The sequence below is a fragment of the Ornithorhynchus anatinus genome, chromosome 4, assembly GCF_004115215.2.
Source record: "Ornithorhynchus anatinus isolate Pmale09 chromosome 4, mOrnAna1.pri.v4, whole genome shotgun sequence".
NCBI lineage: Eukaryota > Metazoa > Chordata > Mammalia > Monotremata > Ornithorhynchidae > Ornithorhynchus > Ornithorhynchus anatinus.
In genome coordinates, this window is record NC_041731.1 from 91773887 (window position 1) to 91918065 (window position 144179).

General features: G+C 51.7%; 1 protein-coding gene across 4 annotated transcripts; it reads right to left on the bottom strand.

Annotated features, from left to right (window-relative positions):
• Positions 1-734: 734 nt before the first annotated feature.
• PTBP2 (polypyrimidine tract binding protein 2) lies at positions 735-97076 on the bottom strand. Of its 4 annotated transcripts, none has more exons than XM_029063640.2 (14): positions 96768-97076; positions 92514-92544; positions 66519-66594; positions 55604-55776; positions 53018-53161; positions 39030-39194; positions 38816-38926; positions 25277-25472; positions 9230-9369; positions 7555-7588; positions 7045-7137; positions 2740-2956; positions 2571-2648; positions 735-2281 (listed from the first exon to the last, which is right to left on the bottom strand). In XM_029063640.2, the coding sequence occupies exons 1-14, from the start codon at positions 96773-96775 to the stop codon at positions 2152-2154; spliced, it is 1596 nt and encodes a 531-aa protein (XP_028919473.1). In that variant the 5' UTR covers positions 96776-97076; the 3' UTR covers positions 735-2151. The 4 variants fall into 4 exon arrangements, with proteins under 4 accessions (XP_028919473.1, XP_028919471.1, XP_028919470.1 ...); XM_029063638.2 differs by having other exon boundaries at positions 735-2284; XM_029063637.2 differs by having other exon boundaries at positions 9230-9384.
• Between the last annotated feature and the right edge of the window lie 47103 nt (positions 97077-144179).

Here is a 144179-nt window from a genome sequence, read left to right on the forward strand (position 1 = left end):
GCAAGCGCTTAACCAATACCAACGTCATTATTATTATAAACACACCCGTCGCCGGTAGATTCTTTCCGGGTCAGTATTTCAGCACAGACGAACCCACCTCCCCTTGCCGTCACCGAGCAGCGTAGCCCGCTACGCTATCGCGTTCTTTTCGTGTCTGGGTTATTTCTGGGGGAAGAACCTCAAAGTACTTGACGATTAGTAGAAAAATCTTTAGCAGACACAAGAGATGAGAGATGAAACTGCAGCGAGAGAGCATGGCAGACCTGCAAGATCTATTAGTGCATAAATCTGCTTAAAAACAAAACAAAAGGAAAAAAACCAACCAAAAGAGATAGAGAGAACTAACAAGCTTCAGTAAAAGTTATGTCTTTAAAGCGGTAGATTACAGCAGGGTGGGAAATATTTAATACGTGTCCTCCCGTACAACTCTCGCCGTCTTTCCCGTCCGAAACAGCCGGTGGAATTTCAGAGCATCTGGATCGCCGATGGTTTGGAGTGATAAGAGAAAAACGTAATATTACTATTCCTTTCCCACCCTGGCAGAGAATAAACATGAATTCAGAAGCACAGTGGAGTGAAAACGAAGAAGGAGGAGAGAGAGAGAGAGAGAGAGAGAAAAGGCAGCAGAGAAAGACAGAAAAGGTGAATACAGAGCTACAGAAGTGTTTATTGAGCATGCTACAGAGGTAAGCAGAATACACACAAAATGAAATTAAACGACCGTCAAACCTCCCAACTTTGTTAGAAAATTAATTTTTAATTGTGCCGCTTCCAAACTAGACTGAATTTTACATTTCTAAAGATGTAAAAACTCAACTAATAGAAAATATACATGACCGTTTTGTCTACACAGGTAACAGAATCTATGAATCTTGAAACTAAGTACATCAATTTCCAAAAGTATTGGTCATCTGAACAGAATCAACAATTCGGATCGACGAGAACTGTTCTCAAATTAATTTTGACCTGTAGATTCTGAGCCATGTTTATAGTAAAGTCAGATCTATTCCTAAATACAAAATATTTTGAAGATTTATTAAAACTGAATATTACAATGCAAGGTAAATTAAGACTAAAGGCACATAAACTTTGGTCCCACCTGGTTGTCAGTTTTAGAAAACTGCCACAAAATTAACCTTCCTGCAAATGTTTGCAGTACACTTTCTTTATCTTGGAAAAATACATGCACCAGTTCCTGAACTAGCTAGACCAGTCTGCACATGCTCAGAAATCCACAACCATATTCCAAATCTTAATTACAAACTAAAGATGGCAATATATATTTAAATGCACATAAGTCATGTCAACTTCAAAAACATCTACGAAAAATATTCAGCCACAAACAAGACGTTACTTAGTGCTGACATTTATATGATACGTCCCACAAGAGTGTGTACAAAAAGGTTAAGATTCCACAACGCTTTCCACACAGGGCTCAAACTTACGGAAAGTACTCCGTCGTCTTGAGAAATTAATACGCCGCACCTTGTTAATTTTATCTAATGCCTACATTCATCGAAGCTGAATCTAGACCAGAATTATGAGTTACAGAAGGCCAATGCGCTTTCGAAAGAAAAAGCCAAAGGAAATAGAAATCAAAAGGGCCGCGTTTTCTTTTTAACGCTACCTATCTCATCCGATTAAATACAGAGGAACGTGACGGGCCGATAATGGACAAAAGTAAGTTCCAAGCAGGAGAAACGAAAGACTTAACCTTTTTACACACCCCTGCCTAATCATAGTTTAATTCCCATGTAACGATGTGCCCCAGACGACCAATTAATAGTTCTAGTAAATGCGACTTTAGCAACACTAGTTTTCCTTTTTTTTAAGGCACGTATGTCAACTAAGTTGAAAAGAAAATCGACGACGACGACGACGACGTGGGATTAGATGGAAGCTTCTCTTAAACGAACGAAAATGGCTTCTCTACAGAACAAGTGAAAAAAACAGCAGTTTATACCTCTGCTCACTTTATGTACGCATTTCATTTTATTATAACCGAGGAATGATGACGGCATGAAAAAAAAAACCCCCAAAAAAAAAAAAAAAAAACAACCCCCAAATCAAACTCTGGTCCCCACTCTTCCGAACAGTCAATTGGTGATGACACACTGAACGACACGATGCCCCCTCGATCGCTTCCCGTTTTTAGATAGTCGATTTGGAGAACGAAACTCTCAGATGATGATTTTCTCCCAGGTTATAATTGTGGAGGTCAATCAAGGCCTGGATGGCTTCTTCCACTGTCGCCATCTGAAGAAGTGCCATCTTGTGATCTCTTCTGAAACAAAGTTATGACATTTAGAGGAGTCCGGGAAAGGGCGTCGAGCCGGTCCGACTACATCGTTCAAACCCTGACCGGGGATGCTTTAAACTCTAAATTACCGAATCTGGCGCTGGAAATTCCCAGAGCTCTGTCGGAAACACTTCCGGCTGCCTCGGCGCTTAACGCCAGTGCTCGGCACAGAGGAACCGCTCAGTAAAAATCCCCCCAACGGACGCTAAAAACCTCGATCTCGACGGCGTCGCTCGGAAACCCAAGAATTCAAAGAAGGAAGTTGGCTTACTGAAAAAATTTAAACGCTTTCACAGTGCCTCCAGTATTAGCAAACAGTGTGCGTAAATCTTCTTCGGCTACCGACGGCCTAGAAAAAGAAGGCGGCCAACATTAACGACAAATCCGCTTCTGGGTAATTTATCCGTTCGCCCCTCAGGGAGGCCCGTCCTTATACTCACGGAATATTAGACAGGTGAAGAGTCGCAGACGGGGGGAATATGTTCTGAAAATTCTTAGAACCGGGCTTCTTGAAACGATGGAGAGGCGAGTTACCAAAATCTTTAGTTAGCCCTTGGTCATCCAGTCCCTCCCGAGGTAGCTGCACCGTCTGATGCTTGGAGAGGGTGACGCGGATAATCTTTCCGTACATTTTTTGGCCATTAAGGTGGTTCATTGCTGAGGGAAAAACAGGTACGCTCATTAAAGCCCAAACCGGGTTCGTTTCGACACGCGCCCGGTTCGCGGTTACCCGAAGATATCGTTTCAAAAGAGACTCGTGATCTCGGGCATTCGTTAGTAAAACAGACCAATCGTATCAGTTGATGAAATCGAGCAAGCGTACCTTGTTCCTAATCCAAAAGGCAAAACGTCAACCGCGAAAAAAGGCCTTTGCGGCTGCGTTCATTAAAAAAAAAGCATCCAGCAGTGGAAACGCCGATTAGGATGAAGAACGAGGTATGCCATTGATTCGAAATTATAATCTGCCTACGTGTGTTTAAGTTTCAAGACCCCCACGAACTTCTTCTCGGCCCGAAATCCCATTCCTCTCGTCTCAGCGTCCTACGGGACTCTCTTTCCGTATTACGTATCTACCCACGCCTCTGTTCTCCCACGCCTCTATGCTAACGCTCTGCTTCGTCTCTCCTTTCCGTGCTATCACCGGGCCCTTCTCCCCCATTTTTAGGTTTATACTGGGAGCTGCCCGAAGGATAGGCAGAGGCTAACTCCCCCCTCTGTCAGCACATACCGTGGTGTACGGCACACCGTAAGGGCTTAATAAATACTATCATCAATATTAGTACTACTATCCTTCTTCTATTTGTGGAAAGTTTAAAATCTGCCGTTGAAACCAAAGAAGACACATTCTGTTCGGTGCGATTCGGGGGCCTTGCCATCGTGGTCATGACCGACATCTATTCCGCTACGCTACTGGCCTTACTGGAAATAGCAACTCTAGCAGTACTCTGACAGTGATGGTGATAATCAAACTCCCAATCCTCCGCGGCCTGCTATCGGGCTTTGTGCAGCGGGGCCCAGTGAAAAGAGCCCGGGAGTCCGAGGACCTGGGTTCTAAACCCACTCTTCCACCTGTCTGCCGGGTGACCTTGGGCAAGTCATTTAAGTTCTCCGTACCTCATCTTCCGCATCTGGAAAATGGGGATTTGAATCCTCCCCCCACCCCCGCACTTAGACCGTGAGCCCCATGGGACCGGGTCCCACCTGAGTATCTTGTACACAGTACAAGTGTTTGACACGCGGTGACGCTCGATACCACGGTTATTATTATAATCGTCACTATTCTTAATTATTATGATAAGAAGAGAAAATCATCCGAATAAATGTAGGCACGTGTATCTTGGGCTTATCTGTGGGTGTGTTCTTACCGTAAGTGTATACTGGATTCTCAACTCAGCTCTGTCACTTGTCTGCTGTGTGACCTTGGCCAAATCCCTTAATGTCTCTGTGCCTCAGATACCTCAAATGGAGATTAAAACTGGGGTCCCCACATGGGTCCCGAACTGTGTCCAACCTCATTAGCCTGTATATAACCCACGATTTAGTACGGTGCCCGCTACGTAGTAAGCGCTTAGCAAATTCAAAAAAAAAGTATCATCGAACCGTGGTTCTCTACTCCTGTGATCATCTCTCCCCCTCTCTAGAACTTCCCGATGAAGTCCTACCCACCGAAGCTTTGTGTGTACCATCAATAAACATCGTTTCTCTAGGCCAAGTTCATTGGAACTTATCAGATCGCTACTAAATTATGAGCATCTGGTGAAAATCAGCAGCCCACTTGCAAAAGTAAAGCCACGTAGACAGTCCGCTCCCGGGAATGAGTCTGACGTTTCTGACCGGTCGCTTTTCTTAAACGTGGACCCCGCCGCCGTTCTGCACATCAGTCCAAACCCCTGATCGGAGTAGGGCGACGGCCTCTGAACGAGAGTACGGTCGGCTCTCAGAGACGCCTTCTGACGGCCAACGGGGACTGCGGGGATTCAAAAGCCCTGATTACACCCCAAATCTATACCTTTCCCTAGCAGGGGGCAAGTAGCAAGAATTCCCGGTTGGAGTTTCAACTTCGGTACGTTTTCCGCTTACCCTCCGGTGGAGGGGCTCTCGAGCGGGAGCGTCCCTGCCGGAGGGGAGAGGGAGGAAAGGGACTAAAGAGCAGATCTGCGCTCCGTACCGTCGCCATCTCCCTAGATTAGGAGTACGTATGCCACCATCTGCAGGAAGCAGATTTCCATAAATATCAAAAACGAAATTAAAAAAGCACATTAAAAACCGTTGGCCTGCTTACTGATTCTCATTAGGCCTCCCTTTATTTTTAGCCTCGAAAGTGGATCGATGCTTGTCTCTACGGATATGTTAAAAACGTGAATTTCTGTTATTTGTACCAGGAGAGCGACGGTCCATCGATCTGCGTGCGGAGCGCCTCACCGAGCACCCGGGAGAGTATAAAAAAACCGAGTCGGTAGACTCGTTCCCGGCCCGCAAGGGGCTTACCGTCCCCTGTACTAACGAAACCGGGTGGAATGTATCCACCCCACCCCCCACAGAAGCAGCATCTTGAAGGAATGACGATCATAACGACTGTGGTATCTGTTAAGCGCTTACTACGTGTCAGGCAGCGTACTAAGCACTGGGGCGATACAAGCCAATCGGGTCGGACAGTCCCCGTCCCCCACCGGACTCACGGTCTCGATCCCGACCCGGCAGACAAGTGGTGGGGCCGGGCCCGGAACCCAGGGCCTTCCGCCTCCCAGGCCCGTGCTCTATCCACCGGGCCGGGCCGCCTCGCTAAATCTAGGGGGAAGGGCCACCAGATTCCGGGGTGCAGGGCACTGGGATCCGCCTACTGGTGCAGAGACGCTTCAGATCAGAAAGCTTCCAACGTGTCCTCCTAGGCCGCAGACCCGGACGGACCAACGGGCCTCTCCGTGGAAGGACCTACAAAGGAAGCGAGCGCCCGTGCCCTCGCCCCCCCCCCCCATGGGTTGGGCGGTCCGTCTGGCCGAGCCCTGGCGGCGCCTTCCCCCACCTCCTTCTCAGACTGACGGCGGAGCCCGGGGCCCCAGCCTGCCGGGCTCCATTTTGGGGGCGGGTTAAAACGCGGGACCGCTGCAGTGGGAGGAGCCCGGGCTCGGGAGTCAGAGGTCACGGGCTCGGATCCCGGCTCCGCCGCTGGTCCGCTGTGTGACCGTGGGCGAGTCGCTTCACTTCTCTGGGCCACGGTCCACTCATCTATAAGATGGGGCTGAAGACCGTGAGCCTCACGTGGGGCAACCCGATCACCCTGCATCGACCCCAGCGCTCAGAGCGGTGCTCTGCACATAGTGAGCGCTTAACAGATACCACCATTATCATCATCATCATCATCTCGGGTGCCAGCCCTCCCTTCTAGGATCCGCCCCGTGGTCAGAGGTGGGCTCGGCGGTTGATGGCTCGTCTTCTTAGACCGGACACAGCACATACGTATACGTCTGTAATTTACCCGTTTATTTATATTAATGCCTCTCTCTCCCCCTCTAGCCTGCAAGCTCGTTGTAGGCAGGAACGTGTCTGTCTGCTGTTGTGTCGTACTCTCCCAAGTGCTCTGCGCACCGTGTGGCTCGGTGGAAGGAGCCCGGGCTTGGGAGTCAGAGGTCACGGGGTCTAATCCCGGCTCCGCCGCTCGTCGTCAGCCGGGTGACTCTGGGCAGGTCGCTTCGCTTCTCTGGGCCTGGGTTACCTCATCCGCAAAATGGGGACCGAGACCGCGAGCCCCACGTGGGGCGGCCGGATCGCCTAGTACCAACCCCCCCAGAGCGCTTAGAACAGTGCTTTGCACATAGTAAGCGCTTAACAAGTACCATTATTATTATTATTATTATCATTAATAATAAATACCACCGAATGAACTAGTTAAAGTGCAGCGCTACCCAGATGAGTCCTACTTGGGTGCGCTCACTCGGAGAGGCACGCTCGCCTGGCGGACTCAAGGGCCAATCCCAAATTTCATCTGAATGACGGGCGTTCGAGCCCGCGCTGAATCTTTTCCCCCGAATTCTGTACCAGACAACCGGCCCACGTCTATCCTGCCGGGCGTCGGGGGACTTAGACGGATCCTTATCTTTCCCCGTCTCTCTGAACTCTCCGGGAAGGACTAGGAGAGTCACGGGTGGACCCCCGCCCCCCGCCCCCAAAAAAAGACCCGCGTGGTTCGACGCGGCTCTTAACCCCGACAAACGAGTAGAGGGCGGAAGCAGAGGATCTGATCTTACCAAGCTGAGACTGGTTCCCATCAGCCATCTGTATAAGAGCACTGTCTTTCTTATTGTACAAAATCTTCACACGCTGCACATCCCCATAAACACCTTTTCGGAGTCACAGAGAGGTAATCCAAAAATGAGATTAATTTTCAGCCCGGGTCGTCGGAGAAACACATCTCTGACATATCAATGAAACATTCAGACATCAACAAGATCACTCAATCTCAACAATCACACAAATGAATAAAGGAGATCGAGATTCTGAACGGTGAATTTTGAAAAGAATAAATTTTCTGATAAACCCTCAGAGCTATGTGAATGATATTAAATTAAAGATCATGCAAAATAAATCGGCATGCATTAAAACAAATCTCGTGTCTATGGAGAGTTTTTAAACGGCAACAGAAAAATAGCAAAAGATTTACTATTCAATTTTAAGCCAAAGTGCTAGCTACAAATAAGAATTAAGGTGAAACCAAAAATCAAATCAATAATAAAAGTATAGTGCTAACAATAACATACCGAAGAGGGTAAACAGACTTTGGGGCGTAACCATCTTTAGAAGGAGAGAAGAGCAAGCAGCGTAAGACAAGAAGAGAGAAGAGTCGAGGAAGAGCGGAGATGAACAGATCATCCATAACGAAGGGTGGTTCCCGCAGAATGGTGAGGTGGTCATGGATCATGGTTCAAGGCGGTTAATTGGGGCAAGTTGGTCCGAGGAACATTTGTTCAAGCACAGAAGCATGAACGTAGGGAATGAAGACAGGGAATGAAGACAAGGAAAATCAAGGATAAGACAGGGGAGGGCACGGGAATCGGGGAAGAGACAAGGAGAGGGAAGGTGAACACACAGGGAGGAGGATGAAATGGGGAAGGGAAACAGCAATGCAGAAGGAAAAAAATAAGGAGTCGGGGAACAAAAAAAATAAAATATAGGTCAGTACATAGGAAATGCAGGAATTTGGTCAGAAAATGGTTGGCTTATGTACTGTACAAGAAAAACTGAGCAAAATGTAGTCACCCAAGACAAATATGGGTAAAGTACATCCATATCAAAGAGTAATAAATTACGGCATTTCATCTCAACACGGGGTGGGGGTGGGGAGGGGGAAAGCATGCAATAGGAAATTTTCCACTTTGAACTTTAACCGCATAAGCATGGCTGGTTATGAAATGCAGGCAAAAGTCTTTAAAAAGGGCACTCTGATCCAAACGTTTCAGCATGCAAAACTAGGGATGACCAAAAAAAAAGGATCAAATGATAAAATAAGCTTAATGCTCATATTAACAGAGGCCGATTACAGACTGAAACAAATATTCAAACTAGACATTATAAACTGATACGCCAAGCTTCCCACATTTCATACCAGCTTTCACAGCAATCGAAATAAAATACAAGACGTAAAATGTAAAACTTAAAAAAAACAACAACAACAACAACAAAAAACCCCCAAAACAAAACCAATCCAAAAAAAAAAAAAAACCCCAAAAACCCCAACAACAATCTCTAGATTTCAGAGTTAACAAGAAAGGTAAAGTATTAGGGTGAAGAATGTTTTTTTTAGAAGACAATGACTAATTACTGCAAAGAAAAAAATTACTAAGAAAGACTGGAAGAGTGCCTCGTCAAGATCTGTGGGAGAACCTTCAAAGAAAAATGTATTAGAGTAGTTCACACAAAATAAGATTTAAAAAAAAAATGCAATGACACATAAGCATGAGATGAATAAGCAAATAATTAGAAAAGACAGAGCAAACTTTCTTCATAGAATTTAATCGGCAAATCAGATTCTCTATGGCCTCTGAGAACACAAAAATGTAAACCGAAACTAAAAAGCCAAACTACGGCATGTCTCTTAAGTTTTTCTTAGGAAAAATAAGCAGCTGAGTATCAAATCGATGCATCTATATATACGTACACACGCGCACGCTCTCCTCTGGGCGTGCGTGTGTGTGACCTTCTGTTCGAATGAAACCTTTTCCTCACAGAAACAAGCATTTGAACTTCGTTTTAGAAATAGATGGAAATGAAAATACTTGGACTTCCACACAAACATCGAAGGGGGCCGGTGTCGTTTTATTTACGTGGGGGGAGCGGGGCGGGGGGGGGGGGGGGGGGGAGGAAAAGCGAAAACGAAAAGACCTTCCCAGATGAAACGTGGTCGAAGCGTCGGCGGGAGCGACTGGGTTCACTCACCTCTTCGTTCAGATTGCTAACCAACAGGACCGTGTTTCCGCCAGCTGAGACTCCGGGCAGGCCAACGCGGCCGGCGGCCGCGGCGGCCGCTGCGGCCGCGGCATTTGGGATAGCCAGAGGACTCAGAGCTCCTGGAACAGCTGCAACAGGAAGCCCTAATTTTAAAATAAAGCATATTTTACGAAACACACACGAGGCGTTTTAAAAAGATCCACTTAAGAAGCACTCTGCCTGCGGCGATGGCCGACCACACCCGACTCCGTCTCCTCCCCAACGCCGAGGGGGAGGGGACGCCGTGCCCGAGCGAACCGGCCAGTCTCCGGAGCGGGATCGATGCCCGAGTCAAATGGAGCAGACGCTCAATCCCGACTCGCACGCGACTCATTTCAGTTAATAAAACGAAACGGGATTCGAGCCAGACGCAACATCCTTCACTCCCCAGAGGCCCATCATCCGCGATAACGCGCCTCTAATTCATCCCGGTGACCTCCGGGAAACCTCACGGAGATTAGGCTTAGCCCGCGCTTATAATCCACTGGCGGCAAGAAACGGACAGGGAGACACGTTGTCTGTAACGGCGTGCCGTCTCGCACCGCTTTCCCGTAGTGCCGGTGACTCTTCCTCTCAACGGCACACTTAGAATCACATAGCTAATTAAAGTTTATGAAACATCGTGAAACAAATGAAGTCCTTCATTTCCTTGATTAGTGTAAATCGCTCAGATCACATTTGGAAATCATCGAAATGACCTGAAATACACCCCGTGAAGATCAGTTTATTTTCCATTTCCACAGTGTAGCAGTTCAAAGTGAACGGAAGTCGTCTTAATGGAGGGACTGTAAGGATTTTTCATCTGCCACTGGTTTTCTAGGTAGTCAATTCCTTCTCTCACGCCCCAGGCCCCGTCCGACCCAGACGGACGACTGAAATCGAGACCAAGGTTCCCCGGGCCTTTCCCGCCTGCTTGGGACTGACCACCAGGTCTTCCGGAACCGCGCGGTAGCTGTAGCCATCTTGACCGGGCTCAACGGCCCCCGTGCACCGTGCGGATGGAGATTTCCACTGGCGTCCAAACGCTGGATAGCCCGTTGGGCACGAGTGAGGAAATCATCATCCCAGAGCTCCGGATGGGCTGACGTCAAGGTCACGCCACGCACCACGAGCTCTCTCACGCCAGGCCAAACACGTAGCGAATAAAATCCGAACGGGAGGAAGGTCCTCGCGGCTTCCCCACTCTCCTCGCCTTCCCCCTACCAAAATACTTAAAACCACAACGGGCTTACCTTGGACCGGGTGGCATTTTGTAGTTCCTCGGAGTTATCCGACGGTAGGTAGTTAGCCCGAAACCTGAATACGGTCTTACGCACTGCAGTGTTTGTGGGACGCGTTCTCCCACCTGCTAATTTCAACAGCCTCGGTCTTCTGGGTTACGGAACCCTTGATCCCCTCAGACCTACCTGCCACAGGCTCACTGAAAAAACTGCCCCGGGCAGCAAAATTTGCTGGGTGGCATATCACGCTTCCACGGGTTCCTTAAGTCTTCAACCTTCTCAGGTTGGGCCTACCTGGCTGATAAACGGAAGTACACCTGATTCCAATTCAGAATTCCGGCCAACGGCGCCTCTCCCTCCCGCGCCTTCTACGCGCTTGGATCTGTGACCGTTGGGTCACTGATAATCGCCACACCTTCACTCCACAGAACTTATGTACATATCTTCAGATTGCCTCCTGTAAATTACTTATTCATATAAATATGTCTCCCCCCCCCCCCAAGGCGGTAAACTCACCGTGTCTCTACCAACTCTTAAATTCTTATCTTGTACTCTCCCAAGTGCTCAGTACAGTGCTCTGCACATAGTAAGCGCTCAACCACCATCCACTGATCGAACATAAACCAGGCCGGATTCTCTCCGGTGTCCTTTTTTTCTACGTAAGAGCAACAGAATCACAGAAACGGGGCTCAACGAGACCATGAGATCACATCTTGCCACCAGGGAGGGGAATGACAAAGTTACGCAAACCTTGATTTCTATTTTTCAAATCCTAATCTTTCGCTAACATCATAGCTTCATTCTCCACCGAGACCAACTCTGACCTAAGGAAAAACCTCTCTCAGTGTTCACCATCCTCTCATATTCTGGGTCCCAACTCGGGCCTCTTTGAATGCCCCCGGATCGGGAAAACCCGGCAGCAGTACGAAAACAAAGAAAATAAAGTCAATAAATAGCTCGCGTCTGTTTCTTATCGGTGTCAACGTCCCGATCTAGCTCGGGAAGGTGCTCGGTAGACAGTACTCTGTCACAGTCTGGCCGCGAGAGATGAGATGGGACTTGAGGAAATCAGGTTACCGGGGCCAAATGATTACCGGCTTCCTCATCTGTGGCTACTGATTTGGGCAGGAGCCTACTTGGTTGAAATCCATGCTTACAGAGATAGTGGCTTCGTCTTCCCTTTCTCTTGCCATCACCAGACTTCCTGTGACAGATCTGGCGGGGGAGGGTGTGGTATGTGGGAGGGGTACGGGTAGAAGTCTACAATGTTGTCGGTCTTATAGATGCGGTTCTACGTGGGGGCCCCTTTTACCTCTGGGGTCAACGTATCCAGATCCACCACCGGTAAAGACAGCAGGTAACGTTAAGCTTTCCCTCTGCAGATATGGGGGGAAACCACTGCACCAAAATGTACTTGGAAAGCTCGATTATGAATCACCCTGCTCTTTCAACCCTCTCGCTCCATGCCGGGTAAACCTTCGCTTTCCTCCATTATAAATCGCCCTCCTATTTAAACCTCCTTCGATTTGATTTTCCAGCTCTCTGCTTCCCCCTGCTCCTCCAAACTCCCGGAGTTGGCGAGATAGGTACGGCGCCCCACTTTCCATCAACCGACTCTCTTCTCCCCGGCGACGCGCTCTGTCGAGACCACCACCTTCCTTTCCTTGGCGGAATTTAATGGCCTCTTTCCTATACCCGTCCTCCTCGACCTTTCCATTGCTTCTGACTTGAGTATAGTTTTTCTCCCTTAAATCCCTCTTCAATCTGGGCATCTACGCTCTCTGTCCACTCATTTTTCTTCCAAGTGTCCCTCTGGTGCCTCCGTTTATAGCTTCTTTCCATCATCTGAATGGATGTGTCTCTCGCACATCTTTTACTAAGAGCTCCTTCCACTCACACCACTTGAATAGCCGCCTCCCAAATCCGCCGTCCAACTCCTTGACCGATTCCTCTATTCAGTCTTCTCGCTTTAATTGCCTCTCTAATGTTTTCCTTCGGCCACTTCAGATTTGATACGGCACACACCGTCCAATCCCTTACTCGACTGTCAATCTCAGAGGGCATTCATTTCTTAGTCATACAAAGACCGTGTGAATTTCCGGAAAGTATCCTCTCTTGCTTCCTTCGAAATATTTTTCAGGGAATCGCCCGGAGAGTTTGTTTCTGAATCGCAGAAACTTATTTTAACAAAAACATCTGGGATGGTCATAATCCTAGAAATCCGTATTTGCATGGCCTAGTGGAGAGAGCACAGATCTGGGAGAAGACCTTGGGTTCTAATCCCGGCTGCTGCCACTCGTCTGCTGTGCTGACCTTGGGCGAGTCACATGACTTCTCTGCGGCTCAGTGACCCCTTCCCTAAAAGCGGGGTTAAGACTGTGAGCCCTACGTGAGAACGGACCGTGTCCAACCTTGCATCTACCCCAAGTGCTCAGTAAAATGGCTGGAACAGAGTGAGCACTTAAATATAATTTTTTTAAAAAAAGAACTAGGATATCACAGGTAACATCACTGTTCTTCTCGTTTCCTTTCCTGAGCAGGGACAGTAGCTACCTTCTATGAGGTGAGGAACAAAATAGTGATCCTCAAATGGTAAACAATTATGGCACTGGCATAGAAAAAAGAAAGAGGCGGACCAAAACTCCTATTTTCTTTAACCTCTTTTAACCTCTTACCTTTAAAGGGGTAAGATTATACCTCTTTTAGCGGTCAAGTGAGGAGTTTGATCGAGCAGTTCCTTCTCCTTATTAACCTGGGCAATAAGACCAGCCGGCTTTGTTTAAGTTCCATTTTAGCTTCTAAATAGGAAAGAAGCACTCCTCCAGTTCACTGTCAGAACAGAGTAGCTTAATAACTATGAATTTATCACCTATAAACTTTCCTTCCAATCGACAAGGGAGAAAAATAATAGCACGGTGGAAAACCTAACACTCGTGGAATTAAATCAGCTCCGCCTCCGCCCCCTCCCTGCTTGCCACCCGCTACAGCTGCTGACACTCCCCCCAACCACCACGTCACGGTCTGTCTTCTTCCTTCCGTCTGGCACGGTCTGGTCCCCCCCCCCCCCGGCCAGGACACCTGGAGGCTGATGGCATCTTGCTTCCCCATCCCCGCCCTGAAAGTCTTATTTCTTTCCTCAATGCCTTTGCTTTTTAGCATTTCCCGGCCTTCTGTTTCAACCCCTACCCACTTCTTGCCCTCTCCTACCCTGAGCAAAGCGATGGGTCAGTGGTGAAGGATGAAAATCTCATGAAAATCCTACTCTCCTTGATAATCTGACCCCGTTTAGATTAGATTGGATTTTCCTGGAGGAAATCTGTCTGCTGGTTCCCAGATTGGAGGTTTGCGCTGCCTTACCACTTCCTACCCGACTCCACCCACACCATTCGTTTTTCACCGGTGGAAGTGGTCCCCAAATGAGCCCGCAGAAGGGAACGATTCCATCTACCCTCAAAACACAGGCAACTGCTCTCCTTACCCAATCTAAATTGAATCTGTTACCATAAAACACTTACCTAGCCATTTATTACATCTCCTGGAAAATGTTTCGTAGCTCTCCGCAAAATTTTCTTTCAAATAGGTGATATCTGACAGAGACTCGGCAAGTGTTTGCAATAAAGTTAGTGCCATACCGGGAGAGAATGAATTTCTAGAATACACTGAAGTTACAAAGCCATTTATAATCTTGAAAGATGGTCGCACATACATACTGTCCCTCGGCTACTTCCCATTTTTCCAAGTTTCCCCAACAACCTCAACTTCCCATTCTCATCACGCCCCTTCCACTGATATGCTCACCCCACCCTAGCTTTCCCTCTCCACCTTCAAGCTTTTCCTTTTCGTTACTTACTCTCTCCACAGAGCCGCTCACCTTGAAACAAAAATCTGTATATTTACACACAACGCGTGGGTGTGTAGGTACATGTAGACGTACTCATACTCACGTACCCAAAACAGACTCACCTGATGTAGCCGGAACGACTCCAGGACAAGTGGGAAAGCAAGGAAGCCCCTAGTGCCTCTTACATTTTATCCTGCCTCGGGAGGTTGTTCAATTGAAATCGAAAGACTCAAACAAGGGGCAGCACGCGGCTAGGGTTTGGGTCTCAATTCAACGGGGATCCCTACCGAAAAAAAAACCCCAACAACTTTAAAAGCAGACCTGGTCACAGTCACTACTCCTCCCGTTACGGCACAACGACCTCAAAAGGCTAACGGCCGCCGATGAGAACCTCTCCCCGGGTACAGGAAGAGAGAGAGGAAATCGGTGAGGGAGGGAGGGAAGGGGTCAGGAGGGAGGGGGTTGAGGAGTCCCTTTATCCCCACAACTTGTGGGGTTAGAGCTTTTTTGCGGAGCAGGGGGTGAGCAGTGGATAAGGCGCAGACTCCTTGACCCTCTCTTGGCAGGTGTTTGCTTTACAAGATTCGGGGTGAGCAGGGATGCTTCACCTAGGAGGACGCAGAGCCCCATGGGATTGGAGGATCTCTGGCAGATGCCATCGAGTGGAAATTGAAGACGGGGTTACGATTACCAAATTCTACCAGGTGGGTTTTCATCCTCTGCGAGAGCACACTCCAAGGTCACCGCTAAATCTCCTTACTTGCCAAGTCCCACGGAGTCTACTCTATCCTAATTCTCCCTGACCAGGCGTTGCCTTCCACATCCACCTCCCGGAAAGACTCACCAACTCTGGTTTACTAGCACCCAGTTTCCCCTGGGTTCTCCTCTTACCTCTTCGGGTCAGTCTTCTCTTTCGCCAGCTCCTCCTCCGCCTCCCTCACCAGCGGTGGCCATTCCTCGAGGTGCTGCTTCGAGTCCTCTTCTCTTTTCCCTTTCCAGTGAGCTCATCCCCGACACCGGCTTCAGCCTCCACCAGATTTGGGATGGCTCCCAAATCTACCTCGCGCCTTCTCCGCAGTTCTGCATTTCCTCCGGCCTCGAGGTCGCCTCGAAATGGGTGACCCACCGACTGAACCACATCCCTACTGCACGGAAGACGTGCTCCTAAACTCTCCCCGAAAGAGAGTGACCCGTTCTCTTCTTAAAAACCACCAGATAAGGTACGGGCTCGAATGTCTCAACTGAATGAAAGAAAATTCCTCCTTATCTTTAATCAAAATCCTCCAATCTGAATCGAAGCCCATTTCCTCTTAGATTAGCTATAATGGAGATGGAGAACACATCATCTTCTGTACAGTTTCTGGCCCCGCTGGACGTGAGACTGTAGTTTTAAGGACTCTTCGAATCTGTGCACCTGACGTTTTCTCTCCTCCAATACCACCCTCACCTACTTTTCCACTCCTGATGACGATGATCCGTTAGGTGCTTACTAGGTGCCGGGCACCGTACTGAGCGCCGGGATGTACAAGGTAATCGGGATAGACACGGTCTCCGTCCCAGTCTTAACCCTCGTTTTACAGACGAGGGAACCGAAGCGCAGAGAACTTAAGTCCTCTGCCCCAAGGAGCAGAGCAGGGATTTGAACCCAGGTCCTTCGATCCACTAGAGCAAGGTGCCCCTACGAGACTTCGATTCCGTCCCCGTATCCCTTCTGGGAAGAACTGCCAGCCAGGCGCTCCCAAGGAGATCCCGTCAACTCACCCTTCAACTGACGACGTGGAGCAGGAGGATCCCGGAAGATCTACCACTCTGCCTCCCACCCATCCTGCCCCGCTCCCGGAGCCCACCCAGCTCAGCGGCTCCCACTCGTTCCCTTCCTCCTACTGCCAAGAGGGAAGGGGCCCTTAGGGTGCTGGGTCTGGGTGCTGGACGGTCCCGGGAGGGTTAGGGAGGCGGCAGCAGCAGCGGCCCCCGCTCCTATCTCTCCTGACGGGCCCCGGAGAAGCGGAGTGGCTCGGTGAAAAGAGCCCTGGCCGGGGAGTCGGAGGTCACGGGTTCAAATCCCGGCTCCGCCGCTTCTCGGCTGTGTGACTCTGGCCCAGTCACTTCGCTTCTCTGGGCCTCAGTGACCTCATCTGCAAAAGGGGGATTAAGACCGTGATCCCCACGTGGGACAATCTGATCGCCTCGCATCCTCGCCGGCTCCTAGAACGGTGCTTTGCACACAGTAAGCGCTTAACGTATGCCGTCGTCATTATCATTATAAAATGGGGGTTAAGACTGTGAGCGCCAAGTGGGACAACCTGATTACCTGATTACCAGGGTTTAGCACAGTGCTCGGCACAGATTAAGTGCTTAACAAATGCCATTTTTATTATTACTGTGAGTATTATTAATACCCTTCTCAGAGAGCAGGATTGCAGAGAACGACTCTAGGGCAGGCACCCCAAGCAGCAGCAGAAGACCAGAGACTTGCTTTCTGAAACGTGTAGCTCCCTTTGGACGTCGGGCGATCAGCCCGGTTAGATCTGAGGTAGGGATGGGCCTGAATGCCAGGGCGTAAAACGTTTCCCTTACTCTCCAGAGCGACTACTTCTTGCTTTCCCCGAGGACTTTTATTTAAGGGTATTTGTTAAGTCCTTACTACGTGCCAGACACCGCACTAAACGCTGGGGCAGATATACACAAATCAAGTCGCGCACAGTCCACGTCCCACACGGGGCTGACGGTCATAATCCCCATTTTACGGATGAGGGAACCGTGGCACAGAGAACTCGAGTGACTTGCCCAAGAACACACGGCAAACAAGCGGCGGAGCCGGGATCAGAACCCAGGTTCTCCTTCTGCCTCCTAGGCCTGTGCTCTACCCGCGAGGCCACGCTGCTTCTCCAGTTCCTTTCTTTTCTACAGCGTCTTCTGGCCTTGGAGATCCTTCCGCTCAGGGTGATCAAAAAAATCCCTGGCACTTTCTTTCAGAAGCTACGCCATAGCTGGTGACGCTCTCCCCGATAAATACTTCCACAGTCTGAAGAATTAAAATTGATTTCACGGAGCCCCCAGGTTCCAGGAAATTACTGAACGATAATTTAGATAGATAGTCTTAACTGTATTTATTTTCTCAAATAAGTGCGTATTTTAGCACATTCTAACCGAGAGAAAGTTTTGACTACCAAAAACTCACCACGCCATTTGTTTAGGAAACAGAAAAATTCCAGGATTTATGCCAACTACTATTTCAATGATCCAAACGTTATTCAAAATCATCGATCTTTCAGTCGGATCATTCCTCCTCCTGAATTACACGATTTTCTTTGAGGCCGGTGGCGATTCAGAAGTGAACGTTCCCTCGGCGGACCACAAGCGCCGAGATGAAAACGGGCACGGCTACGCTGCCCAGGTTTTCGAAACACCAATTTCACGAGAAGGAATACTTCGAGGCTACGTCTGGATGGCTAAATTTAAGAGGAGAGCTGCTCGATAATCCAATAAATTCACCATCGCCTTGACGGTCAACCCTCGGGAATGTACAAATGGAGACAACAAGCTGCCATTGCACCGCTTAACCTTGTAAATCCTGAAATGGAAATGGAGGAGCTAATAAGAGGCACAGCTGAGTTTTAGAGAGTTACGACTACAGCTGGCTGGGAGGAGCAGGAAGAGAGTGCGCCCGAGCTGCATTTCTTTGCTAGAGGAAGTTGGCGGGGAGAGTAGCAAAGGGGTAAGACGGACAAAAGGGAGACGGGCGGGGGAAGGTGGCGTTTGCTACTCTCAATTAAAATAACTGCACGATGCAGGTAAAATGGTCCTGCAAAGTGTCCAAGTAGACCTACTTTATGGAATTTTAAAGGCTACTCAAATCTCCTCCAAAATATTTCACCGTCTCTACAGCAAAACTGTCGCAGGCAGATCAGTGGGCATGGAGCGTGAGAATTCCAAGCCACTGCACACCGATACGCTTTTTCCCTAAAAAAATGAAACGGTGTATACCTATAATAATGATGATACTGACAATGGTAACTGCAGGGTGGCTCGGTGGCAAGAGTAAGGGCTTGGGAGTCAGAGGTCATGGGTTCGAATCCCGGATCTGCCACCCGTCAGCTGTGTGACTGTGGGCAAGTCACTTCACTTCTCTGTGCCTCAGTGACCTCATCTGTCAAATGGGGATGAAGACTGTGAGCCCCATGTGGGACAACCTGATTACCCGGTATACCCCAGCGCTTAAAACAGTGCTCTGCACACAGTAAGCACTTAAATACCAACATTAATATTATTATTTGTTAAGCACTTACTACGCGTCAAGCTGTACTCAACGAGCACGGCGGCAGCTGTGGGGTAATCAGATCCCACAGGGGCCTCATGGTCGAAGTAGGAGGGAGAGCAGATACTGAATCCCCGTTCTGCAGATGAAGGAGCTGAGGCACGAAGGAGGGATATGACTTGCCCAAGGTCATACAGCAGACAAGCGGAGGAGCCGGGTTCAGAACCCTGATCCTCTAACTCCCAGGAAAGTGCTCCTCACACTAGGCCACGCTGCTTCTCTGTGTAACTTTTCCTGAGTGTCCAGAAAGAACATTCCAACATTCTGAAGTAACCAAGCATACTTACTCTTGTAAAAAGATCATTCTGTCACAAGAAATGACTTCACATTGCCATTTCACCGCACAGTCGACATCATCATCACTAAGAAGTGTGGCTCAGCGGACAGAGCCCGGGCCTGGGAGTCGGAAGGATCTGGGTTCTAATCCCGGCCCCGCCACGTGCCTGCTCTGTGACCTCGGGCAAGTCACTTCACTTCTCTGTGCCTCGGGTCCCTCCTCTGTGACATGGAGATCGACTTGGTTAACTTACACCTACCTCAGTGCTTAAAAAGGTGTTTGGCACATAGTAAGCAAGTCAACAGAGTTAACAATTATTATCATTATTACTGAAACCAAAATGGCTCAAGACAGAAACGAGTCTACAGAGAAACGAGGGATTACAATCCCTACGCTGAGGCCATCCTGAAGTCGAATTCCCTGTTGCTAATAGATCCACGAGCAGCACTTTCTTCCCGGTTGCTCTTTCCTTTCCTTTATATCTGATGGAACACGACTCTCTCCGCCATCATAGCCCTGCTACAATCTCATCTCCTCCGAAACACGTTCCTCGACTAAGCCTTCATTCATTCATTCATTCGATCGTATTTGCTGAGCACTTACTCTGTGCAGAGCACTGTACTAAGCGCTTGGAATGCACAAATGGGCGACAGATAGAGACGATCCCTGTCCACTGACGGGCTTACAGTGTAGCCCTCCTTTCTGCATCACCTACGAACTTGGGGCCGTACCCCTTAAGCGCCCTATAATCGCCCCACCCTCAGCCTCGCCGCACTGACGTACATTTCCTTACACTCTCCCGTTTCCCTTACCTGTAACTGACCTTAACGTCCGTCTCTCTCCGTCGACCGCAAGCTCCCCGTGGGACCGTGTCTACCAAGTCCGCTGTACTGTACTCCTCCAAGCATTCAGCACAGCGCTCCGCACACGGTAAGCACTCAATAAATACCGAGACACGTCAGCCGGTGACCACACAGGCGGGTCCCGTTACACTGGCATTACGAGCAGGGAATGTGTCCGCTAATTCTGTCGCATTATACACTCCCAAGTGCTCAGCAGGTGTTCCAAAAATACCAACCATCGACTGATGATATCGCCGGAACGATTCATTTGCTGTTCGCTCTGCGCTTGCTCCTTTAGGGGGGAAAAAAGAATCCCCAGATATCTACTGAAACATTTTTTTCCACCGTTAGTTTGGCCCGACATCTCGCTGCCACGGAATACGTGCTGGCTGCAGGGTCGGAAGACGCCGCGGCAGCTCAGGTGGGCCTCTGGCTTCCCGAGGTGGGCACTGGGGCAGGTGGGCAAGGAGGTGTCGCTCACCTTCCCTAGCCACCTCACCCAGTCCTGTAGTCCCCTCCCTGAACCCCGCACACCACCCGGAGCTGGGATGGCCACCTGATACCGCAGCCGACCGTTACCCCTCAAGCATCGTGAACTTGAGTTTCTTTCTTGCGAAGTTACACTTGTGAACGCCGACGCCAAAACCAAGGTCACGAAGCAGATTAATGACAGTTCCGGCAGCTCCTTTAACAGTGCCGAAGAAATGCACTCACGGGGGACGGCCCTACGATCACCTGACTGGATTTCATCTCGGTTTGCAGAGGCGGGGGAGGCTCGGTAAGATCCAACCTTTGCACAGTGGCCACCCACATGAGTATATAAAAATATGATAAATAATTGGAAATCAAAGATGCACAGAAGTATTATATATATTATGTCTAGATAGAGATATATATATATCTATTCTGACTTTGTTCCTAAATATAAGTTCGGTTCAGATGCAGTTCCATCGGTTTAGTTTTATCTGATTCAAAAAATGATCATATACAAACTCAAATGTCTATCAAGAGGCATTATGTAAATAAATGGCACTTCAAACTTACAAATTGCCCAAGTCCCAAAGGTTCCTCTGAATGCTACTTTTCATGTTCAGTGCCTTTTCCATTTTAATGGGGAGGAGGAAGAAGGGATTCAACATAGAAGAGATACGGAGCGATTTTTGGCAATCTGGCGGCCCGAGGAGAGATGCGGAAATTCAGAGAACTAGACCCTAGAGATCACTGGCAAGAAATGTACACATAGACCGGTCAGCACTTTCTCGGAGATGGACATACTCATAGACATACACACATACATATAGATATAGATATCTATAATATATAGATATCTATATATCTGTAAATAAAACTACATATAACACTAGTTTTATCATTCAGAATTTTAACTAATTCAGGCTGGACCACTTTCCCATCCTCTAACAATGAACGATTGAGGATTTATTCAGCATCCTAGTAGCTGTTAGAAAAAAAAAATTGAGTCTACTCTAATTTTAAGAAATAACAATTGTGGCTTTATAAAGTGCTTTTCATGTGCCAGGCACTGTACTAAGTGCTAGAGTAGATAAACGATAATTAGGATGGACATAGACCTGGTCCCACATGGGGCTCATAGTATAAGCAGGAAAAAAAACAGGCTTTGAATCCCCATTTTTCAGATAAGGAAACTGAGGCACAGAGAAGTTAAGTGGCTTTCCCAAGGTCACACAGCAGACAAGTGGCAGGTGCTTCCTTCCAACGTACAGCGATAGGACATTTACACAGTGGATTTTTCATTATTGTTGGATATAAAATAATCTCCTGGGAATACACGGTTTGTTCTGCCGTTTAAGAAAAAAAAAATTGCAAAAATCATGAAGAATCAACTACTATTGCCAACTTTTCCAAAAGTGATTCACTTCACCACTAGTGAATTATCCTTCTCAGACATGATGAAAAGACTCACTAAAAGAGTCCCAATTTATAATCTCAGGGATTTCTGATCATTACCTTGTTCTTTAATAATACAGGAGCGGAATGAGAAGTGTGCTGTCTTGCCTAGGATTATCCATTTGGACGTCAGGTCCCTCAGCGACCGCATGTAACTCGGGAATCTTTCTTCCTTACATAAATCGGAACGCACATTTATATTTTATTTTTGATTGACACAGTTTTAAAACTCCTCTTTATATTTCATAAGATCACCACAACATTTCAGCTTTCTTGCTTAAGAAGCAGAAGTGCGGGTGAGAAAAATATAGCCAATCGGAACTTGAAATACAGTTAGAGAAATCTGAATTGACGGGAATAATACGCATTAGTATTTTCACAAATTTTTCCTACGTTATTTTTATATGTACAATGTATATTCACGTATATGCATAGATGATACATAAAAACTTTCTTACATTCATTTTATATATGAATATACAGTTGATTATGAATATATATCTATAAAATGAACGTAGGAAAGTTTTACATATATTCATATATTCACAGAAACGTAAGTAGAGGTACTTTATGAAGTAAAAGAAGGAAAAAAAGCATACGATAGCCCTACTGGAAGAATACAGATGCTCTACACTTAATAAAAGTACTGGTTTGAAAGAACAGTACACGGTATCGGTTGTCAGAAATCCAACAGGTCATATAGTTTTGGGGATATTCGATTTCCATCCGTACGGAATCCGAGGAAATACTTAGCACTCCGTGTCAATGTCGTCTGTGAACACTTAACGTAGTACAAGTCTCCAAATGATAACACGTCTAGTGCGTCGTCATCGACAGCAAATAATAAGGTGTGTTATGTGCATAATGCCGTATTAGGCAGTAAAGGGATTTTATAAATCAAGAAGGTGACGATCCTTGAAAAATTGGATTTTAAAACGGCGAGGCTGCCTTAAGAGCAATTCCACACTGCTGTCATCCGCTCCAACCACCAGAGTAACCGCAGTGTCTCTAAATAGTCAAGACGAATCTATAACAACAATAATATTATAGATCGTGATGTTATTTACTATCCGCGGCCCATCACCCTACCAGGGAAGCCCGAATACTCTGAGGTACCCCTCAGTTGTTAGGGCACGTGATGACAACGCCAGAATACACCTAAAAGCCAACAGAACTACACAAACCCCATGAAACACGTCTAAACGTTAACAATAAAGCCGCAGACTCTCAAATAAAGGAGCCATCTCCGTAATCCGCTCAGGCTTGGAAATAAAATTTACATCTTATTCACCCTTGCTTCAACCAAGATATTCTTGAAAGATGCTCTCCTTCCGCGTGAGAGTTAGAGACAATCTCCTCCTAGTCACAGAGAGGTCACGCACAAGTGAATGGCAAGAGTCTCACAGCCTCTAGGCCAGAAAAGGGATAAAACCAATTCCGCGGTGCGTGTCTGGGGTGTCCGTCGGGGTCCGAGGACTAGAACGGACCCCGTAAGACGACGACACAGTCCGGCTCCCGGTGCTCGCCGCCCCTCCGGGGCTGCTCTCGGGGCTCTGCAACGTAGGACTGGGGTGGGGGGTGGGGGTGAAAGACACCCCGGGTTAACTTCGGTAGCTGCCCACTGGGCCCTGGGCATCCTCCTCTACCCGACCGCCCCGCCGCCTCCCGCCATCCCGCACCGTCTTTCCGCCACGTCGCGGAGGAGCCTCCATCCCCAGCGGCCTCCCGACGGCCCGGCCGGGCGGAGAAGAGCAGCCGCGGCCCAGCGCCGCCTCCGCAGACCCTCCGGGGGGAGGCCGTGGCGGCTACCGCCGTGGCAGTCAACGCGGCTGCGGACTCTGGGCGGCGAGGAGCCTGAAATTCTGCTCCTCTAGCTGCAGCACCCCAGTGATGGGTGCTTTCGCCTTTATGTCCCCTTAGTGTTTTGCTTCATCTCTCCTTCTCTCTGTCACCAGTCCCCTCTCCCCCTTTTTATTTTCAGACTGGGAGTCCCCGAGAGGGACAAATAAAGCGTCTCATTCCCACCTGGGTATTCCTTCCCTCTAAACTGTAAGCTACACATGTGTCTACCAATTCCCCTGTAACGTATTCTCCCAAGTCTTAGGGTCGCGTTCTGGACACCGGAAACGCTCAACAAATACGACCGACCGATCGACTGATCTCCAGTACAGTGCTAGGCACACGGTACGTGCTTAATAACCGTATTGCTGCAACTCTATTATGGCCCAAAACTGCTTTAAGGCAGGGCTATGATGATTTATTAGCAAGAGGGTGTGCCGCACACGATAGTAAATCACTGCCCAAATCTACAGAGACTGGCCTCATTTACCTTCACTGGGTCAGGACTGGTCGCTCCAACTGGGCGGGGTTTTCCTAGAGCTCTTTACGCGAACACTGGATTAGAGCCCTGCACGATTTAAGTCCGGCTTTTGGGGCCAGAAATCCCTCAGGGCAAGACCGGGTTGGTACAGAGCCGGGCCCGGCCAGGACCGGACGGTCACCGGGTTCCCTCGAATCCTCCCTTTTACATCTTAGTCGGACCGGGGACAGAGCCATTCGTCGTGCGGCGGGATGCGGAAAGAAGTCCCCCGCCGCCGCCGCCGCATCCGTACTGGTTCCGGTAGGAACCCGGGAGCCCAACCGGACAACCGACACAGCACATAAGCGATAGTCCCGAGACCGTTTCCGCTCCCGCGCAAAGTGCCGGGCGGCATCTGAAATGAGGCGGATAGAGATGCGAAACTACGCGCTGAGACGAGACGATTCCTAGGTGCCTACAGTGGACAGGTAGATGCCTCTGTCCACGCCTGCATTAACTGAACATTACTGTACGCATCTTGCTTTTTTAACGACGGAACTCAGTCTAGCGGAAAACAGATTGCTCATCTATAATTCAGTGAACGCAGTGAAATACGTAGTAGCTGACAATCTTACGGTTCAATCTGAATCAAACGAATCTCGATAGGAAGGAGTAATGAAGAAAGATATCCTAAAGCAACAACTAAAAGAAAAAAACACCCGGAGATTCTAGCTTTACGTATTCGCTTAATTGCCACGAGAGTCAAGCACTAAAAAAAGACAAAATTAAAAAGATACGTACCCAAATATTATAAATATCCCCTCCTATTATTTCAATTTGTTTGAACACAATATGTAAAATGGAAACAAGACAGGTCTGTTTCGTGGCATATTTTCCGTCTGCCGGAGCTAAATGATTGCATATTGTCTGAAACTAAGTCAGCCCCGCAGAACGTCATCGGGATACTAAACATAAAATTTATAATAACCCAGGAGATCAAGTACACGTAAACTCTACGAAGCTGAAATCTCGTGAATCCTGCCTTCAGAGAACATCTTTAGTTTCACTTCTTCTGCCAAACTCTGAAAAGGCCTCTACATTTCTGTCCGAATCATAATTTCCATCTGCGTTTTCACCTGGGAAGAACAGAAATCATCGAGAAACAGACAACTTTCTGACGTTAAGAATGACCGGCTCATTCAAAGGATGACCATTTGAGACTTTCCCATTTTCGGAACGTGGGAAAAAACCGCTCTCGCCAAGTGATTCATACCTAGAAGAGACGTCTCCTTCGCAAACGCTGCGGCGATAGCCGGGTCCAGAGCCGGCTGTCCGTCACCAGACGGAAGATCCGGTCGGGTGTAATCCCGACTTTTATCATTGTTGTACTTAACGTTCAAATTCACCAGTTTGGAAAAATCGATCCTTAGGGTACAGCAAGCATTATAGATATTCTGACCATCCAGAGCCTGTAAAAAATATACAAAGTAAAGTTAAGGCAGTCTGATAACTGGATCGATACCATCTAAATGAAATAAAGAACGGAGCACTATCTAGTAGATTGACTCTACGGAGGCTGTCTAAACGGACGACTCGGGGTCAAAAACAAAGATCCATCCGGAATGACTCGTTTAGGTTGCTCCACAGGGTCACCTCACGTAAGCTGGGCTGACAATCTAAGAAATTGACGGCACTGGCCCTTCAACACAAGGAAAGTAAAACAATCAGTAGAGCTCTCCTCAAACGCCCAACATGGAAATGAACGAAATGGATGAACGTCGAAGCCGCTGACCGGTTACATTAGAACCAGTCTTACAAATAGCTGACAGTCAGTACGTGCGTCTGGGCCCCAAGCAAATTTTACAGGCGGGTGAAAATTTCAGTTGGCACTCTTTATTTCAACCTACTTAAAAGGTTGATTACGTCGTATGTAGTAACGGCCCCCTGATTCGAGGTTGGGGAACACCTTTTTCAGCATAAATCTGCCATGTGCTATCCTCTATATCATTTCAACTACCGGGGAGTGGAGTTTAATTAGATCATCTTTATTTTCCAAATCAAGAATTGGTGGATGGTGCTAATTAACTGATAATTGGGAGACTGTCACGTGAAAGCTCTTCTGTTTAGAGTGACGTTACACAACAGTTACCGTTCCAAGTAAGACCGATTTACAGGTCTTTCGTCCAACTGCGGTTCCTTTCGCAAACGGAGGAATGCTTGGGCGCTAATTTCTCCACCATCCTAACCTCAGATTAAATGTTCTCTCCTAATGAGAAAACTGGTTAACGGAGCATTGGCAGCTGCTTCACTTTAGAGGGTATTCTGAATTGACCAATATCAAGCTAAGAACACTTCATTGCAGTCGTTGACACATCTTACATAAAATTCAAGTGTTGCTTTATGCCAAATTTAGAAAACTGATATGATGGAGTCTCCCGTCAGGAATGACCGGTGAGCCGATCCTGAGGCTTCGGGAAAGCCGATCTCTACAGATTATAACGCCACTGGTTTGGGTAAACGCTTTCACTTCCTCATCCCCGCTAGTGGAGTTTCTGCTGAAATATGGACTACACTGAGTGAGGAGGTGGTGAGAGGAGCAGCATATTGTGAAAGCAGGTGTGGTCTTCCCCCTCAACTCCCCCCGTTAGCCAGCCTCATGCCCAACAGGGACTGGAACCAAGCAGGTTCTCCCGATTTCCCCAAACCGTGGTTTTTCCGAGCAGGGATACCGTATTTTACTGACGGCCGTCCCGGAGTCTTTCATCGAGAGACGAAAGAGCGTCAGTCCCGGGACTTCGGCAGGCAGTTACCAAAGTAGCCACCTTGGTGGCCACTGGGGTCAGCATCACTCAAGTCAGCCAGTTATTTACACACGTCCCTCCCTACAGTGAACTGCTCTAGGTCGTGATTGGTCCCATTCTAGAATGATTATGGGCAAAGAAATGATAACCGGCAAGATTCCTAATACAGAATGAACAGGAGAGTGAGTTTAACAGAGATTACGGGGGATTAGCAAAGGAAGAGAAAAGAGCTAACGTGGAGAAAACGGGAAGGTTGGAAAAGGAATACGGTGTGGAAAAAAAGGATTAAGGGGGAAGAAGGTGCACGAGTTTGGTTTCTCTCTCTCTCTCTCTCTCTCTCTCTCATGGTTTAATTGGCCTGCAACCTACATTTTCTTCCTCAGGCAATTTTACACCCCTGAAGGATACGGGACAAATTCTCTCTCTTCAGTAGTACCCATTACTTCGCAACTCATAAGTCTTTCCACCTATGGTTACCCACCACGTAAAACTCCTACCCACCACCTCTCACCGGCAAAATGCCAGCCGTTTTGTTTCTCACAAGCCGTAACCTAGGCATTGTTCTCGACGTCGCTCTAATTCGCACACGCATACGCAATCGGTCACCAAATCCTGTCGGTTCTACCTTCAAAACAGCACTAAAATAGGCCCTCTCCTCTTCATCCAAATTGCCGATACACTGATCCACGCACTCATTCTGTTTCGCCCTGACTGCTGCCACAGCCCCCTTGCTCCGGACTCCGGACGATCATTCGTTCTGCCGCCCGGATGGTTTTCCTACAGAAAAGTTCCGTCCACGTTTCTCCGTTCCCGAAGAACCGCCGGTGGCCGACCACCCACCCCGACATCAAACAGAAATACCTTACCATTGGCTTGAAAGTCCTCCATCTCCTTGCCCTCTCCTAATTCACCTCTCCGATTTTCTACTACAACTAGCAACTTCACTTAGCTCCTCTAAACCAACCTACTTACCGTACCTCGATCTCATCTACCTTGCTGCCAAACCCTTGCCCACATTCATTCGTTCAATCATATCTATTGAGTGCTTACTGTGCGCAGAGGATTGTCCTAAGTGTGTGGAGAGTAAAACACAGCAATAAAGAGAGACATAACGGGCTCGTAGTCTAGGCGGGGGGAGACAGACGTCAATACAAGTAAAATAGGCATTAATATAAAGAATTAGAAATATATATGTGTGTGTGTGTGTGTACGTGTGTGTGTGTACACACACACACAAACACACTGAAGTGCTGTGCGGCAGGGAGAGGGGGGAGAGCAAAGGGAGCAAGTCATGGTGACGCGGAGGGAGATGAAGAAAAGTGGGGCTTAATACGGGAAGTCCTCTTCATTCATTCAATAGTATTTATTGAGCGCTTACTATGTGCAGAGCACTGTACTAAGCGCTTGGGATGAACAAGTCGGCAACAGATAGAGACGGTCCCTGCCGTTTGACGGGCTCACGGTCTGATCGGGGGAGACGGACGGACGAGAACAATGGCACTAAACAGCGTCGAGGGGAAGATCGTCTCGTAAAAACAATGGCAACTAAATAGAATCGAGGCGATGTACAATTCATTAGCAAAATAAATAGGGTAACGAAAATATATACAGTTGAGCGGACGAGTACGGTGCTGTGGGGATGGGAAGGGAGAGGCGGAGGAGCAGAGGGAAAAGGGGAAAATGAGGCTTTAGCTCTTGGAGGAGGTGTGCCTTCAATAGGGCTTTGAAGGGGGGAAATGATTGTTCGGCAGATTTGAGGAGGGAGGGTGTAGGCGGGACACGGGCCGGGGGTTGGCAGTGAGACAGGCAAGATGGAGGCAGGGTGAGAAGATTAGCACCAGAGGAGCCGAGTGCTGAAGGAGAGAAGGGAGGTGAGGTAGGAAGGGGCAAGGTGACGGAGAGCTCCGAAGCCAAGAGCGAGGAGTTTTTGTTTGATACGGAGCTGGGGAGACGACCACTGGAGATTTTTGAGGAGGGGGGTGACGCGCCCTGAACGTTTCCGTCCAGCGATAATCTGGGCGGTGGAGTAAGGTATGGACTGAAGCGGGGAGAGGCAGGAGGTTGGGAGGTCAGAAAGGAGGCTGACGCAGTAGTCCAGGCGGGATTGGGTGAGTCCGATCTGGTATAGTGGTATAGCGATTTGGATGGAGAGGGAAGGGCGGGTCTTGGCGATGCGCATCTTCCCTCTAACCTGTAACTCCCGCCCCCCCCCCCCCTTCATATCTGACAGACTGTCACTCCCCCCTCCTTACTAAAGCCTTATTTAAATCACATCTCCTCCGAGAGGCCTTTCCCAACCGAGTCCTCATTTCCTCTACTCCCCTCTCCCTTCTGTATTGCCCTCAGACTTGAATCTGTATCCTTTATTCACCCCACTCTCAACCCCGCAGCATTTACCTGTTACTGACTTTAACGTCTGTCTCCCTTTCTAGACTAAGTTACTTGTGAACAGGGATGTCTACCAGATCTGTTATACTGAATTTTTCCAACCGCTTAGCACAGCGCTCCGCATACAGTAAGTGCTCAATAAACACGAAGACTAATTTTGTTTCTGCTCTAGAAGAGGGCTGCGAAAAAACACGTGCTTACTCACTCCCGCGCAGACTCCACACGTCGGACAGCCAAACGACCTAAGCCGGACTCGACGCCTTCGAACTGGCGATCCAGGCGCGTGGCGATTCTGACATTTATATAGTCGGTGGCCACCACCAAACCTTCTGGATGTACTTTCGTTGCTTCTGCCAGAGCGCTTCCACTAGTCACCAGTAACTGAAAGGATGGTCACAACTGAAGGATCAAACCTAACACCTTTCATCCGGAAGGTTCAGCACTAATCACGCTTCACCGCCTTCGGTAAAGTCACGACTCTGACACATCTGGATGGGAATCATGCCTCCCCGCTTAATTTTATACTGCGCTAACACGCAAGAGAGCCCAAGATCTGTAATGCGTATAACGGCCGGGGCGTCTCGCAGCCATTATCTTCCAACGGAATCAAACTGCGGATTCACGAATGACAAATCTCCAGTCGAAGGGGAATGGTTATCCCCACCGATCTGAGAATGAAGAATAACTTGAAGCAATGAAGAAACGCATTTTAGGTAGAACTCCTCTAACCGAACATTTTATAATAATAATAACGTCGGTATTTGTTAAGCGCCTACTACGTGCAGAGCGCTGTTCTAAGCCCTGGGGTATTTACAGGGTCATCAGGTTGTCCCCCGTGAGGCTCCCAGTCTTAATCCCCATTTTACAGACGGGGTAACCGAGGCACAGAGAAGCGAAGTGACTCGCCCACGGTCACACAGCTGACAAGTGGCAGAGCCGGGATTCGAGCCCAGGACCTCTGACTCCCAAGCCCGGGCTCTTTCCTCTGAGCCACGCTGCTTCTTTTATGGGGAAACGAGGTTTAAGTAGGGCCGGTGTGCAGGACCCAGGCACTGTCAGGTAATGCTGTGTGAGTAAGACGCATCTTGTGATGGATTAGGACTGGTCTGTGAAGCTGCTGCAGCAGCAAGCCCAGTCTTTCTACGGTTACGAAGGGGGGGGAAAGGAATCAAAGAGACGTACTCCAACGGGGAGTCAGGTACTCTCAAGAGTGGCCCCGAAAACGATAAACCACAAAGGAGCAAAATCTGTGAACGGTGAGGACTGCCCACCTACGTACTCTATTCGGAATGAGTCAAGGAATACAGTGTGCTCAGCAGCAGAACGAGCCTGTGGCTGAAAGACTAAGAATCTAATTCTTCCTTTCGATGCAGGAGAGCCTAATTTCTACTACTTCAATGCCATTGTTGTATTTCTTACACTGTTGATTTTCATCCTCAATAACAACATTTACATACTTGAATACTGAAAATAACTCAAGCAGAGAGATAGAATTCTCCAGGAGTAGAATATCTTGTTAGGGAGGAAGCAACCCATCGAAGCTGCCCAAGGGTCTACGACTTTCAATTCACGCAAACGGTCTTACCGTTCTGAACGCCAAAGCCCTCTCCTTGATGGAAATGCAACGTACGTTCGAAACAACACATCGGGGCTTAACGCTTAACGAGTTAAAAGGAAAAGCGTCGTGCCGATTTTGTGAATAAAGACGTAGTGATCGAACCTTGTGAGTCTGCAAAATACCAGAACTCTGAATGAAGAAAACAGGATAGGTTCTGTTACACTTGAAATAGTACCAATCTGTTCTGAGATGAGCCGTATAAATACGTACGTACAAAAAGGCTCGCGGTTACTTGCGGTTACCAGCCATCGCTAAAAAAATAGCCATTATTCCAGTCACTCCCAAACCGGCTTAATTAAACTATGACTGGGTGCTTTATGAAAAGCCATAAAACAAAACTTTTAAACATGAATAAAAAATTGACAAGAAAAACTATTTACAAAAGGAATTGAGAACATAAATTTCAAGTTTTATGGTCAAAAAACTATAAAAACTGAATGCATAATAGATTTTAAACCATTATGAACTGTCCCTTTTTTACATTTTGATTTTTCACGCAAAATTCTTCCAGATTTGCCTTTTTACGGTTTTTAAGCTATTTTAAGCTGCTGAATTTTAAACTGATGAAAACCACTGCTACAAATCGTTGATTATCGAGGTGCCAATTATCTTGTGCAGCGTGGTTCAGTGGCAAGAGCCCGGGCTTGGGAGTCAGAGATCGTGGCTTTAATTCCGGCTCTGCCACTTATCGGCTGCGTGACTTCGGGAGAGTCGCTTAACTTCTCTGTGCCTCGGTTACCTCATCTGTAAAATGGGGATTAAGACTGAAATGGCTCGTAAACCCTACGATCAGATTCGAGCTTTGGAATGGAGAGAGAAAATCATTTACTCAATCAAAGATTTTTAATGAGCCCCTGGGGGCTACTTATTAAGTGCTCGGGAGAGGACGCCAATAGCAAAACACACTTTTCTTAGGCTTACAAGGTAATGGTGGAATAGGTGCAAAAATCATTTACGGACAATTAGAGCCAGAGGAAGAACTACACTATCAAAGCCGGGCGTGGTACCAAAATACGAGGAAAAGGAGACTCAAAAGAAAATGATGGCAAGAGGCTGAAAAAATGGGAAGAAATGAAAGGAATTACCACCAATCCCACGTAGTACGGCATAAACAGGTAATGCAAGGTAAGTATACAGAATCCAACAATATTGGTAAGGGAGCCTGGGTTTTGGCTTCAGTTAAGAATTGCTTCGTGGAAAAACAGGAGATGAGACTGGAAGTACTGAAACGACTAAAATACCTGGAATAATTAAACTTTGGCTCTCCTTTCCTTCATAAGACTTCCGGTATCAACTAATCTGCGCTTATCGCGTCTTTGTGAAATCGCGACGAGCCAGGTAACGGAAACTGATCGATTTCTCCGTCTTGCAGACGACTGCGGCGAGCAAATTATGGAATTTCTCTTTAAATTTAATATTAAAATGGATTCGGCACAAGGCGATCGATTGATTTACAGTTTAGAGATGAATGGACAAGGGCGCAGAAGCCAGATTGGGAATATTAATGCGTACCTCCTGAGAGAAGAAAAGTAAAAGAAATTAGATTGTGAGCATTTTGAGTTCAGGGAAAGTAGGCCTCGCATCTGTTGTACCCTCTCAAGTGGCTGGTACAGGACTCCGCATTCTGTAGGGAACCGATAAATACCACCGACCGACTGTCCGGACGTCGGGAGTTAACTTTCCGAACGACTCTTGGGAATTATTTTTATCTCTCCGCGCAAGGAAAGGCCTCCCACTTAAAAATGCCGCGTCGAAGAGCCAAAGAAAAGCCCGTATTCATCTTTTCGCCGGTTTCTCCTCTCCGTCGTTCTCACCGAGTTCTTTTCCTCTGGGGAGTTCTCCGCGGCCGCCTTAACTCGGCGCTCCTAATCTGATTAAGAGCGGAAGCTGAAAAGGCCAGGCGTATACTAAAATGTAAATCGGGACTGTCTGTCAGCAACGGCACAGACGGACGGGGACGTGATCGACAGGCTGGGCTTTTAGCCTCTCTTAGAAGGCCCGGGCTGGTGTGTGAGCCTCAGAGATGGTGACTGCTGTCCCCAGGAAATGGAGGAGACTGAGAATCCCGAGACAGGCAGGCCGGGAGGAAAAAAAGGAAACCTCGCATCCTTCCTCCTACACAGAATTCCCTCCCCTTTCACATCTGAGGGAACGCTTTTTCAAAAAGCCTCCAGGAAGCTTCCCTGACTAATCTCTCACCTACCGATCCATCCATCGGGGTATCTGAGCGCTCACTACGTGCAGGGCGCTGTACTAAGCGGCTGAGAGAGTACGTCAGAATTAGCAGACACATTCCCTGCCCTTAGCAAGCTTATAGCCTAGAGGGGGAGACAGACGTTAATATGAATCAAAGCGCTATAAAGTACAAACATGGGTACGCAAGTACAGGCCTCATCTGTAAAAGGGGGATGAAGACTGTGAGCCTAACGTGGGGCAACCTGATCACCCTGTATCTGCCCCAGCGCTCAGAACAGTGCTCGGCACATAGTGAGCGCTTAACAAATACCAACGCTATTATTATTATTATTATTAGTGCGTATTTTTTCCAGAGGGGAAGGGCAGGCATGAACAAAAAACTTGTCAGGCCGATGTCAAAGACAGGGATCATCACAAACAAATAATGAATCTAAACTGAAAACACATATTACAGATATTGGCTACCTCATTCTAATTCTACCGCGCTCTCCCAGACGCCTATACCGCCACGGCACCGCGCAAGATTGGCACTCAGTAGAGACCGATCACTGACTGACTGCTTGGAGAGAAACAGCGAGCCGTCCCTGCGAAAGGGAATGACAAAAGCATCATAATGGAACGAGAAGCAGCGCGGCACAGTGGAAAGAGCCCGGGCTTGGGAGTCAGAGGCCGTGGGTTCTAATCCCGGCTCCGCCGCCCGTCTGCTGTATGACCTCGGGCGAGACGCTTCACTTTTCTGGGCCTCAGTTAGCTCATCTGTAAAACGGGGATTAGAAGTGTGAGCCCCACGTGGGACAACCTGATTATCACTCTGTATCTACCCCACCGCTTAAAATGGTGCTTGGCACCTAGTAAGCGCTTAACGATCATACAAATACCGTAGTTATTATTGGAAAAATACAAATGTTGAAGTTGTTTTGATCAATTAAAGAACTATATTTAATCTCCAGACTGGTGTCTGATAGGAACTGTAGCAATCAGGGACACGCCACTACTTCATTAGCCAAAAAGAATGTGTTATTTTAACTGTCGTTTAACTAACCAAGCGCACACAGTAAGCGCTCAATAAACACGATCGAACGAATGAAAAAATAACAGATTAGGTTTTATGGCATGATTTTTCCCAACACCGCTAGCCACAAGGCCTTCCTCTATCGTTTGTTACTTTACCGGATAGGAATTTTCTGGAGGATGCATGGGATGAACGGCTTCGATAAAAAAAACACAAAACAACGTGGGGCGTCTCTCCTGCTAAATCCGCCACACTATTAGCGTGACCGGGACTAGTCTTAGCTTGGGACCAGTGCTTAGAACATTTAATATTTAAATTTAGATAATTTAATTTCTTTAAATATAGATTATCTAATTTAATTTAGATGATATGCTAAATGCTTAGTAAGCACTTAACAGATATTATAATAACGCAGTAATGGCCTCGAAATGTAGGATTCATTCATTCATTCATTCAATCGTATTTACTGAGCACCTACTGTGTGCAGAGCACTGTTCTAAGCGCTTGGAAAGTACGATTCAGCAACAAATAGAGACGATCCCTACCCAACGACGGGCTCAAGGTCTAGAGGGCTGTATTTAGAAAATACCAATCCAAACTAACTTTCCCCCGTAAGGCTTCAACACAGTTCAAGTTCCCTCTGACCAGGGAATTAAGTGAAAGGATCGGGGTGGGGGGGGGGTGGGGGGATATCCAAGGGCAAAAATAAATTGAACTAAATAGATTTTTTTTTTTTTGGTAAGCTACGGTTAGCTGTGGCTACCCTGCATTTGCTGGTATTGCCTCAGGCAAAGTATATCTACGTTAAAGACTAAATTCTTAAGCCAAGATACACAGGAAGGAAAGGTTTTAAGAAGGAAAGGACAATGCTCTTTGGAGAGGACCGCTGCCTCAAGGGGAGAGCTTAACTGCTGTCGGTAAAGTTAAATTATCTGAGCGGCAAAGTGTAGAATACCCTGGTACTGGAGAAACTACCTGAGGCACCATTCGGTGTGCGAAATTCAATATACGGACCGCAGGCAACCTTTAACGCCCCGAAGCGCTAGACAGGAGGCAGAGAGACGATGAGCGAACGAGCGGGGGGGAAACAGAAGCGGAGTCGGACGGCAAGATCCGAGACATTATCTACGACGACGGTAGTTCCCAGGAGGACAAGGGATGAGCCTCGGTCCCGAAGCTTCAGGACGGAGAACCTCCGCAAAGGAACCGATCAGAGTACAGAACCTGCCACTATGAGGTTGGGGCAGGTCACGGAGGTCAGTTCCGGACCCACCGAAGCTGCCCACACGTGGAATCAAGTCAGCGGGGACGACCGTAACGGAGCCGACACAGTTGGAAGGAGAGTGAGGAGCGAGCCGGGAAGTGGCACGCTATTTTTCCAAGGCAGAAAACGGAACAACACAATAAGCGCTGAAAAAATGCCACTGACTGATCGCTTATGGGCTCTGACCATCCACCCCGATGACCTTCTATCTACCCCGGCACTTACAAACAGGGTCCGACAGAGAGTAAGCATTTAACCAACGCCACTACCGAAAAAAAAAAAAAAAGCATCCCGACGGATTGGTTCACGTGACTATCTGGGTTACCGATTGCAGGTTCCTGGGAGTCACTCTAGAACCTCTGCATCCCACGGAGATTCTACGATCCGCCTTCTCTCCTGGTATGCACCCGGCGCTTAGTAGAGTGCCCGGCACATAGTAAGCGCTTAATATATAGCAAGCACGATTATTTACAATTACCATAATTAATATACCCACCACGGTCGCCCCGGACCCCTAGTCCAAGTCCGATCCCACACGGGGACAGGAATACAGAGGTAACACCCGCTGGTACAATCTCCTCCACAGCCTGTTTTGCCAATATACAAATCACACATCTGTATTCCTCTATCTGGAAACCAACCTCCGAGACTCCTACCTCAAAGGCACCGGGAGAGTTTATTCGTATCACAACTACCCTTGTTCGGCTGACCCCTTTTTTTTTTAAAAAAAAAAAAAAAAAAAATCATGCCTGTGTTTCATTAGAGAAGCAGCGTGGCTCAGTGGAAAGAGCCCAGGCCTGGGAGCCGGTCACGGGTTCGGATCCCGGCCCCGCCGCTTGCCAGCTGCGTGACCGCGGGCAAGTCACTTAACTTCTCCGTGCCTCAGTTCCCTCATCTGGAAAATGGGGATGAAGACTGCGAGCCTCACGTGGGACAACCTGATGACCCTGCGCCTCCCCCAGCGCTTAGAACAGTGCTCTGCCCATAGTAAGCGCTTAACAAATACCAACATTATTAATTATCATCATCCTCATTAATGGGAATTTTATCTTTGATTTCAACGCTCTGGGTGCCGCGAAGAACACGCAAGTTCAACCGACGCTGTCTGCTACTTCCACAATCACCTGACCACAACCTTCGGCCCGTATCATTCCTCAGAGGGATCGGGAGCTCTACGTTTCACTCGAGGTTATTCAGTTAAATAGCCGCTACGTTTAATTATTAGAAGTTTCCTCTTTTGTAATACCTTCGTCTGTCCGTTTAATTTGTTCCCCTTGGGCCTCGTAGTTCTGCTCCTAGATTTACTATCACCGTACCGACATTCTCTATTCCGCCGGTCAGGCGAACCCAGGGGCTCCCGCTCTATCTCTGAACTCCAGGCGCTGAAAGTGACCTTCCCGTTTATTCCGACTCCGATCGCTCTGGATCCAGTCCGGTCCCAAATGGAACTCGCCCCGCCCGCTAACTGTATCACTAATGATGACGACGGCATCTGCTAAGCGCTTACTATGTGCCGGGCACTGTACTAAAGCGCTGGGGTAGATACAAGGTAAGGAGGCTGTCCCACGCGGAGCTCGCGATCCCATTTTACAGAGCAGGTAACCGAGGCACAGAGAAGTTAAGGAACAGCTAGCGGGGGATGAGGCCTGTGGAGTCTGGCAGGCTGAGGTCTAACGACCGGTCGATAAATAATCGGTCAACGGTATCTGCTGAGCGCTTCCTCCGCACGGACCACTGGACGAAGCGCTTGGGAGAGTACGATATGCGTTTTCAGCCCTGTTCCGTGTCCGCAGGGGGCTTACGGTCCAGAGAGGGAGAGAGACGTTACTGTAATCATTTCTCATGTATAATTTATAGAAACGCGCATTAGGTGCCGTGTGGGGCTGAGGGTGGGGCAGACACCAGATGCCCCAGAGGTCCCAGATCCAGGCGCGTAGAGGACGCAGAAGGGAGGAGGAGCTGAGGAAGAGAGGGCTTAAGCTGGGGAAGGTCTCCTGGAGGAGATGGGACCTTAATAAGGCTTTGAAGGTGGTGGGGAGAGCGGTGATCTGACATATACGGGGGGGGGGGGGGGGGAGTTCCAGGACAGAGGGAGGTCGCGGGGCAAGCTGACTGAGTGCTTGAAAGCTGACGGTGAGGAGTTTCCGTCCGCCGCGGAGGTCAATGGGCAACTGGTGGGGCGGGGAGAAGCGGTGAGACAGGGACTGAATGTTTTGTTCTTCTTCACAAAAACGACCCCAGCAGCGGCGTGAAACACGGACCGGAGTGGGGAGAGGCAGGAGGCTGGGCGACCGGACAAGCGCTCGGATCATAAAGTAGCAGCCGGATGGAGAGGAAAGGGGGCATTTTAGCGACGTCGCGAAGTTAGAACCGACGGGATCTGGTGACAGACTATGTGGTCCGCGATCCCGGCTCGCCCTCCACCCATCCCCTACCTCCGAGTCCTGCCAACCAGACTCACTGCCTCACTTGCGAGGTTATCCTCCCGGCCTTACTCAGAAGCTCCCCAAAGCCATCATCATCCCAGATGGCGCCCCATCGGCTGGCAAAGCGGCTTGAACGGTTTACCTGGAAGAAGGTGGACGCAGGGGTGGAAAGAGCAAAATAATCAGAGTTCACCTCCAGAGTCTTCTTGAGGACTCTCAACAGAGTCATCGGACGATCTACAGATCGGAGATCAGTCTCATACCGGATGCTCCCGAGGCTCGAAAAAGTCCAGCCCCTGGCTGGCTGGGGTTTGGGTAAATCCACAGAGCCTCCGGGAACAGGAACTGTTCCAGAGGTTCGGTTGGCCCGGGGGGGGGGGGGGGGGACGGTGGCGGGGAAAGCGAGGAGGTAGGTGACGGACGATAGAAGCAGCACGACGGTAAAATAAAGCACTTCACCAGCCAACGGGTCTCTAATTAAGGGAAACACGGCCAACGGGTCTCCAATCGAGGGAGACAAAGGCATGCCGCAAAGAAGGAACGAGGACAACTGAAGGAGAATAGTAATGATAGGAAAAGGAGGACAGGAGAGAGTCACGGAGGGAAGAGGCCAGAACGAAATCACGGTATCGGGATCCCGATTTTCTAATTCATCTCACGATATTCCCATCGCGTACTCAACAGAGTACAAGTTTTTGATGAAACCGAAGGCCTGCGTCAGGAAGAAGGGGGAGAGGAGGCAGAGACGGGGAAAGAGAAGGCAGGGACCACGGGATTCCGTTCCCGAGTCTGCCGCAGAGGTCAGTGGGCAAGCGGTGGAGTGGGGAGAAGTGGTGAGACGGACTGAATGTTTGTTTTTTTAGTGGCGGACCATGCTTCCTGATTCTCAAGTTATAGTGATCTCCTAAATCCATGCAAAGGATGTCTAATAGAAATCTGATTTTTAGCTATTTAACCTCGGATCTCAATCTCTCTGAATACCGGATTTCCCGTTGGATAGACCGTCCGTGTACGACGGTTCTATAAAATGATACATCTGCAAAGTACAACGAATTTTAGGGGGAGGAAAAAAAACATCGATACCCCCACCGAAAGCCAATGACTTACTAATTTTGCTTGTTGGGCATTTACTGGATCACCGTACTGCAGCAGAGCTTGAAACTGGTTGTTTTTTGTGAATGTGATTATCTTTAAAACAGCACCAAATTTGGAAAATATCTGTTTTTAAAAAAAAAAAAAGAAAAAGGAAGAAAGAAGAAAGATGTGTAATCGAGTTCATTGACAAGCTTCCACGGACAATCACGACGATAAGTTGGCTTACTTGGTGAAGAACATCAAGGGTTACGGGGTAGTACATGTTGTCGATAATTATTCTCAATACCGGACTCTGGGCTGGAGTCACCGCGCTCTCGCTGACTGTGGTGCCGCTGAGGGGGGTGTTCGCGGTCTGCACGGCCGTGACAGCCTGAAGAACGGCTTGAGCGCGCTGAAAGGGAAATTTTGAAAGGATTCGATTAAGGCTCAATCCCCCGGGGTTTCGGGAAATGCACCGGCAGACGGGACTCGCCGTCGTTTCCCCATACGGGGCCGCCCAGCTCTTCCGTCGGCCGGAGCCGTGACCTTCCAAAACGGTACGTTAAAAGAAGACCTTCTTTTATAACAACAGTGATAACGTTGGTATTTGTTAAGCGCTCGCTATGTGCCGAGCACCGTTCTAAGCGCCGGGGTAGATCCAGGGTGATCAGGTCCCACGCGGGGCTCACGGTCATAATCCCCGTTTTCCAGATGAGGTAACCGAGGCACAGAGAAGCTAAGTGACTCGCCCGAAGTCTCACGGCCGGCGGGGCCGGGATTCGAACCCATGACCTCCGACTCCCAAGCCCGGGCTCTTTTCCCACTGAGCCACGCGGCTTCTCTATGACTATCTAGAGCTCCTGGGCTTCCAACGGCGGAGCAGACTGAGTCCAGACAGGCTCACGCTGTCAGAGGATGGTTCCTTAATTCCCCCACTGGCATTCCGGCCCGAACACGAGGCAGTACTGGGTTTTTCTTATAAGACCGCGGCTCTTTGAAAATGTATTTTGAATTTAAAATGGAATTCGATTCCTTTGAACGGAGCTCAAATATTGGCTTAGTTCACCAGTTCAAAAAAAAAAAAAAAAAAAAAAAAAAAAAGTCCCACATCGCAGGGTTTTTTTGTTTTTTGGCTTCTGCTGGTGTCTGGACAGAGAGTCACATCAGCGGATGCCTTCTCAATTCGTCTGAGCCTCCCTGAAGCTCAGAGGAGCGGCGAGAAGCGGCGCGGCTCAGTGGAAAGGGCCCGGGCTTGGGAGGCAGAGGTCGTGGGTTCGAATCCCGGCCCGGCCACCTGTCAGCTGTGTGACTTCGGGCCAGTCGCTTCGCTTCTCGGTGCCTCGGTCCCCTCGTCTGTGAAACGGGGGTGAGGACCGTGAGCCTCCCGTGGGACGACCCGATGACCCCGTATCCACCCCAGCGCTTAGAACGGCGCTCGGCACAAAGTAAGCGCTTAACAGATACCGGCATTATTATTAAAGCCGTATCCGTAAGCTCGTCACGGGCAGGCAAACGTGTCTATCTACTCAGTGATACTGTGCTCTCCCGAGCCCACGTACGGTGTTTTCCGCGCCGTAAGCGCTCAGTAGATACAATTATCCGCTCTTCCCTGCAATAAGGGAGCGGCTACAATATTAAGGGAAGCAGCACGGCGTAGCGGCTACAGGACGGGCCTGGGAGTCAGAAGGCCACGGGTTCTAATCCCGGCCCGCCACCTGTCCGCTGGGGGACCTCGGGCAGGTCACCTCACTTCCCTGGGCCCCGGCGACCTCATCTGCAAAACGGGGATCGAGACCGTGAGCCCCATCCGGGACGGGGACTGCGTCCGACCGGATCCGTCTGCATCCACCCCGGCGCTTAGTCCGGTGCCTGGCACGCAGCAAGCCTTTAACAGATATCGTCGGCATTATTATTCGCCTTAATTTCGCCACTTCCCGCTAACGAGGTGACCCAAGTACCTGCGAAGCCCTGGCCCGCGGCGGATAAAATCCAACCCGACCCGTAATGGAGAACGCGCCAACGAGGACGGCGTAATTCGTCTCCCGAAAGAGGTACACTGGCTCTAATAAATGATTCGAGTACTAACAGGGACGCAGTCTCATCCGCGAGAACCTTCTGACCTAAGTGAAGGAAAAGGTTCGGTGCGTTTCCCTTCCACGCCTCGCCTCGAGATGAGGGTACGTGGCTCTTCGGCAAAATACGTTCCGCGGGTCACACACGGGAGAGGGCAGCTACGACCCGCAGACCTCCGGCCGATCGCCGTCGCTCTCCGCTCACCGACCGGGAAGCGGAGGAAGGAAAGAACCAGAAACTGAAGCACCGCGGCCCGGCGGAAAGAACGTGGACCTGAGAGTCGCAGGACCTGGCCGCTTAACCTCTCTGGGCCTCAGTCACCTCCACCGAAAGCGGGGATTAAATACCTATTCTTCCCCTACTTAGACCGCGAGCCCCATGGACTAATAACGTTGGCATCTGTTAGGCGCTTACTATGCGCAGAGCACTGTTCTAAGTGCCGGATACAGGGTAACGAGGTTGTCCCAAGCGAGGCTCACGGTCTTCATCCCCATTTTACAGACGAGGTCACCGAGGCCCGGAGAAGTGAAGTGACTTGCCCACAGTCACGCAGCCGACAACTGGCAAAGCCGGGATTCAAACCCACGACCTCTGACTCCCCAGCCGGGGCTCTTTCCCCTGAGCCACGTTGCTTCTCTAAAATCTGTCAAGCTCCTATTATGTGCCAAGCACTGTTCTAAGCGGCTGGAGTAGATACAAGGTCATCGGGTCGCCCCGGATGGGGCTCACGGTCTTCATCCCCATTTTACAGATGAGGTAACCGAGGCCCCGACGAGAAGTAAAGCCATCTGCCCAAAGTCACACGGCTGACAAGCGGCGGAGCCGGGATCCGAACCCACGACCTCCGACTCCCAAGCCCGGGCTCTTCCCCCCGAGCCACGCCGCTTAGGGGACCGCGGCCCACCCGATTAACTCGTGTCTAGCCCGGGTTTCATACCAGTGCTCGATATACAGCGAGACGCAGCACGGCGGGCCGGATTCTAATCCCGGCCCCGCCACCTGGCCGCCCGATGACCCGGGGCAGGTCGCTTCACTTCTCCGGGCCTCAGTTACCTCATCTGTAAAATGGGGATTGAGACCGCGAGTCCCACGTGCGACAGGGACCGTGTTGGACCCGATCTGCTTGCATCCAGCCCAGCGCTTAGTAGGTGCCCGGCACATAGGAAGCGCTACGTTAAACAAATACCAGAATCGTTACTGTCGTTCTTATTATAGTAGGAGCTTGAACAAATTCCATGAAAGTGACAATCCTGAAACGACGTACGCGTGCCACAGGAGTCCCTGCCTCCCTCCGTCCTCCTAACCCAGGCGACGGATGGGTACCACCTCTACTCGGCGGGGCGAAAGCAGAAACCCTGATCCGAAACCACGCCGGAACGGCACCGTCCCAATATTCCTGTTGGTGACGCGCGGTCTCCCCTCTGGACCGTAAGCTCGCTCCGGACGGGGCCCGTGCCTTCCGGACCGTGCCCTCCCGGGCGCTCAGTCCAGTGCTCTGCACGCAGTCGGCACTCAATGACTACCACCGACTGATTTTAAGAGACAGCACCGACACCGGGAAGGAACGACCGAGAAGGTGAAAATTCTGATTTCACTATAAAGACGGAAACTTTCTCATTTCACAAAGTAGGAATGCATTTTCTCAATAACCCTGGGGAGCAGATTTAGCGATTTATAATTACCGAGGCGACTCATCCCTTGGGGGAAAACTGGACAATTTGGGTGCACGACTCTCTCAGGCCACGAGGCCATCGTTTCAGTTGGTTTCGCCGTAACCTCCGCATCGCGGTTTCACGAAATAAAAATTCTTCTCAAAGAACCCCACTGGCTCGCGTGAGTTAGCTGGAGGGGCACGAGGGGGGGAGGCGACCGAAAAAGGGTGAGGTGATTTTTTCCGGACGCGTCCTACCCCCTCCACAGAGTTCCGTGTACAAACGGAAACCACCTAAGTTCCCCGAAGAGACTCGGGGACTATTTCGCCGCTCCTTCTCGAGGGCCGGAGGGGTTGTCGAAGTCGTTCCCAATCAGGAAGGCTCTGTGGGGTTTGTTATGGGAGGAGGGCAGCTCGGTGGGGAAAGCGGGGAGGGTGGGTGGATACCAGTACTGAGTTTTTCTACCATCGTCCATCTACGGGACTTTTACCGTCCTTCATTTCTGACGCTCGTATCTGCAAACGCTCCTCTCTTCACTACGTGTCTTTTCTCCTCTCCGTTCTCAGACTGTGAGGCTCACGCGGGACAGGGATTGCGTCTGAACCGTTTATCCCTTCAGGGCTCCACGTGGTGCCTTGGCGTAGGCGAAGCACCTTGACAGATGCTTAACGAATTAAATGAAAAACGCTTAACAGATGCCTAATAAAACTAACGTGGATCTCCCGACTCCCGGACCTAACCCTACAATCCTCGGAGGAACAGGGCACGTCATCATCGTCGGTCCTATTTACTGAGCGCTGACTATGCGCAAGTCGCTTCACTTCTCTGGGCCTCAGTTACCTCATCTGTCAAATGGGGATGAAGACCGTGAGCCTCACGAGGGACAACCTGAGGACCCTGTATCTCCCCCAGGCGCTTAGAACAGTGCTCTGCGCACAGTAAGCGCTTAAAAAATACCAACATTATTATTACTATGTGCAGAACACAACCCGACACAATTCTTGCCCACAACGAGCTTAGAGTCTAGAAGGGCTTACGGCCTACAGTGTGGAACTTTTTGGTTAAAAAAAAAAAAAAATCCCCACGATCTGTGTAGTCATTTTCAATTTCAAAAAAAAAAACGAGGATAGAAGCAGAACTGAAATTTTTATAAAAATAATCCTTTGGACTACTACTCGAGCGAAAACGCTTTCCTCATCCAGGAGAACTCTGTAAAGGAACGGGAGAAAACGCTGAAAGGGTGAGAGCGTGGTAGAGAAAGTCGGGCCGAGAGGAAAGAGCGCAAGCCCGGCAGTCAGGAGACCTGGGTCCTAATTGTGGCTCCACTTCTCGCCTGCTTGTGTGACCCCGGGCAAGTCACTAAATCTCACCGGGACTCAGTTTCCCCAACAGTAAACTAGGGACATGTCACCTGTCCCCTCCCTTCCTCCTAGACCGCGACTGTGTCCGATCTGATTGTACCGCATCTCCCCCCAGTACACAGCAGAGTGCTCGGCACACAGGTGCCGTCGTTTTTACGAGACGCTCTTCCCCTCGACTCTATTCACTGCCATCGTTCTCGTCCGTCCGTCACCCCCCGATCAGACCGTGAGCCCGTCAGAGGGCAGGGACCGTCTCTATCTGTTGCCGACTTGTTCATCCCAAGCGCTTAGTACAGTGCTCTGCACATAGTGAGCGCTCAATAGATACTATTGAATGAATAACAGATCCCCCACCTGGGATTATAATGATAATGGCATTTGTTAAGCGCTTACTGTGTGCCAAGCACTGTTCTGAGCGCTGGGGGGGGGGGGGGGGGGGGGTGGTACAAGGTAATCAGGTTGTCCCACGTGGGGCTCGCTGTTTTCATCCCCATTTTCCAGATGAGGGAACCGAGGCCCAGAGAAGTGAAGTGACTTGCCCACAGTCACGCGGCTGACGAGTGGCGGAGCCGGGATCCGAACCCACGACCTCTGGCTCCCAGGCCCGGGCCCCTTCCGCTGAGCCACGCCGCTTCTCAAGGCGGGTGTCAGACGCAGCTGGGACTCTCCCCGCAGACGGGAAATCTCAGAGAGGGAAACATCGGGCGGCTCTGCCCCTCTCTCTCCCTTCTGACTTCTCCGGCCCCTGGGAGGCCGATCCCATTAGCTCGGCCTCCTAGGCGGTGCCTGCCGCCTGGCCCGTTTCCCTCCGCCCTCCGCCCGGCTTGGCTAAGGCCAGAAGACCTAGCTGATGACGAACCTCTGGCAAACACAGCCGATGTTTTCATTTCCTGTGCTGAGCACGGCTCCCCGGCCCCGTCCCTTCGAACACTACCTGTCGCTCTCCGAAAGCTTTTCCATGGATTTCGGTAGAAGGCGGGTAAAGGCAAATCGGTACCAAGCGGCGCGTGTTCGGGGGTGGGGGCGGAGAGCCGGGGAGGCGAAGAACCAACAGCCGATTCTGTGGATCTGCGGGACCGCGTTATCCGCGCACAAGTCTCAGCGGATCCACAGCGGGCCCCGAAATACAGGCTCGCGCGGATAACCGACCGTTCAAACTGAAAACGCGAAAATGACGCGGGGTAAATCGGGGAAGGATGGTGTTGGTTCTGCCGTTAATCAGTGAATAAGGAAACTAACGACGGGATAAAATCCTGGTAAAAAGTAATTACTTTATATACATCAAGGTGGCGAAGAGATTTAAACAAACTGTTACCAAGAAAAGACCCGTTTGCTTGTTAGATTTTCACCGATCCCATCCGGACCGATTAACGCTATCTGTAGCTCTCCCGATAAAGCTCCACCTTTACCGTTTTCCATCAACGGGAACACGAGTCAGCACTTCAAAACTCAGTTCGGTGAAACGCACAGGTTCCCGTAACCACTTGGCCTCCAAAACCCGTAGACCTTCCGGGTTCCCATTCGGTATTTTTACTCGGTTGAATCGGTCTTAAGGCCTAAGCTCATTTGCGAGCCTGAATCGAGTATTTCCAGTCTCCCCAAAATCCGGTCCCCGTTCCCCTACAGATTCACCTCTCTTCCCCTCCCGGGTGTTGTCTCTGCATTTATTTTTAAATCGGCTGGGCCAGCCCCTTCCCCAGCTTGCAACTCGCCAGGGACCACGGTCGATCTACCGATCGATCGGTGGTATTTACGGAGTGCCTACTGGGAGCGGGGAACTGAACTAAGCGCTTGGGACAATTCGGAACGACGGGGTCGGTAGCCACCTTCCCTGTCCACAAGCAGCTCGGTCCAGAGGACGACAGCGGGGACCGAGGCAGGACCCGGTGTACGCTCGGGAGAGGGGATCGCCACCGACCGCCCCATTCCCCCATCCTAGTTGTAGAACGGGTGAAAAATATATATTTTTTCAAAGAACGACATTGGGTGGGGGCAGAACTGGAAGTTGTGGGTACCCCGGGGAAAGTGCCGGGGACATCCGAGGAAACGGGGAAATAATCCCGAAAGCCTTAATTCTACTTGTTTTTGTCCGTCCGTCTCCCCCTTCTAGACCGTGAGCCCACCGTTGGGTAGGGGATCGTCTCGACCGACCTGTGGCCGAACCCTACTTTCCAAGCGCTCGGTACAGTGCCCTGCACACCGTAAGCGCTCGATAAATACCGTCGGATGAATGAAGTCATCACATTCGTTACTATCAAGCACCGTTCTGAGCGCTGGGACGGATATAAGGGGATCGGGTTGCCCCACGTGACGCTCACGGTCTTAACCCCCATTTTACACACGAGGTAACCGAGGCTCAGAGAAGCGGAGTGACCCGGCCAAGGCCACACAACAGACAAGTGGCAGGACCGGGATTAGATCCCACGTCCTCTGACTCCCACGCCCGGGCTCTTCCCGCCGGGCCGCCCTCGGGGGAACGTGACCCTAGGAAGGCTCCCGAGGTGGAGAGAGTGGTGGTCCGTACCTGCCGGGGGGGGGGAGTTCCGGGCCAGAGGGCGGAGGGGGGAAGAGGAGACGGGGGCCGGAGAGACGAGAGCGGGGGCACGGTCAATGAACTGGCGCCGGAGGAGCGGCCCGAGAGGGCCGGGCTGCAGGAGGAGACGAGCGAGGCGAGGCAGGACGGGGCACGGCGATCGAGCGCCCCGAAGCCAAGGGTGAGGAGTTCCTATCCGAAGGGATGGAGGATGGGCAGACACTGGGGGGCCTCGAGGAGCGGGGGGACCCGGACCCGACATCTCTGTTGACAGACGATCCGTGCAGCGGAACGAAGCGCGGATCGCAGCGGGGCGAGGTGAGAAGGAAGGGGGCCCCTTTACGGTCCCATTCCTCGAAGTCGCGGAACGTCACGGCGTACCGTCGAACGACCGACCCTCGGGAGTTCCCGTCACCGAGGAGCGCGTCCTTCGGCCTTCGAGAACCTCGACGCCCATTCCACGGTCCCCGCCCAAGACACGTCCCCCCCCAGTTGACGGCGTGGACCGAGATGCCGGATAATCCCGGTTCCGAAAGGCTATTCTACACGTGACACGGGCGACCTGCCCTCCGAGGGAGGCCTGCACAAGATCGGAGGCCTTGGGAGACGCTGGCCACGTCTGCCCGGGGCATACCTCGCGGCAGACGGTTCCAGAAATCCGCCCGGGACTTAAAAGGCCGCGGCGATAACCGACCTCTTAACCCGTTTAAATTAGGGAGATGATGCGAGGCTAGTGCTTCTGGCGTATCGCCTCGAGAGAACGCAGAGGGGCGGTGCGAGCGCGTCCGGTTTTTCGGCAGGGTCACCCGCCTCCCGCAGGTCCACGTGAAGTCCACTCTCCGGTCCGCTAAGTGTCTCTTCACTTCCCCCACCGCCCCTTCGCGACCTGCCTAGACGGTGGAACTGTCCCGAGGCCCTCCGGCGCGGTTGCCGAGGACAGGGCGAAAAAGTCCACAATCCTATCGGGCGGAGAAGAGAAGACGGCCCGGGCCCGGCGGAAAGACCACGGGCCTGGGAGCCGGGAAGCCCGGGTTCTAACTCCGGTCCCCCCACCTGCCTGCCACGAGACCGTGGGCAAGTCGCTCGACTTCTCTCGGTCCCCTCGCCTGTCAAACCCGCTGATCGGGTTGTCCCCCGTGGGGCTCACGGTCTTAGTCCCCATCTCACAGACGAGGGAACTGAGGCCCAGACGGGTGAAGTGACTCACCCGAGGTCGCACAGCTGACAAGTGGCGGCGCCAGAATCAGAACCCGTGACCTCTGATTTCCAAGCCCCGCTCCGTCCATCGCGCCACACTTGTCGGCTGGGTGCAAGTCACTTCACTTCTCTGTGCCTCAGTTCCCTCACCCGTAAAATACGGATTGACGGTGAGCCTCACGTGGGACAAACTGATTCCCCTGCATCTGCCCCAGCGCTCAGAACGGTGCTCTGCACATAGTAAGCGCTTAACAAATACCAACAGCATCACCATTATTATTAAATCTAACAATAAAATCGAACAGACAACACCACCGTCTAATTTAAACTCTCAAACGGGGACCAAGCCCACTCAGAGGAGCGTGTGCCGTGGCCTTCCATCTCCCGAATCCACTCGGTGCTCTGCTCCGGCCCTTTTCCGATAAAAATCTAACATCACTATGATTTCTGTTCTTCCTCTCTCCTCTATGCCCCTGGAATAATGACAAAGAAAAGAACCACCGACGCAGCCTCCGGCAGTTGAGCTGAAAATACTTAGTAGGTCACGCCTGGGCCCCAAAAGATGGGGTTTATTAAAATCCCTATCAATCCTGTCCACTGCCTGCGATTTGGGGAGGAAGACGGGAAGAAGGGTGATATCCCTCTGGTTCCCCGAGGGCTCTTTAAGAACTTTTGGCATCGTTCACTCTAAAAATGGACAGGGGGAAAAGAGGATGCGTTTTCAAGCTGCTAAAAACATCGGGGACCCTCTGCGCGCGCACTTCACACGAATCGTCTTATTTACAATTTCCTAATCTCCGTCTCAAGACCGTAAACCCGTCGTGGGCAGGGAACGTCACCTACCGACTCCTCTGCTGTCCTCTCCCGACCGTCCGTGCGATCGTATTTACCGAGCCCTTACTGTGTGCGGAGGACCGTGCTGACCACTTAGCGTGCGGCTGTGCACTGAGTGCTCAACAGACACCCCCGCCTGAGAAGCCGCACTGAAGCAGCGTGGTTCGGCGGCAAGGGCCCGGGCTTGGGAGTCAGAGGTCACGGGTTCGAATCCCGGCTCTGCCACTCGGCAGCTGGGTGACGGTGGGCAAGTCGCTCGTGCCTCAGTTACCTCATCCGTCAAACGGGGATTAACTTTGAGCCTCACACGTGGGACAACCCGACTGCCCTGCATCTACCCCGGCGCTCAGAACGGTGTTCTGCACGTAGCTTAAATACCAACGTTACTATTATTATTATTATTATTATGATTAAACGAACCATTCTCATTTAAAAAAAAAAACAAAGCGTTCCTCTCGTAATTCGGAAATAAGACGGTGATTCTGAAAAGGCGGGCACTTGGTTTCCGGGCATCCGCATGTTTTAGTCCCCTCTGCCCGGCAAGTCGCCGCGGGAGTCAGGATTCCCCCCTCGCTGGGCTCTCGGTGGAGGCACGCACCGCTTTACAGAGTTTCGGGGGGTGGCATAAATGACGTTTTTACGTACGGGGCCCTCCCGCAGACGACTGTGACCGTTCGAGTGGAGGTTCGCAGTCACCTTTCTCCCGCTGCTCTCTGAACCCTCCGATCCTCTAGTCTGAGCCTCACGTGGGACAACCTGATGATCCCGTATCTACCCCAGTGCTCAGAGCTCCGCGCGGAGTAAGCTCTCAACAAATACCAACATTATTACATTAGTACAGAATGGTCGATCCCACTAGACTGTAGGCTAGTTGGAGGCAGGAATCGGGTCTAGCGGCTCGGTGGGGTTCTACTCTCCCGGAATTCGGGACGGCGCCCTGCACACGGTAAGGGCACAGTAAGCCCAATCATACGAGGAGCAGCACGGCCTAGCGGGAAGGGCACCGGGGAGTCCGAGGACCTGGGTCCTGAACTCACCGTGGGCAGGGGATGTCTCCCTCTATTGTCGTAATGTACGCTCCCGAGCGCTTAGCGCAGTGCTTCGCACACGGGGAGCCATCAGAAAATACGACCGAACGCACCAACTGCTCGAGGCGTGACCTTGGGCCAGTCACTTAACTTCTCCGTGCTTCAGTTCCTCGGTTGTGAAAGGGGGGGGTAAACGCCCGTCCTCCCCCCTAATCAGACCGTGAGCCCCACGCAGGAGGAGGACTGCGCCCGGCCTCATTACCTCGCACCTCCCCCGGGGCTTAGAACGGCGTCTGACACGAAAGGAGTGCATAACGAATACCGTAAAAATAAACCAATACCACCGAACGGCCGATCGAGTCCCAGCCCGGGTGCCTAACTTCCCTGCCCGTAAATAAGTAGGATTGGAGGAGACATTGGATTATCGTGGAGAGGAGCCCCGCCGCCTGACGACACGGGACGATCTTCCAGATGCACGTGCACCGAACGCTCGGGACCGATCGGCATTCGGGACGTCACATTAAATCGCCCGACTTCCGAACACCTTCACTGCGGAAGAGAAACCGAGCAGGGCGAGAACAGAGAGGAAGAGTGGATCTCTTCCAGCTCCATCCTGAGGAGCCGGGGGAACGCCGATACATCAGACGACTTACGGCCGGCAGGAGAAACCGGGGAAAGACCGGCGCCCCGTCATTAAGGTTACGGTCGGTCCGATCAAGCAGAGGACAGGAAGACGGATGCCGGCAATAGCGGCACCTGACCCGTTAACGGCCCGACGTCCCTTTCCCGACGCTTTCGCGAGACGGCAGCGCCGGACGTTCGGAGACCTCCACTACCGTCGCGAGCGTCATTTTCCAGATCGTCTCCTTGTTCCGTTAAGACACATGTTATATAAGTTTCGAAGGAAAAGGCGCATCTCCGACCCAGTCGAGACCAAATAACCTAACCTTCTCTTTGATACATTTTTTTTCTCCCGGGGACACCGTCGGTGTGCTCTTCTTCAACCGGGATCGGACCGAACGTCAGAGACGAGGATCGAATAAAGTGCAAGTTCCCAAACGACGCCGATTTTTCCTAGTAGGGCACTGGAAGCAGAATCCGCGCTAGCGCGGATTCCCGGTGCCATCTCCCAGCAGCTTCTACCGCCAAACGTCGGCTCTGAACACCGGGCGAGGACCGACACCGGACTCCGCGACCCTCGACGCGGAAACCGGAGTCACGGCCGCGTGCTCTCGGGCCGAGGATATCGTCGCGTTTCATAAACGCGGGGCCGGATTTTGCCAGCACGTGAGGTCAGCGGCTAGTGAGAGAGTCGAACCGGGGCAAAAAACCGGTACCGTCGGTCGGCTGGAGAACTGACTGGGATATCAGGAGAGCGGCGAGGCCTAAATGGTCCTCGAGCGCTCTCTCTCCGAAGGGCCAGAATTACTGCCGCGGAGTAAGTTCAGGAGCTGGGAGAACGGCTCAGTCATTCAGCTGAAATCCTCCCGTCACAAGCCAATCCGCACACTGCTTCTCAACTCTCCGTACCTCCGTCTCATTTCTCGCAACGTGGACCCCTCGCTCACCTTCTCCCTCGGCCCTGGAACTTCCTGACCCTCGGTGTCCGCCGGTATTCTCTTCCCCGGCTTCGGAGCCCCCCTAGAGCCCCACCTCCCCCGAGAGGCCTTCCCGGAATAATCCCTCATTTCCCCCACGGGCACTCCCTTCCGGGCCGACGGGGCGCTCGGCTGGGTACTCGCGCCGGCCCCACGGCGCATCCTTCCGTACGTCTCCTCGAGAGTCCACGGCGACTCCTTAGATTCTACCGTTTCCCTCATCCCTCCTTTATCTCAACGTCTGTCTCCCTCGGCGGACTCTGAGCTTCCGGGCCGCCGGGATCTACAATTCTACGGCTCGGTGGAGAGAGCCCGGGCTCGGGAGTCGGAGGTCATGGGTTCGAGTCCCGGCTCTGCCACTCGTCAGCTGTGTGACCGTGGGCAAGTCACTGAACTTCTCTGTGCCTCAGTTCCCTCATCTGTCAAATGGTGATGAAGACCGTGAGCCTCACGTGGGACAAGCCGACGACCCTGTATCTACCCCAGCGCTCGGAACAGTGCTCCGCACACGGTGAGCGCTTAACAGATACCAACGTTATTATTTTTGTACTTATTTGTATAACTTTACTATATACATATTACATAGACTATTCTGTATTGTATAAAAACTCTACGATATTCATCACCCACATATTTCTTACGACAGCATATACGATACATAGGATGGAAAAAGAAATGCAACACACATAATTCTGTGCTGTAAACACCGCACGATCGTGTACTTGCGGTACTGTGTTTTTAGAGAAGTGGCGTGGTCTAGCGGATAGAGCCCGGGCCCGGGAGTCAGAAGGACCTGGGTCCTAATCCCGGCTCCGCCGTCTGCCTGCTGCGTGACCTTGGACAGGTCACGTCACTGGACCTCGATCATCCCATCGGCCAAACAGGGATTAAGACCGAGAGCCTCAGGTGGGACCGGGATGTGTCCGTCAGTCTTCTTCCGGTCAGCTGTATTTATTGAGCGCTTCCTGTGTGCAGAGCACCGTACTAAGCGCTTGGGAGAGTACAAGCGTAATCGTACACCACTTCATTTAGTCCGTCTCCTCCCCCTCTCGACCGAGAGCTCACCGTGGGCAGGGATGGTCCCCGTTTATCGTTGAACTGTCCCTTCCCAAGCGCTCAATAAATACGACTGAACGAATCCCGATCCGCCCGCATCCAGCCCAGCGCTCAGACCAGGGCGGGGCACCGAGTAAGCGCTCACCAAATCCCACCACTGTTATGACGAGTACAGCCATTACTTTCCAGAGCGCTCGGTACCGTGCTCTGCGCAGAGTGAGCGCTCACTGAATAGGAACGGCCGACTGATACGTACACCACGGTGTCCAATGTGTGTTTTAAACTGCCGCACGCCACTACATCATCAAGAAGACACTCAGCTAAAGAGCGTTTTCCCTTTCTAAGTTCGGGGACTAGGACCGGGCTGAAAAAAGGAAAGAGCCATTCTTGGATAACCATCCCCTCTATAAAACTGAAAGGTCAAACGCGCTAGGTAGAACAGAGCAATACACAAAAGGGAATAAAAAAGAGGAACTCCGATCATTAGTAAAGTACCATGGAAACTTCAAAGAACACAGACACTATGTACATTAATAAAGCTGCAAAAGAGTAGAAAAACGATCATTCACAACAACCCTCTGTAGCATTACAAGACCATATTTTCACACCACTTGTGCTCATTTGAATACAGCATCTATTCCTCCATTCATTTCGTTAACGACGTGCACACATCTACGATTCTATTTATCTTGACGATACTGACGCCAGACTACGCGCTTCGTTTCGTCCTGTTGTCCGTCTCCCCCGTCTGGACTGCGAGCCCGTCGTCGGGCAGGGATCGTCTCTATCTGTTGCCCAACCGTCCATTCCAGGCGCTCGGTACGGTGCTCCGCACGTAGTGAGCGCTCCATAAATACGGCCGAATGAATGAAGAATGAAGAACGTTCGATCTGTCATACGCACCTGGTTTAACGTGTTATCCGTCTTGAGTTCTTTGTGATTCGAGTACTGGATATAGACGGGTTGGTTACGGAGGTGAGGTGTCACGGCGGAATAGTAATTGACCATAGTGATAGCGGCTTCTTCGGTGGCCAGCTCCAAAAATGCCTGCCGACGCAAGTGAAGACACGGTCAAACTGACGGCAAAGGGTTTGGCACGCCATTCCTAGACTTCTCTTTAGACTGCGAGCCCCTCGCCGGGCAGGGATCGTCTCCGTCGCCGTACACTCCAAGCGCTTAGTACGGTGCTCTGCACGCTGTAAGCGCTCAATAAACACGACTGAATTAGTTGCCACTGTTCTTACGAGATGTTCTTCCCCTCGGCTCTATCCGTTGCCATCGTTGCCGTCTGTCCGTCTCCCCCGACCAGACCGTGAGCCCGTCAGACGGCAGGGACCGTCTCTAATCTGTTGCCGACTTGTTCATTCCGAGCGCTTAGCGCGGTGCTCTGCACATAGTAAGCGCTCAATAAATACTATTGAATGAATGAATGACTGAATGAATTTCTCCGCAGGCGAGCAACCCCGCTGTGGGGCAGACGGAGAGGAGAGGTCACCGCCCTGGGGCTAGTCCATCGGCGGGGCGGGGCAGGCGATTGACCAGAGAACCACCTAGAGCCATCAGGAATCCAAAAAAAAGCCAGCTGGACAAGGCGGGTGGCGAAGGTCATTCATTCACTCATTCAATAGCATTTACCGAGCACTTACTAGGCGCAGAGCACTGCGCTAAGCGCTTGGAATGTAAATCCGGCAACAGATAGAGACGATCCCTGCCCGCTGACGGGCTCACAGTCTGATCGGGGGAGACGGACAAAAACAAGACAACTTAATCACGATAAACGGAATCAAGGGGATGGACGCCTCTTTAACAGAATAGACAGTGTAACAGAAATCTATACAAATGAGCACAGGGTTGAGGGGAGGGGAAGGGAGAGGGGGAGGGGCGGAGGGAAAGGGGGGAAAGGGGGCTTAGCCGAGGGGAGGTGAAGGGGGAGCAGAGAGGGAGCAGAGGGAGCAGAGGGAAAAGGGGAAGCTCAGTCTGGGAAGGCCCCTTGGAGGAGGGTCGCAACCGTTAACAAGCCGACCGCCTGCCGGGTGGCAGTGCTTCGACCCGACACGGGCCCCGTGCTGCGGTCCCTTCGGGAAACGGCTCGCCGTGGGCGAGGAACGTGTCCGCCAACTCCGTGGGCCTCCTCCCAACCGCTCGGCACAGTGCCCTGCACGCAGCAGGCGCTGGGCAAATACCGTCGGTCGGCCGAAATTATCGAGCGGGCCCCGCGTGCAGAGCGCTCTTCAGAGTGGACTTGGCGGGGTGCCGCGCCCCCGCCCGCCCACCAGCTCGTCCTCCTCTGGGCCCCGTGGGGAGTTTGGGTGACGAGGAGGAGGAGGGAATGGGAATGGCACAGGAGAAACCACTCTCGCTGTAATCAGCTCCTCCGGACCGGTTCCGGGTTCTAAAATCGCAGAACCGACGCTCACCTGTCGTTCACGACCCCGGGGGCTCCCTCACTACCTGAGTTTGAAAAACAGTCTGTACGGAATCGATCTGTACGGCTCGCGCGTGGAAACGTACTGAGAAACTGGGAATCGTTCCTAGGTCGTTTTCCGGCGAGGACGTGAATCGTGTATAAAGCTAACGCCTGTCAGAACTTCAACTCCGTGCATACGTTCAGCGACGGCTACGCAAGCGTGTGGGTGAGCGTGAATGCACAGGCGTGGAATTGATACCTAATAATGTATGTGTAATAAAATTTTGATTATATAGCTTCTGAACAATTCTTAATCCATCTCCAGAATGCCAATGTGTAGCCTTCCTGAAATATGCATATGTTCATATTTGTCCTTTGTCTGCAAAGTGATTAAAATTGGCAGGGCTTCATAATCTAGTACAGAAGTAATTAAGGAAATTTAATATTCAAGACCAGTGGGTGACTTCAGGAGGGAGTTAACAGGAAAGAATGAACGTAAACTTGCATCACGTTTAACTCTCTTGCACCGGGGAAGGGGGATCGGAAGAGCTGGTTTTTTTTTTCCTGTTACTCAAGTACCCTACCTCTGTTCCACGTATAGGTCCTTTGAACTAAAAGAATCGACTGCCCCGGGCCCGGCAGCCTATAAGGATCATCATCCCTCTGTATCTTTGAAAGGATAAAAGAGTCACCGTTCTCCTAGTCTCCCTTCCTCCCGCACCTCAGATATCAGAAAACCAAGTCCGAGTCCGCTCCCGCAGACGGCGCAACGAGCCGTAAACTCGATCCGGACGGACGTGGGCAACTTCGTCGAGAATTCTTCGTTTCGATTCGCTCGTCTGCCTTTCCTCCCCACCCCCTCCGCTCCCCCTACCCCCCCGAGAGATTCTGGGCGATCAGCGTACAGACAGCAAGAATCCGGAGTCCGGCAGAACGGGCTTTCGATCGCGGCTTCCGCCGGGATAGCTTATCTAGAGAACCCTGACCGGGCCGGGGATCTCGACCTTCCGGGTGTAGACCGGAAGCCGTCTCTACCCGATCAAAGCTCGTCATTTAAAGTTTGAGTTCTGAGAGAGACGTACCTGATTTTTTCCTTTCAACATAAGGATATTGGTTACCTTACCAAAAGGTAAGCCTAAAGCAATCACTTCAGTTTCCGTCACTTCGCCGGGTAATTTCCGGATGTGCAGTACACGGGAAGGGGCTCCATCCATTTTATCTTCGCCTTTGAATTTCTTATTGTCGTTACCATTGGCTGAAAAGACATTTTTGAAATTTCGTACGTATGAAACGTCAGTGAAATTCAAGAAAAACAGAAACGCATACAAATATATATAAATTCAAACGTATGGAATCTTTTTCATAAATGCAAACAGATTTTCGAGGCAAAAGAGACGAAAGGTACTGAAGGGATGGAAAACAACTCCAGAACGCAGTCATCAACGCACCGCTCGTTTCTGCAAACACGCGACAGGTCCGTTTCTCCGGAAAACCGATCCCGCAACTTGAAAGGCACGAAGAAATTTACTACCGACCGGTAGGTTTCGTCGCAAAGCCCGATGCCCGACGAGTACCGGCTCCTGACCGGGAGGGCAGGTCCGAGCCGGCTCTCGATGGCACGGGACGGTCCGCTCACCGGCCTTGGGAGGGGAGAGTACGAGAGGTCATCGGCTTCGACGGGAGTCAGGAAAAGGAAGGGCTCGTCGAGGGCGGCCCCTTTCCAGGGGGTGGCAAAGTGGGTCTCGGGGTTCGGCACCCTCCCAAGCCCCGAGGACGGCGTTCCGCACAGAGTGAGTGCTCGGTGAATGCAAAGGAGAGAGGGGAGAGAGAGAGGAAGAGGAGGAGACGGGGCTAGGGGAAGGAGCCTAATTTTGGTGATTACCATCTGTACCCTCCCAACCGCTTAGCACTCTGACCCGCACAAAGTCGGCACTCAATGAACAGCTCCGACAGGCCGAGACGAGTCTGGGAAGTGGCCGGCCTGTCAAAACCCTTGCCCAGCCGTGGGTGGGCCCGGTGAGACGGCGATACTCGACGCAGAGCGCGGGTCCCGGCTGCTCCCGCGGACAGTTCAGCGACGTCCCGGGCCTGGCTCGCGTGGCTGAGCCTTAGAGGCACCGGGGAGAGGGCTCGCTTCGGCGTAGGCCGGCGACGCCTGAAAGAACCCTCCTGGGGCCCAAGACCAACACAGCCCGGGACCACTGCCGCTTAGAGGAGAACTCCGGTGGCGGAGGCCCGGCGTTCCCTGGAAAATGTCCACGGCCTGGGCTCGGTGTCATACCGAGGGGGAATCTCAGGCCCAGGACTTCCTGGAAGAAAGCTCCTGCTTTATTAACCTCTTAATCCATCTGTACCTCGTGTGTGTACGTGCATATACGTGCACATATATTCATATATATATATATATATATATGCATATATTTAAAAAAACGCACGCACACTCACACTCAGTTGACCATTTGGGTTGTAAATCCTTTGCTTAAACTCTCTCCCACGAGAGCGTCGGCTCTCTGTGGACAGGGAATGTGCTGCTTCTTTATTCTGCACTTCCCGAGCGACTAGTAGAGTGAACCGCACCGCGGCTCAGTGGAAAGAGCCCGGGCTGGGGAGCCAGGGGTCATGGGTTCTAATCCCGGCTCCGCCACTTGTCAGCTGGGTGACTCTGGGCAAGTCCCTTCACTTCTCCGGGCCTCAGTTACCTCATCTGGAAAATGGGGATCGAGAGTGCGAGCCCCATGTGGGACAGCCTGATTACCTTGTACCCCCGCTCCCGGCGCTTAGAACAGTGCTTGGCCCATAGTAAACACTTAAATACTATTATTATTATTATTATAATTAAATAAATGCTACCCTCACCGCTATAGCCAAAAGGAAACTAGGATGGTGTTCGATTCTGGGGATACTGCCCGGGGCAATCGATAATATTATAATCAATAATATAACGGTATATGATGATAATACGATACACGATACATAATAATTATAATAATCAACCGACGGTATTTCCCGAAGGCTTACTAGGTGCCGAGCACTGTTCTAAGCACTTGGGGGAGTATAATGCAAGAGCATCAGCAGACACGCTCCCTGCCCATAATGAGCTGCAGTGTAGAGGGGGAGGCAGGCATTCGTATGAATAAAATTTATTCCGGGATGAGGGCCTGGGCGGGCCCCTCGCAGAAAACCCCCGGTTGAGGGGTTGGAAAAAACCAGCGGTCTTATCCCCCGGGGCAGTGGACAGGACACCTTCCCTCAAAGGAGGTGACCATTCAGAGGCTACATAAACCTACAGAACACAGGAACGGGACCACCCCAAATTAACACAAAACCAGGAGAAGACTTCAAAGCCACTTGATAAAACAGGATCTGGGTCGAGAACATTTTGCCCTTTCTCAATTTTCTCAACTGTACATTAGGTAGAAGAAAGATTCATCTTAAATCGTGCTTTTGAGAACAGTTTGGAAGATATCCGTAGAACCATAACTTTTCCACTCTGAGCCGGTTAAGAGACTATCTGCAACATCACACGACTGAATCTCGTTACCCTCCAATAATGGCCGACGACGTAAATCCTTCACGTTCCGATACGAAGCTGCACGTAGCGAGCTCTTACCCGTGCGTTTTGCGGGTGACTGAAAAGAGCTATGGAGGCCCACCAGTCCACATGGTTTCGGGAAGGAGTTCTCTGCCAGAGGGCCTAGGGCATTTCCAAGAAGCGCCTACCAAACCTGTCTCTTTGAGAACAACAGCCCACAGAAATTCAGGCCCAGGAACAACCCGCAAGGAAAGGAGAAAGAATTCTAGGGAATTGGTGGGAACCAGCCTGAATGAAGTTCAAATGTAAGTGCGGGCTCAGTTCGTGGTGTAGGAGAAGCTTTTGATTTCTTTTTGTTTTAAATGGACACTATAGGCCAGGAACTGTTTTAAGACTAAGCCCCGAGGAGGATCCAAGCAAATCGAGTCGGACAGAGACCCCGGGCCATACGGGGCTCACAGTCTTGATCCCCATTTAACACATGAGGTGACTGAGGCGCAGAAGTGCAATGACTTACCCAGGGTCGCACCGTAGACAAGTGGCGGAGCCGGCATCGGAACCCTCTGTTGAAGAAGAGCCCGTCTGTTACAGGACAGGCTGATCTGTCTCCTACGGCGGTTCCCTGATAGCTCTTTACCGAATCACAGTTTATTAGTATACTACATTATATCTTTAAAGGTTACGTCTTCAAACCCTCTGTTTCCGGATGCTCTCGTTCAACTTGGACCAGATGCTCAGCTTGGATATTCCGATCTCCTCTATTCTTCTCTTTATGGCATTCGTTAAGTGATTCTACGTGCCAGGCACAGCACTGACTGCTCGGATAGATGGGAGCTAGTCAGGCCGAACACAGTCCGCGTCCCAGATGGGGGCACGGTCTAAAGAGAACAGATACTGAATCTCCATTTTTGGCAGATGAGGAAACTGAGGCGGGGAGAAATGAAGCGCCTTTTCCGAGGTCACACAGCAGGCCGGTGATGGAATCGGAATTAGAACCCAGGTCCTCTGACTCCCGAGTCTGTCTTCCGGCGCGTCCTGCCCGACGAAGCTGAACGGCGGTGGGATCTCGCCGTTAACACCTTAATACCTCGGGCTTAATCGTTAACGCTGAATACGGCCCGCAGGTTACGCCGATGACGCTTCCGACGCTGATGCGCTCCTAGAATATGGATTTTGATGAACTTCTCATTACAGCCAAGATCGTTCGGTGGAATCCCGAGTCCGGGCCCGCCGGTGTCGAATGTTACCGGAAGGTCGACGACATCTGTTTCATCTGGGAAAGCAACGGGGCCTAGTGGAAAGAGCGTTGGCCTGGGAGTCGGAGAAACGGAGTTCTAAACCTGACCACTTCTTGCCTGCTGTATGACTCTGGGCAAGTCACTTGACTTCTCTCTCAGTTCCCTCTTCCGCAAAATGTGGATTTCAACACCCGTTCTTCCTCCGACTTAAAATGTGAGAGCCCCGTGTGGGACCTGATTATCTTGTGCCTACCCCAGTCCTCAGTACAACGCGTGGCACATAATAAGCACTTCTATTATTATTACTGGGCTCATCGACACGTTCGCACTTCTACCAGATCGCGACGGTCGCATCCGCCATATACTGCTTTATGCTAGCCAGACACTCGGAGGGTAGCCTACCTAGAAGGATCCCGGCCCAGATTCCCACCGGCAACGGAGAGCGATGACGCGTGCCAGGGGTTTCCGCGGTCGACTCTTCCCGCTTTCTTTTCGAAGATGGTTAATTACAGAGTCTGAAATGCTACGGCATCTCTTCCAGGCTCCATATATTGAGAAAAACACCCACGCAGCCGTCTAAGCGTTAGTCCCTCTTTGCTTCTGCAGAAATGGCATCACAGCCATACACGTTACCAATCTTCACCGATTAGAACGTCTTCGCAACCCCCCCCCCACCCCGCCCCCGAGATTGGAGCCGAGGCTGCACCCCTTCATTTCGCCCCATTTCCTAACAGAGGGCACACCTTCTTCACAGTTGGCCTCATTCTCTTTGCTTACAAAGAGTCTCATCCTCAGTGGATCATTCGATGTGGTCAACCCCACGGGAGTCCATCCCCGCCTGTGATGAGGCCGGACCCACCTGAACTGTGGCACTGAAAGTCTCTGGAGCATCTGTAGGGTGGTATTGTGTACGAGGGTGGTATCGCTATACAGGTTCTTTGTGAGGGGTGAAAGTCTTTAGTTTGGTAGGTCACCTTAGTCCCCGATCCCAAAGTCGTGACAGCTCACTATTCAGGTTTCTTAGCTTGATCTACATTTTAGGATTCCGTTTTTCAGGTCTCTCTTTTGTTACGGTACTCTCAGTCAGGGACCCGCGTATTTAATTCTTTTGGACGTTTTAAAAAAACCCCCAAAAACCTCTTTCATGAGATTTCTGTTTTTTGATCCAGACAAAAAATCAGATCCAAATGTGAAAGAGTCGAACTTGGAGATTGAAATTTGGCTCATATTTTTATTTCTCCATAAAACACCTTAATGGCAAATATTTTTTGCAGAACTATTACTCCCTTCAGCTCCAACCGCACCAGGTTAACGAGGGCTAGTGCCCACACGGTATGAACAGAACCGCCCTCTAAAGGGAGCATCGGGTCGACTCTGGGACGAGAAGCCCCGGAGAAAAGGGCCTGCGGGCTGGAACCGCAATTCCCCTGCAAAAAGGGCCAGAGGAGAAAGCAAACAGCATCAATTACCCTGGCTTGTGGGGTAGGGAGGGAAATAACAACGACGAAAAAGGGAACGAGGAGGAAATCGCTGGTAAAATTAGGCCGGCGGTGGCTGGAGCAGCAGTACGGAGGGTTGATCTTCTACAGCCAAACCCTCCGGGTGTCCGACCGGCCTAATCCCACCGATCTTCCTCATCAACGGGCTTGTCAGGAGGGGTCGTGAGCGGGTGGGGTTGGGAGAAGGGGAGGAAAAACAAATCCTCACAATTGGGATTTATTAAGCGCTTACTGATTAATAATAATGTTGGTATATGTTAAGCACTTACGCCGTGCAGAGCACTGTTCTAAGCGCTGGGATAGATACAGGGTCATCAGGTCGTCCCACGTGAGGCTCACAGTCCTCATATATATATCAAATGGGGGGGGGGGGGGGGGGTCACTCCAGGGGCCGTTTAATCGGCGCTCTGAGGAATGTGGTGTGCAAGGGAATGGAGCTGGGGGTGACTCAGAGCGAGTCTGGATTTGCAATATATGTCTTCTCCTTGTCAAAGAGCCTTCTTGATCGTGGCAGTCGGGGTAATCTTGCCAGCAAGGTAGTAAAGGAGACCCATTTTCACCATCCCAAGAGAGATGCTACGTACCCTGCACACGGTAAGTGTTCAGTTAATACGATGATTACTAATAAACGGCGAACGGAGAAACAAAATCTTAAGTGCGGTGACTAAGAGCTTAATACCGTTAAACGGCTCCTCGGCCCAAATAATTGCTCTAAATCCGTGTTCTGTTCAGGTTTACCACAGCAGCGGTAGTAGCGACGAGGGGAAAACCAAGAAGAAACAGCCCAGTGATTTTTCTGCTTTTTTCTTGTATTTAAGCGGTACTTGTTAAGTGCTTCCCAAATGCCAGGCTTTGTACTAAGCACACAGCCCCTGTCCTACATGGAGCTCGGTCTCAACCCCCATTTTACAGATGAGCTAACTGAGGCATAGAGAGGTTATGGGACTTGCCCAAGGTCAGACAGCCGGGATTCAGGTCCTCTGACTCCCAGGCCCTGTGCTCTTCTCATGAAGCCTCACCCCGCCTGTCTGCGTGCAACTCTTGCAGCGGGTTGCAATTCCACATTCTCAGAGAAATGTACGAGAGGATAACTGAATAGGAACCCCTTACTAAGTAAAACGTGCAACTTTATGTGACGATACGGTGTGGTTCCTGAAGTACGCAACGTTAAGTTACAACTCCCGGAGCCACTCTAAGATAATGAAAGCCATCTTTCATTTCTATGCGAAGCTTTATTAATTCAGGCGAGCGTGCCTCAGATGTTTCAGAATCCGGTTTACCACGAAAGGTTCGATTAAATGTTATTACCTTCGGTCACTTCAGTGATCCAAGCTAAATACGAGGGTAGGAGAAAGAGCTTTGACTATTTTCTCAGCTAAAGCCCACTTCAAAGGGATAAAACATTTAAACTCAATCTTGTCCCAGTGCAAATTCGACAGTTTCCTGATCAAGACCGAAAAAGAAACTGCTCCCGTTCTTTCTATAACTGGTCCAAAAGGTTCGTGATTACTTTTCGAGACCAGGTTTTTGAGCTGCTCATGAGAGCACCACACCTAGATGGAGTTCAGGCATCAAAATAAGAGCGAGCCCGTTCTCCAAGTTCTCCTACAGAAGACAAGGGGCCCTCGAAGGCAGGTTCCCTCCAGATACCGCCCCATCTTCCTCCTACCATCTCTCTTCAGACTCTTCAAGTGAGTTGCCTAAACCTCCTACCTCCACTTCCTCTTCTCCAGTTCCCTTCTGGATCCCCTCCAATCCGCCTTCCGACCCCTTCATTTCAAAGAAACGGGCCTCCGGAAAGTCCCCGACGCCCCTGCAGAACGCGACAAGCCTCCTCTCCAAACTAGCCCCCCTCGACCTCTCGGCTGCCTCCGGCATTGCAGGCCTCCCCTTTCTCCCGGCAACGTTATCCGACCCAGGCGGCACTGACGCTTTCCTCTCCTGGTTCTCCCGCCATGCCTCCGGCCGCTCATCCTCAGTCTCTTCCGTGAACTCCTCCTCTGCCCCCGACCCTCTAACTGTTGGAATCCCTCAACGGCTCAGTTCTGGGTCCCCTTTCATTCTCCATCTACACCCACCCCCTTGCAGATCCCACCGCCTCCCCCCACTTCAACTTTTCAGCCCCGACCTCTCTCCTTCCCTATAGTCTCACATTTCCTCTTGCTTCCGGGACATCTCTACTTGGATGTCCTGCCAAGGACTCAGATTTACCATATTCAATCCCAAACTCCTCACCTTCCCACCGGACCCTGCCCGCCGTGATTTTCCCATCACGGCGGACACCGCCACCACCCTCCCTGACTCTCTATTTGTTAGTTTTAGCCTCTGAAGCGCAAACCATCCAGGGTACGTGTAAAATATGCAGAGCTGACTTGGGGAGGGGGAAGGTGGTGAGAAAATTTTAACCTCTTACCCACTGACAGGGAAATGGGAGGAAGCAATGCCAAACTCGGCCAATCGTACACTTGCTCGGGTCCTTCCGGAAGGACCCTCGACGATTACCACGAAGGAAGTGCACACGCCCCCATCGTCTCCGCGGGCTGCCAGTGAGCAGCCTTTGGGCAACTTTACCCTCTGGCCAGGTAGGTCTGGTTGAGGAAAGAGACATACATGAACATAATAGAGGGCACGCCCTCCCGGACCGAAAGGAGAGCCTCAAACTCAAAAAATGTAAAAACTAATTGCGTTTGTAGCCATTTAACTTGTACCTGGAAATTGCTCATCGGCTTCTCAGCTGACTGACTGATCGTCTCAAACTAAAAGCGACGGGTTCATTAAATCTGGTTAATTTAAAAGTTATTTCTTTCGGTTACATCGGTGACCAGAACTAAATATGCTGCGTTAGCAATAAAAGAAGCGTGTTGAATTCTAGGAAGGCACTCTGTTCCTTTCAGTGGTTCGGCAATTGTTAGGAAAAGCTGGTCAAGAGGTCAAGGGTTCAAATCCCGGCTCCGCCGCTTGTCAGCCGGCTGACTTCGGGCAAGTCACTTCACTTCTCTGGGCCTCAGTCACCTCATCTGTGTGACTCCGGGCAGGTCGCTTCACTTCTCTGTGCCTTAAAATGGGCACTAAGACTGGGAGCCCCACGTGAGACAACCTGATCCCCTCGTGTCTGCTACAGCGCTTAGAACAGTGCCCTGCTCATAGTAAGCGCTTAACAAATGCCATCATTATTATTATCATTACTAGAAACGCCACCATCAGATGTTTGCCCTAGTGGTCTGAAAAGAGGTAACACTTCTTCCAAAGAACCTTATTCATTATCAGGAAGTAATTTCAAGTATCTAAAAACGGGCTTCAGCACTCACAATGTGAGCTGTGATTTTTTTGTTGTTGTTTGTGGCACGCATGGTTCATTTAACTCGCACATCTGTGCCGGGTGTGGATAAATAACGAAGCTACCATTTCATATCATTGTAACTAAAAAAAGTTAAACCAACAGACTTTTTTTTACCCCCCCGAACTACACAGAATCCTCTGATCTCTCCTGAGAGAGGAAAAAGGAGGGAAAAAATCTTCCATCAGAGCACAGAGAAAGTGAGGAATCAGTTCGAGAAGCAGCAGCGTGGTCTAGTGGAGAGAGCCCCGACCTGAGAGTCAGAAGGACCTGGGTGCTGATCCCAGCTCCAACACTTGTCTGCTGTGCGACCTTGGGCAAATCACTTCTATATATTATTCCTCTATTCATTCTGTTAATGATGTGTATATATCTATGATTCTATTTATCGTGATGATATTTATGCCAGACTGCTTGTTTTGTTTTGTTCTCTTTTGTTTTGTTGCCTGTCTCCTCTGTTTAGACTGTGAGCCCGCCGTTGGGCAGGGATGGTCTCTCTCTATTGCCCGAATGGGACAATCCAAGCGCTTAGCACAGTGCTCGGCACGTAGTAGGCGCTCGATAAGTACGGCTGAACGAATGAACTTCGCTTCTCTGGGCTTCGGTTACCTGCTTCTGCAGATGGGCATTAAGATCGTGAGGCCCTATCTTAATCGGATCTCCGGTGGTTTAATCTCTGCCATTAACATGGAATCGCTTACCAGGAACTACCAGATCTCTGCCCGACCCTATTTCCTTGTATACAACCCCAGCGCTTACAGAAATACTCGGCATCGTCACATCAGCAACAGCAGCGGCAGCATTTATTGAGCATCCACTTGACGTGGAGCACTACTGAGGTGACTGAGAAGTTCCGAATAACGAATTCCCGAGGCAGACATCAAAAAGACTCGCAACTACACGGGACGAAAATATACAGAATGGACCGCAGGGGACGAAAGCAAAAGCAGAGGCCGACGATTCTGCCGGCGTTGCTCTGGATCGGCTGGAGGGCAGAGGCCTGAGCTCAAATGACTAGAGGACCAAGTCGAAAACGGAGGAAGAAGAGAGTCATAACTAATGTATGTTACCGTTCCACAGCTACAAGAGAAGGAATGAAAAACAGAAGGTAATTCAGATTTAAATAAGGATCTATAACTTCCTAGTTTTGACTTTCCTCAAAAATAACTTCAGTCTTCTGGCCCCCTAGACTGAAACGATAATGATTATTAGAAGGGACAGAGGAGCGTGAAAGTTAACTTGGGGAAGCCAAGTTCCGTTTCAGACACGCTAAATGTTACGTGATAGGAAGAAACCGCACAGAGAGCGACTTGGAGAGCGATTCTGAGCCAGCGCTAAATACGAAGTGGGTGGTCCAAGAACAACAAACTCAACGGAGTCGGTGAAACTATGCTAGGAAGACAGGAGGAAGGTAAAAGGAAGACGGGCAGATCTATAAGGAAGGGCTGTGGCCCAGTGGGACTCGGAAAGACCTGGGCTCCAATCCCTGCTCTGCCACTCGTCTGCCGTGTGACCTTGGTCAAGTCACTTAACTTCTGGTGTCTCAGCGACTCATCTGTAAAATGGTGATTAATCCTACTCTCTCCTACTTAGACCGTGAGCTCCAGGCGGAAAAGGGACCGTGTCCAACCAGATTCGGTTATATCTACCCCAGCATTTGGTAGAGATCTTGGCATACAGGAAGCTCTTCACAAGTACAATAAAAAAAAAAACACTAAAGAGAAAACTGTATACCGGTCACGAACTCTTAAAGGCAAATCAGAGGAATAACTTGCAAAGTAACAGATATGAAGTACACGGATAATTTAATAACGTCGAATCCCTGGTGACCTGTTAAGAGCAGGATAACATCGGTCAAACCATCATTTTTTCATATTCCTATTTCATTTCGGTATCCCTTAAAGAAAGATTTTTGGCAAAATACCTCTATAACTGTTAGGAGAAAACAAATCACTCATCAGTAACTGAAGTTCTTCGAAGACTTCGCTTCCCGTTAGGTGGCCCAAAGAAACAATTATGGCGTAAACCCATCTTTAGAGACTGCTAAATTTATTTTAAAAAGCTAATTAACTGCTCGTTTACTAAATCATTCTCGTCTGAAAAGACCTATGCATCTATCGAAACCCGAGTTCCATTATGATTAAACCCATCGGTCGTTTAAAATAAATTACCCAAGGTAAGGACACCTAATAAAATGGGATCCTGTTAAGATTTCAATAGGTGCAGAGAGTTGCAGGTTAATGCATAAGAGAGGCTGCTCTTAAATTAGTCATCGGGTCAACAATATTCATTGCCGGACAGCAGCGTAGAACCGTGTTCTCGCGAACAATATAAAGAAGAGCAAACAGCTGTAAAAGTGGTAAATCTCGCCAGTAAAATGGAATCACTTACCAGTAACTACCATGCTGCTCATGTTAGAGTTTGGGCTACTGAGCACAGTGCCTGAAAGAAGTTCGTCAGATCCTCTCTATAAAAAGACCAAAAAAAAAAAAAAGGGAAAGAAAAGAGAGAAAACATATTTGACTCGAGCAATATTCAAATTAAAAATACCGTTAAAGCGGCCCTATTTCTAACAGATACGACTCTAGACTTATTCAAACAGTTCTTTTCGATCAAAGAAGAAAATGCTACGACGCTGAAAATATTTACAACTTTAACCCAGGCATGGCATGAGAAACAAACGAAAAGAGTTCAAAATTCACTTGTCTGTCAAAACCCAATTTGGCTTTGTCTCTTCTCTCCCTGTCTAGGCCAAACTGTAATTCCAAGAGAAGAGGACAGGAAAGAGCAGCGGAGAGAGGCGAGAGAGGCTTGGTTTCCTCTGACCACGAGGCTACTCTACGGACGTTTATGAAGCTGCTGTTCTTCTCACATATGAAAGAGAGAAGGCATGGGACTGCAGTCCCGTCTCTCTTCTTAGACAATCAACCAGTAGCCGTTTTAGGGGATGTTTAGAAACACCAGACCACCGCCCTCCTCACCATGGAGATAGGGAGAAAGAGTCAGGATAGCTATGGAGCTCAATCTCTGGCCAGAGAACCACTAAGGTCACCTAACGTGGTGGGCAGGCCCAGCAGGAATCTCGAAAGTTGAGTTACAACAAGATGCAGCTTGACATAATGGAAAGAGCTCGCATCGGGGTTCTAATCCCGGCCATGCCATCCGCTTGCTGTGTGACCTTGGGCAAGTAACAACTTCTCTGTGCCTCAATTATAAAATGGGGATACCTGTTCCCCCTTCTACTTTGCTAATAACGATAACAACTGCGGTATTTGTTACGTGCTTACTATGCGCCAGGCACTGTTCCAAGAGCTGGGGGGGGGGGGGGGGGGCCGCACAAGTTACATCAGGCTGGACACCGTGCAAGCCCCGAACGGGGCTCGCAGTCTTAATCCCCATTTTACAGACGAGGTCACGAACACAGAGAGATCAGATGACTTTCCCAAGGGCACCAGGCAGACAAGTGGCAGAGCCGGGACCAGAATGAATCCAGGAACTTCTGGCTCCCACTAGGACGTGCTGCTTCTCTGTGAGACCCACGTGAGTCAACGTCCCACCTAACAGATCTACCCAGGATTTAGAACGATGTTTGACACCCAGTAAGTGCCAATAATAAATTATTATTATCACAGGCACAATAATAATGATAATAGACCTCAACGCCTAACGAGGCATCTACGCTGGCCATGGCTCCGGGCGGGATTTTTTTTACGCAAACTTCTTGTCCGTGTTCTGCACCGTGCCGTCCTCCCTCTGACCTACTCACTGGTCGCACCCACTTGGCCCAAGTAAGACCACAAGAGGTAGGAACCGGGAGCCGTGCAAACCACCGGCACGAGAATCAATTCCTCCGCGCAGGTTCTCGGTACCAAAGTCTCCATGACTGGGACGGCCCTGGTCCGTCACCTGTGGTGCGCGATTCGTGAGGCAGTGAGGAGGCTGGGGATGAGGCTGATGTCAAAAGGACACCGAGTCTGAGGGCGTACGAACCGAGAGAGTGCGGCTTAGGGAGTGAATGTGGATGGTACAAAAAATGAGCGGGTTTCGCTAATAGAGAACCGAGTGCAAATGCGTGGCTGAAGATCGGGGGGGCGGGGGGGGCGGGAGGGCGGAGAGGTGCGGAGAAGTCTTGCCTGCGCTTTATGATGATGATGGTATGTATTTGCTAAAGTGCTTACTTATGTGCCAAGCACTGTTCTAAGCAGAGTATAGCAGAACTAGTGAAACTGCCCAGTTTCCCTTGGGGTTAGTGAAATGATATTAATAATGATAATAATGATCATATTTGTTAAGCGCTATGTGCCAAGCACCGTTCTGAGCACTGGCATAGAACCAAGGTGAACAGGTTGTCCCACGTGTGGCTCCCGGTCTCAACCCCCATTTTGACCGATGAGGTCCAGAGAAGTGAAGTGATTTGCCCAAAGTCACTCGGCTGACAAGCGGCGGAGCCGGGATCAGAACCCGCGACCTCTGACTCCCGAGCCCGGGCTCTTGCCACTGAGCCACGCTGCTTCGAGTGCACAAGTGAACCGGCCTGTGTGGCTGAAGGGATGCAGGGGCGACAGGCTGCTCTTCTCATTATCTCCGCCACTCGGCAGCCGTGTGACTCCGGGCAAGTCGCTTCGCTTCTCTGGGCCTCAGTTACCTCAGCTGTAAAATGGGGATGAAGACCGCGAGCCCCACGTGGGACAACGCTTAGAACGGTGCAAGGCACATAGTAAGCGCTTAACAAATATGATAATTATTATAATTATTAGTATCATATCACTAACCCCAAGGGAAACAGGGCAATTTCACCAGTACTGCTATACTCTGGTTAGTACGCTTAATTATTCAAGCCCGTCACTGGTCAGGGATTGTCTCTGTCTGTTGGCGAACCGCGCATTCCAAGCGCTTAGTACAGTGCTCTGGCACATAGTGAGCGCTCAATAAATGCTACTGAATGAACGAACGAATGATTTCCATGAAAACCATGCTAAACGAAACAGCGTTAAACTAAGTCGAGTTCCCCACAGAGACTAAGGTAAAGCTATTCTCTGTGTTCCCGAAATCTCAAAGCGTGTAACTGTATCACAATTACTGAAGTAAATATATCACAACAAAGACAGGTACAAATATCTCACAAGAAATCACAATGAAGACGATGATCAAATATAAGTATGTACCAATGATAATAGAAGTCTGAATATGTTTTAAAAATATTTACAGTGTCATTTCTCACTTATTCAACAAAAAGGCAACTTGGACTAACTGACGAGCAGTTATCTGTGCTAGACAGATCTGCTGTTATACAATGCTGAACTGAAACGGGGCCTAATCCCTCATCAGTGAGTCCTTGGATGGCACAGTTGGTTCCCCAGAGATGGGAACCCCTCTTCTCGTGCGAAGTCTGTAGATACGTGAACAAGTACGGCTAGCTCTAGTTTCGCCCAGGTGACGCAAACGATCGATTACGGATGAATGGCAGAGCCAAATTCGTGTATTTTTACCGGATCAGGGAGGCTTCCACGGTAGAGGGTCCAGCTTTTACTTCACTGGGAATGAAATGGAGTCGTCCGTCATTTCCCACCCTTTTCCTCCGTAACCCTGTCCCTCTGCATCACTGCTTTAACGAGTCCTCCCCAGTTTCTCCGCGGCTCCCGTACGCCTGCACTCCCAAAACCCGTGCCGTAAGAGAGGCTGGCCTTTCGACTGACTTTTTAACCCCGGCTTTATATCCTGAAAACCCACTCCTCACAGGGCTGAAACGGGCTGTAAATTTAGGAACGGAAGTGCCGTGTCTCTCCCGACTCGAAACGTAATTGCCCGAACACAGGCCAGTCAAAACGCCGCCAGGACGGAGGACGAGGGGACGGGGAAGGTGCTTTAGCCGAAGTACGTTGTACGGCGCCACATCCGAGTGAGAGAGCGCTGTGATGCCAGCATTGAAATGCAGCAGCACCATCACAAATGACAACACTACAGTGCAGAGTGGCTGCATATAATTACTCTAAGCTTAGTCCCACATAAAGGCAACTCTGCCAATTCGAAGAGATTCCCACTGAGAAAAGGACCCAGGCTGCAAATCATTACAGTTGATGGGGAAAAGGTGACTAGTTCTCCTATCAACAGAAGGTCATTCAAGAGGAAGACCGCGGGATGGGTTGTGTGTAAAATCTGGCTTTCTAGAGTTTAATCCCGTGAAAGGCAAGGGAACCACGAAACAAGAATGGGTGCACCTGAACGAAGTGCATTCGAAGAAGAACGGTCGTTCGACTGAGGTTAAATACCGTCACAAATTATGACGATTCAAGTAGAAAAGGCAGTTTTACTCTCACCGAATTACCAGTACACCGTAAGGGAAGGCCAAGCGACTGTGCTTTCCGACCGTTTTGGCGGTTGGACCACATTCATCTGAAGTGGTGCGCTAAGGGGACAAGACCTCTGTGTACAGGATAACTCATGGCAAGTCAAAACAGCAAGAAAAAATAAATGAGCCCGCATAAAAGCTTTCAAAACGGTAAAATGAAGGTACGAATGCTTAAGCGAAAATTAACAACTTTAACATTTTACCGCAAGGCCGGGAGACGGAGCCGTCGGGAGGCTAATATCGCAGCGTTCACGGGAAATCTTTAACTCCCCGTGGCTTATCAGTTAAGACTAATTGATCTAGATGATGCTGCAAGAGCAAACATGATTGAAGAAATAAATGGCATATAATCAAGTCCTTAGAAAAGTGCTCTGCACATGGTAAGTTCTCAACAAATATGACTGATGGATTGAGAAGCACCTCATACACTCCTACGTTTTAGAGTAAAATTGGAGAAATTGGAGTAAAAAGTGGAGAAACAAAAAGGGTCTCCTGAAATCACCTCTTCTTCCTTGTTCAAACCTGAAGACGACCCATAATCGATCATGACGGCCCACCAGCCCACATCTCTGGTCACCACAACGACGAGTCTCCGACTGCCGGTTCACCCTGGGCAGGAAATGTGTCTATCCACCTGGGAGCCAGAGGATCTGGGTTCTAATCCCGGCGCTGACACTCGTCTGCTGTGCGGCCTTGGGCGAGTCGCTTCACTTCTCTGGGCCTCAGTCACCTCTCCTGTAAAACGGGAACTAAGACGGTGAGCCCCAAGTGGGACGGGGATTGTATCCCATCCGATTTGCTTGTACCCACCCCGGCGCTTAATACGGCGCCTGGCACGTAGTAAGTGCTTAACAAATACGACGGTTATGATTATTTAGTTATCGTGTATCCGTAGTTTGCATTTAAGCAGCACAGTTCTTATCATCATTACACGTTACAGCGTACCCTACCAAGTGCTGAACACGGCACTCTGCACACTGTAAGCGCTCGGTAAATATGATCGGCCGACCGCCTCCCGGCATCCCCCCACGGTGAATTTTAGGTGTCGAACTGCCTCTACACTCTACTTCTTTGTTTGCCTCTGCTCAACTTTGGGGGGGAAAAGGAAGAAGAGAAAAAGCCACAGAGTATTAGCTCTCCTAAAGAGTCCATAAAGGCTTCAATCGAGATTTTTGCTTATTTCCCGTATTTTAAAAGATCCGGATAAAAAAGCCCGCCCTGATGAACGACGACGACGACAAAAAAGACCGATCCTAAACCTCTCGGGATGAAATTACTTTCCCATTCTTAATCCAGCTGTTAAATGACGAGCATCCTGTGGATCCCCCCGTCTGTGGCTCAGATAAAAGCTCGATCTTCTCCGTGGAGAGGGCCCAACGAACGTCCTCATCTACCCGGCCTCGGACGAGAGAAAAGGCTCTCCCAGTTCAACGGCCAGAAGCAGGGAGGAAACGAAGGGCAGTCAACAAGCAGATCAATCAAAGACGGTACGCACCGTCAAACTGACGGGAGAGGCCGGGCTATTTTTGTTTGGGGAGACTAAACCAAGATCTGTTGATCCCGCGCTATATAAGTTCAGGTGAATTACAGGGAGCATGTTTATACACAAATTAACACATGAGTTCTAAGATTATGATTAATTAGTTTAATTGGTTTAAGTCCAGGGAGTAACTTATTTAACATACCCGGCACTGGTCCTATTTAGCGCTCTTTAAATATTAATACCCTATCCATATTTATGCTTGCTCCTCTCGGTTTAACTCTTGTTTGCTTAGTTAATTGTGAACACAGTAGGCCGCGCTCGGCATATTCATTAATGGCTTACGACGGCAAGTCACTCGGCGCTCGTTATGACATCGGTAGGTAGGTGGGGGAACAGACGAACGCCGTTTCGTTCGGTCCTATGCAAAAACCCCGCTTGGCTCCGCCTGCCGGGGCTGTGGCATCGGCGAGAAAGGGGGGGGGGGAATCAATAAATAAATCAGCGGTATTTATTGAGCGCTTACTACGTGCCAAGCATTGTAGTCAGCGCTTCGGAGAATCCAATATAACAGATTGTCGAGTTCAGATGAGTTGATGAGTTCGGAGTCTAGAGAGAACGAGGGATCGGGTTCCCCAGGGTTACGCCCAAGCTGACAAACTGAAATGGGGTGTAGACACATACGTGTCGTCTGGCGCGGCTCAAAGACTCCCTGCCCGCCTTTTATAATACGTATTAACCGAAGCTAGTTTTGTTTTACAATGCTTCTAGATGTCTCCCAGAGTTAATGAGAGATGCAAACGTTATCATCAATCATTGTTATTTCGTTGGTATTCGTTAAGCGCCATGTGCCCAGCACTGTTCTAAGCGCTGGGGTAGATGAGGTAACTGAGGCACCGAGAAGCGAAGTGACTTGCCCAAAGTCACCCAGCTGACAGGTGGCGGAGCCGGGAACAGAACCCACGACCTCTGACTCCTAAACCCGTGCTCTTTCCACCGAGCCACGCTGCTTCCCAGCCATGAATAAATGAACGAATCAATCATCATCGCTCAATCGGACATCGATGAATGAATGTCGGAACAAAAGTACTGAAATTACGACATCTAAGACGTGCCTAGGTTGCCATTCCGACGCTCGGATTTTAAAACTGTGTTGTTTCTGAAGCTCAAACCGGACGGGAAAATCTGTTTTGATCTTCACGCTGTGCTCGTGACAAAAGCCTACCTGTTCAGAGTCCGACTTCGTTTAAAAGCATGTGAATATTCCACGAGACAAGGTAAACGAATACATGACCAAGCCTCAGTTTTCTGGGAATGGACTTATCTGGTAACGGCGACGATATCTGTAATTCATTCATTCATTCATTCAACGGTATTTATTCAGCGCTTACTACGGGCAGAGCACTGTACTAAGCGCTTGGGACGTACAAATCGGTAACAGATCGAGACAGTCCCCGCCCTCTGACGGGCTCGCAGTCTAATCGGGGGAGACGGACAGACGAGAACAGCAGCAATAAATACGATCGAGGGGATGATCACTCTTCAAAATCAGTGCCAATTAAATACGTAAAACCTGCAGGAACTGAGTAGTCTGGGGAAAGCGGTAACGGCAACTGGAGCGTTCCACCTCTAGATCGCTGGGCACAATCAAAAATCGACATCGGCTGCATCTCGGAGTCATTACCATGTGGGCAGCTATCCAGCAGTTTCCGTCAACGGAAACCAGCGTGGTCTAGCAACAAGGATATAGGATTGGGAGTCAAGAATGAGGAGTCAGTGGATCGTCTGTCGGGTCGGTGTGATCTCGCACAAGCCGCTTAACTAGGCTGTCTTCATCTGTTTGAATCCGAAGCGTGGATGAACCACCGATCCCACAGCGACGGTGCGCGGAGAAACCAAAGGGGACTGCCAAACACGTCGAATCCTCTTCAAACGCTTACTCGTACTCAGATTCGTGAGATGCGTCCCGGGGGCCACGGCCTGACAGTCACCAGCGGGATAACTATCATTTAAAAGGCCACGGGGCCTGAAATCTTAAATTTCAAGCGGTACCGGGACAGGGCATCGGCACAGAGAGCCACTCACTTGGCTTCTTTTCTGTTGTTGCTATTGTTTTCCTCTTCTGGGGAACGTCTGCTGGTAGCGAATCAAGTATGCCGGCCACGGGCACGTTTTTTAAAGAGCGTTACACATTTTAAGGGCAATTTTCAGAATATCTTTACGGTGAATAGGCAGTAATAATAATAATAATAATGTCGGTATTTGTTAAGCGCTTACTATGTGCAGAGCACTGTTCTAAGCGCTGGGGTGGACACGGGGGAATCAGGTTGTCCCACGTGGGGCTCACGGTCTCAATCCCCATTTTACAGATGAGGTCACTGAGGCACAGAGAAGTTAAGCAGGCGCCCGGTACAGCGCTCAGTACCACCCATCGATTAACGTTCATTAAGCATAAAGGAGAATAAAATGCAGCGATTCTCCCACTACCGCACTCTTCTTCGAGCACTCTCAAGTGACGGTGCTACCGAACTTTAATGCCGGCACATCTATAATCCTCTCAGGCCCGACAAAACTGCAAAAGGGAGCCTGGTGTAAATATCTCCTTCTTAACCTCTGAAGGATTTTGACTCACCCCAACGGAGCGATCATCCATAGCTAAATTGAAAGGGGTGCTAATGACGGTCTCTGAAGTACAGAAAACTCCAGATCCCTAACCCGTTTAGGGACACAGTTTATTCACGGCTCGGGTGAGTTCTTTGGAACTTGAGAACGCCTGAATCCGTTCGCGCCTTGTTTCTTCTAACACCCTCTTTCCACGGAATCCATTGAGAATGGCGGCTGAGGTTTTCACCCCAAACCGAAACGGAACTACTCACGCGGTGATTTCATCTTTCCCTGCCGTCCAGGAGACACTTGGGAAGCTGGCAAGGCCTCCAGGGTCATCGGCATCGACGACCGAAGGGGTCGCACCGGCAGACAGGAAGACGGCGAAGATACTGCTGTACGTACCGTATCACCACGGTACCCACCGTAAACATTGAAAGTTGAGGAAAATACGGTGAAAATGCGGTCAATACGCCGTATGGACTGTCACGCATCCTGGAAGTCGACAGGTCCCGGTACCTGCTCGACTTCCTACCTTCTACTTTTTCCGTATGAAGAAAAAGCGCTCGGGACGGAACAGCGCGACTTCTTGAGCGCTACAGCACGGCTGACGTCCGGCATATCCGACGGCGATCGAAAGTTGAAGTGACGCTGCCTAACGATCTGTCTTGCGCTAAAATCTCTCCCTTTACCGCCCACGGCGGTGTCCTCTGACGTGTGGGAAATTCAAAACCGTCTACCGTTTCTGCCATAAAAACCGTCCGTGTCACTTCGGCCCGTCCTCTCCGGGTGTGACGGAGGACGTTCCCTCGACGTGTCAAGAATGTCTGATAGAGCTGGGGTTTCCTTTCCCCGTATCTCCCCTCCTTTCGAACCATCCGACCGCTCCGCGTCGGAAGTCACTTTGGCAACTACGACGCGAGGACACAGTCTTAATCAAGATCTTCCCAGTGCTTCGCCTCCGACACGGTCCGGGGCCCAGGCAAGATTAAAACCTGACGCTTCCATGTGATTCCGAGATCGAGACCCTGGAAGGGCGTCATCGATGGGCTTTCCGGAGGAACCCTCCTCTACTCTAGCATTTCACATCTGGGTTCACGCCCTGCTCCGCAGGAAGAATCAATGAGGTCGCGCTGGTAGGCGGGAAGATGGTGAGAACACCGCTGTCACTTCGCTCTGCCGCTCAGCCCCAGAACGGAACTAACAACACAATAGCTCGGCTGTCATCAGGCAAGTCAACGTCTCTAAAATGTCCCTCCCTGAGGGCTCCAAAAATGAAACCAAATCCAAGCTTTTGTCTTTCTCTGAAGCATGGCGACCGGTAAATGCGTAACAACTCGAACTCTGGAATGACTGCATCTCCCAATCAGAGATTAATGTTCACAGCCTAGCGGAAAGGGCGCGGCCTCTGAATCAGGGCTCCCGGGGTCTAAACCCAGCTCCGCTGCTGCCCTCGGTTTCCTCATCTGTAAAATGGGCACTTCTCTGGCCTCAGTTACCTCATCTGTAAAACGGGGATTAAGACCGTGAGCTTCGCGCGGGGCAACCCGATTACCCTGCATCTCCCCCAGCGCTTACCTGCAGGACGATCTCCGTCCCAGAGGGTTCACAGTTTAAGAAGGCGGAACGGGTACTTCCACACCCATTTTACAGATGAGGAAACCGAGGAGCAGAGGTTAGCGTCTTGCCCGAGGCCACGGCAGGCAGATGGAGGAACCGGGATTACAAGGAGCACGGCGTGGTGGAAAGAGCGCAGGCCCGGTAGTCACAGGACGTGGGTTCTAATCCCGGCTCGGCCACCTGTCTGCTGTGTGATTTTGGACAAGTCGCTTAACCTCTCTGCGCCTCAATTACCTCGTCTACAAAATGGGGACGAAGACTGTGAGCCCCGAGCGGGACAACCCGATTACCCTGCATCTACTCCGGTGCTTAGATTAGTGCTCGACGCGTAGTAAGCGCTTGCCAAATGCTATAATTATTATTACTAGAGGCCAGGTCCCAGGACTGCGCTCCTTCTTCTAGGCCAGGCGCTGCCCAAGGCTACTCATTCTCCTCCTCGTCAGACAGAAACTTCTGAGAGCAGTTAAGTCACTCAGTCGGGAGTCTCCCTCCTACTCAACTGGAAGCAGCGTGGCTCAGTGGAAAGAGCCCGGGTTTGGGAGTCCGAGGTCATGGGTTCAAATCCCGACTCTGCCACCTGTCAGCTGTGTGACTGTGGGCAAGTCACTTCACGTCTCGGGCCTCAGTTACGTCATCTGTAAAATGGGGATTACGACTGGGAGCCTCACGTGGGGCGACCCGATTCCCCCGGATCTCCCCCGGCGCTTAGAACAGTGCTCTGCACGTAGTAATCGCTTAACAAATACCCACATTATTATTACTCATCTACTCTCTTCTACTCTCTGCATTCCACTTTTCATGCCGCAGTCCCCCGAAGCCAATTCATTCCCCTCTACCTCATTCTCATCTCTCTCGCTCTCCCTCTCCCTTCACGTCCCGCAGATCACTGCTCTCTCCATTTTTCTGCTTTTCTGCTTTTTATTTTATGCTTTTATGCTCTCTCTTCATGCTTTTCTGAAATCGCATCCCCTCCAGGAGGCCTTCCTTAATTAACCTCTCATCTTTACACCCTGTTCTCCCCCAAACTGCCACTTGAGCCCTTCTAAGTCACCGGAAGCTCACTCTGGGCAGGGACCGTGTCTGTGTATTGTTATATCGTACTCTCCCAAGCGTTTAGTACAGTGCTTTGCACACAGTGAGTGCTCGGTAGATATGACTGAATGGATGAATACACACAGTTGGAGCCCTAGGTCGTGTGTGTGTGTGTGTGTGTCTTTGTGTGTCCAAATTCAACGATAAGCCAGCTTTGATCTGCCCCCATATTCTTTTGAAACAGGAATCCAGGCGTGGCCACGGAAGAGAACGTTGACATTTTTAGTAGCCTGCCATTTTTTATTCGGTCGGACGAGTGGGCCACGTCCTTATTCGCCATCCCCTGAGCATTCGCCCTTTCTACTAGGCTAACAGTTTAACCTGTTACACTCGATATTTTCTATAATGCCTTTCCCGTTAAATCCTTAAGTCACCGCTCTTCTTTTTCCATCCCCCCAAAGAAAACTCCCTCTGAATTCTGAGCAAGGAATCATCTGAAATTAGAAAGCAGTTCCTTCTAGAGCCAGACGGAAGTGAATTAGTGAAATTATCTTCATCTGGGTAACAGATAGGTCTGAAATCTGCATTTAAAAGGTCTTACTGCATTTCATTCACGTGGATGAAAACAAGAGTAAAATCGATCTCACGCTTCCCAGCCGATTGGTAAAAGGGATCAGGAATGTCTTGAAATTCCAAAAGAGCTACAGGCACTGCCGGGGAATATAAGAGGATGTAAGTGGAAAGAGAAATAGGGGAAAGAGCTGCATATTATTCCATTATCCTTCGATCTGCACTCACTCTCAGGGAGCGGCAGTTCGGAGGGCTTTAGCTGCCGTCTCTACGTAGATCGGATCCTAACTTGTATCCGCAGTCTTCGCTTCTTACCCGCTTTCCCGATCTCCAGCCTTCGGAACGTCCTTCACCCGACTGACCCACCGTATGTCCAACTTAACTCTCGTCGAAACCAAACTCACTTTCCTTCTCTAACTTTTTTCTCTCCCCAGCTTTCTCACCACAGTCCAACAACCGAGATGTCACGCTCAACTCCTCTTAGTGCCCATAAGCCCTCCGGTCCTTCCTCGATACCTGAAGGAGCCTCTCTTCCGGAAGGACCCGGGTTCCGATCACGGCTCCGCCGCCTGTCGGCGGCGTGACCCCGGACAGGTCACCTAACTTCTCCGTGCCTCGGTTATCTCACCTGAAAATGGGGATTAAGACCGTGAGCCCCAAGTAGGACGGGGAACGTGTCCAACCCGATCGGCTCGTATCTACCCCAGTGCTTAATTACCGTGCCTGGCGCGTAACGACCGCTTGACTAGTATCATTAAAAAACGAACCAAAAAAAACCCCCAGAGGGGTCCAGAAGGGAGCACGGGTAAGAGAGGAGATTCTGGAAGGCCAAGTCCTTCGGGTTGTAAGCTCAACGCGGGCAGGGAATGTGTCTGCCAACTCTGTGCGTGGCTCAGTGGAAAGAGCCTGGGCTTGGGAGTCAGAGGTCATGGGTTCGACTCCCAGCTCTGCCACTTGTCAGCTGTGTGACTGTGGGCAAGTCACTGAACTTCTCTGCGCCTCAGTGACCTCATCTGTAAAATGGGGATGAACTGGGAGCCTCACGTGGGACGACCTGATCACCCCGTATCTACCCCAGCGCTCTGCACATAATACGCGCTCAACGAATACCAACATCATCATCATCATTATTACTCTACACACAGCAACCGCTCAATAAAAACGATCGACCGATGAGAAGGTGACAAGTGGCCGTTTGGGGGGTTCGTGGTCGTTGGCGACGCCAACCGGACCCGCTCGGACAGCGCTTCACGCAGCACAAGGGCTAGGCCGCCTCTCGCCGCAGCAATCGTTCGTTCCGTCGTTTTTATTTAGCGCACGCTGTGCGCACGGCACTGTACTGAGCCGTCGGGAGAAGGCTCCGGTAAACAGTCGCACTCCCCGCCCGCCGCGAGCTTACAGTCCAGAGTGGGGGAGACAGACACGAATTCAGATAAAATTACCGCTATGTGTAAGGGTGCCGTGGGGCTGGGAGGTAATAATGATAATGATGGTATTTGTTAAGCGCTTACTCTGTGCCAAGCGCTGTTCTAAGCCCCGAGGGGGATACGACGTAATCAGGCTGTCCCACGCGGGGCTCAGTCTTACTCCCCGTTTTGCAGACGAGGGAACTGAGGCACAGAGAAGTGAAGGGAGGTGCCCGCGGCCCCACGGCAGACAGGTGGGGGAGTGAGGTTCTCTTACTACCAGGCCTGTGCCCTTTCCACTAGGCCGCAAAAGCAGCGTGGCTCAGTGGAAGGAGCACGGGCTTTGGAGTCAGGGCTCATGAGTTCGAATCCCGGCTCTGCCACTTGGCGGCTGGGTGACTGTGGGCGAGTCGCTTCACTTCTCTGGGCCTCGGTTCCCTCATCTGTAAAATGGGGATTAAGACCGTGAGCCCCACGTGGGACAACCTGATTCCCCTACGTCTGCCCCAGCGCTCAGAACAGTTGCTCGGCACATAGCGAGCGCTTAACAAATACCAACATTATTATTAGTATTCTCTATTTAAATCCCCCGGCGCCCATCTTCTTCCCAAATGAGTCGTGTTTCACTTCGCTCGCTGCTCTTGCTCTCCGCTCTTACAACCTCCACCCTGGTAGTTCTCATTCCACCCGGCTAAACTAGCAGCGTGGCTCGGTGGTAAGAGCCCGGGCTTGGGAGTCAGGGGTCACGGGTTCGAATCCCGGCCCCGCCACTGGCCCGCTGTGTGACCGTGGGCGAGTCACTTCGCTTCTCGGTGCCTCACTTCCCTCATCTGGAAAACGGGGACCGAGACTGTGAGCCTCACGCGGGACAACCCGATTACCCTGTATCTCCCCCGGCGCTTAGAACGGTGCTCTGCGCATAGTAAGCGCTTAACAAATACCAACATTATAATTATAATTATTACTTACACACAGTTGCATGGCGCATTTTTCTTTTTAAGTGACCATGCAAGATATCACACACCTTTCCAAAAATGCCCAATGGCTGCCCATGTCACCTAGCACAAAACACAAAAAATCCTCACTACTGACTATTGGCTTCAAGGTCAGTGGTAAAGGAGATGAGTAATCTCCCTCTCATCTCTGCCTTCTCCTCCCACTAAACTTCAACTCGCACTCTTTATTCCTCCCGAGCAAACCTACGGTCCGTACCTTCCTGCCCAGCCTGGAAGGATCACCCTCCTCGGGTTCATCAAACCATATCCTCCCTCTTTCAAACCCTTTCCAAAGAGCCGCCTCTTCCGAGAGGGATCTCCCGTTGTGGACAGGGAGTGGGCTTTTTATTGCTACATTGTACCCTCCCAGGTGCTTAGTACGCAGTAAGTGCTCAACAGATACGACTGACTGATTGATTGACCCCCACCTTTCCAGGTTATGACGTATTTATCTTCTATTTACAATCGATTGTAAATAAATTACAATTACCGTCGATTACAAATGACAATCAATTGTGTTTAATGTGCAGAGCACTGCACTGAACGCTTGGAAGTATAATAAAACTTAGTGCATGCGGGGGTTGGGGAGGCAGGGGGAAGACTCAGGAAAAGACTAGTAGAACCATTCATTCATTCAGTCACATTTACTGAGCGCTTACTACGCGCAGAGCACTGCACTAAGCACTGGGAAGGTACAATTCGGCAACAGATAGAGACGATCCCTGCCCGACGGCGGGCTCACGGTCTAAACGGGCTCCTCAAGCCTACGGGAGAGGCAGCCTGTTGTATCCACAGGCACGGGAGTCGGAAAGTCACGGCTTCTAATCTCGCCTCCGCCATCTGTCTGCCGCCTGACCTTGAGAGAGTCACTTCACCTCTCTGCGCCTCAGTTCCCTCATCTGTAAAACGGGGATTAAGGCTGTGAGCCCCATGTGGGACAGGGACAGTGTCCAACCCGATTATCTTCTGGGGTAAGCGCTTGATATCATCATTTTTCTGAGTATCCCTGGGTCAGGTCTCTCCAGTTGGGCCCCCAGCCCCTGCCTTCCGCCAGAGTGACTCCCTCTGCGCTGTGCCCTACCCTACTACGAAGCGTTCCAGCTTTTTCACCCCCTTCTTCGCAGTATCTGCACAATCCACCAGGGCCTCCCTCCCCCAACTGGCACCGTGCCGGTCCAAACGCTCGTCCTAGCCCAACTTAACTACCGCATCGGCCTCCTCGCGGGCCGCCTCGCTCCCTGCCCAGCCCACGCTTCACTCCGCGACCCGGACCGCTCTTCCGAAACGCCGCTCGTCGCACGTCTCCCCATCCCTCAGAAACCTCCGATGGTCGTCCGTTCCTCTCTGCTTCCTATATATTATTACTCTATTCATTTTGTTCGTGAGGTGTCCATCTCCTTGATTCTATTTATCTTGACGATGTTGTCTTGTTTTCGTTTTGCTCCGTTCTGCTCTGCCGTCTGTCTCCCCCGTTTAGACCGTGAGCCCGTCGACGGGAAGGGATTGTCTCTCTCTGGTGCCGAACTGTACATTTTCCAAGCTTTTGGTAGAGTGCTCCGCACATAGTAAGCGCTCAATAAATACTACTGAATGAAGAGAGGACCGACTCCTAACCGTGGCTTTCCCAGCTCTCTCCCCCCCTACCTGGCCTCACTCCTTGCCCGTCGGAGCCCAGCTCACACTTGGCTCCTCTCCAGCTATCGAGAGTTCTCGCCACACCTCGTTCCTCATCAACTTCTCATCTCCCACCCGTCTTCCCACCGCCTCTTCGGCACTCCACGAGGTACTAGATCCTCACTCTCCCCCACCCACTTATGAACATATTTTTAGGCTCCGTCGCTTCCCCCTTACCTGTAATTTCTTTTAGTCTCCGCCGCCCCTGCTAGACCGTAAACTCTTCGATGGCGGGGATAGAGTCTATTTCCTCTATTTTACCCACCCAAAGACTTACCACACGGCTGGGCACAGAGTAAACACAGATAAGATCGAATGGTTTTCCATTCGCATAAAATCAGATAGAACAGGGGCCTGGGAGTCAGAAGGACCCGGGTTCTAATTCCGGCTCCGAGATTCGTCCGCCGTCTATGACCTCGGGTAGGTCGCTTAACCTCTCCGGGCCTCGGTTACCTCTTCTGTAAAATCGGGATCTGACCCAGCACTTAGTACGGGGCCTTTCGCATAGTAAGCGCTCAACAAATCCCATTTTTTAAAAAACCATAATAGTCATACTCATTCCTGAGGTTCCACAAAATCACAAGAATGCTCTGACCCTCCAAAATTGCAAATGGCTACGCGTGCAAGGTCTTCAGACCTAGAAGAACCTAAAAGCCACCAAAGTCTAGGAAACTCCAATTCATACAGCCTTCCTTCGTCTAAATACGTACCTAAAATAGAGTGTGACTCACTCCCCTGTGTTGAGGGGAGAAAAGGAAGGATAAGGCTTGGGCTAAACTGAGCCGGCTCTACCAGGCCAGGTTTCCACAAGGAAGGAAAACCGCTTCCAAAGTTAAAGGCAGCGAGGAGCAGAAAAGGATCGCACGGATGCCGATGCTCTGACGCGGCATCAACTCTGGAAGGGAATAAAGTTACCAGAGCATTCGTAATAAGGTTGGAACCCTCCGACTACGGTTTATAATTCTAGAAACTCGTGATTTTTGTTCCCTAACGCGCCTTTACGACGACTTTTTAAATGGATTATAATAAGCCAAAGGACTGATGACAGCTATTACATACTAAAACAGTGAAGAGGGAATAGAGGCAGATATGCTTTTTGGAAACTTAATAGGTGGAATGGCAGAGGCCCCTTCTCCAGCCTGCCACGAGCTTCTAGCCTCGGGGCGGCCTCGGTTCCTGCTGCCCCCGGGGTGGCCTCAGGGAGTGGAAAACCAGAGAAATGCCAAAAGACTACATTCATTCATTCGTATTTATTGAGCGTTTACTACGTGCAGAGCGCTGTACTATTCACTTGGGAAACTACAATACAATAAACGGTGACATCCCTGCCCACGGTGAGGTCACAGTCTAGAGGCGGGGAGGCAGACTAGATGAAGTAGCGTACAGTTGCGCTTCTACGCTCCCAAATGCTTAGTACAGGGTTCTGCGCACAGTAAGCGCTCGATACAGTCGACTAGAAAAAGATCAGTGACGAGAAATACGATTTACGAAAGCGAAAATCACATCTCACAATCCGCTAGGGTCGACGATCCATCGATCAGCGATATTTCTCGAGCACTGTACTAAGCGCTTGGGACAGTACGATATGTTAGAATCGGTAAACAAATTCCCTGCGATATGTAGAGAGGATCTAGGAGACCGCCGAAAATAATCACATTTTTAGTATTTTTTTTTTTTTAAAGAGTTACAACTGATGTTCCATAAGAGATATAAAACTGGTTAAAAGCGGGGGAAAAAGAGGATGGGGTATCCTTTCTAGGATGATAACTGCAGTATTTGTTAAACGCTAACTATGACTGTGGAATCTGTGAAACACTTATAATAGCGATTTGGGCATTTATTAAGTGTTCACTCATTCATTCATTCAGTCATTCGTTCGTATTTATCGAGCGCTTACTATGTGCAGAGCACTGTACTAAGCGCTTGGAATGAACAGGTCGGTAACAGATAGAGACAGTCCCTGCCGTCTGACGGGCTCACGGTCTAATCGGGGAGACGGACAGACGAGAACAATGGCAGTAAATAGAGTCGAGGGGAAGAACGTCTCGTAAAAACAAAAACAAAAAACGAAACAAGTGCTTAGTAGGTGTCAAGCTTTATACGAAGCTCTAGGGTAGGTACCACGTAGAGCTAGATTGTAGACTGTAAGCTCCTCGTGGGCAAGGAACGAGTCTACCAACTCTGTCGCACTCTCCCAAGTGCTTAATGGAGTGCTCTGCACACATTTGGCTCTCACTAAATACCACTGAGCTCTGAACGGGTGGAAATAAAAGAAGTGGGCTTACTTAGGCCCCTGTACTTACCCTGTAAGTCTGTCTGTTTTATACTTAGGCCTCGTGTATCTTCATCTTTGTGCTTGGCACATAGTAAGCGCTTAAGAAATACCATCATCATCTTTGTGTTATTCTAAATTGAAACTTCTCGAGGGCAGAGCGCAGGTTCCCTCACCCGGAGTAGGGCTCTGCACGCGTTGAGCCCCGAACGCCACTGAATACCTGTGTAATGTCAGGGCCGGTGTTCTTTCCCTAATTTTGTAACTCAAGAACACTGCTAAGGCCCCATTTCTTAGCTCTAGCTTCTCCTTTCTATCACACTTCCGTTCCCATTCAGTAGACTGGACCACAGACAGTCTCGAAACTCACTACACCTCAAAACACAGAGACTACTCAGTAACCGTCCGATCATCAAAAGCTCTCTCCCTCTTTCGGCTCCGGGATCGACGGTAGGAACTCACTGCGGAGGCTCGCCAAATGTTGGCTCCATCTGCGAAACAAAATTACCGATGCTAGATGGTCTTCAGCTTTCTTTCTTGCGGCTTTGTTTCCATTTGTTTGCTATCTTGAAACCTCTGACTTCGGCGACTGTCTGACTGACTGCTGTTTGCTCTTTATACATTGGATCGGTGGGCCACCCAATTCTCAACCTTGATTTTCCTCATCAGTGACCGCACATCTGTATAGGTGTGAGCCACCTCCACCTCGCCGCAGCTCCGTCACACCTGCGACCTTGTTATCACCTGGTTCCTGGGCTTTTCTTTTCTGGAACTATCCCAACTGTAACCCGGAGGGTGAGAGGACAGCACAGGGCTCTTTATTTTCCTTCCCCGGACTGCTTTTAAATACGTTGACCTCAACGATAGACACGGTGGATAAGGGGGAGCAAAACTCACCGGGCCTCCCTCTCTCTCCCCGCTCCCCGCCACCGAGAGCGGGCTAGAAATACAACAAAGGTGGCTATGAGATGCTCGTTCTAGCCTGCGCTCCTTCGTGAGGACCCATAAATTATTCAGCTGGCCCCCACCGAGAAATTCCGTCTCTCTCAGACTTTCAGTTCCCTGTTTTTCTCTAACAGACCACCAGTATAAAGAAGTGCACCTAAGTATGAAAAACATTTACCAAATGCCTACGAGCATCCGACGGTACGCTAGAGATCATGCTAGATCAGACCTGTTGAGGAGATTTCAGTTTCTGCCTTTCGTGAGCTTCCAAAATAAAAAAACACAATAACTCCCTAAACAAATACACTACAGACGACGACGGTCCCAACAAGCAGACTCGTACATTCATTAGTGAGAAGTGAAAAAGCAGTACTGATTAGAAAATACTAACTGTACTTAAAAAACAGCAGTGGGAGACAGAGGAGCATTAAGACACCATACAGACAAAAACAAAGCATTCCCAGACAAAAAGGCAAAGAACAAGCCAGTAATTTAATTTAGCTGATAAATTACATTAACATACGGGCAGACAAAAGAACCAAATAATAACGACGACGATACTGGTTAAGCGCCGACAGCCAAGCACTGTTCGACACGCCAGGGTAGATACTAGATAATCTGACTGGACACCGCCCCTCTCCCACGTGGGTTCAGTCTAAGAAGAGGGTGTAGGATTTAATCCCCATTTTACGGAGAGGAAACCGAGGCCCAGAAGTTAAGTGGCTCGCCCAAAGTCATACAGCAAGCAACCGGCGGAGCTGGAATCGGAACCCAAGTCGCCTGACTCTCCGGCCTCGGGTCACCCTGCTCCTTATTCAACAGATACATAAATAAGTGAAGAATTCAGACCGATTTAGAGAAAAAATACAGAGTAGATTTTGGGAGGCGGCGTGGTCGAGTGGAAACGGCCTACGACCGGGTGGGAGGAGACTCAGGTTCCGGTCCCCATTCCACCACTCGCCTGTTGGATGACCCTGGGCGGGCCACTTAGCCGTCCTCGGCCTCGGTTCCCTCATCTGTAAAATGGGAATAACCTCCGCTCCCGCTCCCTCTTGCACTGTGAGCCCCCAACGGATCACGGACTGTATCCGATGTGAACATCTCGTACCTCCCCCGGGGCGTGACACGGTAGATGGCACGGAGTAAGTACTTCATAAGCCATCATTATCAACCCTAAGAGGCAGTGAGTGAAAAAAACAGAACCTGTCTGGCGAAGGACCGTGGTTCCTCCCTTTCAAGGACTGGGGGAATCCTTCCCGGAGGAAGGGGGATTTCAGGGGCTATCTGCACACTGGAAAGGAGAAAGTCTGGTGAGCCGGAATTTGGTGGGACTTCTAAGACTGGAGCGCAGCTGAAGAAAAGGGTCGGGTACAGGACAGATGATATAAGACCGTTCTCTACACTCGAAGCTCATCCCCAGACTAAGCCTGTGGCAAGGGAACGCGTCCACCAACTCCGGTCTACTGTACTCTCCCAACCGCTTAGTACGGCGCTCAATAAATACCACTGAACGACTCCTGATGACGCACATTTTACCGGCCTCGGTCTGACGACTCTGAGCCACGGGGAACGACGATTCCACTCACATTCAAGAACTGTAACTGAAAGCACAGAACCCGTCATCTCGTAGTTTGGATTCTTTTTCTCCTGCAGGCATTACTCTGCACTTCCACACGCTGAATCTTATTTGCCGTCGTCCAGCCCGGAGCTCATTTTTGCGGTCTTCCTGCAATTAATCTTCTCATTGGGCTGTAGGGCATTTCCCCACCCAGAAACTTATAATTATTACCGGTAAATCTGGAGACGTCATCGTAGCCCTCCCTCTTCTGAACGGTCTTGTTCGACGAAATCAATCCTAACACCGAAAAAGGTATCATTCAATCCTCCCCTTGTTTCCGGATTTCTACCCAGCCCTGACCGTGTCTTTCCATTCCCCTGAAAACGATAAAAAACAAAGACCGAAGTGGAACCTTTGGAAACGCCTTTAGAAAACATAAGCATACTGTGTCCACTGGTTCTTTCTAACCACGGGACTCCTGACCTCTTATAAAAACTGCAACAGATTGGTAAGGTTTACTATCCCTTACAGAAACCACACTGTTTTCCCTCAGGGGACGGCGTTTTTCTAAGTGCTGGCCGCTTCTAAACTTCATTATAAATTCTACGACTCCCCCATACGAGGAAACGTGTAATTCCCCCCGATCACCTCTGGAACCCTTCTGAAGACGGGAGTCATACCGGCGATCCTCCAGTCCTCGCGGCCGGCGGCCGTTTGTAACAACAGGTTACTCATTCTTGCCAGGGGTTTTGCGAAACCCTTGGGTGGAGGCCCTCCAGCCTCCGTAATTTGTTTACGTCCAGTTAACCAATTAGATCGAAAATATCCTAGGGGCCACCAGAATTCAATTTAGTCTTTCAGGGCTACACGGTGCCTGACACACAACTCCTGCCCCAACACGAACTACTGATCAATCAGGAAATAGGAGTGAATGAATTTATTGAAGGTTTACTGTGTGCAGAACACCGTACTAGGCGCTTGAGAAAGTACACTGTGACAGAGTCGGAAGACACGTTCTCTGCCCGCGATGAGCTCACAGGCTAGAGAACTACGAACCGGACGTATCATCCGTCTCCAAATAGGAGTTATTCATTCGTTCGATCGTATTTACTGAGCGCTTACTGTGTGCGGAGCACCGTGCTAAGCGCTCGGAAAGTAGACTCCGGCAACAAATGGAGACAGTCCCTACCCAACGACGGGCTCGCCGTCCAATGACACTAAACTACACATTTCCATTTAAAAAGAACTAGATCGGCTGACGTTCCTTTTAAAAGGAGGGCTTATCTGATGGTGCCCCAGATGGCTCAAGACTGATGCCTGATTGACATTCCCTTATGGATTGCGTGCACAGAGAGGTTCTCGTTGCCTCCCTACAGGTTTTCGGGAGATTACTGTACCATAAGATTAAAGTTTTTACATATTTAGGTATTTATTAAGCTCTAGGAGTTGGGCACCGTACTGAGACTAACCTCTGGGGTAGACACAAGCGAATCGCGTTGGACACGATTCATGTCCCAAGCGGGGCTCACAGCCTTAATCCCCATTTTACAGAGGAGGGAACCGAGGCACCGAGAAGTGAAGTGACTCGCCCAGAGTTACGCAGCAGACGTGGCGGAGCTGTGATTAGAAGAGAGGCCCTTCCGACTCCCGCCGGGCCCAGGCTCTGTCCATCGGGCCACACGCCGCTTCTCCCTAGGCACGGACCGCCGGTGAGCCGGGTCAATTTTTCTCGCCCCCTCCCCCTCCGGGTTGGATACCGCATCCCTGAACAGGATGCTCGGACCTCCGTCGTATTAGCCGACACCCTGGTCGTGGTGCTACGTTGGGTGAATCACCGCATGCCACTGCTGTCTCATCAGCGATCGAATGACCGATACATTCTGCTTCTAACTCGCCTGAGACTTATATTTAGGGAAGGGACACCTCACCCCCAGTAGGACTCTAGAAAAAGGCCTATAAGATCATATAATAATAACGTCGGTATTTGCCGAGCGCTCACTAGGCGCCGAGCACTGTTCTAAGCGCTGGGGGAGATTCGGGGTCATCAGGTTGTCCCACGTGAGGCTCGCAGTCTTAATCCCCATTTTACAAAGGCGCCGAAAAACTAAGTGACTTGCCTAGAGTCGTTCACTCATTAGTATTTATTGAGCGCTTACTGTGTGCAGAGCACTGTACTAAGCGCTTGGAATGTACAATCCGGCAGCGGATAGAGACGATCCCTGCCCACTGACGGGCTCACAGTCTAATCGGGCCACACGGCTGACAGGTGGCGGAGCCGGCATTAGAACCCATGACCTCTGACTCCTAAGCCCGGGCTCTTCCCACTGAGCCGCGCTGCATCCGGACATGGGTATTTTTTTCTAGAACGGATCTTAATCTGTGATGTAGATTATAGGAAGACACGACCCACCGTCACAATACAGCCGCATTTTCAAGGATCGCGACGCGGACACGTGCCAGTATAACAGAATTGCCGTTCCCCAAATACCGCAGGGCGAGGAGGGGGAAACCATTAAATTCCACCATTGGGTTTAAATCATTCAATCACCCGGCCCCCTCCTACCTCCACCTCGCTACTCTCCTACTATAACCCGGCCCGCACGCCCCGCTCCTCTAATGCTAACCTATCCACTGTGCCTCCATCTCCTCTATCTCGCCGCTGACCCCTCGGCCACGTCCTGCCTCTGGCCTGGAATTCCCTCCCTCCTCAAATCCGACAGTCACTCTTCCCTCCTCGAAGGCCTTACCGAAGGTACGTCTCCTCCGGGGGGGGCCTTCCCCGACTAAGCCCTCTTTCCTCCTCTCCCACTCCCTTCGGCGGCGCCCTGACTTGCTCCCTCTGCTCCTCCCCCATCCCAGCCCCACAGCACTCAGGTGCAGATCCGTAATTTATTTATATTGCCGGCTGCCTCCCCCGCTCCAGACCGTGAGCTGTAACGGAATGTGTCTGTTTACTGCCGTGCTGCCCTCTCCCAGGCGCTTGGTACAGCGCTCTGCACCCGGGAAACGCTCAATAAATATGACCGGATGAATGCACGGAAGACCGGCAGGTGACGAATCAGGAATTTCCTCTCACGGGAGGCTGTGCGGCTGGAAACAGCTCAGAGTTTCAGTAGATTTCCGGGGAGCGGTCCACGATGGGATGCCCCAAGCCAGGGGCTGGGGCAGTGTCATCCCGGAGAACGACCGGCCCCTGGTCTGGAGCTGAAGTACGTATCAGAAGCGTCCCGAAGGAGCTCTGAGTCTTCCCGCCCCCCGATACCTCCCAACCCCTCCCCCAAATCGATCGATCGATAGTATTTGGGCACGAGCGCCGTTAGGCAGACCACTCTTACTAGGCCCCGGAAGAGTAGAATTAGTAGACCGGTCCCTCGGGGAGTTTACACTCGAGCAGGACGGAGACACTAAAGGAAGTGGCAGAATAAAAGTTACACACGTAAACGTTCCCGAGCTCGGCTGGCACGGAAGGATGAAGCCGACGACGGAGGTGGTTAAAATTAAGCAGGAAAGGCCTCACGGGACAGCTGGGACACGTGCCCGACCTGATTATCTTGCACCTACCCATCGCTCAGCGGAGTGCTTGACGCACAGTAGGCGCTTAACGAGTGCCACGATAATAACGATAACAGTAATGATGAGAAGTGAGTGGAGATCGTGAAGCTGATCCATCAAGAGCCTCAGCCGACACCCGTGATCGGCGAGTGGGAGGCACAGGAAGAGCTGGCAAGAGACTGAGGAGTTTCCAGAGAGATAAAGAGAACTCTGACCGGAGAGGGTCGTGATCAGACAAACCACGGTTCGATAGGATTTTCAAAGGGGAAGGGTCCGAAGTGTTGAAGGCAGTCAAGAGGTCACAGGGGATAAGGCAAGGGAGCCTTCGCCGTCCACGAAGAGGGAGGTCTCGGGCAGATGCCGAGACTGGATCGGAGGTCAAGACAGAGGGTGGAGGAAAGGAAGTGGAGAGGCGGCCAAGTGAATACAACCCATCAGACCCTCAGCCTCCTCTCCGGCTCCCTCGCCCCGCCCCGTCCGATGCGTTTCCGGGCCGCCTCGGGGCCTACGAGGAGGGGCCGGGGAATCGCCCCCACGGCCGAAGTCCTATCGCTCCTACTGGGCCGGGAAGGCCCGAGCCGGCCCGTCTCCGCTTCTGCCAGCCTTCCGGCCCGCACGCGGGACGCTACGCCCCCTTCGGCCCCGTCCTCGTCTCTGGTTCCGCCCCACCCTGGCCCACGGACTGCAGAGAGCATCCTCCCCAACCGGGACCCCCCCTCCAGGTCCCTCCCACTTCCACTCTCGGGCGATCTCGAGGCCAGCCTCGCCCCGCCGCCCCCACCCTGGCGGGTCCCCTCCCTCCCTAGGGGGTCCCCGCCGCGCCGGACCGGGAAGCCCCCCGAGGAGAAGCAGCCGAGGGGAGGTTTGAGCCATTTTCCCGTCCCTCCCCGGCTTCCCTCCCACTGAGGAGAGAAGAACCAACACCCTGGAGGGAGGTGGCCCATGAGCACTGCACACTGCGGGCCCGGGCTTCATTACGCTAAGATCTTTCCGAAGAGGGGACTCCAGTGGAGACGAGGGGGGGGGACCCCAAAGTCACCCCCACGCTGCCCGGCGACGCGTCTGACCCACTGAGTCTCCAGCCGGTCTTCCCGCATGACTTTCTGGACCCTTCTCCGGCTTCTCCGCCATCCCGTGCATCCTACCCAAGGGATACCTCTCAGGTGACATCAAATACGACCGGGCCACCAACCCAAACTCTTCAGCGAATCCACCCTCGGTCCGTCCGGGTAGCGGGGCCGCTCCTATCCGATCTAGGGCGGATGACCTCCGGCCACGCTGACCTCCGGCTCTGGAAATCGGTCCTGGCAGAGAAGGGGCAGGGCGGGGCCGTGGTTGTGAGGGAGCTTCCCGGGACCGGGTGAACACTTTGCGCTATCTTGCGCCCAGCTTTCCTCCGACGCCGCTACCCGACTCCTTTCTAGCGTCAGGGCGGAGTCGGAAGTCCCCAGTTCATCAACAACGATCCTCTCTCTCCCTTTCCCTACTGTTTTATCCTACCTCCTCTCTCTTGTCTTCCCAGGGATCGGGCTACTGGACGGGAGGGAGCAAGACAGGCAAGACCGCGCGGCTGCAACGGCAGCGGAACACTTCTAGAACCTCGGTCGTCCCCACCCGCTCCGCTAGACACGCTACGAGCACGGGAGTCCGGGAGGGTCCGGGGACAAAAACCACAGCAGGGACCTCTCTCAAACACGTGGCTCCAGGAGGGGCTCTGCGCCTCACAGGCAGGTCGGCTGTCGCCGTGTGACCCCGGAAGCCGCCGTTCTGCTTCTGCAGACCCCTGAAACCCATCTCCACTTCCCCGAAGGTGCGGAACCCGCACGGGGCGAGTCACCCGGCTTCCCGGCGAACCCGCCCAAACCGGCTCACGGGAGTTTGGCGCTGTGCACGTTAACAGGGATGAGACGATCCCAGCTCCCCGAAATACGGTTCTGAGGCTCCTCGTTCCCCCTCCCCAGGCGCCTGCCAACCGGCAGAACATCGCAGTTCAAGACCCCTGTGGATTTAAAGAACAAAGCCCCTCTCTCTCTCTCTCTCTGCCGCTCAATTAAAAAACAGTCAAAAAAGTTCAATTTCGCGGTAAACAGGAGAAGTTATTGCTTCCCTAAAGACTTTAAACAGATAAAAGCAAGTCACCCGACTGGTGGGTCTTTAACGCCTAAGCTTTACTTGCAAGAGCGTGAACATTTAACTGGCTGAACTGGCACATGAAAAGGGATGGAAGCGGAAAGGAGAGGCCTAAACGATTTCCAACGACTCTATAAAAATGAAAGAGAATGTTTTCAAAGTTTCACATTCATCCCGTTCAACCGGGATCTCATCCTACCTTCACGCCAACTGCAACATCAGTGACCATGCTGGAAAGGAAAAGTAAAAAAAAAGGATTTTAACTTTTTTTTATATTTCTCCCAGGATGTGCTACCTTTTAAAATAAGTTTTATAGCAACCCCGAATTGGCCCGTTACTGAAAGTGCCCTGGGTAGAGGCCAGAGAAAGGAGGAAAGACCCGAAAAATCCCATTACTTTTCGGTCCCCTCATCAGTTTTCTTGAGACCACCTTGATGTCTTTATTGGAGGACACAGCTAAGTCACGACCATCAGACGACGTGACTTTTCGTGAACCTAAATGTTGATCCCAAACGCTGAGGACTTGTTTCTTGGAAGACACCCGCAACTTCCCAAACTCCATGCCGGGAACCACGTCTTATTATTTTTCTCATTTAATGAAACGGAGGCTTCTTAGGGTAAAACGGGCTCTATGAAGAGTACTCTACGTTGAGCAGAGAGGACCACAGATCCTTCCACATGGCCTAGTGGACAGAGCAGGGGCTGGGGGGGGGGGGGGGGGGAGGGTCAGAGGACGTGAGTTCTAATCCCGGCTCCGCCACGTGTCTGCCTTGTGACCTTGGGCAAGACGCATCACTTCTCGGGCCCTCAGTTCCCTCGTCTGTAAACCGGGCCTCGACGCTGCGAGTGGGACGGAGAGTGCGTCCAAAGCGCTCTGCTTGCGAGTCGCTTCATTTCTCTGGGCCTCGGTTCCCTCATCTGTAAAACGGGGATCAATAATAATGCCGGTATTTGTTAAGCGCTACGTGTCAAGTAAGCCCAGCCCTGGTGACGACGGCGCCTGGCCCACAGTAAATGCTTAATGCCATAATGATGATACTTCTTCTTTCCTCGAGGTGCTCACCCTTCCCCTGTAGACTGGAAGCTCAGAGTGGACAGGGACCGTGTCCACCAACTCCGTTAAAGAGCGCTCTCTCACGTTCTTGGTCCAGTGCTCTGCACACGGTAGGTGCTTGATGATAATGGCGGTATTTGTTAAGCGGTTACTACGTGCCAAGCGCTGTCCTAAGTGCCGGCGTAGATACGAGGTCATCGGGTTGTCCCACGTGGGGTTCACGGCCTTCCTTGATCCCCGTTTTCCAGATGAGGCCACTGGGGCCCCAAGTGAAGTGAATTACCCGAGGTCATACGGCTGATAAGTGGCGGAGGTGGGATTAGAACCCATGACCTCTGACTCCCAGGCACGGGCCCTTGCCACTAAACCACACTAAGTAGGACAGATGGGTGGGGTTTTTTCCTAGCCTTTTTTGGAGCCCTCTCTTTCCCTCTGCCCTTCCTCATCGCCCCTACTCCCTCCCTCTGCTCCTCCCCTCCCCCTCCCCACAGCACCGCTGCATATCTGTCTATATCATTTTCTCCTCCATTTATTTTATTAATGCTGCGCATCTACCTATGGTTCCATTTATCTATCTTGACGGTATTGATGCCCGACTACCTGCTTTGTTTTCCTGTCCGTCTCCCCCGTCTAGACTGTGAGCCCGCGGTTGGGTAGGGATCGCCCCTGTAGAGAAGAGGTGTGGCTCGGTGGAAAGAGCCCGGGTTTGGGGGGTCAGCGGTCGTGGGTTCTAATCCCGGCTCTGCCGCTCGTCAGCTGTGTGACTCTGGGCGAGTCGCTTCACTTCTCTGTGCCTCTGTTCCCTCGTCTGTCAAATGGGGATTAAAGACTGGGAGCCCCACGTGGGACAACCTGATTACCTTGCAGCTCCCCCAGCGCTTGGCACACAGTAAGCGCTTAACAAATACATTATTATCTGTTGCCGAATTGTTCTTTTCCAAGTGCTTAGTCCAGTGCCCTGCGCCCAGCAGGCACTCGCTAAATACGAGTGAATTCATTCATCCGATGGTATTTATTGAGTGCTTACTGGGCGCAGAGCCCTGGACTAAGCAATGAACAACCCACCTGCTTATCTTGTAATAATAATGGTGGCATTTGTTAAGCGCCTACTATGTGCCGAGCACTGCTCTAAGCGCCGGGGTAGCTACAAGGTATTCAGGTTTGTCCCACGTTGGGGCTCACGGTCTTAGCTTAGCGGCAAGAACCCGGGCTTGGGAGTCGGGGGGTCGGGGGTTCTCATCCCAGCTCCGTTGCTCGTCAGCTAGCTCTGTGACTTTGGGCAAGTCACTTGGCTTCTCTGGGCCTCGGTTCCCTCATCTGTAAAATGGGGATGAAGGCCGCGAGCCCCAGGTGGGACGACCCGATCATCTTGTATCTAACCCAGCGCTCAGAGCAGTGCTCGGCACTTAACAAATACCACTGTTATTATGACCTTGCACCTACCCCAGTGCTTAGAACGATGCTATATAGTAAGCGCTTAACAAATACCGACATTGTTATTAATCCCCGTTTTACAGAGGAGGGAACCGAGGCCCCAAGAAATGAAGTGACTTTTCCAAAGCCGATAAGTGGTGGAGCTGCGATTACTAACAACAGTTATAGCATCTGTTAAGCGCTGCGCGCAAAGCACTGTTCCAAGCGCTGGGGTTGATACAAGGTAATCGGGTTGTCCCACATGGGGCTCACAGTCTTCACCCCCATTTTCCAGATGAGGGAACTGAGGCCCAGAGCAGTGAAATGACTTGCCCGAAGTCACCCAGCTGACAAGCGGCGGGGCAGGGATTAACAATAGAATGATGGGATGCGTCAAGCGCTTACTACGTGCCAAGCACCGTTTTAAGGGCGGGGATAGATGCGGGTAATCAGGTTGTCCCACGTGGGGCTCGCGGTCTTCACCCCCGTTTTACAGATGAGGCCCAGAGAATAATAATAATGCCGGTATTTGTTGAGCGCTTACTGTGCGCCAAACACTGTTCTAAGCGCTGGGGTAGACACAGGGGAATCAGGTTGTCCCTCGTGCCGTTCACAGTCTTCATCCCCATTTTACAGATGAGGCCCAGAGACTAACAATAATAAGAACGGTATCGGTTGAGCGCCTACTACGTGCCAAGCGCCGTTCTAAGCACCGGGGGGAGGGGGGAGACGAGGTGATGAGGTTGTCCCAGGCGGGGCTCACCGTCTCCATCCCCATTTTCCAGATGAGGCCCAGAGAAGCGGAGTGACCGGCCCACGGTCACTCGGCTGACGAGAGGGGGCGGGGGGGCAGGCGGGATCGGAACCCGCGACCTCTGGCTCCCCAGGCCGGGCCCTTGCCGACGAGCCAAGGACAGAGCGTCCGGGGAGGGGCCTGGGTGGGCCTCGGGGGGCGTCGCTGGGCATCGGTGGGTGTCAGTGGGTCTCGGGGGGCGTCGGTGGGCCCCGGTGAGCCTCGGCGAGTGTCGACGTCTCCGGTGGGCCTCAGCGGTGATGGGCGTCGGTAAGCGTCAGTGGCCTCAGTGGGTATCGATGGGCTTCGGTGGGCCCCGGTGGGCGTCGACGGGGCTCGGTGGGCGTCGATGTGCTTCACTGGGCCTCGGTGGGCACCGGTGGGCTTCGGTTGGCCTCGGTGGGCCCCGATGGGCTTCGGTGGGCCTCGGTGGGCGGCGATGGGCCTCGGTGGGCGCGGATGGGCCTCGGTGGGCGCCGACGGGCTTCGACGGGCCTCGGTGGGGGTCGACGGGCCTCGGTGGGCGCCGACGGGCCTCGATGGGCCTCGGTGGGCGCGGATGGGCCTCGGTGGTGGTCGACGGGCCTCGGTGGGCGTGGATGGGCCTCGGTGGGCGTCGATGGGTGTGGATGGGCCTCGGTGGGCGTGGATGGGCCTCGGTGGGCGTCGATGGGTGTGGATGGGCCTCGGTGGGCGTGGATGGGCCTCGGTGGGCGTCGATGGGTGTGGATGGGCCTCGGTGGGCGTGGATGGGCCTCGGTGGGCGTGGATGGGCCTCGGTGGGCGTGGATGGGCGTGGATGGGCCTCGGCGGTGGTGGCTGGGCCTCGGCGGGGGTCGGCGGGGCCGGGCCCCCCCTCCTCCCATAGTGCTTCGCGGCCGTCCAAGATGGCCTCACGTTGGCTCCCTCCCCTCCGCCCCCATCGACGGGCGGGGGGGGGTCCGGCCGGCCAGCGGGGCCTCGGACGACCGTTACCGACGTCTCGCTTTCTTTCGGGGGGGGGGAAGGGGGTCCAGTTGCCGGGGGGGGGGGGCGCTCCCGGCCGCTCCCCGGGGCCCGGCCGCCGATGGCGTTGGGCGAACAAAGGAGCGGCCCCGACCCCCCCCCCCCCGCCGAGCCCCCTCCCACCCCGACCCCCCGAAACCCCCGGGAGAGGAAGGAGGGAAGGACGGGCCGGCGGGGGCCGCACCTACCCGTCCATTGCCGAACTGGCCGGAGCTCCGCTGCGATGGACCGAACGGCGCGGCCGGAGCCGGGCGCAAAGACAGACGGGCACGCACACTCCGCGGCACGCTCCGCGCCCCCTCCGCCTCTCTCACCCGCCCGCTCACACGGGCACACGCGTCCGCACACACGCCCCCCCCGCCATGCACGGCCCCCCCCACACACTCACACACACACACTCACACTCACACACACTCTCACACACACACACACGGCCGGGCGGAGAGAAAATGGCGGCCGCGGCCCGGCGGAAATTGCCGAGGGTGGCGGGGCGGCGGCGGCGGAAACTGCCGAGCAGCCGGCGGAGGGAGGGAGCGCGCCGCCGCGCGGGGGACGTTGGGAGGGGGGGGGGGGGAGGCGCGCGCCGCCACGAGGGAAGCTGCGCGCGCCGCCGCGAGGTGCGGGGAGGAGAGGCGCGCGCCGCCGCGAGGGAGGGTGCGCGCGGACACATTCTCCCCCTTCCCCTGGTGGGGCCCCAGAGGCCGTTGGGCCCTAATTTGCATATTGTCCTCGCCAATAATACTAACTATAATCGGAATGAGGATGGTCTTGGTTAAGGAAGGAGTGGGGGGGCGGGGGGAGGAGCGACGGGTCGACGGTCGGGGCGGGTGTTGAGCGCCTACTAGGTACAGACCACTGTTCTAAGCGCTGGGGGAGAGCGAGGTAGGAATGATAATGGGGGGTATTGTTAGGCGCCTACTAGGTACAGAGCACCGTATCCCTGCTCCGCCAGCTGTGTGACTGTGGGCAAGTCACTTGACTTCTCAGTTCCCTCATCTGTCAAATGGGGATGAAGACCGGGAGCCTCCCGTGGGACAACCCGATGGCCCCGTATCTCCCCCAGTGCTTAGAACGGTGCTCGGCACATGGTAAGCGCTTAGCAAATACCAACGTTGTCGTTATCATGATCATTAATGACGCCGTGTGTTTGACGTAACGTGGTTCCGAGCGCTTAGTACGGCGCTCTGCGCGTAGCGACCGAGTGGATGGATGCTATCACCTGGGTCTGCCTGGCGTCTGCTGGGGTCCCAAGCGGCTGCCGGAGAGACGCCGGGGAGGATAATAATGATAACGTCGGTATCTGTTAAGCGCTTCCCGTGTGCCGAGCACCGTTCTGAGCGCTGGGGGAGATCCAGGGTCGTCGGGTGGGCCCACGGGAGGCTCGCAGTTAATCCCCGTTTCCCAGATGAGGTCACTGAGGCCCAGAGAAGCGAAGGGACTCGCCCACGGTCACCCGGCTGTCAGGTGGCGGAGCCGGGGGTCGAACTCATGACCCCTGACTCCGAAGCCCAGGCTCTCTCCACTGGCGTCGGGGGTCCGGAGGAACGAGAAGACTTTAGATTGGGGGTAGCGGCGTGAAGAGGTTCCCGGTTTCTTTACTAGCTCTCGAAATGGGCCCGGGGTCCACTCCTCCTCCGACAAATAGCACTTGACGCCCCGCCCCTCGTCAGCTGCGGGCAAGTCACTCCGCGGGCCTCAGTTCCCTCATCTGCGAAACGGGGGTGACGACCGCGAGCCTCACGTGGGACGACCCCGTCCCCCCTATAACAGTGTTGGTATCTGTTAAGCGCTCACTATGTGCCGAGCACCGTTCTGAGCGCCGGGGTGGACACGGGGGAATCGGGGCGTCCCACGTGGGGCTCACGGTCTCCGTCCCCATTTGACAGATGAGGGAACCGAGGCGCCGAGAAGTGAAGTGACTCGCCCACGGTCACCCAGCCGCCAAGTGGCGGAGCCGGGATTCGAACCCGTGAGCCCTGACTCCGAAGCCCGGGCTCTTTCCCCTGAGCCCCGCTGCCTCTAGAGGAACTGAACCCTCCAAGCGCTCAGTACAGTGCTCTGCGCACAGTAAGCGCTCAATAAAGACCACCGAACGAATGAAGGAATACCGATTCCATCCATCGCCATCGTTCTCGTCCGTCCGTCTCCCCCGATTAGACCGTCAGCGGGCGGGGACCGTCTCCATCTGTTGCCGATTTGTCCGTTCCGAGCGCTCGGTACAGTGCTCTGCACGTGGCGAGCGCTCGAGAAACACCATCCCGTGAATGACTACCAAGAGCCCAGCCTTACAGCGGCTAATCCGAAAGAAAAAAGGGCGGGAAATCGCCACCGCAAGCTTCCTCCCCCATTTTTCAACGCGGGGACCGTTGGGCGAGCGGGCGAGTGCCGACCTGCAAGTCTCAGTCGAATCACGATCCTCCGACCTTCGTTTTTTTCCTTTTATGTCGCGTTCGGCTCGATGGCGGAAAGGAAGGGGATGACGCGAGAGGGTACCTTGCGTGATCGGGATAGCGACGCGAGGGAGTTTTCCTCCGGAGGTGCCTGGAACCAAAATCGCGGATCTGACGTAAAAAAAAAACCGGGAATCGGAAAGGTCGGCTTGACTTCTTCTTAGCGAGTGGGCGACTGACAGACGCAAACCGAAGCGGTTTCGCCTCCGCGGACCGGCCGTGACCCTTCAGCCGAGCGAGACTCTTACGGATTTTCTCGCCCCTCCCCGGGAGATCATTTTCTCGAGGGAGACGCAGAAGCGCTTTCCCGGGCGATCCGAGTCGGTCCATCGAGCGATGATGTTTACTGAGCGCTGAAGTGCGGGTCATTCATTCATTCGATCGATCGTATTTATCGAGCGCTTCCTAGGGGCAGAGCACCGTACTAAGCGCCCGGAGTGGACAATCGGGCCACAGACAGAGACGCTCCCTGCCCGGTGACGGGCTCACGGTCTAAGCGGGGGAGACGGACGGACAAAAACAAGACCACTTAATCACGGTAAATGGAATCGGGGGGATGGACCCCTCGTTCATAAAATAAAATAAAATAAAATAAAGTGAGCACTTGGGAGAGTACAAGAGAGTAATTACGATAGAGTGGCGATGTCTCGATAGCACACGGGAGAGTACGATATAACGATGAACTGATACATCCCCTGCCCGCAAGGAGCTTACAGTCTAGAGTAATAATGATACAACGATTATGGTATCTGTTAAGCGTTTCCTCTGCGCAGGGCACTGTACTAAGCGCGGGGGTGAATCCAAGCAAATCTGTTTGGACGCTGTCCCGTTTAATAACAATGATAATAACGATGATAATGATGATAACGTCGGTGTCTGTTAAGCGCTTACTATGCGCACAGCACTGTTCTTCGCGCTGGGGTGATAATGTGGGTATCCGTTAAGCGCTTACTAGGTGCAGAGCACGGGGTCATCGGGTCGTCCCACGCGAGGCTCACGGTTAATCCCCTTTTACAGATGAGGTGACTGAGGCGCACAGAAGTGAAGTGACCCGCCCACAGTCGAACAGCTGACGAGTGGCCGGGCGGGGATTCGAACCCCTGACCTCTGACTCCCAAGCCCGGGCTCTCGCCCCCGGGGCCCCGCCGCCCCCCTACATTTTGCAGATGAGGGACCCGAGGCACGGAGAAGCGAAGCGACTCGCCCGAGGTCGCCCAGCGGATAAGCGGCGGAGTCAGGATTAGAGTACAACAGGATAATTAAAATAGAGTGGTGATGTTTCGGTGGCTCCCGGTGGGTGCGGCTCAGGGCCTGGGAGTCGGAGGTCAGGGGTTCGAATCCCGGCTCGGCCGCCTGTCAGCCGGGCGACCGCGGGCGAGTCGCCTCACTTCTCCGTGAGGCCTCGGTCACCTCGTCTGTCAACCGGGGATTAAGACTGTGAGCCTCACGTGGGCCGACCCGGTGACCCCGTATCCGCCCCAGCGCTTAGAACGGCGCTCGGCACGGAGTAAGCGCTTGACAGATACCGACGTCCTAGTCGTTATCACCGTTCGCCCCGGGACGGTCCGGGTGCGAGAAATTAAAATGGATCAGCGGTAGTGACGGAGCGCTCACCGTGTGCAGAGCGCTGTACTGAACGCTTTAAAGGGCAGATGAAGCTCACGGTCGCTCCCGTTCCTCCCACTCCACGAATCCCCGCCTCCGCGGCGGAGAGACCCGGGCGCGGTACGACCGCGTGAGACCCCGGGGCTCTGTGGACGCGCGGGTGATTCGGATGAAGGCGGGAGACACTCGCTTTTGAGCCAATAGGTTGCCGTTTTCTGGCGAGGCCGAGTTCGGGGCTTCTGACGGACGCTCGTCACCCACTCCGGGGATGTCACACCCCGACGAGCGTGGCTCAGTGGAAGGAGCGCGGGCCTGGGAGTCAGAGGCCGTGGGTTCGGATCCCGCCTCCGCCGCTCGTCAGCTGGGTGACTGTGGGCGAGTCGCTTCGCCTCCCCGGGCCTCGGTTCCCTCGTCTGTAAAGTGGGGACGAAGACCGTGAGCCTCACGTGGGACGACCCGGTGACCCCGGATCTCCCCCCAGCGCTTAGAACGGTGCTCTGCACGTAGTAAGCGCCTGACGGATACCAACGTCATTGTCATCATCTCTTCCCGCGCCTTCCCGTATCCGTATAGTCTCAGGTTGACGGATGAACGTTCCTCAGCTCCGGGACAACACCCCTGCCTGTCTTCACGGTGGGTCCTGGCCGGACCGGATGTACCGTATCAACCGCCAGAGCTCTAACAGTGAAGTGTAAATGATCTCAAAATATCCGCTTCGGAAAAGGGGAACGAGAGACCCGGAAACATTCAGGGGGGGAATCCGTCACGGGTCGCTTTCGAAAAGACCTTCAAAGAGGACACCCGAGCCACGTGACTGTTTTTGAACGTGAAAATCTTCAGAGCGCGTTTCCCAGTCAGTGGTTGAAATCCTCAAAGGGGGATCCCTCTAGAGAAAGATCCTTTGAAGGTGAAATCTATTCAATAATGGGAACTCTTTTCAAAGAGCAGAACCTCTCCCAGATCTGACAGAAGAATTGCTGTAAGACATCTTCCCGGAGGAAAGAATCCTACCTTAAAAATAGGAAAGGCACCTAGCTGGCTACTGGCCCGGGGGGCGGGCCTCGGTAGGATTGGAAGGCCCTTATTACATCTTTAAAGACGATGAGCCACGAACACGGCGACACGTCCGCGCCGCGGATGGGGTTGGCGAGCCGACTCCCTTTCGGCCGACGGGCGCCTTTCGAAGGGATGCCTAACCTCAAAATCACCAGGATCGGGGCCGACGTCTCCCAGACGGACCGGCGTAGAGGGGTATCCGACACCCTGTCCGCTTGGCAAGGGCCGCTCGACCGGTGGCAACCCACGGCAGGTTTGGCGCTCTCCCGCGTACGCCGTTCGTTCATTCAGTAGCGTTTATTGAGCGCTCGCTACGGGCAGAGCACTGTACCAAGCGCTTGGAATGTGCAAGTCGGCAACAGATAGCGACGGTCCCTGCCCTTTGCCGGGCCCCCGGTCTGATCGGGGGAGACGGGCAGACGAGAACGATGGCGGTAAGTAGGATCGAGGGGAAGAACGTCTCGTGAAAACGGTGGCGACTGAATAGAGTCAGGACGACGTACATCTCATTCAACAAAATAAACGAAATAAATAGGGCGACGAAGATAGACACAGTCGAGCGGACGAGTGCAGTGCTGAGGGGGTGGGAGGGGAGAGGGGGAGGAGGAGAGGGAGGGGGGGGGAGAAGCTGCGGAGAGGTGAAGGGGGGGGGGGCAGGGGGAAAAAAGGGGGGAGTTCAGTCTGGGGAGTAGACAAGATGTCTGCCTCCTCGCCTCAAGGAGCTTACAGTGTAACGGGGAGGGCGAAACCGAGTGATCAGCGGAGCGTGGAGGCCGGACAGAAGAGCGAGGACGCCTCAGGAAGCGAGGCGACCAAATTAGGACTGACCGGCCCAACGCGTCACCGGACGTACCCCCGAATATACGGACGAAGCGTACGCGCGGATGAAGTGCGACGACGAAGATGAAGGAGAGGAACGGAGAGCACGGGGGGCGGTCTCTACGGTCCTTATGTCAGTCGACCGCTTTTGATTAACCAACCCGGCAGTGTGAAACGTTGACTCCGCCCCTGCGGTTGACTCCCAAGCCCGGGCTCTTTCCACCGAGCCGCGAGGCCGTGGTGACGGCGGAGGGTCGCTGCCCTCTCCTTTCCCTCCTCTCTCTTTCTCTCCCTCTTTCTCACCTCGAATCCGTCCCGCCCCCCCCCCCCCCCAGCGCTTAGAACGGCGCTTTGGACGTAGTAGGCGCTTAAATACCGAAACGGATACCGAGATTTAGTCATCTCGCCTCTTTTCCTTTGCTCCGTGGCCCCTTTCCTTTCTCTTTCCGTCCACTCTTCTTCCTCTTCCTGTCTTCTCTCTTTCCTCCTCGCCTCGTCAGTCTCCTCCTCCCCTCCCTGACTCTGCCCCACCCCGCCCGAGCTAAGCAGATTCTGCCCCCCCTAACTCTGGCCGGCAAGGAGATAATTACCCCGGGCGGACTGATCGATCGCCCCAGTCCGAAGTCGGAAAGCGATAACGCGGCCCGGGCGACCTCTGGTAGGTAACGGCGCTATCGGAAAACAGTCCCCGGAAGCCGGACTGTGTCCGATGGGGTTATCGGCGCTTGGCCCGTTCATCCGACGGTATTTGTTGAGCGCTTACCACGTGCAGGCCTAGAATGACGACGACGATGATGTCGGTATCCGTTAAGCGCTCACTACGTGCAGAACGCTGCTGTAAGCGCCGGGGGAGAGACGGGGTCGTCGGGTTGTCCCACGTGAGGCTGGCCGTCTTCCTCCCCATCTTACAGGTGAGGGAACTGAGGCCCGGAGAAGGGACTTGCCCACGGTCACGCGGCTGACAGGCGGCGGAGCCGGGATTCGAACCCGCCACCTCCGGCTCCCGAGCCCGGGCTCTTTCCGCTGAGCCACGCTACGGTAAGAGCTCTGTGGGCACCGTTATTAGTGTTATCATCATTGCTCTACAGCCCACAGTCCTGTAACGATAATAGTAATGACGATGATGGCGCCCGTTGAGCGCTTACTATGTGCGAAGCGCCATTCTAAATAAATAAATTGTGGTATTGGTTAAGCGCTTCCCATGTGCAGAGCACTGTTCTAAGCGCCGGGGGATACAAGATGAGCAGGTCGTCCCGGGTGGGGCTCACATCCCCATGTCCCCATCTGACCGGCGAGGGAACTGAGGCCCAGAGAAGTGAAGCGCCCGGCTGACGAGCGGCGGAGCCGGGATTGGAACCCACGACCTCTGGCTCCCCAGCCCCGGGCTCTTCCCGCTGAGCGACGCCGCTTCTCTGACGTGAGCTCTGGGTGGGCAGGGACGGCGCCTCCCGGCTCTCCCGAGTGGTCAGTACAGTGCTCGGCGCACGGCAAGTGCTCAGTAAATGCCATCAGCCGATGGATCGGATTCACGAAGCCGTCGCGGCGGGCCCACGGTAAGAGGTCCGGGATTCTGTAAGCCCGGCGGCGGCCAGGGACCGTCTCTATCCGTTGCCGATCTGTCCGTTCCAAGCGCTTGGTACGGTGCCCTGCGCACGGTCAGCGCTCGGTAGATACTGTCGGATGAACGAACTGCTTTAACGGCTCTGAAAGAAGCGAAGTAAACTCATGACACTCGGCGCTTCAACCCCAAATCCGATAGGGTCCGTGATAACCTGGAGGAGGAGGTCCTGCCTATCTCGGTTTCCCCCCAGAGACGCTCTGCTGGCCATTTCTTGGCTTGAATAATGAAGAATAGTAATAATGTCGGCATTTGTTAAGCGCTCACTGTGTGCAGAGCACTGTTCCGAGCGCTGGGGGACACACAGGGGAATGGGGTCGTCCCACGTGGGGCTCACGGTCTTCACCCCCCCGTTTTCCAGATGAGGGAACCGAGGCACAGAGAAGTCAGGTGGCGTGCCCACGGTCACCCGGCCGCCAAGGGGATTCGAACCCATGACCTCGGACTCCGAAGCCCGGGCTCCTTCCCCCGAGCCACGCTGCTTCTAGAGATCCAGTGGCTGCCACCAGGCCGCGACAAACCTAGATGCGAGAGCGAGTGAGCCGCTCGGCCCGGCGGAGGGGGCCCCGGCCGGGGAGTCGGGGGTCGTGGGTTCTAATCCCGACTGCGTCGCTTATCGGCCGTGTGACTTCGGGCAAGACACGTAACTTCGCTGTGCCTCAGTTACCTCATCTGGAAAATGGGGATTGCAAAGACGTAAGCCCCTCCCAGGTGGGGGCACCACAGCTGTACCCTGTATCTGTCGCGGCGCTCGGAACAGTGCTCGGCACACGGCGGGCGCTTCGCGGATGCCGTGATTAGCGTTAGTTGTTATCACGTATGGCTGAAAAGGGCTCCCCTCAGCCCTTCCGAACAGCTGCAGGTAGAGAAGCGGCGCGGCGCGGCGGAAAGAGCCCGGGCTCGGGAGTCAGAGGTCGCGGGTTCGGAACCCGGCTCGGCCACGCGCCGGCCGTGGGACGGCGGGCGGGTCGCGCCACTTCTCCGAGCCTCAGTTACCTCCTCTGTAAAATGGGGATGAAGACCGGGAGCCCCACGCGGGACGACCCGATCGCCTCGGATCCTCCCCGGCGCTTAGAATAGTGCTTTGCGCGCGGTGAGCACTTGACGGATGCCATCGTCGGTATTATCATCTGTCTGTACAGATAATGTCGTATCATCTGTATCGTCGTTATCATTATTATCATTATCATTATCATTATAGTCTGTATTGTTGACCGTAGGCGCAGTCAATGTATTTATTCCGAGTGCCCCATTCATACACGCTTTTGTCTGTTGCCCCCGTTAGAAGGTGAGCTCGTTACGGGCGGGAAATCTTTCTCCAACCTCTGATGCCCTTTCCCGGGTGCTCAGTACGGTGCGTTGCACACAGCGGGTACTTAATGAATACCTCCCAGTCACGGGGGGCGAACTCTTTCGTTTCGAACACGGGGACGAGCGGAGCGGCGAGAGAGACGGGATGGAGACCCACCTAGGGGATGGACCGATCCGTCAGTCCGTTCATCCGTTCAGTCCTATTTACTGAGCGCTTACTACGTGCAGAGCGCTGTACCGAGCGCTCGGAGTGTACGTTTCGGCACCAGATGGAGACGGTCCCCGCCCAACGACGGGCTCACGGTCTAAAAGGGGGAGACGGACAGCAGAACAAGAGGTCAGGCGTCAGTCCACGGTGTTGTTCCAGAACCTCCCGAGGGCATCGCGTCGGCCTAAGGGTACGACGGAGTAAGAACGCGGCGTTGGCCTGATGGAGAGATCGGGGGCCCGGGGGTCAGGGGACCTGGGTTCGAATCCCGGCTCCGCCAACTGCTCTTCCGGTTGCCAGCCGCGCGATCCCGGGCGAGTCGCTTCACCTCTCCACGCCGCGGGTCCCTCAGCTGCGAGATGGGGATTCGATACCCGTTGTCCCTCCCGCTCGAAACCGGGAGCCTCGTGAGGACGAGGGTCGGGTCCGACCCCGTCGGCCCGCACCTGCCCCGGCGCTCGGAACGATATCCGACGCAGAGCGGGAGCCCAGCGGGTACCGTAAAGCGCCACCGACCCATCGGCGATCCGCACCGAGCGCGTACCGTGGGCGCGGAACCGTGACGACGATGTCGGTGTTTGTTAAGCGCTTACTTATGCGCGGGGCACTGTTCTAAGCGCTGGGGGAGAGACGGGGGAATCGGTCGTCCCGCGTGGGGCTCACGCCCTTAATCCCCGTTTTGCAGATGAGGTCACCGGGGCACGGAGAAGTGAGGTGACTTGCCCACAGTCACGCAGCTGACCGGGGGGGGGGGGGGGGTGGATCCGGGATTCGGACCCACGACCTCCGACTCCCGAGCCCGGGCTCTCCCCACCGAGCCGCGCTGCCTCCCAAGCGCTCGAGAGACCGCGACGGAGCGGTAGAGACGTTCCCTGCCCACAGTGAGTCTACCCGGCCCGCGGGTTGCTCCGAACCTCGTCGGGGAGACAGACCCTAGAATAGATTCCGGACCGGAAGAAGGAGGACTTGGAAAGATGGATACGGGGGTGAGTATTCATAGTCGCCTACGCGAGTGGATCAGCGTATACGTGCTGCAGTTGTTTAGGAGCACCGGAGCGGCGGTCGAAAGTGCTCCGAAGGGGTATCTGAGGGGATGTGTATTCCCAACTCTCCGGTCGGCACGGTGGCTGGAGCGCGGGCCCGGGAGTCGCCAAGTCGCGGGTTCTGATCCCGCCGCTTCTCTGCCGTGTGACCTTGGGAGAGCCATTTTTACCTCTCCGGGCCTCGGTTTGTAAAATGGGGGTTGAGTCCCCGAGCCCCACGTGGGCTTGATCTGCCTGTGCCCACCCCGGCGCTCGGCACGGTGCCTGGCGCCCGTAGCAGGCGCTTAACAAGCATCGCGATCGCTGATAGCCGTCACGGCGTTCGCTGAGCGCTCACTACCCGTGCCGGGCACCGTACCGAGCGCCGGGGTAGATGCGAGATCGGTCCGGACGCGGTGCCCCTCTCGGGGGGGGGGGGGGGGGGCCCGCGATCTCAATGGGAGGGAGGCCGGGAATCGAATCCCCGTTTTACAAATAGGGAAACTGAGGCACGGGAGATTCGTGATGCGGAGCAGCGGAGCCTCGTGGAAAGAGCCCGGGGGTAGGAGTCAGAGGACCTGGGTTTTAAGCCCGGCTCTTCGGGCTGCTCGGCGTGTGACCTCGGGCGCGTCGCTTCACTTCCCCGTGCCTCGGTTTCCTCAACTGTGAAATGGGGACTAAAACCCCTTTCATCCTCCCGGTTCAACCGTGAGCCCCACGCGGGAAAGGGACCGTGTCCGACCGGATCAGCTTGCGTCTACCCCGGCGCTGAGAGCGACGCTCGCCACGTAGCGAGCACTTAACAGATGCGAGGGGAGTAATGATAAAGAGGGGCTCGCCCAAGGTCACGCAGCGGGCAAGCGCCAGAGCTGGAATTAGAATGCAGATCCTTCGATTCCCCAGGCCCGTGCTCTCTCCCCCGGGCCACGCTGCTTCCCGACGTTCTTTCGAAGAGACAGGGAGAAGCGGCGTGGCTCAGGGGAAAGAGGCCGGGCTTGGGAGTCAGAGGTCACGGGTTCGAATGCCGGCCCCGCCGCCCGTCAGCCGGGCGACTGTGGGCGAGTCACTTCGCTTCTCCGGGCCTCGGTTCCCTCGTCCGTAAAATGGGGGTTAGGACGGTGAGCCTCACGTGGGACGACCCGATGACCCCGTATCTCCCCCAGCGCTTGGGACGGTGCTCTGCGCAGAGGAAGCGCTTAACGAATACCAACATCATCATCATCCACCACGTCGCGGTTTTACCGTCGTCAGACCCCAAGCCGTACGTGGATTGGGAGAGTACGCTATGGGGATAGCAGTCGAGCCGGAGCGCCTCCTTTGGGAAATCTGGCCCCGTGTTCTACTTCAGGACCCCGAAAGACGAAAAAGTCCACACTGCGGAGTTGTTTCACAGAGAGAAGGCCGGTGTCGGTATATTTGCGCGGGCGGGAGGAGATCCCAACTCAGAGAAGGAATTAAGCCTACCGAGGCCAGCCTCAGTTTTCCTCCGTGCGTTTTTATTAAAGCTCCTCATTTAAAATATCCTTCTGTCGGTAATCGTATGTTAAGAGCTTCATTTAAGGTCCACGGAGTGCGCCGGCACCGTATGTACGCGGGAGGCCGGGAGGGCGGCCCTACTTCAAAAATGTGTGTGAATCTATCGGATGGGATAGATTTTCGTGTGCTTTTACGTGGATATAGAGATTTATCTGTTTAATATCTAGGAAGGACCCCAGTTTGTCATTCCGTCCGATTAAATTCCGTTTATTGGATGTGCCCAGGGACCCGGTCTGGAAAGAGACATCATAAAGTCGGGACGCCGTCCGCGGGAAGGTCTGGCTTAGATGAGACGGACACTCTTCAAGGTGAGCGATCTCTGCCCTGTACTGCCCTGAAATGTATGTGCCCCGAGGAGGGGAAGTCAACGAATCGATGATATCTGTCGAGCACTCACCGTGTGCTACCGTACTGAATGTTCGGAAGGGTCCAGCAGCGTCGGGGACCCGTATTCCCTGCCCGCAGGGAGCTCCGAGGAGGAATTTATAACCTACAGGCGGAACTTACATCCAACGTCTCCTTCGCGGAACTTTGCTTTCTCCCCGTTTCTCTTGCACTGCCGAGTTCTCGAGTAAGATGCTTGATTGTCAGAGGACTTGTAGGAAGATTGCAAAGGTCTTCACGAACCGTCTTGGAAGAACACTAACTGGGGCACCTGAGCCGCCGAGACGCTTCCGAGAGAAACTCAGATCACTGACCGTTCTATAGCGAGACCACGGAAGGAAGGGGTATTCTTACCGTGTCTCAAAGCCCAAGAATTTCATCCTATTTTAAGCGGGTTATAAATAACGTACGGGGTGTTTCTGCTTAATAGTCATCTGCGTGCCATTAAATTCGCCCGAGTTGTTAAGCCTCGACGCAAACTTGATCTCAAAGGGCCGTCCGGGGTTCTCTGCGTGCTGAATTTCTTGGGATATCCGAGGGCTTCGAGCGCGCGGATCCAGGACGCTGTAAGAGGATCCCTGATCGACGCGTGCCGCTCTCAGACTCACGGAGGGGTTTCGCACGTGGTCGATCTTTTTTAATATTTCCCGGAGACGCAGATTTTCCACTCCGCAGGATGCCGAATGACAGTCCCTGCCCTCGACGACTGTCGTTTACGCCAGGGATAGCCGGAGTTAAAATATCCCTTTGGGTGAGGTTGGCGCTGACCCCTCTAAAATCGCCACGTCCCCAGATAGCTCCAGATCATCTTGAGCTTTCCGAGGAGAATATCGGTTCGTATTGCCGGGTGGAGGTTTACGTTCTCGGAGAATGCAAATGAGGAACGACTGTCACCTTCCCAGAATGAACATCAGACGCTCTTAAAGCTTTGAACGAGGAAGGCGAGGGACAAATGCCGCTTTTCATTTCTGAGAATAATTTTCCACGTCACCCGCTTTAGGGTCTGCTAACATAGCCGAGGGATAAGTGATAACTGGCTTACGTAATGCTCCGTTCCCTGTTTCCATACAGACCCCAACGGTATTGGAAGGTCCGGTTGGAGGAGATCTCCCTTTTGAGAAGATCTCACCTTTTCTTTCCCTTTTTAATACGAGGTCCTAAAAGATGAATTCCGCCCGCAGCGGAAGAGCTAGCGTGCATGTTTGTTTCTTCTTTTTCCCTCTCCGTTGACCTCAAAACGCTTGCCCCGTGGTTAAACTGGTAAACGATTCAATTAACATTTTAATGTTTTACCGCTACGGTTATCGCACTTCCCTCCGCAAGATGGTAGCTCAATAAACCGGTACGGATGGACTGATTTCTCCTTTCTGGAGGAGCCCAGTCGCGATGCTGGGACAGGGCCGAGTTAACGAACCGCCTCCGAGCATCCGATCCGAGCTCCGTGGCTTCGACGCCCGCGACCCCTCGGAATTTACCCGTAACCCTCCAGGCGATCCCGACCCTCAGCTGGAGAAGCCCCTGATTTACGGGCCGGTGGAAGTGATGCAGGCATTTCGGGAGCGCCCACGGCGAGCCCAACTCGGGTGACACCGGGGGGTCCCATGACAACTGAACCCCCCCCCCCCCCCCCCCGGGCAGGGACCCCTTGGGCGCACGGAAGGGGAGTAGACAGTAGAGAGAGAAAAGCTGCTACGGTGACAGAAATCAATGGCGCAAAGAGATGCTCCATTTTCACCTCATTGATTTTTGTCCCTGTTCAGTGAGTCCCCTTCAGGCCAATCCTTGTTGTCGCCTCATTTATACTCTACTCCTCCTTTTCCCCCCTCTCAGGATCGCACCTGGAGAGTTTCCCGTCCTCTAGCCGCCGCGCCTAAGGGAGGGAGAGTCGAGCAGAGGCCTGTCCACTCCGTTCCTAGCCTGGCCAGCGGCTAGCGGGCGGAAGGCCATCGGCTACGAGTCAAAACTCCCCCGTGCCGGGCCGCAGCGGCGGGGGAGAGAGTCGAGGGTGGAGACTCGAGTTTACAGCGCCGAAGGAACCACTTCCGGATTTTTCCAGTAAGATCCGGTGGATGTGCTACCAGAAGGATTGCGGATGGAAGTGGGGAGCGGTCGAGTCACCACGGGTCGGAAACGACCCGACGGCACGAGACAAGAGAAGACCTCCCTGTCGGCTGCCTTGCCCGTGTTCCCGTCGGGCACTTAACCTCTCTGTGGGGCGGGGCACACGGAGAGGGGTCCCCGACGTGTCTTCTTTTGCAGGGGTAACCCGACTTTCAAAGGGATGCTTTTATTCCCGTGTTTCCCGACGTCGCTCGCGGGCGAAAGCGATCCGCCCATCAGCTCACATCTCCCAGTATCTGCTGCCCCCGGCCACGGGCCTGGGAGTCGGAAGGACCTGGGTCCGCCACGCGTCCGCCGCGTGACCTCGGGCAGGCCGTTTGAGTTCCCCGTGCCTCGGTGCCCTCATCCGTACAGCGGGGATCAGACTGTGACCCCCGTGGGGGACGGGGACCGCGTCCAACCCGATGCGCTCGTATCCGCCCCGGGACTCGAGTACAGTGCCTGGCACCCAGTTAAGCGCTTCCCAGATACCACTGTTGTTATTCCTATTACGTGGGACAAGGACTGGCTCCGAGGTGATTACCTTGCATCTGCCCCAGAGCTTGGAACTGTGCTCGACTCATACTAAGAGCCTGACAGATATCTTTATCCTTATCGTCATTAGAGCTCACCTCCTCCAAGAGGCCTTCCCAGGCTGAGCTTCCCCTTTTCCCTCTGCTCCCTCTCCGCTCCCCCTTCGCCTCCCCTCAGCTGAGCCTCCTTTCCCCGCTTTCCCTCTGCTCCTCCCCCTCTCCCTTCCGCCCCCAGCACCGTGCTCCTTTGTATAGATTTTTATTTAGCCCCTTTATTTTGTTAATGAAGTGTCCATCCCCTTGATTCCATTTACTGCTATCAAGTTGTCCTGTTTTTGTCCGTCTGTCTCCCCCGACTAGACCGTAAGCCCGTCGGTGGGCAGGGATCGCCTCTACCTGTTGCCGAATTGTACCTTCCGAACGCTTAGCGCAGCGCTCTGCACGTGGTAAGCTCTCAATAAATACCGTTGAATGAATGAATGAATGAATGATAAATACAGTGCATCCAGAGCCCAATCAATAGCGTCTCTTCAACTGCATCGTCATCTGAGAGTAAGGCCTCAGAGATAACGATAACGATAATAATAACGATGATGTCGGTATTTGTTAAGAGCTTACCGTGTGCCGAACACCGTTCCGAGCGCCGGGGCGGACACAGGGGAATCAGGTTGTCCCACGTGGGGCTCCCGGTCTTAATCCCCATTTTACAGACGAGGGAACTGAGGCACCGAGAAGTGAGGCGACTGCCCAAAGTCACCCAGCTGCCAAGTGGCGGAGCCGGGATTCGAACCCACGCCCTCTGACTCCGAAGCCCGTGCTCTTTCCGCTGAGCCACGAGAGATGTCATGCGGGTTTGGAACCGCGCATCCCACCGTCCCCTCAACGGCTGGCAGGATCTCAAGAGACGATCTTCCATCTCCTCTCAAATCTCCTTCACTCCACCTGCATCTCTGACCTCATCCCTTCACACCCGATCAAGACACCCGCCCCTTCCTCCTTCCCTCCCTGATCATCATCTTCAACCATTCACTTTCCAGTGACTTCCTCCCCATTGCTTTCAAACACGCCCGTGTCCCCCATCCTTAAAATGAAAAAAAAAAACTTCTTTGAACCCACAGCTCCCTCCGGTTAATCCCGGCTCCCCCGCTTGTCAGCTGTGTGACTTTGGGCAAGTCGCTTCACTTCTCTGAGCCCCCCATTCCCTCATCCGTAAAACGGGGACGAAGACTGCGAGCCCCACCTGGGACGACCTCGTTCCCCTCGTATCCCCCCAGCGCTTGGGACAGTGCTTTGCACGTAGTAAGCGCTTAACGGACGCCGCCATCATCATCATCATCATCATCATTATTATCATTTCATCTCCACCTACCATTCCTCTCTGAACTCCTTGAGTGAGTTGTCTACACCTGCCGCCTTCACTTCCTCTCCTCCAGTTCTCTCCTTGACCCCTTCCAATCTGGCTTCCGCTCCCTTCTCTCCACAGGAACTAGCCTAAAATAATAATAATGATAACGATGGCACTTGTTAAGCGCTTGCTACGGGCCAAGCACCGTTCTGAGCGCCGGGGTCGATACAAGATGATCGGCTTGTCCCACGTGGGGCTCACAGTCCTAATCCCCGTTTTCCAGACGAGGTAACTGAGGCACAGAGAAGTGAAGTGACTTGCCCACAGTCACACGGCGAACGAGTGGCAGAGTCGGGATTGGAAGCCAGGTCCTCTGACTCCCAAGCCCCTGCTCTTTTCACTAAGCCGCGCTGCTTCACCCGTGATCTCCATCTAGCCAAATCTGACGGCCTGTACTCCGCCCTGATCCTCCTCGACCTCTCGGACGTCATCGACGCTGTCGACCGCCTCCCTTCTCCCGAAACATTATCCAGTTTTGGCTTCACTGGCTTCCTCTCCTGATTCTCCCGCCTCTGGTTGCTCCCTCTCATTCTCTTTCGCAGGCTTCTCCTCTACCTCTCACCTTCTAACTCTGTGACCGTGGGCAAGTCACTTCACTTCTCTGCGCCTCGGTTCCCTCATCTGTCAAATGGGGGCGAAGACGGTGAGCCTCTTGTGGGACAACCCGACGACCCTGTATCTACCCCAGCGCTTAAAACAGTGCTCTGCACGTAGTAAGCGCTTAACAAATACCAACGTTATTATTCTAACCGTGGGAGTCCCTCAAGGCTCAGTCTTGGGACCCCTCCTATACTTCATTCCCACCTGCGTATTCCCTCCCGGCGCTTCGGACACTGTCCGCTCATAGAAGGCATTTGAGAAATACTGTTGTTATCATTACTCCCTTGGATGACTCGCCGGCTCCCGAGGGTTCGGCTACCATCTCTACGTGGGTGATTTCCAAATCCGATTCTCCAGCCCTGACCGCTCGCCTGCTCTGCCGTCTTGCGTTTGCAGTCACGAGCAGCAGCCTGGCTCAGCGGAAAGGGCCCGGGCTCGGGAGCCAGAGGTCGTGGGTTCGACTCCCAGCTCTGCCGCTTGTCAGCTGTGTGACTGGGGGCAAGTCACTCTGCTTCTCTGGGCCTCAGTCGCGTCGCTCTGCTCCGCTTCTCTGGGCCTCAGTGACCTCATCTGGAAAATGGGGATTAACTGTGAGCCTCACGAGGGACAACCTGATGACCCTGTGTCTCCCCCGGCGCTTAGGACAGTGCTCTGCATAGTGAGCGCTTAACAAATACCAGCATTATCATCATTTCAACCCAGCCCACACATTTCTCTTATCCAATCCCAACCTTCTCACTGTATTCGGATCATCTATCTCCCTGATGACCCTTGGCCCATATCCTCCCCCTGTTCTGGAACCGCCTCCTTTCCTCTCTCGCATGGGACTGACCGCCGCGCGTGATTGAATGAAAGAAAGAATGAATACTCTGCTCTGCACACACTAAGAGCTCAGTAAATACCACTGACTCAGTAAATAGCACCGATGGATTGACTGAAATGATCTGAGAAACAACTTTCGCATAAAGAAGACAGGTTCCTTAGATACCTCGCAAGAAAGCTCGGGACAATAATAATAACGTCGGTATTCGTTAAGCGCTTACTATGTGCAGAGCACCGTTCTAAGCACTGGGGCAGAAACAGGGGAATCGGGTTGTCCCACGGGAGGCTCGCCGTCTTCATCCCCATTTGACAGATGAGGTCACTGAGGCCCAGGGAAGTTAGGTGACTCGCCCCCAGTCACACAGCTGACAAGTGGCGGAGCTGGGATTCGAACCTATGACCTCTAGACTCCCCATGACGGCAGGATTACGAACACCGAGAGTCTCTTCTGGAAGAGACTGGACTAGTCCGGAAAAAGGCGCTCCTCCAAGAAGCTGTCTTCCCCAGATTAGATAAAGAGACTCAAAAAAAAAAAAAAAGATGCAGAGATCAAAGGACTGTATACAAGCAGTGTTACGTGAATCCCTTGCAGCTCCTCATGATCGCGTCCTATGAGCGTGGCCTATTTTGTGACTTTCAGTATAAGTTTAGGGACGTCTTGCCCGAAGAGTCCAGCGTCTTTTTACACTTCAACGCATCAATGATAGTATCTCATCCCTGGAAAAACTACAGAGGTCCATACAGAGTTTTCCGGTTCCTTTTAGAAGTAGGGATCGTCCTGGCGTACACCTAAACCGGTAGGGACGTTTCAGAGATGGGAGCAGCGCTTCGGAGATCTTCCGAACACATCCACCATTGAGAATGAAGCTGACGAATGAACGAAAAGGCCTGCTCAGGGTGCCCGCTTCCACTACTGGGAGCGTCGTGGGAGTAGACAGCCGTGAGGGGAATGATTGAAACACCCGGATCTGCTGTGATTACTATAATAATAATAATAATAATAATAATGGAATTTGTTAAGCCCTTACTACGTGCCAGGAACCGTACTAAGCACTGAGGTAGAAAAATGTTCATTGGGTTGGACACGGTCCCTGTCCCACGGGGGCTCACAGTCTCGATCCCCATTTTACAGATGAGGAGGGGAATGATTGAAACACCCGGATCTGCTGTGATTACTATAATAATAATAATGGAATTTGTTAAGCCCTTACTACGTGCCAGGAACCGTACTAAGCACTGAGGTAGGAAAAAGTTCATTGGGTTGTTGGACACGGCCCCTGTCCCACGTGGGGCTCGCAGTCTCGATCCCCATTTTACAGATGAGGTGACTTGGGCACAGAGAAGCGAAGTGATCTACCCAAGGTCACACGGTCTGGCATGTAGTAAGCACTTAACAAATAATTATTATTTTTATTATTATTATGATATAGAGCCCCTTCAACCAGTATCACAGTCAGGAAACGGATGTTTCTCCGGGAAAAACTGTGTAATAGTTATACTCTCTCCACGGCAATCCTCACTGTTTTGGCTGTACCGCCTAACTGCCCCAAATCCCCCCACTCTAATAGCACACTAAGAATCTCATTCCGTGAATTTACCCACACCCATTTGAGCAGAGATCTAAGAGCGCTTAAATCCCGTCTGTGCCCGAGGATGCTGCCAGACCTGGAAGCTGCTGTTAGGATCCGCCTCTGATCCATTGAAAAAGCCTTCCGACTGGAAGTCCTTAGGACAACCATCTAGGAGAAGTGCACGGGAAGCATACTCACAAACCAAAAAAACATACGGTCATTGTGAACCCCTAAATCTTAACTGTGGAACAGCCTGCACGGGGAAAACCCTTCCCTCAAGCAACAATTTTGATTGCCAACACGGAGTTGAATAGCGTTCCTGAGTTATTCTACCCGTTCAGAACCCCGCGGTAGGAAAGCGAGGCAAGAAGGACCGAAAGTCGACACGTGGCCCAATGTTTCAAAGATATACTTAGCGATAATAACGATGATGTTGGTATCTGTTAAGCGCTCACTATGTGCAGAGCACCGTTCTAGGCGCTGGGGGAGGTACAGGGTCATCAGGTCGTCCCACGTGAGGCTCACGGTTAATCCTCATTTTACAGATGAGGAAACCGAGGCCCAGAGAAGTGAAGTGACTTGCCCACAGCCACACAGCTGCCAAGTGGCAGAGGCGGGATGCAAACCCATGACCTCTGGCTCCCAAGCCCGGGCTCTTGCCGCTGAGCCACGCTGCTTCTCGATAATAACAGCAACAACCTACCGGCCAGTATTTTAAACTGCGAGCCCATTATTGGGCAGGGATTGTCTCTCTCTGCTGCCTAATTGTACATCCCGAGCGCTTAGTACCGTGCTCTGCACACAGTAAGCGCTCAGTAAATGCTATTGAATGAATGAACGACGTCAGCAGTGATAACGATAGTTATTATTATCGTCGTACCTGTTAAGTGCTTCCTGTGCGCCAGACACTATGCAGAACCGGGGTGGATGCAGGATAATCAGACTGGACATAGTCGCCGTCCCACGTGGGGCTCACAGTCTAAAGAAGAGGGAAGACAGACATTGAATTCCCATTTCACAGATGAGGAAACTGAAGTGAATGACTTGCCCAAGGTCGCCCTGTCGGCAAGTAGCGGAGCTGGGATCGCCGTCGACCCCCGGGCCACGTCCTCCCGCGGTCCCGGAACGCCCTCCCTCCTCACCTCCGCCAAACTAGCTCTCTTTCCCCTCTTCAAAGCCCTACTGAGAGCTCACCTCCTCCAGGAGGCCTTCCCACACTGAGCTTCCTCTTTTCCCTCTGCTCCCTCCACCCCCCCTTCACCTCTCCGCGGCTAAACCCTCTTCTCCCCCCCGTCCCTCCGCTCCTCCCCCTCTCCCTTCCCACCCCCTCAGCACCGTACTCGTCCGCTCAACTGTATGGATCTTCATCACCCTATTCATTTGGTTAACGAGATGTACTTCGCCTCGACTCTATTGATTCGCTATTGTTCTGATGAGACGTTCATCCCCTCGACCCTATGTATCGCCGTCGTTCTCGTCCGTCCGTCTCCCCCGATTAGACCGTGAGCCCGTCCGAGGGCGCGGACCGTCTCTATCTGTTACCGATTTGTCCATTCCAAGCGCTTAGTACGTGCGTGATGAGGCGCAGAAAAGTTACGATGCCGTGCCCAAGGTGACACAGCAGACAAGCGGTGGAGCCGGGATTAGAACCCAGGACCTCTGACTCTCAAGCCGGGGTCCTTCCACTAGACCGCGCTGCTTCTCAAGGATCCGTACCGTGTTTGCAGAAGCGAAGGGAAAATGGGAAGGATTATTCAGATGCTTCTTGCGGACAGATGATTTTCAAGATACTTAGTTCTGCAGAGGTACAGGGTCTCTCTCCCGTTCTCCAGGGCCTGTAATTGTCGATGGAGACATTCATCTATTCCGTGAGAGGACCGCCCCGGCTCTATTTAAGTCCTGCTTCCTTGAATACTTTTTAATTCAGTTGCCTGACAGAAAAGAATGAAGCGACAGCGAAAGAACCGGATCTGTCCGTGAACTCTCCTTTCAGCGAGTAGGCTGGCAGTGCAGTATTCTCAATACTAAAGCGAGTCGCAAACGCATATAAAACCAGGGGGGTTTAGGAGTGGGAACGGGAGGAAGGAGAGTTTCTGAGCTCCCGAGGCCGGGTTCACCCCCACCTAACAGCCATGGCCGGGATAGGCCGCCGGGGAGGTGTTGTGATTGTATCTCCTCCCTTCTCTCTTTCCACCGCCCACCCCGCACGCTCCGCTCCTCCGCCGCCCACCTCCTCGCCGTCCCCCGTCGTCGCCCGTCCCGCCGCCGACCCCCGGGCCACGACCTCCCGCGGTCCCGGAGCGCCCTCCCTCCTCACCTCCGTCAATCCGATTCTCTTCCCCTCTTCGAAACCCTACTTAAAGCTCACCTCCTCCAAGAGGCCTTCCCAGACTGAGCTCCCCCTTTCCCTCTGCTCCCTCCACCCCCCCTTCACCTCTCCGCAGCTAAACCCTCTTCTCCCCCCTTTCCCTCCGCTCCTCCCCCTCTCCCATCCCACCCCCTCAACGCCGTACTCGTCCGCTCAACTGTATGGATCTTCATCACCCTATTCATTTGGTTAACGAGATGTACGTCGCCTCGACTCTATTGATTCGCTATTGTTCTGATGAGACGTTCTCCCCCTCGACCCTATTTATCGCCGTCGTTCTCGTCCGTCCGTCTCCCCCGATTAGACCGTGAGCCCGTCAGAGGGCGGGGACCGTCTCGATCTGTTACCGATTTGCACATTCCCAAGCGCTTAGTCCAGTGCTCTGCACATAGTAAGCGCTCAATAAATACTATTGAATGAATGAATGAATCTCAGACACAAAAATGACTTGCCCCTGGCATTCCTACCCCTCCCCTGATATTCCTCCACCTCAGGGACTGAAAGAAAGCTCCTTTCACTGTTACATTTCTGGGCTCTGAGTGTTTAATCTACCTGCCTCACCTGCCTACGGCTGGAGAAACCGGGGCAAGTACTCATTCAGTAGTATTTATCGAACGCTTACTATGTGCAGAGCACTGTACTAAGCGCTTGGAATGTACAAATCGGTAACAGATCGAGACGGTCCCCGCCCTCTGACGGGCTAACGGTCTAATCGGGGGAGACGGACAGACGAGAACGGACGGACAAGTGAGGGACTAGACTGTGAGCCCCTTGTGGGAAGGAAAACATTAACGTGTTGTGATTAAAACATGGGGAGCACTTAACAAATGCCACAATAAAACAAAATTAAACAAAAGGAAAAAGACTTTTTAAAAGCAAGCCAGGCCCCGGTGCTCCTGCAATCTCTGGGACTCGGGAAACGGTGGGTTTGAACGTTGAACGGGGAAAGGGGCAAGAAAGAGGACGGAAAAGATCTTTTTAAAAAAAGAACCAAGGCAGAAGTAGAGGAAAATAACGCAGGGGAAAAGGAGACGAAAGAAGGAAGATTAAGAACGGATGAGGAGAGAGCAGAAGGAAAACCAGCTAGAAGAAAAAACTACAACAAATAAGGAGAGACTAGAATGAAAGTTCCACAGAAAATGAAATGAACTATAGGGTCACGGGAAATACAAAGAATGGGAAAAAGGTGAAGGGGATCCAGACAGTAAAACAAGGAGAAAAACAAAAGGCAGATGGAGAGGAAGCATCAGAGAAAGACTACAAGCCAAAATACTACGCTTGCTGCGAATTTGACACGTGTAGGACATCTTTAAATAGTCGGACAATTATCAGGGCTATCTTTAGCAACTGACAAATTACAGGGCTTAATGCGTAATAGGTTGACGACGGGCTTTTTCTCGCCTTCAATTTATTGGAACAAACGGAAGAGAATTCGGGGTTGTCATCGGAACATCCGGAATCACTCTACGCTTCAGCATCGTCGCCGTTGGCCACGCGTAACATCTCCCGTCACGGAGACACGGTTAGGTTTTGGGATTCCAATTTGGCTCCCTCCGCGGAGCTCGGTGAGCCCATCCTCAAGAGTGAAATGAATTACAAATAAATCAATCACTGGCCTACAAAATGGAGACGGGCAATTTCAGAAGTAATTTTCATTCCTCGACATCCTCTGCTCTCGTCCTACTTGCCGGATCCAACTGTTGGCGTCTAGTAGGAAATTAATAAGACCGACTCTCTAACCACAGTTACGCCATTGACGGTGATCCCATCCCGCAGGATAGAAATCAAGCTCTGTCTGGCTGCCGTCCTCTCGCCCACATCCTGCTCCTGGCCCGGGACACCCTTCCTCCCTACATCCGGCAGAAAATTACTCTACCCCCCCGTCCGAAGCCTTACTGAAGCGTGTCTCCTCCAATAGGCCTTCCAGATTAAGCCCTTCCTTTCCTCTTCTCCCACTTCCTTCTGCGTTGTCCCGACTTGCCCCCTTTATTCACCTCCCCCCAGCCCCCCGGCACTTACGTGCGTATCGGAAGCGGCGTGGCTCCGTGGAAAGAGCGTGGGCTTGGGAGTCGCGAGTGGTGGGTTCGGATCCCAGCTCAGCCGCTCGTCAGCCGTGTGACTTGGAGCAAGTCGCTTCACTTCTCTGGGCCTCAGTTCCCTCAGCTGTAAAATGGGGATTAAGACTGTGAGCCCCGTGTGGGACAACCTAATCACCTTGGATCCTCCCCAGCGCTTACAACAGTGCTTCGCACATAGTAAGCGCTTACCAAATGCCATCATCGTTAAAATGGGGATCAAGACTCTGAGCCCTACATGCGACAAGGACCGTGTCCAACCTGAGTAGCTTGTATAATAATGACGGTATTCGTAAAGCGCTCAGCGTGTGCCAGACGCTGTTCTCGGCGAGGTTATATCTACGCTTAACACGGCGCCTGGCCCATAGCACGCGCTTAGCGAAGACCGTAAGTTTTTTGAAAACTGTGGTGTTTATTTTGGGTGAAGGGCTGGCGTAAGATATAGGATATTTCAAATGGACACAATCTGTCCCCAGAAAGATTCCACAGTCTGAGAGGGAGGAAGAGGAGATCGCCATTTTACAGATGAGGTGAGCGAGTGGGGGGCTCACTCCCCCGGCCGGGGCTGGGGCCGAGGTCAGGGCCAGGGCAGCCCGGTTCCTCGGTTTCCCGCCTCAGACCGGCCGTGGGGCTCTCCCGCGGGAGCGCAGGAGGCTCCCCTGGCAGGTCGGGTGGTGATCGGCCTCAGGCTCGAGAGGTCCAGGCCTGCAGGTTGCGTGGGATCTGGGGCAGAGGGACTTGAGTCGCCATCCAGAGGAGCCGCAAAGCACCCCAGAGGCCCGAGCCTCTCTGGCCCCTAATAGTGATAATGCTGGTAAGTAAGTTAATCGCTTAGTAGGCGCAGAGCACCGTTCTAAGCGCTGGGGGGAGATACAGGGTCATCAGGTTGTCCCACGTGAGGCTCACGGTCTTCATCCCCATTTGACAGATGAGGTAGTGAAGCACGGAGAAATGAAGTGACTTGCCCAAAGTCGCACAGCTGACAAGCGGCAGAGCCGGGATTCGAACCCATGATCTGTGACTCCCAAGCCCGGGCTCTTTCCACTGAGCCACGCTGCTTCAAGCAGCATGGCCTAGTGGCTACAGCCCGGGCCCGGAAGTCAGAAGGACTTGAATTCTAATTCTGGCCGTGTCGCTTGACGGCTGGGGGATCTCGGGCGAGTCACTTCACTTTTCCGGGCCTCAGTCACCTCATCTGTAAAATGGAGATGACGACTGCTAACCCCATGTGGGACGGAGACCTCGTATCGACCCCAGCGCTTAGTACGGTGCCTGGCACGTAGTAAGCACTTAAAAAATACTGTTAAAAAAGAAACAAAACCGAGGCCCAGAGAGCTTAAGTCACCTGTCCAAGGGTCTCACAGCCAATCGTCGATAGAGTAGATAGAAGAGCGCCGATCTCCCGGCCTCTCGTTCTGAACTCTTTCCACCGGGCCGCTCTGCTCGTATTCACCCCAACGCTTAGTACAGTGCCTGGCACCTAGCAACCACTTAACAAATACCGTCGTCATCATCATCGTTATCGTGATTATTGTTATCCCTATCCCTTTGATTGTGAACATGCAGGGGGCACTCAAAAATGCTATTTATCGATTGGTTAATAAGTATCACAGCTAAATTACACGAAGATAATGTCGAGGAAAGACGGGCGATGAAAACTGTGGCAACAACCCCCGTAAGGCCGGCGAACGCAGCTCAGAAATTGTAACACGGTATTCCAAACTTAGATCGCATCTCTCCTTTGCGACTCCCAAAGCACTCTACAGACATTAATTAAACTTCCCGACACCCTCTTGAGAGAGACGAGAGTTTATTTCGGGACCGAGTCATCAGCTAGGTTAACTAGGCTCAGCCCGGGCACGAGGAGGAAGTTTCGGCCTACGGGGTTCCGTGTAGCCCGTTATTCATTCATTCATTCGATAGTATCTACTGAGCGCTCACTATGTGCAGAGCACTGAACTAAGCGTTTGAAATGGACAGATCGGTAACAGATCGAGACGGTCCGCGCCCTCGGACGGGCTCACGGTCTAATCGGGGGAGACGGACGGACGAGAACGATGGCGATAAATAGGGTCGAGGGGATGAACGTCTCATCAGAACAATAGCGAATCGAGAGAATGGAGGCGACGTGCATCTCATCAACAGAGTGAATAGGGTGATGAAGATATATACAGGTGAGCGGACGAGCACAGTGCCGAGGGGAGGGGAAGGGTGGGGGGAGGAGCAGAGGGACGGGGGGAGAAGAGGGTTTAGCTGCGGAGAGGTGAAGGGGGGGTAGAGGGAGCAGAGGGAAAGGGGGAGCTCAGTGTGGGAAGGCCTCTTGGAGGAGGTGAGCTCTCAATAGGGTTTCGAAGAGGGGAAGAGAATGAGTCTGGCGGAGGTGAGGAGGGAGGGCGTTCCGGGACCGCGGGAGGACGCGGCCCGGGGGTCGACGGCGGGCCGGGCGACGACGGGGGACGGCGAGGAGGTGGGCGGCGGAGGAGCGGAGCGTGCGGGGTGGGCGGTGGAAAGAGAGGAGGGAGGAGAGGTAGGAGGGGGTGAGGTGATGGAGAGCCTTCCTGGCTCACGTAGGATAGGAAGTCCAATCCAAGTGGATTCAGTCCACTCCTAATGAAATTCCAATGATTTCCCACCCACCTCCACATAAAACAGATACTACGTACCATTAGGTACCCTCAGAGTAGCATTTACTCTGTGCAGAGCACTGTACTAAGCGCTTGGAATGTACAAATGGGCAACAGATAGAGACAGTCCCCGCCCGTTGACGGGCTCACGGTCTAATCGGGGGAGGCAGACAATGACTCTCCCCTCCTTCAAATCCTTACTGAAGGTACATCTCCTCTACGAGGTCTTCCCTAATCCCCCCTTTCCTCTTCTCCCACTCCCTTCTGCGTAGCCCTCACTCGCTCCCTTTGTTCTTCCCCTGTCCAGGCTCCACAGCACATAGGTGTAATAAATCTATAATTTATTTATGTCTATTGATGTCTGCCTCGCCAGCCCCGGACTGTAAACTCATCGCGGGCGGGGAATCCGTCTGCTCATTGTTGTACCGTACTCTCCCGAGTGCTTAGTACAGTGCTCTGCACACAGTAAGTGCTTAATGAATACGATTGGATGGATGGATGGATGGATGGATGGATGGATGGATGGATGGATGGATGGATGGATGGATGGATGGATGGATGGATGAGAGGCCTCAGAGAGGAGATACGACTATAATAAGGCGTTGAAGGTGGGGAGAGTCTGCCAGATATGAAGGAGGGAGTTCCAGGCCAGGGGCAGGACGAGAAGCAGTGTGGCTCAGTGGAAAGAGCACAGGTTTGGTAGCTAGAGGTCGTGGGTTCTGATCCCGGCTCCGCCACTTATCAGCTGTGTGACTTTGGGCAAGTCACCTGACTTCTCTGTGCCTCGGTCACCTCCTCTGGAAAATGGGGATTAAGACCGTGAGCCCCAGGTGGGACAACCCGATGACCTCGTATCTACCCCAGCGTGTAAAACGGTGCTTGGCGCATAGTAAGTGCTTAACAGATGCCATTATTATCATCACGTGGGCAACCAGTCAGGGTCGAGATAGATGACGCCGAGGCACAGTGAGCAGGATGGCATTAGAAGAGCAGAGCGTGCCGGGGTTAGTAGGAAATCAGCAAGGTGATAGAGGGCCAAGAGCGAGTGCTTTAAAGCTAATAATAATGATTCTGGTATTTATTAAGCACGCGTGAGGCACCGTACTAAGCTAAGGGTAAGTAGTGTCTGTTTTAGGTGAAGGTGGGTGGGCAATCACTGGAATTTCGTTAGGGGTGGACTGAATGCTCTTTGAGATGATCCGGGAAGCAGAGCGAAGTACGGACTGGAGTGGGAAGAGGTAGGAGGCAGGGAGGTCAGCAGGAGGCTGATGCAGTCATCAGGGCGGGATGGGATGAGTGCTCGGATCAGCACAGTAGCAGTTACGAGGAGAGGAGAGGGCAGATTTGAGCGACGATTTCGTGACAATCCGACAGAATCATCAGTTCTTTTGTCCAGAGGAAGGGAAGGCGTTAGACCGTGCTTTAGTTCTGATAATCCCTCTTCCAGATGATCATCGTAAGTGGTCGTTGGTAGAAAGTCGGAGGATGGCCCACGTGCTCTACATCTGGGCCTGATGGACCCCGTCGTGCGGTGGATTTGCACAACCCTCTGCTCTGTGAGAAAGCACACTTTACTGAAGATAAGATCGATTTTTTTAGGATCGATTCCCGTGTAAAACTCAACGCTCCAATCCGGGCATCGGCAACATTTCCCCATTACCTTATCTGTCTGAGGGGGATCAGAGAGGAGGCCGAGTGTGTGCAGGGTTAATCCGTCAGCCCCTTGGCAGACCGACACGCCACAGACACGTCCTGGGAAGCAGCGTGGCCTAGTGGACGGAGCACGGGCCTGGGAGTCCGCGGACAGAGTCACGGCCCCGGGCCCGGCCTCGTCTGCTCTGTGACCTTGGAAGAGTCACTTCATTTCTGTGAGCCTCGGGTACCTCATCTACGAAATGGGGATCGCGACTGTGAGTCCGGAGTGGGACGGGGGCTATTCGTAACCCAATTGGCTTGGATCTACCCCAGTGCTTAGTACAGTGCCTGGCACAGATATCATTTTAATTCCGTCCCGCCGGGGGAGATGGTGGGAGAACGCATCCGCCATCTTAGATGAGGGGGACAAGATCAGTGAGTCCGGGGGCTAAGTGATGGTGGCTAGCTGTGACCCGGAAACACACTCTTCAGGCCGTACGTTTAGGACCGGTAGATGATGATAATAAGAATAATGATGGCATTTATGACGTGCTTACTATGTGCCAAGCACTGTTCTAAGCATGGGGGGCGGGGCAGAATACAAGGTAATCAGGTTGCCCCACGTGGGGCTCACAGTCTTAATCCCCATTTTACAGATGAGGCAACTGAGGCCCAGAGAATAATAATAATAATGATAATAATAATAACGTTGGTATGAGTTAAGCGCTTACTATGTGCCGAGCACTGTTCTAAACACTGGAGGAGATACAAGGAAATCAGGTTGTCCCGCGTGGGGCTCACACTCTTCATCCCTATTTTCCAGATCAGGTAACTGAGGCACAGAGAAGTTAAGTGACTTGCCGAAAGTCACACAGCTGACAGGTGGCGGAGTCGGGATTAGAGCCCACGACCCGACTCCCAAGCCCGGGCTCTTTCCACTGAGCCACGCTTGCTCCTGTTAGGTCTAGGCACGTTGCCAACTTTGCTAATACCTTCACCGTTTCTAGCATCATCTTCACCATCACCTTCTTCATCAACAGGGTCTGTGGAGAACCTAGAGCAGCAATGTGGCCTAGTGGAAAGAGCACGGGCCTGGGAGTCAGAGGACCTGGGTTCTAATCCTGCCCTGCTATGTGACCTGGGGGAAATCATTTCACTCCTCTGTGCCTGAGCGCTCCTGTTCTCTCTCTCAGACGGTGAGTCCCATGCGGGACAGGGACTGTGTCCAACCGAATTCACCTGCGGTGATTATCACATAGCAAAGGCTTAACCGACACCAGAAAAAATGAAAAGGAAAACTTACCGGATGCAGAGTGCTTTACTAGGTGAATTGGAACCTACATAATAAGCGTAAGATGCGTTTAGTCGATAGTATCTATTCAATCGATAGTATCTATTGATCTCTTACTGTGTTTAGAGCCCTGTACTTTGAATTTGGGAGAGTAGATTAGTAGAACAATTCCTTCCCTCGAGGAATTTACAATCTCCTGGGCCTCAGGTTATTTGAAGAAAGAGGAGGAGATAAGAAAGATATCAAAATGCTTACTTAGTACACTGCTCAGCATGTGGTAGACACTCAATAAATGCAGCCGAATGAATGAATCAAGTTGGAGAAACATAATTTGAAAGATCGGAAGAGTTGATCTGCAGAAAAATATAGCACCACACGAACAGATAAACCCAGATGAGTTCTGAGTAGGTGTCATGACTGGAAAGGCGGGGATTAACTGGGGAATGCCTCTCTCTGAGGTGGTGAGTTTTAGCAGGGAATTGAAGGAGGGGAAGGGATTTGATTTGGGCGAAACGGACGGAGGAGAAAAATTTGAGCATTAGGTAAGAAGCGTGGAGAGTGATGGAGTTTAGAAGAAAATTGGAGAAATACCGTGGTTTTAAGGATCACGTTCTGAGCAGGGTGGAGATGGAAGGAGAAATATTATTAGCCTATTCTTCCCCCTTCCCCCTTTCTTTCCTTTCCCTTTCAATTTTCCTTCTCTCCGTCCATGCAGTGGGAAAATACCGGCAGTATGAGGTACAAGGAGCGTCACATGGGTAAGCTGAAGAGGCCGCTCCCAAATTCCAACTTTTTAAACCGGAAGAGTAAAAGCATCTGACAAGGGTGGAAGAAGCTGAGATATACTAATTATACAAAACCAGATAATATGGAAAACTCTGTGGATCTCTATAGGCCATAAACTGTACGCCAGAAAGGAAACATGTTTTGGTCTCTATTGATCAATCGGTGTCATTTACTGAGTGTTTATTAATAATAATAATAATAATGGCATTTGTGTTAAGCACTATGTGTGAACTTACTATGTGTTAAGCACCGTTCTAAACGCTGGGGTAGATGCAAGCTAATCGGGTTGGACACAGTCCCTGTCCCACGTAGGGTTCACAGTCTCGATCCCCCTTTTACAGCGGAGGTAACTGAGGCACAGAGAAGGTGAAGTGACTTGCTCAAGGTCACACAGCGGCCAAATGGCAGAGCTGGGATTAGAACTCATGTCCTTCTGCCTCCCAGGCAGACGGCTGGGCTCTATCCACTAGATCACGTGAGGAGCACTGTACTACACGCTTGGGAGGGTACACTTCATTCCAGTTGGTGGGCACGTTCCCTGCCCACAACGAACTTTTAGTCTAAGCCTATCTATTGCCTGTTTACTTGTTTTGATGTGTGTGTATATCTATAATGTAATATTCGATTTATTTATGTCGATGCTACTGATGCCTGTTTACCTGTTTTTATGTCTGTCTCCCCCCTTCTAGACTATAAGCCCACTGTGGGCAGGGATTGTCTCTCTTTGTTGCCGAACGGTATTTTCCAAGCGCTTAGCACAGTGCTCCGCACACAGTAAGCACTCAATAAATGTGATCGAATGAGTGAATGAGTGAATAAAGGAGTCTATAGTCTCTAGTACAAAACCTCTCTGATATCCCCCGTTTTCCTGTTCAATAGGTGTTTTCCCCCAATAGCCGAATTTCTCTTTGGAAGGAAACCTAAGCACAGCTTTTCACGAATGTAACACTTGTTGGAAATGAGTTAGTGACTAAGATTCCGCCTTAATGCAATTTGTAATTAATAACCCGAAAGTGGATCAGAAAGGAGCAAATGGGAAATGAATTTTCTATTCCAAATCTGCATTACTTAAGTTACCTTAAACCTCACGAGATAGCCCTCTGTGATTCAGTGATTCAGCCACACAACGTACTAGAAAAACGGTAGCTTTTATACAGGTCTCCCCTTTGTTACGGATAGTCGCTTTTTAGTTTTATTTGTTCAGTGTTGACTAAGTACCGAGCCCCGGACTAAACCCCGGGGCAGATTCAATGTGATCGGGCCGGACCCGATCCCCGTATAAGTAGGAGGGAGAACGGGTACTTAATTTCCATTTTACACGTGAGGAGACCGAGACTCAGAGAAAGCAAGTGACTTGCCCGAGGTCACACAGCACTCAGATGGCAGAGGCCAGGGCTCTTCTCGCTAGCCGTACCGCGGGGCAAGTCTTTGAGTTGCGGTGCATCGCAAACCCCACACTTCCTCCATTCATTTGGATGAGTAATAATAATATTGATAACGATAAATATGGTACTTGTTAAAGCTTTCTCTGTGACAAATATCGTTCTAAGTGCTGGGGTGGTTTCAGGTTAATCGGGAAAGACACCCGGCCCGTCCCACGTGGGGCTCTCAGCTTTAGGTAGGAGGGAGTATAATTCGTTCATTCATTCGATCGGATTTATCGGGCGTTTACTGTGCGCAAAGCCCCGTACCGAGCACTTGGGAGAGTACGATATGATAACGCCGGTATTTATTAAGCGCTTTCTATGTGCAGAGCACTGTTCTAAGCGCTGGGGTAGATACAGGGTGATCAGGTGGTCCCACGTGGGGCTTACGGTTTTAATCCCCGTTTTACGGATGAGGTAACCGAGGCACCGAGAAGTTAGGTGACTCGCCCACGGTCCCACAGCTGACGAGCGGCAGGGCTGGGATTCGAACCCATCACCTCTGACTCCCAAGCCCGGGCTCTTCCCACTGAGCCACGCTAACGGCAAAGGAACACTCCCGCCCACGACGAGCTCACAGAGATCGCATTCCCAGTCGACGATTGACTCTCCAATTTAAAGAAGAGGGAACTGAGGCACCGAGAGGTTGTGACGTGCCCGAGGTCACCCGGCAGGCCAGTGGCAGAGCCGGAATCAGAACTCAGGTCCTCCCGACCCCCTGGCCGCACGGCTTCTCGAAGGGAAGCGGAGGGGTCACGTATTCAGACTCTTCTCCGGCTTTGACTTTCTGCAACGGCTCGGGGCTCTCCGGTGCTTCGAACCGAAGTGGGACAAGACTGCAGAATTCAGAACAACCCTATGGAGGAAGCCGTCCATCCGCTCCGCGGAAATTCTCAAGCCGGTGCTCCAGTTTCCAAGAATGCGGTTTCGGTCCGTTCACCGCAAGGCGGATGCGTCGGTGGTGACGATCTGGAACGCTTAATATTCTTGTTTCTGGCATTTGTTACGCGCTCACTAAGCGCCAGGCACTGTATCCAGATCTAGGCAGATGCTACGTGATCGCTTCACTTCTCCGTGCCTCAGTTGCCTCATCTATCAAATGGGGATTAAGACCGGGAGCCCGACGTGGGTCGGGAACTGTGTCCAACCCCCGCGCCCAGTACTGCGCCTGGCACATAGTAAATGCTTAACGGATACCACTGACAAATACCACAAGTTAAATGACTTGGCCAAGGTCACCCCGCAGATCAAAAGCAGAGCTGGGATTAGAACCCTGGTCCTTCTGACTTCCAGGCTAGTGTTCTATCGACTCCACCGCGCCTCAGTTACCTCGACTGTTACGGGGGATTAAGACTCTGAGCCCTACGTGGGACAGAGACTGTGCCCAACCCGCTCACGTCGTATCTATCCCAGAGCTCAGTACGGTGCCGGGAACAAAGTAAACGCTTGACAAATACCCGAAGAAAAATTAAGAGCCAATATTTAAGACCAGGGATCAGAATTCGGGTCTTCCGATTCATTCATTCATTCAATAGTATTTATTGAGCGCTTCCTATGTGCAGACCACTGTGCTAAGCGCTTGGAATGTACAATTGGGCAACAGATATAATAATGTTGGTACGTGTTAAGCGCTTACTGTGTGCAGAGCACTGTTCTAAGCACTGGGGTAGATACAGGGTCATCAAGTTGTCCCACGGGAGCCTCACGGTTAATCCCCATTTTCCAGATGAGGGAACCGAGGCCCAGAGAAGTGAAGTGACCTGCCCACAGTCACACAGCCGACGAGTGGCAGAGCCGGGATCGGAACCCATAACCTCTGACTCCCAAGCCCGGGCTCTTCCCGGATCCATGCTCTTTCCACTGGGTCACGCTAAGCAGCGTGGCTTATTGGAAAGAGGCCGGGCCTGGGAGTCAGAGGGTCACGGGTTCTAATCCCTGCTCTACCACTCGTCCGCTGTGTTCGCTGTGTCTGCGCCTCAATTACCTCATCTGTAAAATGGGGATTAAGAGTGTGAGCCCCACGTGGGGCAGCAACCTGATTACCCGGTATCTACCCCAGCTTAGAACGGTGCTTGGCAAGTAGTAAGCGCTTAGCTAATACCATCATCGTTTTTCTATATTCATCTCAGAGCCGAACCGTCCTCCTCGATACTTCAAATTAACGGTTCTCCTTAAAAAGAAAATGTGATTTAAGCGATCTTCTCAAATGCAGTAATTGCCAAAGAAATTGTTTTTCGCTCTTTTGGGTACTGGAATCGCAGAAGGAGACACCTCGCGCTACCTATTTCAAAACGGTTTTGGGGAATCGCGACTGAGTTGCGGTGAGGGTTTTTCTTTTGGGGTCTCTTTTCTATAGAACCAGATTTAAAAGCAAATTAAATTACAGTACAGTGCGACAGACTGTAAAATCCATTTTGCAAATCAAGTCACTTGGAGGCTCAGTCACCAGAGACTCGTTTCACAACGCATCTCGGGGCTTAATCGCACATTCTACGTTCACTGAGCCTTGCAGTGAAGTATTTTGAAGTCGATGCATTTTGAGCTCTTTGCTACAGTCGACCTGGGGATCTTTGGAAGTGAGAGCGATGTCCTCCATGGCTGGATAGCTGTCCATCACGTTCAAAGATTCATTCATCCTTTCATTCAGTCGCATCTGTTCCTTAATAATAATGATGATGGCATGCGTTAAGCGCTTACTATGTGCCAGGCACCGTTCTAAGTGCTGGGGGAGATACAAGGTTACTAGACTGTCCCAGGTGGGGCTCACGGTCTTAATCCCCATTCTCCAGATGAGGCAACTGAGGCCCAGAGAAGTCGAGTGACTTGCCCAGAGTCACAGGGCAGACGAGTGGCGGAGCCGGGATTAGAACCCACCACCTCTGAGTCCCAAGCCCGGGCTCTTTCCACTAAGTCACGTTGCATTTATCTACGTGCAGAGCACTGTACTAAGAGCTTGGGAGAGTGCGATATAACAATAAACGGACGCATTCTCTGCCCTCGACGGGCTTACGGCCTAGAGGGTTTCGAAGAGAGCTCTGGCCTACTGTTTTTTCCAGTTGGGGGAATGGGTTAACGTTATAGCAACAGAGACTTAGGTCAGACCTGAAGGAGAATTTCCCAGCAGCACCAGTTAAGGACAGACTGGGCCATGCTACTGCAGGAGGATTGGTCTCGTTGCAATTTTGGAAAAACGAGAGGCAGTCAGTCATTCATTCATTCATTCATTCATTCATTCATTCAATCGCATTTACTGAGCACTTACTGTGTGCAGAGCGCCGTACTAAGCACTTGGAAAGTACAATTTGGCCACAGATAGAGACAACCCCTACCCGACAACGGGCTCTCAGCCATTCGCCCAGGATGGTTTGGGGGCACAAGGCTGGAGTAGACAATCTCCTTTTTTTTTTTTTTAGTATCTGTTAAGCGCTCACTGTGTGTCAGACATTATTCTAAGCCCAGAAACAGATTCGAGGTAATCAAGTCGGACGCAGTCCCTGTCCCTCGTGGGGCTCATAGTTCTGATCCCCATTTTACGGAGTAGGTAACGAGGCCCAGAGAAGGGAAGTAACTTGGCTAAGATCACACAGCGGACAAGTGGTGGATCTGGGATTATTAAAAAATGATAATGATAATAATGATGGCATCTGTTCAGGGCTTACTGTATGCCAAACACCGTTCTAAGTGCTGGTGTGATTACAAGGTCATCAGCCTGTCCCACATGGGGCTCACGGTCTTAATCCCCATTTTCCGGATGAGGTAACTGAGGCACAGAGAAGTTAAATGGCTCGCTCAAAGTTACCCAGGAGACACACGGCGGAGCCAAGATAAGAGCCCACGACCTCCGACTCCCAAGCCTGTGCTCTTTCCCCTAAGCCACGCCGCGAGGCCCTTCTGAGCCCCCACGCCCGTGCTCTGGCCGCTAGGCCCTGCTGCTTCTCGGAGACCCCGACCCCCTCCCCCTCCGGTCTTGCACAGAGTCAGCCCTGCCTCCCCCCACAGGGCCCCGGAGCCCGACGCGGACAGTGAAATTTCATCAGTGGGATTGACTGTGCCTAATTAGGGCCACTGTGAGGCTGATATGTTCTTCGTCACAGCACGTAGAGACCACTTCTATATTTTTACCGAGAAAACTCTACGGCTCCACTACCGGAACGATTGCCGGCGGAGCCGGGGCGTTCCGGGAGAGAGGTGCCCGTGGCTTTGCTCTGGATCGGAGACTACTCGAACGCATGACAAGACAGTATGATATGCCTAGTTTCCCAGAGAAGCAGCGCGGCTGAGTGGAAAGAGCCCGGGCTTGAGAGTCAGAGGTCATGGGTTCCAATTCCTTGTCAGCTGTGGGCAAGTCACTTCACTTCTCTGTGCCTCAGTTACCTCATCTGTAAAATGGGGATTAACTGTGAGCCTCACGTGGGACAACCTGATCACCCTGTATCTACCCCAACGCTTAGAACGGTGCTCTGCACGTAGTACGCGCTTAACAGATACCAACATTATTTTTTTTATTATCATTCTATGCACCCAACCCCTTGGATCTGTACCCTTCAAGCACTCGATATTCACCTCGTCCTCAGCTCCGCAGCACTTACGTACCTGTCCGTAATTCACTTTAATTTCTGTCACCCCTCTAGACTTTCTGCTTCCCATGGGATGGGGATGTGTCTGCCAACTCTCCCAAGCAATTAGTAAGTGCACTGCACATAATGAGAGCTCAGTAAATACCACCGACTGATTGATCGATGACTGCTTCTCCCTCACTGCCCTTCAAATTTCCTCATTTCTCCCCAACCAAAAACCCCCCCAGACTTGCCTTGACCCCATAGCTCTCTCCAGTTATCACCCCTTTTCCTTCCAACCGTTCCTCTCCGAACTCCTTGAGCGAGTTGTCTGCGTCGGCTGCCTCCGCTTAATCTCCAGTCGTCTCTCTGACCCACTCCCGTCTGGCTTCCGTCCCCTTCGCTCCCCCCAGAACTGGCCTCTCGAAGATCACCGGTGATCTCCTTCTCGCCAAATCCCACGGCCTCCTGCTCCAACCTAACCCTCCTCGACCCCTCAGCTGCCTTCGACACCGCTGACGACCCCCTTCTCTCGTAAACGCTATCCAACCTTGGCTTCACTGACACTGTCCTCTCGTGGTCCTCCCCCCGTCTTTCCGGCCGCTCCTCCTCGGTCTCTTTCGCAAGCCGCTCCTCTAACCCTAACCGTGAGATTCCTTCAAGGCCCCGTTCTGGGTCCCCTTCTCTTCTCCATCTGCACCCACTCCCTCAGAGAGGATATTTACACCGACGATTCCCAAACTTAGATTCCCAGATCTACCTCTCCAGCCCTCATCTCGCTCCTTCTTTGTAGTCTCACGATTTCCTCCTGCCTTCAGGACGTCTCTATTTGGATATCCTCCCGACACCCCAAACCTAACACGTCCAGAGCGGAACTCTTCATTCCCCTCCCCTGCCAAACCCTGTCTTCCCCCCTTATTTTTCCATCACCGTAGACAATGCCACCATCCATCCCGCCTCACAAGCTCATAACTTTGGCATTATCCTCGACTCGTCTCTCTCGTTCAACCCACGTGATCGATCTGGCACCAAATCCCCTCAGCTTTACCTTCACGGCATCGCTAAAACGCACACTTTCCTCTGAAGTAGCGTGGCCCAGTGGGAAGAGCCCGGGCTTGGGAGGCAGAGGTTGTGGGTTCTAATCCCAGCTCTGCCGCTTGCCAGCTGTGTGACTTTGGGCAAGTCACTTCACTTCTCTGTGCCTCAGTTACTTCATCTGTAAAATGAAGATTAAAACTGCGAGCCCCATGTGGGACAACCTTGTATCCCCCAACGCTTAGAACAGAGCTTTGCACATAGCAAGTGCTTAACAAATACCACCGTTGATTTATTTTTACTTCACCCAAACTCTTACCCTGTTAATCCTAGGACTGTTCCAATCTCACCTCGATTACTACATCAGCCTCGATTCTATTTATCGCCACGGTTCTCGTCTGTCCGTCTCCCCCGATTAGACCGTGAGCCCGTCAGAGGGCAGGGACTGTCTCGATCTGTTACCGGTTTGTCCATTCCAAGCGCTTAGCACAGTGCTCTGCACAGAGTAAGCGCTCAATAAACACTATTGAATGAATGAATGAATGAATGAATCAGCCTCTTTGCTGACCTCTCTGCCTCTTGTCTCTTCCCCACTCCGGTCCACCCTTCACTCTACTGCCTCCGTAGTTTTCTACAAAATGATCGGTCTATGTTTCCCTCCACTGGTTGCCCATCCACCTCCGCATCGGACAGAAACTCCTCACCGTTGGCTTTCAGACACTCAATCACCTTGCCCCCTCCTACCTCACCTCGTTATTCTCCTAGTCCAATCCAGCCCGCACACTTGGCTCCTCTAATGCCGACCTACTCATGTACTCCAATCTCTTCTACCGGTTGCTCCCATTCTGCCTCTGACCTGCGACGCCCTCCCTCTTCGTGTCAGACAGATGATCCCTCTCCCCACCTCCGAAGTCTTATTAAAATCACATCTCCTCAAAGAAGCCTTCCCTGCCTTGGCCCTCATTTCCTCTTCTGCCACTTGGTTCTGTGGTATTCGTTTAAAATGGCATTTATTTAAGTGCTCACTATGTGCCAGGTATGGTATTAAGCGTCGGGGTAGATCCGAAACAATCAGGTTGGACACGGTCCCTGTCCACCATTACAGGCGAGGGTACCGAGGCCCAGAGAAGTTAAGTGACTTGCACAAGGTCACCCAGCAGTTGAGTGGCAGAGCCAGGATTAGATCCCACGTCTTTCCGAGTCCCAGGCCCATGCTCCATCCGCTAGGCCACGCCGCCCGTACCCTTTATTCATCCCTCCCTCGGCCCCTCGGCACCTACCAACTGGCTGTCTCTCCCTCTAGGCTATAAGCTCGTTGTGGGGAGGGAACGTGTCTATTAATTCTATTGCATTGTGCTTTCCCAAGTGCTTAACACAGTGTACTGCGCACGGCGTCCCCTTGATTCTACTTATCGCTATTGTTTTTGTCCGTCTCCCCCGATCAGACCGTAAGCCCGTAAATGGGCAGGCGTCGTCTCTATCTGTTGCCGAATTGTCCATTCCAATCTCTTAGTACAGTGCTCTGCACCTAGTAAGCGCTCAATAAATACTAGTGAATGAATGAACGAATGAATTAGCACTCAATAAAGACCATTCGTTCATTCAGTTGAATTTATTGAGGGCTTACTGCATGAAGAACAGTGTACTAAGGACTAGTGAGAGTACAATGCAAGCACAAGCAGATGCATTCCCTGCCCGCAATGAGCTTACAGTCTAGAGGTGGGGATACGGGCATTAATATAAATAAACGGATTATAATCGATAATAATATCTGGTGCTAGTTAAGTGCTCACAGTACTGGAGTTGACTCAATACAATCAGATCAGGCCTAATACCTGCCCTTCATGGGGCTCACAGTCTAACAGGGAGGGAGAACGGGTGTTTAATTTCCACTTTATACACGAGGAAACTGAGGCATAAAGAAGTTAAGTTGCTCGCCCAAGTTCACACAGAAGGGAAGTGGCAGAAACGAGATGAGAACCCAAGCCTCTGTTCTCCCGGTCCTGCGCTCTTTCCGCTAGGCCAAGCCTCTGCTCCAAGGCAGCCAACCCATTCCGGATGGCTTCCCTCCAACTGGTTTTCTGCGGTTGCCTCCTCATTCTCCTCGAGGACCTCTAACGATCCTCTCAGCCTAAGGATTTGGTTCCCAGAGAACAGGAATCCCAATTCCGCGCCAGCTTAATGATAACAATTATAGTTAACCATCACGGTACTCGTTAAGAACTCTCGGCATGCCAAACGCCGTTCTTAGAGCTGGGATAGATACAAGTTAATCAGGTTGGACGCAGCCCCCGTCCCACAGGGGGCTCACACTCAATCCCCATTTTACAGATGAGGTAACTGAGGCCCAGAGATTTATAATAATAACAGTGTTGGTTTCTGTTAAGTGCTTGTTATGTGCCAAGCACTGTTCTAAGCGCTGGGGTAGATAACGGGGTAATCGGGTTGTCCCGGGTGGGCTCACGGTCTTCATCCCCCTTTTCCAGGCGAGATAACTGAGGCTCCGAGAAGCGATGGGGACGTGCCCAGAGTCACACAGACGACAAGTGGCAGAGCCGGGATTAGAATCCATGACCTCTGACTCCTAAGCCTGTGTTCTTTCCACCAAACCACACTGCTTCGAGTGAACTGACTTGCCCAAGGTCAGGGAGCAGACAGGTGAAGGAGCCGGCATCTTAGAACAGTGCTTGGCACATAGTTAGAGCTTAACGAGTACAGTAATTATTAACCCAGGTCCTTCCGACTCCCAGGACCATGCTCTCTATCCACTAGGCCACACGGCTATGTTGGTATTTGTATTTGTTAAGCGCTTACTATGTGCCGAGCACTGTTCTGATGTCCCTGGGACCCAGGGACTGCGTACGACGTGGTTATCTCACCCAGCACATAGAACAAAGTAAGTGCTTCATCAAGTACCACAACTATTTTTAGTAATGATAATGATAATTATTATATATTTTTAAGTGCTTCCTATATGCCAACCGCTGTTCTAAGTGCTGGGGGTAGATACAGCGTAATCAGGCCGGACATATTCCTGTCCCACGAGGGGCTCGCAGTCTCGATCTCCATTTTACAGATGAGGTAACTGAGGCAGAGAAAAGTTAAGTGACTCGCCCTAGGTCACACACCAGACAAGTAGCAGAGATGGGATTAGAACCTGCAAACTCCGACTCCCAAGACCGTGCTCTTGCTGCTAGGCCGCGCGCTTCTGATCGTTTTTATTTTGTGTTTTTATTCACACTCCGTCCATGAAAATACAACTGTGCATCTTTTCTGGCTCCTTGTCGATGGGATCAGCATTGCTCGCACACCAGAAGCCAAGTGGGAGAAGAAGGTATTTCCAACTATCAGTTTGTATTGGTTTTACAGGAGTGGAGATGGTTTGCAGGGAATCAGCCACACTCCCTCACCCCTTTGCCCTGCTGAACGAAGCAGCTGGTGGAGAGAGCAACCTGCAGCCTGATATCACCTCACAGACTATCCCTGAGACCTCGAAAACGATAGGCATCGCTGCGTCCTTAACCATTTTGGATGGAATGAGACTGATCGACGTGGTCATTTTTGAGTCTTTTCTTGTGAAAACCAAGCGAAAAGGTAAAACTAGGAACCAAGAGAATAAAAACCACAGAGGACACGACCTCAACAGAAATCCCCACATTCGTCCATTTCCATACTAGTCAAAACAGAGTCAGAGTCGCCTGCCTTCTCAGTGACCCAGGTCAGTGTCCCTTTGGGGTTGATAGATCCAAAATCCCGGCCTGAATTGGGGACCATCCAGGGGAGAATTTCTGAAGCGGGATTGCAGATCGGTAGAATAAAGGCAATGTGTCCATCGCTTTTTCTCTCTCTGACTCCGTCTGATCAAGCCTCCGAGCTTATACGGTCGTCTCAGTGTTCCGTTATCTACTATTTCCAAGCTTACAGAGCGCTATCTACAGGGTCGGGAAACGACTCGATAAAGTCACTTATTCTGAGGCAGCTTCCACCGCCAGAAAATTCGTCATACTAATTAGGGTTTCAGGTTAGCCTCGAATTTAAAGGAAAGCTCAACCCACAAGACCTCCAAGTACATATAGGTCTGTGAAGATAAACGTCAACCAAGAGAACAGTTTTGCGCAAAATGAACAGCTCAGGTGAAGCGGGGGGAGTAGTTTAAAATCAGGGGTTTGGACTTGGGATTTGGTCCTTGATAAAAAGGATTCTAAATAGTTTTGCCCCATAAATGCCAAAACGTTTTAGAGCCTTAAAATGATTCCGTAGCACTCTGGCATTCCTGTGAGGGAGGGGTTTCTGCTTATAATAATAATAATAATGATGTTGGTATTCGTTAAGCGCTTACTATGTGCAGAGCACTGTTCTGAGCGCTGGGGTAGACACAGGGTAATCAGGTTCATTCGTTCAATAGTATTTATTGAGCGCTTACTATGTGCAGAGCACTGTACTAAGCGCTTGGAATGGACAAATCGGTAACAGATAGAGACGGTCCCTGCCCTCGGACGGGCTCCCGGTCTAATCGGGGGAGACGGACGGACGAGGACGATGGCGCTAAATAGAATCGAGGGGAAGAACATCTCGTTAAAACAATAGCAAATAAATAGAATCAGGGTGATGTACATCTCATTAACAACGAGGCTCACAGTGAATCCCCATTTTACAGATGAGGTAAAGCTGAGGCACCGAGAAGTTAAGCGACTTGCCCACAGTCACACAGCTGACAAGTGGCAGAGCCGGGAGTCGAACCCGTGACCTCTGACTCCGAAGCCCGGGCTCTTTCCACCGAGCCACGCTGCTTCCCTGCTTATGGATTTTAAATAGTGTCAATCAATCAGTGACATTTCCTGCCTTTACATTTTCCTGCAGAGAAGGGAGCGGCTCGCCGTGAGCAAGCTCAGCTGACTGAACGTCTTCCTAAAATGACTTTCAGTGCTCCAAACAATTCTACTTACGTTGGACTCCGCCTGTTTTCTCCCCCGATTTTGGAAGGATCACCAGTGAAACAGAAACATGCCTCCCTTCACCTTCACCCACTTTAAGCATTTGACCCAGAACCGGGCTTGTGCCAGCTGGGAAGAATCATTTACTGCGTCTTGGCTGTCTTCAAAACCACCGTCATCGAGTCATTCTTTGAATCGTATTTATTGAACGCTTACCGTGTGCAGAGCACTGTACTAAGCATTTGGGAGAGTGCAATACCACAATCAACAGACACTTTCCCAGTTCACAGTGAGCAACTGTCCCCTAAGCAGCTCAAACTGGCCCACAGGAAGATTTCAGAAGATGGGCGCTCGGCATTCACTCAGCTCGCCCCATCCTATGCTTTTTGGGGGGTAATTTTTCATTCATTCATTCAATCGTATTTACCGAGCGCTTACTGTGTGCGGAGCACCGTACTAAGCGCTTGGAAAGTAGAATTTGGCAACAGATAGAGGCAATCCCTACCCAGCGATGGGCTCAAAGTCTAGAAGGGGGAGACGGGCATCAATAGCATCAAAATAAATGAATAAATAAAAGTATAAATATAATTAAAGTTAAGTGCTTACCATGTCCTAGGCACTGTGCTAAGCGCTGGGGTAGACGCAAGTTTAGATGGAGTCCATGTCCCACATGGTGCTCACATTCTTAATCCCCATTTTACAGATGAGGCAATTGAGGCCCAGAGAAGTGAAGTGACTTGCCCAAGGTCACCCAGCAGAGAAGTGGCCGAGCCGGGATTAGAACCCAGGTTCTTCTGACTCCCAGGCCCGTGCTCTATCCACTAGGCCGTGCTGCTTCTCTCCTACCTTACCTCGTTGACAGGCAGCCCGCACCCTTCACTCCTCAAATGCCAACCTACTCGCTCTACCTCCATCTCATCACGGGCTTGGCAGTCAGAGGTCATGGGTTCTAATCCCGGCTCCGCCGCGTGTCAGCTGTGTGACCTTGGGCAAGTCACTTCACTTCTCTGTGCCTCAGGGACCTCATCCGGAAAATGGGGATGAAGACTGTGAGCCCTACGTGGGGCAACCTGATGACCCTGTATCTACCCCAGCGCTTAGAACAGAGCTTGGCACGTAGTAGCGCTTAACAAATACCGACTTTACGATTGTTATTATTACTGCCCACCCCTTGTCCTCATCCTGCCTCTGGCCTGGCCTCCCTCCCCCTCATATTTGACGGACCACTACTCTCCCCAGCTTCTCATCCCCTCCAAGAGACTGTTCCTGTCTAAGCCCTCATTTGCCCTACTCCCTCTCCCTTCTGTGTTCCCTGTGCACTTGGATCTGTATCCTTTAATCCATCGGTCAATCGATGAGATTTACTGAGCACTCCTTGTGCATAAAGCGCTGTACTAAGTGGCTGGGGGAGTCCAGCGCTTTATGCACAAGAAGTGCTCAGTAAATATCATCGAGATCATCGACTGACTGATGGATTAAAGGATACAGTTTGTAGACGCATTCCCTGCCCGTAACAACCTTACAGTTTAGATGGGGAGAGGGACAGACATTAATTGAAATCAATAATAGTGACAACGGTATTAAGTGCTTACTCTGTGCCAAGCACTGTTCTAAGAAGTGGGGGAGATACAAGGTAATCAGGTTGTCCCACATGGGGCTCACAGTCTTAATCCCCATTTTGCAGATGAGGTAACTGAGGCACAGAGAAGTGACCCGCCCAGAGTCATAATTGGTAATTTATAGGCGTGTACAAATGTACATATCTGAAGGTCGGGTGAATACCAACGCTCAAAGGACACGGATCCGAGTTCCCTTGAGCATTTGATTTTCACTCCACCCTCTGTCCCCCAGCATTCATTCATTCAGTCATTCAATCGCATTTACTGAGCGCTTACTTTGTGCAGAGCACTGTATTAAGCACTTGGAAAGTACAATACAACTATAAAGAGAGACTATCCCTACCCACACTTATGTACATAAGCATAAACTCTCCCCCTCTGGACTGTACGCTAGATCGTAGGCTCCTTGTGGGCGGGAAAAGTGTCTACCAACTCTGTTGCACTGTACTCTCCTAAGCGCTTAGGAGAGTTGTACTCTGCACACTCTAAGCGCTCAATAAGAGAAGCAGCGTGGCCTAACGGAAAGTGGCCTGGGAGTCAGAGAACCTGGGTTCTAATCTCGACTCCACCACCTGTCTGCTGTGTGACCTCGGGAAAGCGATTTAACTTCTCTGTACCTCATCTGTAAAATGGGGATTAAGATTGTGAGCCCAATGTGGGGCAGGGACTGGGTCTTACCTGATTATCTTGTACCTACCCCAGTGTTTAGTACAGTGTCTGGCACAATGCAAGGTAAAATAAATACCACTGAGTTAATAATTATGGGACTATCAGGCTTTCATCAGCCCCTGGTTTCCCTCTGATTACTTCCAAAATGGTGCAGGTAGGTTTCCACCACTCAACTTTTTCTTTTCGGCTGTTTGGGTTCTGCCGTTTCTGCGTGGATTTATTCCGTCGCTCTTTCCAACCCATGGGTCAATAAGTCGGGCCATTTTATTCCACTCGAAAGAATAAAGCTAACGAAGGAAAACAGAATTACCTTTTGGAGACGAGCGCTAATGACATACACAAAATTGATGAACGCGGTATTTCGAGCCTCTCCACACCATTTAACATTTGACCCACGTATCTTTAAACTTCATTTTGGTTCTCGCAAGCGGCTGAGAGCTTTACAGATACATCTAACTAGACAAATAATATACACGGAGCACCAGTCCCTGAATCTGCCAACGGTTTTTGAGAATGCAACGGGATAGAAAATCCAGGCCCGGGGGCAGGCTGGCCGTTTGGGACAGGCAGCTGAGAAGGCGTAGGGGCCAGAGACGGGCCCAGAATAAATAATGTTGGTATTTGTCAAGTGCTTACTATGTGCCAAACACTGTTCTAAGTACTGGGGTAGATACAAGGTAATCCGGTTGTCCCACGTGGGGCTCACAGTCTTCATCCCCATTTTACAGATGAGGGAACTGAGGCCCAGAGAGGTCAAGTGGCTTGCTCGAGGTCACTCAGCAGACAAGTGGCGGAGCCGGAATTAATTAGAACCATGTCCTCTGACTCCCAAGCCTGTGTTCTTTCCACTAAGCCACGGTGCCTCTCATTTGCCCAGAATGTCCCACAGGCCCGGCCCGTGACTATAAAAGCAATGGAGCAGGCCTGGGCAATCTGAGAAAGAGATGCTGGGTCACAGTGGTCAGTAAATTAGGAAGAACCAGGGCCTGCTGGGCAGACCCGGCCAACCGCAGCCAGCTGGGAAGGTGAGATAGTAGAGGGTTGAGGAGATCATAGCCACCTGACAAAATCTCCTCTACTTAGGTCTGTCTTTATGATTTTCCTCCCAAATATAAAACTCCAAAGTTAATTTCTAAGTTTCTCCAGAACAGTCTGATGATGGCATCTCCCTTCAAGAAGCCAACAGTGTGGAGCAGTGTGGCTAGAGGAAAGACTATGGGCCTTGGAGTCAGAGGATCTGGGTTCTAGTCCCACTTCTGCCAGTTGCTTGCTGTACGACCATGGGTAAGTCATTTAACTTCACCGTGCCTCAGTTTTCCCATCTGTAAAATGCCCATTGTCCCCTTTAGCCTGTGAGTGCCTTGTGGAACAGGGACTGTGTCTGATCTGTTAACTTATATCTACACCACAGCTTTGAACGGTGCTTGGCACATAGGAAACATTTAACTTACAATAAAAACAATAATAATAATAATAATACTTAGTGATAAGGATGAGTCTCAGTCTTGAGATGTCAAGACAAGAACTTCAGACTGTAAACTAAGTGTGAGCAGAGAATGTGTCTGCTATGTTGTTTTATTTTACTCTTCCAAGTGCTTAGTACAGTGAACACAGTATTATTTTCATTATCAAATGCCGAGTGGTTTCTGATTCCTAGCGATTCCGTGGCTATACTTTCTCCAGAACATCCTGCCCTCTGCCATAATCGGCAACCTTTCCAACGGTTCTTCCTTTGTCGTCGTTATGGTCTCTATCCATCTAGCTGCGGTTCTGCCTCTTCCACGTTTTCCCTGGACTTTTCCTAGTATTAGTGTCTTCACCAGAGAATTAATCCTCCTGATTGTGTGTCCAAAATATGCTAATCTGAGTCGAGTCACTTGGCCTACCAAAGGTCACTCTGGTTTAATTTGCCCTAAAATCCATTTGTTCGTTTTGGGGGCAGTTCACGGTATTGGCAAAAGCCATCTCCAACACCACATTTCAAAAGAATCGATGTTCTTTCTCTCTTTCTATCCTGTTCTTTCACTGTCCGGCTGTCGGACATACGTTGTCATTGGAAACACCATACAGTTGACGATCTGGATTTTTGTGGCCCTGGTTACATCAGCGCATTTGATGACTGCACATAGAAAGCGCTCAATAAATATGATAGTCTGACTGGCTGACGAGGACTCCGTGCAGAGGAATTAATTAGAGTGTGAGCCACTTCCGCCGAGCCCCTGGCATTCCCTCTTCCCTGTCAGTCAGGTTCTCCCTGGGGCACGGAGAGCAATAATCACGTAGTCGGGCAGGGTGACGGAACACCGTCAACTGCACTCACAGCGTTTTGACCTGCAGGCCCCATCTTCGGTCAAAACGATCACAGCTCAGAGTGGATACTGGGCCGTTACCTCATGACCCGGCCCCCGTCGAGTGCTTAATAAATACCAACATTATTATTATTATTATTATTATGTAGCCCCAGCCCACAGACCTCGGGCTAGACCCCAGGGGGGTCCTGATTTCCCGAGCAGTGGCCTTTCCACAACCAACCAAGAGATGTCAACGATTCCTGTTTTCCCCCAAACCCTCCTACTTTGGGGACCCGCCGTCTTTTCATATGATTTGAACATTTTAGGGTTGCTATCTTCTTGAACGAAAGAAGGAATTGGGCGAGCCCCAAAACGGGAATATTTGAATATGGCCAATCATTTTGCCTTTTTTAAATGCTGTAATCTGAAGACTGAGTCACAGATTGACTCTTCAAATTTATTCCACTGAAAAGAGGAAATGTGAACATTCTCCTGTGTGTGTTTTTGTGTCTGTTTCTGTGTTGAATTCAGGGAAACTGCACAGGGTGACATAATTGAATTTATATCTGTTGTGTTTTGTAAAGTTTATCCGCAGTTCTACCCATGCATGTGATGAGGTTAGCAAGCAGTGTGTCACTACATCATGTGGTATGAGAGAAGGAGAGCACAGACAGAGACTCCCTGTCATCTGGAGCTGGTTAATTCCCAGAAGATCTAAAGAAAGATGGAGAGAGAGAAAGAGAGAGGGAGAGAGGAGTGGGGGAGAGGGAGAGAGAAAAAAAGAGAGGGATAAAAAGAGAAAGAGAGAAAGGGGGAGAGAGAGAGAGAGAGAAAAGGGGGGAGAGAGAGAGAGCGATGTCAGACATTTCCTATTCCTTGTCACTTTTTGGCATTTTCAAATATTGCCAAGAACAAGAAGATGATCAAGGGCATTCCCGAGGAACCGAACCATTCAATGCATCTGATTAACTTCCAAATCCTAAGGTCATGCGTACATTACCGAAAGCTGCATCTACTATTATATTTATGGATTTTAAAATGAATCGCGATGGCCAAAAGCTTGTTTTGCTTCTAATTAATGACGCTTCAGCATATTAAGAGTGCTTCCCTTCCTTCGTTCTTCAGGACAGATGTCATTATAAGACTGATGCTAAAATGACATTTGCAGTGTGTATTTCTCGGCAGTGTATATGGATTTGGGAATGCTCGGGATATTTGCATTTTCTGTACTTGGATGTGTGACTGGGAGTGAC

Coding starts and splice junctions, on each gene's coding strand:
- PTBP2 (XM_029063636.2), bottom strand. Junction 55,777..66,518: donor GAGCAGCATGGTAGTTACTG/GTAAGTGATTCC, acceptor ATGTCTTTTCAG/CCAATGGTAACGACAATAAG. Junction 38,927..39,029: donor CCCTTGATGTTCTTCACCAA/GTAAGCCAACTT, acceptor TTTTAAAAACAG/ATATTTTCCAAATTTGGTGC.